Source organism: Cynocephalus volans, chromosome 4, assembly GCF_027409185.1.
Source record: "Cynocephalus volans isolate mCynVol1 chromosome 4, mCynVol1.pri, whole genome shotgun sequence".
Lineage (NCBI taxonomy): Eukaryota > Metazoa > Chordata > Mammalia > Dermoptera > Cynocephalidae > Cynocephalus > Cynocephalus volans.
The window spans coordinates 30,744,095-30,861,762 of record NC_084463.1 but is presented as its reverse complement, the minus strand read 5'-3'; the positions used below and the strand labels follow the sequence as shown (position 1 = coordinate 30,861,762).

The 117,668-nt window shown below is 41.6% G+C and overlaps 4 protein-coding genes across 8 annotated transcripts; 2 read left to right on the top strand and 2 right to left on the bottom strand.

The window, feature by feature from the left end:
- Window positions 1-6,384: 6,384 nt before the first annotated feature.
- On the bottom strand, window positions 6,385-17,908 carry ACAD8 (acyl-CoA dehydrogenase family member 8). The gene is made up of 11 exons (XM_063093394.1): window positions 17,800-17,908; window positions 15,484-15,584; window positions 14,862-15,031; window positions 14,151-14,260; window positions 13,654-13,730; window positions 13,106-13,243; window positions 9,900-10,035; window positions 9,714-9,811; window positions 9,192-9,344; window positions 8,438-8,540; window positions 6,385-7,165 (listed from the first exon to the last, which is right to left on the bottom strand). The coding sequence occupies exons 1-11, from the start codon at window positions 17,906-17,908 to the stop codon at window positions 7,113-7,115; spliced, it is 1,248 nt and encodes a 415-aa protein (XP_062949464.1). The 3' UTR covers window positions 6,385-7,112.
- Window positions 17,909-18,185: 277 nt separating this feature from the next.
- On the top strand, window positions 18,186-23,045 carry THYN1 (thymocyte nuclear protein 1). 3 transcript variants are annotated; one of them, XM_063093396.1, is made up of 7 exons: window positions 18,186-18,385; window positions 19,890-20,071; window positions 20,985-21,053; window positions 21,413-21,505; window positions 22,066-22,161; window positions 22,399-22,549; window positions 22,872-23,045. In XM_063093396.1, exons 1-7 carry the CDS (start codon window positions 18,343-18,345, stop codon window positions 22,913-22,915), a joined length of 678 nt encoding a protein of 225 aa, XP_062949466.1. In that variant the 5' UTR covers window positions 18,186-18,342; the 3' UTR covers window positions 22,916-23,045. The 3 variants fall into 3 exon arrangements, with proteins under 3 accessions (XP_062949466.1, XP_062949468.1, XP_062949465.1); XM_063093395.1 differs by having other exon boundaries at window positions 18,188-18,385; window positions 22,869-23,045; XM_063093398.1 differs by lacking the exon at window positions 22,066-22,161 and having other exon boundaries at window positions 22,869-23,045.
- A 489-nt stretch (window positions 23,046-23,534) lies between these two features.
- On the bottom strand, window positions 23,535-44,160 carry VPS26B (VPS26 retromer complex component B). Its single transcript, XM_063092861.1, has 6 exons — window positions 43,855-44,160; window positions 35,500-35,656; window positions 30,709-30,873; window positions 28,021-28,196; window positions 26,189-26,331; window positions 23,535-25,840 (listed from the first exon to the last, which is right to left on the bottom strand). The coding sequence occupies exons 1-6, from the start codon at window positions 44,075-44,077 to the stop codon at window positions 25,694-25,696; spliced, it is 1,011 nt and encodes a 336-aa protein (XP_062948931.1). The 5' UTR covers window positions 44,078-44,160; the 3' UTR covers window positions 23,535-25,693.
- Window positions 44,161-44,610: 450 nt separating this feature from the next.
- NCAPD3 (non-SMC condensin II complex subunit D3) lies at window positions 44,611-114,675 on the top strand. 3 transcript variants are annotated; one of them, XM_063092859.1, is made up of 36 exons: window positions 44,611-44,772; window positions 45,148-45,270; window positions 49,555-49,709; window positions 53,121-53,283; window positions 59,001-59,185; window positions 59,848-60,015; window positions 60,132-60,193; window positions 60,385-60,472; window positions 62,650-62,783; window positions 64,290-64,362; window positions 65,142-65,267; window positions 65,403-65,655; window positions 66,109-66,165; window positions 66,409-66,498; window positions 78,852-78,925; window positions 79,460-79,594; window positions 81,311-81,531; window positions 88,633-88,824; window positions 89,159-89,256; window positions 89,370-89,485; window positions 91,860-91,967; window positions 94,089-94,203; window positions 94,298-94,405; window positions 95,942-96,180; window positions 97,100-97,179; window positions 102,584-102,721; window positions 103,051-103,184; window positions 103,373-103,572; window positions 105,793-105,903; window positions 107,585-107,767; window positions 108,733-108,893; window positions 109,140-109,279; window positions 110,243-110,320; window positions 113,953-114,027; window positions 114,115-114,175; window positions 114,264-114,675. In XM_063092859.1, exons 2-36 carry the CDS (start codon window positions 45,204-45,206, stop codon window positions 114,370-114,372), a joined length of 4,497 nt encoding a protein of 1,498 aa, XP_062948929.1. In that variant the 5' UTR covers window positions 44,611-44,772; window positions 45,148-45,203; the 3' UTR covers window positions 114,373-114,675. The 3 variants fall into 3 exon arrangements, with proteins under 3 accessions (XP_062948929.1, XP_062948928.1, XP_062948930.1); XM_063092858.1 differs by having other exon boundaries at window positions 44,611-45,270; XM_063092860.1 differs by lacking the exons at window positions 44,611-44,772; window positions 45,148-45,270; window positions 53,121-53,283 and having other exon boundaries at window positions 49,638-49,709.
- Window positions 114,676-117,668: the final 2,993 nt, after the last annotated feature.

Below are 117,668 nucleotides of genomic sequence, written 5' to 3'. Positions count from 1 at the left end.
TTACATCTGCCAAGACCCTATTTCCAGATAAGATCCCATTCTGAGGTACTCAGAGTTAGGACTTCAACTTTATCTTTTTGGGGGACACAATCCAACCCATAACACCATCTCAGTTCCTTCAGCAACACGTTCTCATACAGCTCCAACACTAATGTCTCACTGTAGGTACTCAGCTGGGCTTGCCAGAGGCTTGGCTTTCTTTCAAAGAACAATGAATGACCAAGCACCCTGCACAAAGTTTATTTTCCTCCTAGATTCCATATGAAATTTTGAAAGGTCATAGAGCCCAAATGCCAGCTGTGGACCGGCCACATCAGAATACCTGAGGAGCTAAAACAACAAAAACAAAATTTTGGGTCCCACTTTTAGAGACTGATTTCGATCATCTTGGGCGGGATGAAGGATTCTGTATTTTTAACAAGCTCCATCAATAACTCTGATGTAGGTGATCTCAATCCTTAGTTTTACACTTGAGGTTCTGGCTGCTTCTGCTTTGAAAATTTTCTTTTGTGATTTTTGCAATATGGTAAATAAAAAGATTGTTTTTAGCAGAGGCAGACCAAAAGTTTTCAAAGCGGTGGGTTAGAAATTAGTTTACTCACCCAAGTGAATATTTACCAAGAGTTGCTCCTGTGGTCAGCATTGTTTTCGGTGCTGCGGAAGCAGAAGAAAAAATCCTGCCTCTCAGGAGCTAACGTTATAATGCGCGCGAACAAAGAGTAAACAGGAAAAATCAGTAAACACTAGTATGTCAGATAGTCTAGGAGAAAGACAAAGCAAGGAAGAGATCACAAGTGTTCAGGTCTCTCTCGGGAACTTCTCTACCTCCTAGACCCTATGGCCAGAGGAATTTTCCAGAAAATATTAGACTGTTTAATTTGCAGTATAGGCAAGAGAGAGCACAATAGGAGGTGCCCTGGGGTAGGGTTGCCAGATTTAGCAAATGAAAAGACGGGATGCCCAGTCAAATTTAAAAGTAGATAAACAACAACTACTTTCTTAGTGTTGCCCAAAATACTACATGGGGCATACTTACACTGCACAATTATTCATGGTTTCTCTGGTGTTCAAAGTTAACTGAGCATCCTGTGTTGTACCTGACCACTCTACCCAGAGGGTGTTTCTAGCCTCAGCTCTGATGGCTGGTTCTTTGCAGCATCATATTAAGTACACTGTTGAAAAACATATTGAGGGGCTTATATACACAGCAAATTCTTTCATTCATGAGTAAACCAGGTTGGCACAAGCAACATTGAACAGGAGAAATAGTGGAAAATCTGTGGAAGGATGGAAATGGAACAGATTTTTAAGTCCTAGAAGATGGTAAGAGCTGCATTCTGGAACAGGGACAACTGAGGGAAGTTCTAGTGGCAGTCACTGCACGGAGGCCTAGCACAAAGGGATGGACGGCCTCTCAGTCTGGGGCTGCACAGGCCTGGCCTGTCCCCACCTCTGCTTTCCGCATGCACGCCCTGGGTCCACCCGCCCACTCCAGGTCCCATGGATGTTTCACCTGAGGTGAGTGTCCTCTCAGCCTGTGGCAAATTGAGCTCGTTATTCTATCTCCAAGCCTCTTTGTCTTCTACTAGAGAACTTGAAAGAGCTCATGGAAAGATTTGTATTAGATTCTAATTTTCTTTTTCCACAAACTTTTTGAAGTACTCTTGTACTGTTTCCAATTTCCTCATTCCTCCCAGTATGGGAGTCACCCCCAGCTCCTCCCTCAGTGTCCTCGCACGTCTTTTCAGCCCTCCTTCTGGATGGGGGCCTGCACGGCCTCCCACCTCCACTGCCTCAGTGCAGGCCCTGGCACCTCTGTCCTGGCTGCCTGCAACTGACGTCCCCCTGCTCTACCCTGTCCCACGCCAGTATATTCCCTACACCTCTATTAGAAAAAGCAGATCTTGTGAGGTTCTCTCCATTGTAAAACTCACCAGGGCTCCTCATCACCATTTTTATCGGGTATTTATTTCCTGGCCATTGTGTTGAATTCCTCATATGTTTTGGAAATTAGCCACTTATCAGGTGTGTGATTTGCAAACACTCCCTCCCATTCCTTACGCTGGCTCTTCACTCCACTGACACGTCTTCTGCCGGGCAGAAGCTTTTATAGTTTGATGTCGTCCCCTTATCTGTTTTTGCTTTTGTTGTCTGTTCTTCAGGGGTCATACCTGTGAAATTATCGCCAAGACCAATGCATCAAAGATTTCCCCCTATGTTTTCTTCGAGAAGTTTTATAATTCCAAGTCTTAATTTAAGTCTTTAATCCATTTAAGTTTAGGATTTTCTTCCATTTTGAGTTGATTTTTGTATAGTGTAAGACAAGCATTCACGTTCATTCTTTTGCATGTGGATATCCAGTTACCATGTAATAAAATCCAACTCCTTGACATACAAGACTCTTTTGTACTTTAATATTGTTTGTGGGGGTCGGGAGAGGGTACATGCATCCTCTCAAAGCTGTGGGCCTCTAGAGGCCTTGCCTCTGCTCAGGCATCCCCCAGGAGTGCTGTGGAGAGGGGGGGCTCCCTGAACCTGCCTTCAGGGCTCTCAATTTCAGGCATAGAACCTCTCACTTGAAAAGTGAAGCCCAGCCCTGACCACCCGCCCTCACTGCCCTGCCCTCCCACCTTTCCTGGGTGCAAACCCTCGGTGGCATGACTTTCCCCTAACTAAGCAAGCTCTAAACTGCAGTGCAGGGAGGGCAGGCATTATTTCAAGAAAGCTACATGTTGGAATCATGCAGTGATAGTAGTGGTAATAATAATAATAATAAACGGAGTTGCCGAGTTCACCTCTTCACTCACCAGACCTCCCAGGAGGTCCACGCAAGCTCTGGGTGCCCAGTTAGTTGACTGCTGATGGAGCATCCTGCCTGCTCCTGCACGGGATTTGCCAGCAGCTGCAGTTAGTAACTCGCTGGTGAGAATGGCCTTTATCCCAGTCTTTTTCTACTTGTTCAATGAACACTGAGTTCCCTGCTATGTGCCAGGAAGATGCTAAGGACAAAGACATCAATCAGATGTTTCTCTGACTGTGAAGACCTTGAAGTCTGGTGGAGACTCTTATGCCCACAAACTGGCTTATGCACAAAATGAAGAACAGTGATACTTCCAGATGTTCTGTAGAGGACCAGAATTTCTGTGTGTAGGGCTCAGGGCCTTCCTCTGGGTGAGTGTTGAGGAAGGTATCCGGTGGACTGTTTTGGAGAATTGTTACACAGCTCTATAAAAACTTGAGAGAACCATAATGCCCATATTGAGGCTGTGGATGAGAGCCGGGCCGACGCTGAGGAGAGTGGCACTGCAGTAAATCACAGGCTCCAAGGCAGTGACGGCCCCTCAGGCTTGAGGTACCTGCTCCTCTGTTGGGGTGAGGAGAACTGATCATCCCCCTTTCTGTTCTGTGGGGACTGAAAATGCCTGACCAGAGGCAGAGCTGAGAGTCCTTTTTGCTTGTGGTGACAGGAGGTGAGCATTACAGCACTGTCACCAGGCCTAGGATGTCCGGGCTATGGGCCCAGAGACTGAGTGATAAGGAACAGGAAACCAGGAGGGAAAGGCAAGAAGAACTGTACAGATGTAGCATCACACACACTGACAAAGGAACGAGAGAGAAATCCAGTTCACCATGGAGCGAGTGGAAGATTTTGGGGCCCTGCCTTTTCCCACAAAGGGGTTGTAGTGACAAGCTTTCCACCAAAATGAAAAAACATTTTGTCTACCTTGGCTCATTCTGGGACTTGATTTTCAGCTGGAGACTGGCCTGGCGGGTCTTCCCTCTGCATTCTGGCCTCCGAGTCCCTCTTGTGTTCTTGCCAGTGGGTGCCGTTGCCCTCGAATGGTTGAGACGGTGATGTGGCTGCCCTTGCTGTTCTGGTGTGTACCATGCCACTGTGCGGACGCCACCTGTGCTGCCTTTGTTCATGTTGCCTTTTGCTGACCACAATACCCAGATAACAAGCCTTTCTGAGTGCCAGAGAAAATGAATTTTGGGCGAGAAGAATATATATGGAGTTGTTTAGACAAAGCAATGTGTATGGACAATGGGAAATTTACTGTGAAGCTAATGAAGGTTAAGCTTCTGGGCCCCTAACCTGTGTGGCCCCCTCCTAAGACCCCAGGAGAAACCTTAGCAATGTGCTTATGTGCTTATACATTTTTGTGAAATTGGCAAAAAGGAAATTCAGTCCTGCCATTTACCTGGAAGAGAGGCAGACCAGAAACATCCGGTTTCAGCAGTTCTGGACTACCAGTCGCAATCTTAAGTATTTTGAAGGTTCTTGAAGAGTTGTGTTTTAAAACTTCAGTCTGCCACTTGTGAAAGTCTAAGCAGACCACTTACTACTCTCCATTTCACCATGTTCATCTGTAAATGAGGTGAAGGCCTCGAATACCTGTCAAGAGTGCTTTGCTCAATGTGTTCTGTTCTGATCTCTTTGTATGAATCTTTCACTTAGTTCACCAACTATCCTACGAGGCAGGAGCTTTTATTATCTCCAACTTACACGGGAGGAAACAAGCTAAAGGGGGGTTAGGCAATTTTGTTAAAGTCACACATTTAGTGGCAGAGCTGGCAATGAAATCCAGATATCTGAAACCACCAGCAGCACTGACAGTTGCTGTTTTCAACATGGCTGTTACTTGTGGAGTATACTAACATTAATAAAGCACGTGTATTTCACAGGGCCTTATCCTTTAACTTAGTAGGGCTACAGCCCTTAGTTTTAGCAGGGTCAAAGCCCTATAATTTCGTTGCAGAAAGGAGATGCCGAGGAAACGCAGTCACTCAGAGAGGGCGGAGTAACACAGGTCTATTATGCTGGCAGACCCAGGTGGACTTGCATCCCAAATACCCGGGCCCCAAATACAGGTGGAACTAAGCTTATATACCCTTCTGAACAAACAAGCAAGCAAGCATTTCTATTGGCTCAGTCTGTATCCAGGCAAGGTTCCCTAAATTGGGGTCTTTGGCAAGTGGTTTGACTTTGGGTAGTGGGCTTCATGGGGATGGGGGAATGTGGTCGGGGGGCTTTTGCGGTCTCAGCTAGAGAGCAACTTTGTCTCTCGCCAATACAGGAAACTGCTTGCAAGCTGCAGTTTAATCCAGTCTCCTAATACAAGAAAGCTAAAAATAAAACTGACTGGTTTGTAACCACAGAGTTACAGAACTCAGAAGTTACATTCTAGGGCCTGCCCCGTGGCTCACTAGGGAGAATGCGGTGCTGATAGCGCCGACGCTGTGGGTTCAGATCCTACACTGCATTTGTTTTTGCTTTGAGTCAGAACAGGAGCCTCTCCGAATTGGAATGCCAGGAAGCAGCCTGACCACCAGGGAAGGCTTCAGTTTCCACGCAGACACTCCAAGCACTGGTCCACACTCACATCTGCTCTTTCCTTCTGCCTTCCAGCTCAGAGTGCCTCATGCCTTCATATTTCAAGGACCTGTTGCCTGCGTGTGTCTTACCTTCCGTCTTTCCCCACTCACATTCATCCTGAATATACACTCCAGAATGTCATGAATGGATTAACGTCTCCTATCTTCCTCATTAGAAACGCCCCCTGGCTGCTCTCCACTGCTTGCCAAATAAAACCCCCTCCTTGGCTTTCATAACTCTCCATGCAGACTCAACTTTCGTTTCTTTCTGTTCCATGCCAACCCCAAGCCACAATTAAACAAAAGTGTAAACAGCTCCCACACAAATTCTGTACTCTTCCTGCTCCTGGTTCTCTTCTTGATTCTCTTTAAATATCACACATTTTCATAAAAGCTCAGTTTGAATTCCTACCTTCTCTGTGAATCCCTTCATAACTTATCACTTTTGCTAGGTCACCCTCTCAATCTTACGTAGACATATCGATTGTTCCCTTGCGCTACAGCTGTGTCTTAGTTCTAGCTCCTGTATTAAACAAGGCCTTGGGTGGCGAAAACACATTTCAAACTTTTATACCCTCGCCCTATCTCCCTGCAGTGCCCAACACAGTTCCAAACATAGACTGTGCATTCAAAAGAGAATATTTGTTTTGGTTGGACATATTTTGTTTTCTCTAAATATTGACTTGTAGTTAAAATATATTGCATATATTTTCTATAGAGGGGAGGGGATAGAGTAATATAGTCATAGTTTATAACAGGGTTTTCCCAAAAGTCTCCATCTTTGAATATTACTCTAAACCTACTTTCATACATCATAAAAATGCTTAGTTTGCAAAGCTATTAATAATTTAAGGAGCCTGCTTTTTAAAAGCCAGATTGGTCAAGGAGAGACTTTTGATTATTACTTCAAAATCCAATTAAATGTTTAATCAAATATAACAATTTTAAAAACAGTTATAAAGACTTAGCTAAAAAGATATAATGAAAACCAACTTTAGTAGAACCAGAGACAGTACGGAAAGGGGTAAATTTTATTTATCAATGTAGTGATTACAAATTTTAAAGAGTTCCAACTTCAAAAAAGAAAACAAAAACTCAGAAAAAAAATATACTCAAAGTACTTATCAGGAAGGGTTATAGAATCCCTGGATACATAAGCTTCTAAAAAACAAACAAAAAAACCCAACAACAAATATTCAAAATTCTAAATTATCTCAGCCCTTGACATTCAGGCACTCCAGAAGTGGAAATGCACCCAAATCACAGCTCACAAGTAGTTTCCCAAATATTCATCTCATCATGATTTATGCACAGAGGAGGCTGTCCAGAGACAACTTCTGCATCTCTAGCTGTGGCACAGAGAACAGGGACAGACAGGAGGGCACTTTTTCTCCAGTGGAAGGACCCAGGCCCCTAGAAGAGGGATCCAGTGAACCAGCAAAACGCACACAAATCAAGACAAAGTTGGTCCCAGAAAGGACTTTGTTTTGAAGGTGGTCTTCACTAGTCACCTTCCTGGCATTAGGGAAATCAAGGTCTTTTTTGACATTTCTCATCAAGCAGCTCTTCCAGTTCTTTTGAGGACTCTGCTCCAGTCTGACAGCCGATGCTGCTGCCAACATGCAGAGTGCAGGTCCCACCTGGAAGAACTCAGCCCTCAGTCTAATTCTGATTCCTCTGGAACACAAGAACCCACACGGAACCACTGACACCATGTCAGAGTACCAAGTGTGGTGCTACTCCTGGAGGAGGCTTCGAGAGACCAGCATCCTCATCACTTCATTGCTACCTGCCAGAGGGAGAAAAGGGCGGGTACAGCAGCAGCTAAGTCTGGGAGTTTGCTAAAGCTCTGCGTGGGCTCTCCAGGTCCAGTCACGGGCAGCTGTGGACTTAAACTGGAATTGTGGCTTTTACCCCTGGGAAGGATGGAAATATCAAAACTTCTTCCCAAAGTGCAGAGAAATGTCAGGAAATAAATAATATTTATTTTCTAAAAGCCTCTCCTGATAGTAAAAAATGCTTATAAACAAAGGCAAAATAAAAGTAGTTTTATAGTATAATTCTAATTTTTAACAAAGTACCTACAAAATCATAGGAAAAAAAAAAAGTCCAAAAGTAGATATGCCAAATATTCATTCCGGATGTGGAAATGTGAGTGATTTTTTCTTTTACTTTTTCTATTTTACAATTTTTTAACAAATAAATACATATTTCTTTACTGTACAGAGAACTAAATTTTAAAAGAATAAAAACATTTTCCCTGAAAGGAGGGGATCAATTGTTTGCTTCATTTTTAGCTTACAGGCTCCTCCTGAGTCTCCATTAAAGTGGCCCCACATTGCGTCACTGAAGTTACTCAGAGCAGCCTCTGTCCCACCTGCTTCTCCTGCAGTGTGACTACTCCAGTTACCTAGGCTCACGTAGTTTGAAGGGTCATATAATTTCAAGACTTAGGCATTGGTTGTAGAAGGTCAAGAAGACCATGCTTGGACCCTGACTCAAATTGAGTGCACATTTCCCAGACAGAATGTCTCTGACTACCAAGAAGATGCCCACAGACCGACGACTTTTTATTGAAAAATCCACTAGCAACGTTGATACAGATATCTGTTAGACTGTCTGGCTGATAATCAACTTGTACAGCTGCTGGGGATCATACTGGCTCACATCTGCTCTGTAAATTACTGGACACAGTTCTGGGTCCAAGGGACAGGTACTTTATGACAATAAGACAAAACCACAGTTTTCAACGTGTGTTCCCACACACAAGCTTAGTTTGGAGCTTCCCTCCGATCTGGAGAGAGCAGAAGCACAGTGACTTGATGCCTTCCCAGAGAGATGAAGCAGAGTCCCCTGACTACCAGGCCAGTGCTCTTGCTAGTAAACTGATAGCTGACTTCCAGAGCAGGGCTGGGGCCAGGAAAGAGGAAGCCAACAGACAGACAGGACTGATTGGACCCTGAGTGCCAGTCAGCATGGGGACAGACAGGCTGGGGAAAGCACTGATCCTGTAATCTGTAACTGTTCTGAAAGAAAGATGATAACCTCTGGCAATTTTTACCTTCTAGAATCTGGTGAACCCTGGAGTCCCGCATATACTGCTGAACAGCATAATCCTTCAAGTAGCCGTAGCCTCCATGCATCTGTAAAGCCTGGTTGCAGATCTGCAAGACGGGTTAGATCTCTTTCATTCTGGGAAGACTATGGAGCAAGTGGCTTCCTCTCTACCCCAACCCCCAATCTGGCAGTCTACCATAAACTAATGAGAGGAAGAACAACCCACGGATAACCAGCCAAGCTCAGAGGGACTCTGTATTTCGTGTGGTCAGAGACAACTTACTGAACTTGTCAGTTCTCACCAGGCAGGGAACTCAAAGACCTCTTTGCCTTTCTGGCTTATTATCTCCTGGGGAGAAGCTGCTCACAACCACCCCTGCTGGGATTATATGAAGCTAAGGTGCCACCTGGTGGCAATGTAGGATGACTTTGCCCCTGACGATGTAAATATGGCATAGCACTAAATTTGGGCAAGAGGCACTGAGCTGCTGTGAAACTTCCAAAGGCACTGTTTTCATTGAGATCAGAACTAAACAACAGTGCCATGATGAAGCGTGTAACAGCATGGGGCAGGCTACAAAGCCGGCCATGAGAGCTCCCATGCAGGCATCTCATGAGTTATATCCTTAAGCCCCAAGGTGATCCCTGTAGCATCCCAGCAGGGCTAGGTTCCAAAGCTAACTTATGCCTCTCAACATCCCTGGGCCTAGCAGCTGCTCCCCTTCCACCCCAGGAGAGCCAGAGGGCTGATCACTTACAGCAAAGCATTCATCTGTAGCAAAGAGCTTGGCCATGGAGCAGAGGGCCACTGCATCTTGCCGTTCCTCCTGCAGAGCCACTGCTGCACTGCGGATCATCAGCCGCGAGGCCACCAGTCTTGTTGCCATATCAGCCAGTTTGAATTGCAGGTACTGTAGCAACAGGGAGAAGAGAACCAGACAAGACAGAAGGGCTTAAACTGGCACCTGACCTTGGACCCTTGATAAGACATCTCTAATGAAGGGTCTTTTCTAAGTGGTCCAAATCATCAAGGTCTCCTGCCTCCTCTACAGAGAACATTTACTGCTTTGTAGGTTCTACACCCACTATACTCGCCCTGCACTTTAATATTATTACCTCCTGAAAAACGTCATTGGTAGGAACAACACACAAGTTCTGGCTAAGATGGTGGCAGGACTCCACAAGGAACATCATGGCTTCTCTCCAGAGAGCGCGGGCCCTACGGGAGGTCTCCAAGGCTGCGAACAGTGGAAAACAAACGCACAGACAGCTGGACATACCTGGTTACTGGCCAGAGGCTCTCCAAACTGCTTGCGGACGCTGAGGTGGTCTCGGGTGAGGATGACCGAGGCATGAGCAGCCCCCAGAGAGCAGGAAGCTGGGGAGGAGGCGCCAATGGGCTAAGTGAGCAGGAAGGAAGGCACATGCCCGGCCTGCGGCCTCCCTGCCTGCACATGTCTCCTCACCAATGTTGAGCCTCCCTCCGTTCAGTCCTTTCATGGCAATGAGGAAGCCCTGCCCCTCGCTCCCAATTCTGTTAGCCACGGGGACAGCACAGTCTTCGAAGATCACGGCTCGGGTTGGCTGGGAGTTCCACCCCACCTGGAAAAAAATCAGGGACTGTGTGGCTGCCCAACAACCCACCATGCAGGGTGGCCTTCCCTGGAGACAAAAGACTGTGAAGAGTCATTCCAGTACCCTGGGACTTAGACCCACATAGACCCGAGGGAAAAGAAAAGCCCAGCTTTAAAGGCTTGTCAACACTCACAAAGATGTTTGTTTCAGCTCAACATTTTTGTTTAACATACTAAGAGAATCTTTTAACTCCAGCAAGGTGTCTACACAGGGCGCCTTTGGGTTCTCAAACCCATCTTCTGGCTTATTCTTCTGCTTCCAACAACCTCTTCCAAAGACTAGCTGGAATGAAGCCTCCTGAGGTCTGCCTGTCACCTGAGCCATCACTGATCTTGCTCGCTTTGATGCTCCCATAGTCTCCACCACAAGTTAAAACCTTCCAGGACTGACCTGTGTGGTGGTCACTGGTGCACTTATCTCCCCAACCAGAACACAAACACCTTCTGTTCTTACAAAAACAAGAACGGAACAGAAAGTTCTGACCTTAACAACATCTAATTATAAAAGAATCAAATACAAATCGCTGCTACCTCCTAACTTCTGCCCTCTCACCCCTTACTGTGAAAACATCTACCTTTTCCCCCTATGCAGAGAATGTGTTTCCTAGTCCTGCGAAATCCTATTTCCCTACCAGGGGGAAAGAGAGGGCCAATAATTCCCTCTTCCTTTCTGAAGACGCTGCATACCTGGACCACTGCTGCGAAGCCACTATCAGTCTTGTCTCCCATTCTACATATGAGAGGTCTTCAAAAAGTTCATGGAAAGATTCATGTTACCTCTCAATTTCATTCTCCCACAAACTTTTTGAAGTACACCTCCCATGATAAGACACGTTCTTCTATATAAAGCCTTTTAACAATTAAATCAAAGATAAAGCAAGTCCTCTATAATGTCAACGCAAAACTGAAGATTTAAAATTCTCAGCAACATAATGTGTTAAATATGCCAAGTCAAAGCACATGCCTGTAGGAAATACTGACATGGAGCAGACAGAGGAGCCAACTGCTGAAGCCACCAGAACAGCCACACTGACCACAGGGATGAGGGAGTGCCACCTCGCCCTGGCCCACACGCCTCTGACTCACCTCCAATGCCACCCACACTAGTCTGCTCCCTGCCATACTCGGCTTTTTTTAACTTCTACAAATAGGCTGATCTTATTCCCACCTCAGGCCCTTTGTACCTGCTATTGTCTCTGCCCAGAATTCTTCTCACAGTCGACTTTTTTTTTTTTTTTTTTTTGTCTTTTTCGTGACCGGCACTCAGCCAGTGAGTGCACCGGCCATTCCTATATAGGATCCGAACCCGCGGCGGGAGCGTCGCCGCGCTCCCAGCACTGCACTCTCCCGAGTGCGCCACGGGCTCGGCCCTCACAGTCGACTTCTAATGCTCCGGTGGTCTTCCCAGACGTTAGGCTCTCAGCTAAAATGTCACGACCCCAGAGTCCACCCCACCTAAAGAAACTCCTTCTCCATCAGCGTCACGTCATTCTGCTTTATTTTCTTCCTGACGCTTAGTGCTAACAAAGGTCCCTTATTCATTTGCGCGCATGCTGCTTATGAAAATGGGAACCCCATGGGCAGAGCAGGTCTGTCTTGCTCATAGCTGTTCCCCGTCACTTAGAGGAGTGGCTGGCACATAGCAGACACTCACTAGCTTCTGATGAATGAAAAAACAGCCTTCCAAATTTCCCTTACATTTAAAAATATATAAAGCAAAGCTAATAATTACAAAAGAAAACAAATAAACAAAAGAAATGGAAGGCAAGAGGAGAGACTTGTTTATGAAACTTATTTGCGACTTCCCCCAAGGCACTATGCTCGGGAGCCTTGGTGCTGTGTCAACAGCACAGATACTGAGGTGGACGCCACCTAAATGAGTTGAAACAATCACTACTATCTTTATAAGCATAAACACCTGAATCAGTATAACCTGATTCTTTGTGTCAGACTACATAAATCAGTCTATGTCTTATAACCCAAAACAGACATTCCTGGAATTAAGAAATCCTATAACTATATATCTTATATATCATATGAGGGTACTTCAAAAAGTTCATGGAAAAAATGGAATTATGAGATAATATGAATCTTTCTATCAATTTTCTGAAGACCTCTCACATAAGCTCTGTCTAAATCATATAGCTATGCACATATAGAGAGAGGTTATATAAATAAGACAGCATATGTCTTATAATCCCAAACAAGGCTAGAAGTGACTTATAATTTGTATTCCCCCAAGAGCTAGCACAAGGCTTTGCACATAGTAGGTACCTAGTAAATGACTGGTACACTACAAAAGACAAGGGGCACTAAAACTCATAACTCCTTGGAAGTTACAAAGAGTCAGGAAGGATCACGCAAGAAAATATGGAAATCCTAGGAGCTGTGAGAGAGAAGTATAGGAGTACTTAGGAGTTATTTCATTACCTGACTTCTCCCTCAAAGTCCTAAAAATAACAGTACAAAATAGAGGTGGACAACTGTTTTGATCATCTGGTCTAAAAAATCTGAATGGGTCTCACTCTCATCACCAATTACAGCTACATAATCACAGGTCTACTGCTCATGGCCTGGTTATGGGATTTCTTAATCTGAGGAATATCTTACTTTTCCAAGTACCTAGTGACACACAGTCCTTCTCAGATTACTGAAATACCCACAGTCTCCTCCAGTGAGTTTGGTTTTTATTTAAAGAAAAGAGGCCCCATGCTTTTCATTCCTGAGACTTTTGCTCAACACCAGATCTACAAGCATCTCTTCTGGGGATAACAAAGTACACTAAGAAATACAGGCCAAAAGGGAGGCAGGAGAGGTGGCAGCCTGTGGACCTCACTGCAAACTCTGCCATTTGCCTGGAGATCTTTAACAATACCCTACTCTATTTTATATGTTCCTGTCAAGAATCCTCATAGAAGCAACTGTTTCCAAGGCAGGCTAGCAAGCATGCAAACCAATTTCCTGAAATGGAGCAGAGTTGGTCTGGCAGGTGGCAGAGACTCATAGCTTGAATTGCATCCTGCCCAAAAGCCACTCACCTTTTTCTCCTTCTTGCCAAAACTGAGGCCAGGGGTCCCCTTCTCCACGACTATGCATGAGATGCCTTTGGGGCCTGGTCCTCCCGTCCGGCACATGACCACGTAGATGTCTGATTCACCACCACCACTGATGAAGGCCTGTGGGATTGCAGAAGGGAGAGCACGGGGACCACGGAATGTGCAAGTTCTCAGAGCCCAACGACTGGGAGAACCACTGGGGTCTTCCCAATAACAGGACCCTGACAGGTATAATGGTGCAAAGAAACCGAGGAGGGGTAAAGGTATTTGCAGTGATGGATGAGTCAGGGATTTAGTTAATGAAAGTATAAAAAGGACAGAGAAAAATGAATGAAATGAAATTATCTGGAATCAATTCAATCAAGAAAAGAAACAGTGAAAGTGAATAAAAGAACTGGGTGGGAAGTTCTCTCACCAACACCTAAACATCCTATGGCAATGTTATCTCGTAGGCGTGAAGGAACCAGGGGAGGTCGGGAGGAAGGTGGGTACAACCTCCGAGTTGCTCTGGGGGGACAGCATGCTAGTACCTTGGAGCCATTGAGGATGTAATGATCTCCTTGTCGTTTAGCTGAGGTCAAAAGGGATGCAGCATCACTCCCGCTTCCTGAGGCGGGGGTCAAAAGGGAGCAGAGGGGGATAAGAAAGCCAGTGACATCAGGGGAGCCCGTATGCTTCCATCTCCCAGGAGATCTTCCTCTGAGAAAAACAGCTCAGAGTGTGCTGCTTTAAAATCCAGACGGCCAAAGGATCTCTGTACTTGATGAAAAGTGCCTGCACCAATCAGACTGCTATCCATCTCCCAACATGCCAGCTTGCAGAGAACCTCGTGCGAGGAGATTCTGGTCTGCAGCCTGGAGGGTCCTGACCACAGGCCTCTGGGTCCTGTGGCATCAGGTCATGGGACTCTATCATTCCATGACCAAACTGTTTGGCAGACAGCAGTTATATGTGTCAACAGGCTAGAGGGAGTGCTGGGCGACTCCACATGAATGAGCCCTCTCTCCCTGCAGCACAGCAAACCCACCTGGTTCAGTGAGGCAGTAGGAAGCAAACTTCTCCATGGTACAGAGTGGTGGGCAAAACTTGTGCCTCTGTTTCTCATTTCCAAAGCAATCAATTATCCAGGCACACATGCTGACAGGTACGCCAAGACGATATTGACAGAAATAAAGATGGAAAAAAAAAAAGGGATATTGGGGGGATGGGGAAAGAGAACAAGGGGCAGTGAAGCAGAAGAGAGGGTGGAAGGGAAAAGTCACAGTTGAGAAGATTCAACCTTAAAGGACTGGATTAAAACACATTACTTGAATATGTTCTACCCAGAGATAACCAGGACCAAGGTATCCTCACCTGGATGTTCATACTACTTCTAGTTAGGTTAAATGAGCCCTAAAAATTACTTATATGTACTTTCTATTACTTTCTCTAATTACTGAAGGTTTCATCTTTGGATTGAGGAAAGGGGTAACAGGATCATGACCCATCTATGGGAGAAGTCTGCTGGTACCAGCTCAATCTAGGATTTGGGAGAAGGCTGGCAGACCTGATCTTCTAAGCAATGTACAAGACAACAGACTCAAGTACAACAGGCAGCAGCAGACCTAGCATGCACTTTTAACAGTCTAGTGCCGCACAGGCACTCAGCCAAAAAGATACACCTGTTTCCTACGAATCTGGAATTTCCCAGTCAGCCCGTGTGAGCACGTCGTTGGGCTTTCCAAGCCTAGACACTCACTTGTGGATGCTTATATAGGCTGTGGTGCTGGTGCAGCCTGTAGCCAAGGCTTCAAAGATGACAGAGGTATCAAGCCGTGACAGTCCAGACCCACCCACATCTGTGCGTACATAGACCCCTCCAAAGCCGAGCTGGGCTGCCTTCCGCATCACATTCACTGGGAACAGCTCCTACGTACAAAAGAGAGCAGGGTTACCAGTAACTGATTCAGAGACAGACTTCTCTTTGGAGGGCGCAGTGAGGGGATTAGGATGTTGGCATTTGGGAGAGTGCAGGGATACTCTTAGTATGCCTGTTTGTAATCTCACAGTGGTATCAGTTAACATGTATTCTATAAGAACTTTTTCTGGCATTAAAAAGTTTCTTTTTATTATCTATAAAACTGCCTTGGTTTTAAGAATATCCAAACCTTTATTTAAATTAAAAAAAAAAAAAAAGATATCTACAAGATGATCGGATGCCCTCTGTGAAAAGAATCACCCATTACCAGTACTCCCACTTGCAGTAAGAGTTGGTAAGTGGAGAACAGACACTGAACAATTAGGATCATAAGGAGATGAAGATAAGGGTCACTGCATGAGGCATTTGCTGGAACATCTGGCCAAATGGGTCCCACTCTTACCTTTTGGTCCCACTCTGCCATATTTGGAGCCATCTCTCGGGCAGCAAAATCGAAGGCCACTTTCTGAAATTCTTTTTGCTCTTCATTTAGTCCCATGGAAGCTGTGGGCAGGATTACATACATTCAGTTCAAGGACAGGGGTCAGCAAATAGTACTGCCAGCAAGAAGCACCATGAGGCTGACTCTGGTAGACCTACTGTAGTATTTCCCATACACTGTACAGTCTTTAACTGCAAGAGAATGGCATCATCCATGATTAATCAGTTTCTCAGATGGGGAAGGGATAGTTCTAACACACACTCAGATGGACCTAGTCTACGGCGACTTCCCAGACCTCTCTTACCCTGGCCACTCAGTAAAATACAGTTGCAGCCCTAGACAGGTAGATGCCACAGTGCTGAAACTTTGGTTATTATGAGTGACACTAAAGAGCACTAAAGGGAGACTATGGAGCCACACTTGACAATGATTTACTTCAGGGCCTGCTAGTGATGCACAGTATTTCCTATGGAATACAAGTCAGGTGGCAGAGTCTGTTCTTCTGGGGCAAACCCAGACATCAGTAATGGTTGGCTGTGTGAGCCAGGAGAAAGCACTTGTCTGTAATCAGTACTCTCATTACAATAGGAAACTCAGAAATGCACAGTTGTGAGCATTAAAGACTAGGCTACCTTGAGAAGCCCAGAGCAGAAACCTATGTTGGGTATTCCTCTCAGTGACATGGTTAGGGATAAACAATTCATGGTTCCCTGGCTGGGGGTCAGGTCATTCACTCACTGAGTCTTGCACAAGCACTGCTGCACAGCTTACCAGCCAGCCACCAAAACAAAAACAAGTGTCGCTGTAAATTACAGCTCAAAGATCCTTCCCAAAAGAATATTTATTGAGTGTATACTAGGCAGCACTGCGGGGGTTACAAAGATGAATACGGTCCATTTGCACAGAGGACATAAAAGTAGTAACGCAAACATTTTATTGCATAGAGTGAAGTGCTATGGAATTTCAACCCTAGCAAGAGCTCAACAGATGTTAACAATTCTCCCCTCTTCCTCTGATAGAGTAAATGACTACTTCTTAAAACAAGTAGTTCAAGGAACCAAAGGTTTAAGAAATAGATCTGGATTGCATTTTACATAAATAAAAGGGAATACGTTTATGCAAATCATATATATAAGTAAACATGACATAATTACACAGTCTTTTCGGGCAGATAACAAATACAGTTTGTTTTAGAAAAGGGAATGATTAATAAAAGGAGAGGATTGCTTGGAGAAAAAAACATGAAAAAGTCAAGTTAAAAAGTAAGTTATTTTAAAGTAAGTTAAAAAGTAAACACAGGAAAGCGTAGTTACTAAGTAAAAATACCTCTAAGTTTCCAGAAAAAATACACTATAAAGACAAAAGAACACCAGACTTCATGAACTTTGTGAGTTACTGGCAGAGTTCAAGACGCCAACACACAAGAGTTCAACTCCTGCAACACACAATAAAAAGGTAGAGCTAATGAAAAGCAGCCCAAAGGAGATGAGGAAAGCCTTTATACAGAGCAAGCTTTTCCTGTATAGCAAGTGTAAGCAAGAGGCAAAAAACCAAACCAACCAAACAAACAAAAAACCTCCAAGTAATTCCTTTTCTTCTTTGATATCAACCAAGGTGAACTTGTTTACCAAATTCTAAGTCCCAGAGCAGGGCAGCACCTCTCAACATAGTTTTGGGATACTAAGAAAAGAATATTCTTTATACCTTAGTGTACTTTACAGACCTTGTGTCAGTGTGAGGGACTCATCCTGCTATAAAGAAAACTGTCATTTATTTAAGTAAGAAATTTCAGAAGGAAAAAAGTGGTTAGATGCTTGGCAGAGAGGTCACAAGCTGCCTGGGTACGCTTTAGTCCCCCTGGGTCTCCACCGCTGTCTCTGCTACTCCTGCAAACGATTTGCCGAGTGTCTCAAGACACTCAGGTTTGCAGTGTCTGGCAGAGTTTCCCACTTGGGACAGTCGTTATTTTTCCTGCGGGAGTTGCAACAGTAGAAGTGTTTTGTAGCTTTAGGTGTTAAGTAATAAAACCTGTGCATGTGAGCAAACCTTGCACTGACCGGAGACTGCCGCTTGCACGCGTCTGTCACTGCCAGCACTAGCGTTTCACCTTCTCACGGCCGTTATGGCCTAGCGTTATGATTGTAAGACCACCCGCCCACCCAAGCAGAGAAGCCGCAAGCTACCCAGCGGGCCCCGAGGAGGCGGCCCGTCGCGGATGCCCGACGGTTCCCGGACTTGTGCCCCCGTCCGGCCCGGCCCACCCCGGGCGGCGCTTACGGTCGATGCAGGAGGCCACGCTCCGGCGGCCGGCCCGGGCGGGGACCTGGAGACCGCCGCGCAGGCAGCCGAGCCGCGCGCCCAGGCGCCGGGCGCCGCTCCGCAGCATGGCAGCCTCGCTGCTTGTCGCCCGCCCGGGAGCCGCCGGGCGCGCGGCTCGGACTACAGCTCCCGAAGACGCGAGCGCAGGGCCCGGCGGGAGAAGGGGCGAGGAGCGGCGGGGAGGGGCGAGGAGCGGGGAGGAGCGCGGGGAGGGGCAAGGAGCTCGGGGAGGGGCAAGGAGCTCGGGGAGGGGCGAGGAGCGACGGGCGGCTTCCGCGAGGGGGAGGTGGCGGAGGAGACGGGGGAGGGCCGGCGTGGCTCCGGCACGGACGTCGCGCACTAGGCGGGGTCTGAGGCCCTCCGAGCTGCCTCTCACCGCTCGCTTCCTGCTCCGCGCGAGGTTGGGGCGGGGCCCCGGGGCCGGGGCGGGCAGCAGATCGCTTCCTGTCGCTCTCGGCCGACTCCAGGATCCGCCGCCCTCCGGTCACCTGCAGGGAGACCATGCCGAGACCCCGGAAGAGGTCGGCTGCGGCGGCTGGCCCAGGTGAGCTGCACCTAGGCTGCAAAGAGGCAGCCCCATAGGAAACGGTCCCCTGGGGCCTTTTTAACACTGTTCATTTTCTACTCCTGCTCCTGGGGAGAATCTTTCGTGGTTTGGTTTTTATTCCGTTATCTCTAGTCACCCTCCATCTTCTTGATTCTTCCCACCGAGATTCTACCCAGAGTCCCTCCTGCGTGTCCATTCAAGCAGTAGCTACGTGCTAAGCAACAGAACATCTGCAGTACAGGGTGGCGTGTACTGAGGTGAAGAATACACAGTTGTTGCTCTCGGGGAGAATGCAAACGAATGTGAGTGACAGGCTCCAGGAGACTGGATTGTTAGGGGTATGAGAAGGAGGAGGAATCAGGGGGAAGGTCTTGAGAAGGAAGTGGAATGTGAGTCCACCCTTTCCACAGCACAGTTTTCAGTACTCAGAAAACGTGATGACATTTTTCAGAAGGATGAATGGCATTCTGAGCTGATGCAGCGCAGGCACAAAGCAATGGAGGGTAGATAAGTACCTCTTTTGGGAAAGGCAAGAGTTCTAGATGGACTACAGTGCACTGTAGCCATTTACAGAACATGGTGTCTGCAGTGTGCCTGTTAACTCTTAAGGGACCACTAGGAAACTAGGCTAGGAAGAAGGTATGCTGAATTCAGAGCATTAGACATCCACAGTGATATTTAATGACTCACGTAGGAACTTAGACTAAATTCAGAGGCTGTATAGTACAGTCGCTAAGTATAGATTCAGAGAGAACTGAATGACAGGTCCTGACCTCCTGTCTTGATTCTACCATTACTGGATGTGTGATCTGGAGCACATTTTCAGATCTCATAGGTTATCTACATTAACCAGTGAGTGTCATACACAGAGCTTGGGGCCAGTCATATAGTAAGAACTTAACAACTGCTAGCTGTTGAGTGCCTATGTTCCAGGAACTTTTTCTCTAATTCTCTTGGGATAAAATCCAGCCTTTACCATCTCTACAAGGTCCTGAATGAACTGTTTCTTCCAACTTCTCTTGGTACCTTCAAGGAGCAGAAAGGAGGCAGGCCATGAAGCATAGTGAGCAAGAAAAGAAGTATGAGGTGATAATAATAATAGCTGATATTTATCGAGCACTTTTGATACCAGACTTTGTCTAAGCCCTTTGTATTATCTCATTTAATCATCAAAGCAACTCTTAGTAGGTAGTCAGTTTCTTCACTGGAATCAGTAGCCTGAGCAAAGACAGAAGAGAGTGAGGGAAGGAAGACATTTACTGACTACTGCCAGAACTTTAGTCCTAAACAACCCCGTAAGGTGCTTTCAGTCCACTGAATAGATACTGCAGATGATTTTCTGTAAGGAAGGCATTCTTGCCCAATTAAGATGCTACAGCTAGTAATTGACAGATCCAAAATTTGAATGCAGGTCTGACTCCAAAGTGTAAACTTTTTCCAGAATGGAACATTACCTCGCAGCAAGCATGATCGATCTTTTCTTCCTGCTTTTCCTATGCAGACAAGAAGGGGCTATCAGGAAAACGTACCAAAACTGAGAATTCAGGTGAGGCATCAGCTAAGGTGGAGAACTCCAGTCCTCAGAAGATTTCAGACTCTAAAAACTGTGGGAAGAATCTAAGCAGCCATTGGCTGATGAAGTCAGAGCCAGAGAGCCGACTAGAGAAAGGTGTAGATGTGAAGGTGAGACCATGTACCTGTCTCCAGTCCTTTTGAGCTATCTTTTAAAATGAGAAGGGAATGTGGGACACCATCACCAAATTAACTTTGAAGGGTCGGCAAAAGGTAAAAACGAATAAAACCAGTAGGATTTATTACCATCAACCATCTGTTCTGTGAGTACCCTCTCTATAGGGTGGAAGTTGGCAAACTTTTTCTACAAAGGGCCAGACAGTAAATACCATAGTCTTGTGGGTCTTACAGTCTCTGTTGCAACCCTGCCTTTGTAGCAAGAAAATGGCCATAGACAGTATGTAAACAAACAGGTGTGGTTAGATTCAGGTAAAATTTTACAAAATCAGGCATGGACCTAGATCTGGCCTTGAAATCTGTAATTTGCCAACCTCAATCCTGCTGTGCTCCTCAGTGTCTCCCTGCCAAGAGTTGGTGTATGTATATTGGTGTATGTAAACCAATTAAATAATGGCCTGGGGAAAATAAATACAAATATTATGGAATAGATAATACTTTAATAATCAGCGAAATGTAAGGAATCAGCAGATGACTCTTATCATCTGGACTATCCATTCAATGAATCCTTCTAATTAGCAAGGGTAACACAAGGGCTGGCCGGTTAGCTCAGCTGGTTAGAGTGTGGTCTTGTTAACACTAACGTGAAGGGTTTGGTTCCCTGTACCAGCCAGCTGCAAAAAAACAAAAAACAAACAAAAAAACCCCCCCAAAAACAAACTTACCATAAAGCTTACTTATATTCATCTAACATAAGTGGCTCTGTAGAGCTACATCCCGGTAAAATGGCCGCTATATAGCCAGTGGCAACTCTGAGCGAAAGGAAGGGAATGGAACTGTCTGCTTCCATATATGCTTACCAGTTGCCCAAGGATCGTTTGATGAATAACTCTTTCCTCTTGCCTAGTTCGGCATTGAGGATCTCAAAGCACAGCCCAAGCAGACAGCATGCTGGGATGGTGTTCGAAACTACCAGGTAAGAGAGTAAGGAGCAGAACCCCCAAGATCCAGGGTGGGATAAATACCTGTTTCTTCCTCATGACTTGTTAACAGAACCTGCTGGCCAAGGTTGCTTTTTCCCAGAACCTAAACCTGAAAATGTACTTTAAAAATACCATAATTATTCTATATGAAATTTGCAAATGGTCTGTGTTTTAGCTAGCATACTGGTGTAAGTCTGGGTGTGTTGGCAAAGGGACAGACTTTCTTATGAATTGGGGGGAAGTTTCAAAAAAGAAAAACCCATCTAATTTAAAGCAGACTTGATTTCTGCTAAAAGCTAGTGCTTTCCAGCTGGTAGGGAGGATAATTCTTGTTTTTTCTCTGCTGGGATAGGCTCGGAACTACCTTAGAGCCATGAAGCTGGAGGAAGAAGCATTCTTCTACCACAGCAACTGCAAAGAACCAGGCATTGCAGGACTCATGAAGGTTAGTTGGACAGGTTTTGGTTTAAATCCCTCTCCCTCCAGGGAGACTTACTCATGTAGATATAAAGGGATACAGCTTAAATAGAAGTACTCTCCTCCCCACACCCTGTCATGGGAATAAGGAAAATCTGCCTGGCCCCTTCCTATGCAAGGAATAGAACAAAGTGGACCTTTATTTCAGGTTCCACTCGCACAGACTTCTCTCCACCGCTAAACCTTAGTCTTTCCCTCAAAATCAGGCCCGATGGTAGCTCCTCTTAGCTAAGAGTTATCAGGATAAAATTCTTAACTGTGCAGGTGGAAAAACCAGTGGTACCAATACTAACCTTTACCATTTGGTTTTAGAACACGTTTCTAAGATTTTGTTAAAAACAAGGTTGATTTCCTAACTATGCCTGCCTTAGAACTATGTATGACTTTCAGATACTTGAGCCGTCTTTGGCTCTACAAGGCAGGTAGGGTAAGAATATGCCAGGTAAGAAATGAAAGACATAGGTTAAAAGATTGTCCATGGAGCTGACTGTTCAGGCAAGTGATTGGAGACTCTGGTTTTGGTTTTAGATTGTGAAGGAGGCTTACCCAGACCACACACAGTTTGAGAAAAACAGTCCCTATTATGACCCATCCAGCAAAGAGGACAACCCCAAATGGTCCATGGTAAAGACTATTCTTCCTATTACATGAGAGGGGAAGGATGGACAAAGAGGGTAGAGGGTCTGGGTGCTGTGCCTTCAGGTACACAGCCCAGCTCCTCCTCAGATGAGGTTATGCTGACTCTGGAGATAAGAACAACACTGGCAGCCCTGCCCACGGGAACCTCCTGCAAGTGGTTGAAAAACAGTGGGCAGAGTCTGGTGGGATTGTCTTTCTGTCCCATGTACTGTTGTCATGTAGGTGGATGTACAGTTTGTTCGGATGATGAAGCGTTTCATCCCACTGGCTGAGCTCAAAACCTATCACCAAGCTCACAAAGGCACTGGTGGCCCCTTAAAAAATATGGTTCTCTTCACTCGCCAGAGGCTCTCAATTCAGCCCCTGACCCAAGGTAAGAGCAGGCCCTTGTCCTTATCCGCACACCAGAATGACCCCATGAATTCCTATGTATCAGCTTATCAAACTTGGGCACAGTATTTTAACCTCTGGGTCAGCGTCCTTACCTGTCACATCCACAAGGAAGCGAGTATGTCCTGAGTTACCCATTATGTGCACTCAGTACCCAACAGTGCTTGGCACTTGCTGAGACACCCTATGTCTGCCTGCCTCAGTAATATGTAAAGTACCTAGCAGTGCCTAGCATAACTTTCCTGTTCGAGAGGAGACATAAGAACTAACTCTTTGCTTCCTTTCCCCCCATTTTTTGGTAGAAGAGTTTGATTTTATTTTGAGCCTGGAGGAAAAGGAACCAAGTTAACTGAAATACTGCTTCCTGGAATGGGCATGACATTACTCCAAAGAAGTCAAGCTTTTTTAAGACATAAGAAGGTGCAAGAAGGCTTGCTTGTGTTCTTGTGTACGTTTTTCAATAAAACATTAATACCGAAGTTGGAAGGCTTTTCTTCTCAAACTGCATTGGATGCAGTGGAATACTCTACTGCAGATCTCTCACCTCCAGGCTGGCTCCTTTTGCCATTCTGCCAGATGCAGCGCTACCTCTCTCACCTTCCTTTACCATCGCTAGTAGTTATGTAGCAAATTGGAGGATGGAGGGCTGAGACTCTGCTAACACTCACCCAAACGAACTTTTGTCTTTCTACACCAGCCTTCCTCACCTGCCCCTGAAATCACCTGGATCCCACAGGTTTAAACCATGAGTGGTTTCAGGACAGGTTGCCAAATAGGGGTAAAACCTGAATTCACTTCTCAACTATGCACTTGTCTAGAAGTTGTGGTTGATAAAGTGCTCATCATTGTTCACCAGGGTCCGTGTACCGAGAGAGCAGGCACTGTGTGGGAGGCAGGGCAGGCATCTGTCTTTCCCTGGGTGTGAAACGTGGGACAGTGTAAAATGGAATAGACCACAGAGGCTGGTGGACCCATGGGCACAATGCCTCCAAAGCCACAGGGGCTTCCTTTAATCATTAAAACAAGTGTTCTTTTAAAATACAGCCATTGAAAAGACAACACATTAAGAAACATGTAAACACTGCAGCTGCTTAATTACAATTTGCACTGCTTGGTTTAGTACCTATGCACTCTCAGGTACGAGGACCTTACAGGAGGGGGACAGGAACCTCCCCTCACTTTCACAGTTGGACAGAGAAGTAGAGAATGGGGGAAGAATAAGAGAAAACAGAACACCTGGCTTGTGCACAGCTCCTGAGAGAATCAAAGCAAACTCTATCTACTAATTCTCCCGGAAGAAAAGTTTAAGATGTTAGGAAGAAAGTTGGAAAATGAATTTGTGTTGTCAATTGGGAGGCAGAGGAGTCGACAAATGCTTTCTAGTTAGGATACCAGCTATTAAAAGGAGGCACACAGGAGGCTAATCTCATGCTCTAAAAAAGGGTAAGGAGCACAGAACCTGCCTCCTTATACACTTAAGCCCCAATCTTGATAATCCAAGGGCAGCTGGACGGAGGATCCTGTTCCCAGGGGATTGTATGTCGCACCTGAACTTGGGCCTGGCATGCGGGAAACCACCTTACCTTCCTTGGTTCTGCTGCCCCAAGTCAGCCTCTCGTGTCACCCCAAATGCCTTTCCCTCCAGTCTCAACTCCAATCAGTGAGCGCTGCCCAATTAAAGGCCCAAGATTGCACTGATTTCTGAGGAAAAAAGGAGTCCCCATTTTCCTCACTAACGGAAACATGATGGGAGTGGGGTCTGTTTGGTCTTCTTATAAAGGGAAAAGAGGCTAATAGGAAAGGAACTCCTGGTCATTTCCAGATGAGGTGGAAAAGGACAGTAAACACCTTTACTACTATAGGCCGAGCACACAGCAACAGAGGGGGAACTGCCCTCTTCTCTAGCATAACAAGAATATCCATGTGGTTTTGTATATTTGTTTTTAAACAAAAAATACCAATAGTCCTAAATCTGGATCAGTCAACTGGTGACGATGCAGATGTAATTTGGCAAGCAGAATTATTCTGAAATTGTGGTGGCAGAGTCTTCTGCTGAGGCCCTCATCTCCCTCCCTGACCTTGCAGGTAGAGGGGTGAAGGGCTGGGGGCATTTCCAAGTGTGTGAAACCAAGCCCCAATTCCCAGAAATTAAATAGAGGACAAGTTGTGGTGAGGTTCCACTTTTAGGGAAGCAAAGGGATCAAGGCCCTTTCCCAGGACCCTTCTTAAAAGGAGACAGACCCTCTTGTTTAGGGCTTGTTGGGGCACACAGAGCAACACCCTAGAACAACCTGGACCTCGGGCTGCCAAGTGAAGCCACGTGGTGAGGGCAGACAGGTGCTGCGCATTGTTCCTTCCTCCTTGGTGGGCCTGGCTCACCCTCCTGGGAGCAACACTGCTGCCGTCCACGCAAGACACTGAGCCCGGGCTTCTCGGGGCCCAGATACTTCTCACGGAGGAGGGGACAGTCCACCCGAGGCCCTTCCACAGGCTTCTGTTCCAGAATGTTGCTGATGATGCAAAGAAGATGGAGAAGGGAGGTGCCTGGGTCCCAGCAGGGAGAGGCCAGATAGAAGGAGGCTTGTGGAAACTTCAAAGCACCACATCAAAGACTCTCAAACAAGTAACTTCCTGCTCTTGAGTCTCCCCCTGCCATTTAGGATGGGGCAGGCCCAACTCCTGCCGCTACCTTGGGGACAGTACAGGGGAGTATGAGACGTGACTACCCAGGGCTGTGTTGGCAGCTCAGAATCCCAGGGACATGCTCAGATCCTGTATGGGGAAGCTCAGAGAGCAGGAGCCCAGGATGCATGCTATCTACTCTCCCATGACACAAGGCAGACCCCGAGGAAGGCCTCAACAGAAGGCTCCTCTTCCTCAGAGACAGAGGCTTCCAGGACACTGCCTCTCCCTATCCCTACATCAGCTGCAGAATCCCAGGGAGACTGCCTCCCAACCCATGCCCCTCACGTTCTTCAGAGAAAAGAATTTAAGTCAAAAACATGATTTGTTTTTAGGTTGCAAATAATGGGCCAGCTGAGCCTCACAGCGTCCCACCTCCCCAGCCGCTGGTGTCTGGTAGGTGGGGTGCTGGGCAGAAGCCCGGCAGCTTCTTGGCCGCAGGGGCCTACTGCCTGCTGTTGCTGTCAGACAGTTGGCTAGGGGTCCGCACCTCACCCAGGGAGGTTGTGCCCTCGAAGCGCTGTGAGGCGATGGCTGCCTGGTGGGACATGCTCTTCCGTACGATGTCACCCTTCCGCCATAACACCACCTCCTGTAGAATTGGGAGAGGGGCAACATGATGCCTGAGAGCAGGCTCCCAACTTTTGTCCCAGGGAATCTTGGACAAGAACCTCCTCTGCTTATCTCTCACCCACAGCTGCAGCTGCCAATCCCTCTCTGCCCCCAGGGCTGGAGAAGTTAGGCCTAACTGAGAAGGCTGATGCTAGGTACCAAGTGGGAGCTCTCGTTCTCTCCGTGGGACTCTAGGTAACCAATGTCTCCACCTCTTGGCATAGGGACTTAGAAGCTCCCTCCCTTGTACCAGGCCCTCCTGCAGGAATGAGGGCCTTGCTGTTCTGTCTCTGGGGCAGCCATGGGCCTGGAGGAGGCTGCACCTCACCTGCTGCTTGAAGTAGCGCCGCTCCTCCTCGTCGATCAGCACCAGGTTGAGGTAATAGCGCACTGAGAACTTCTTGTTGATGTCCCGCATAGTGGGTGTGAGCTCGTACCCCGCCAGGAAGAGCCGGATCGGGATGGACTCTCCTGTGAGGGGCAAGGCAGGATGACAGAATGGGGCAAAGTGACCCACTGTGCCTTACAGTAGTCATTCTCTGACCACATAGGTGAGAGGGCACATGCGCATGGCACAGAACGCTGAGATATATGCTTCTATCATTTGGGAAGCTGCACTCTGCTGCCAGCATTTGCTGAAGCAGAAATGTAACTCTCCAATTCCATTCCAGCTCTCGCTGCAGCTTCTGAATGCCCTCTTACCTCTGTGACACCCAGAGCAGTGAGGGCAGCTGCATGTGGACCGCACTGTGACATTATTGTTAAGCATCTTTTGATCACATGCCATGTGTCTACTTACTGGGTTTTCAAGAGGCAGCTGTCACACCGCAGCTAACTCACCATGTCACCCAGCAATTGTGATGCCACCTCCCTCCACCCTAATTAGCGCAGGCCCCCCAAATACATCCCTACTCTAATGTGGCTTGGCAGGGTGGTGTAGCAGTCTGGAAAACAGAAAATCCTTACTCTGCCCCTGTTCTCCATTAACCAGTGGTATAACTTCTGAGTAAGTCTGTTGCTTTCTCTGGATCTTAATTTTCTCATGTGGAAAATTAAGAGAATCAGACTTTGTAATATTTTGGCCCTTCCCAGCTCTAACATCGTGCCTTTCCTAATAAAACTGGAACAAAATTAGGGCAGTAATTCTACTGAGAAAGGCCAAACCTACAATGTCATCTAAAAGCTAAATATAATTGATCTTCTAATTATCTACAGTTTTGTTCTGTTTCTTGGTGCCCCATTTCATTTGCACAGGAAGAGTGACAGCTGGTTCTGCCTACACTGCTGGTGAAAAAAGGGACATCAAAAAGGAGAGTTCAGTCCAACCCCCCCATGGGCCTGGCATGGTGACACCCAACAAGTTGCTGTGTCCCCAGGCTTGAGGGCTGCTAAATCTGCAGCATTCCTCCTTCCACATGGGAATAAACTGAATGAAACCTTGGAGGCACCAAGCACTTCCAAATGAAGAGACACCCTTCATCATCAGTCACTACAGAGCCAATGAAGAATGTAAATGGTCGCTACTCCCCAGTGATTAGACTTTTTAAATAACAAAGTGCTTTCAACTCTGCTCATCCCAGACCTAATGGCAGCTCTGGCAGCTCTGTGGCGCTGAGGGTGGGGGAGGACCATTTCCATCTATTCCCAGTGCTGTCTGGCAGTGGTGGACAGAGTATTTAGTAGGGCTCTCACACTCGGTGGATGAATTTGGAGAACAAATCATTTTACCAGAGCTAGAACTAAGTAACAGAAATTACTACTACACATGAATCTCTTGCTTCCAAGCAGCAAAGAATGTCAGAATGTCAGTAGGAGAAAAGAGTAGAATGTTCAAGCTGCATCTGCTAAACCAGTGCTTTCAAACATTTTTTTGTTTTGTTTTTTAACAAGCATAACTCTTGAGACTAAATCTCAATTACCAGCCCAGTATAGAAACGATGTCAAAGTAGAACTCTTCCAGGTGAAGATGGGCTGCAGCCTGAAGCTCCACACCTTCCTTCTCCTCCCTGTCGGCACCCACAGCGCACAGTCAGAGATTAGGACATCACAGGTGAGCAGGGCATCTTACTCTAGCAGTGTATCTCCTCGAGCCCTCCAAAGTCCTGGGGAGGGCCTGAGAGGAGAGAGGAGTGGGCTGAGGGCCTGGGCCAGGAGGCTCACCTCGCACTGGTGCCCCGTCCATGATCTCGTACTTGGCTATCGTGTCGTTCTCATGGTACACGTTGGGGCCTGTGCCTGTTGTTTCCCGCTTGATGATATCAATCTCCATGTGCTTGATCTTGATTCTTACCAACAGGAAGTATATCTTCCCCACAATGACGTCTTTCAAGTGGTATCTGGGGAAGAGAGGGTAAGGGAAGCAAGAGGCTGGCGCAGTGGTGGCCCGTTTTTCTTTCAGTGGAGGGTGCGCTGCCGTAACCAGGCCTGCTAGCTGGAGGTCCTGTTGCAGCACTCACCCTTCTTCCACACCACCCCCGCACTGCTGTGACTTCTGTCCCTTCCACACTTTCACATCCAACTCGAAGGACATCTCTCCTACAAGGTAATGCACCCAGTCATGTTTGCTCATGTGCTCTGTCTCTGCAGCACATAGCTCCTTTGGGTAACTTTTCTACTTACATGTGTGTTATCAGATATTTTAATATCTGAGAGGACTGTCCCACAAATGCAGGGACCAGGTTTCCCTTCCTTTCTGATCTCCACATGATATCTTTTGGGAACTGGGCCTGGATGGCTCACAGCAACAGTTCAGCCTGCTCAGGGCCAAACAGGCCAGACAGGAGCAGGACAGCAATAAAAGCCATCGCCCTCTGTGTCAGGGCCTGCACTGGGCTCCACTTGCAGGGCTTGTGCTACGGGCTGTTAGAGAGTTGGCCATGCTGCATAACACTCTCAGAACTGTTTCTCTCGGTCAGTCTACAGTAGTGGTGATCTGTATGTGCACAACCCTGTACCAGATATGGCAGAAAGATAGCAACATCTTTAAACCTACATTCAGATTCATGGGACACAAATGCTGGCAGGAACTTCAGAATGTAGCCTCCTTATATTACAGGTGGAGAAAAGGAAGTTGGAAGAGAACAGATCATTTGAGCAGGATGTGAGTAGGGAGCAGAGACAGGAGGGGAACCCAGGATCCTAGTGCCCAGGCATGCGTGCTCCGCGTATTTCACACTACCTTTCCGCTGACAGTCTGCTGGGAAGACTACAGATGCTCTGAGTGGGTACCTCAGCACACTTGCCAAAGCAGCAAGAGACCACTTTAGCATTTCACAGGGGTGCAAGAGATCATACATTCTAGCGGTTTGCAGACTTTTGTACATTGAACATTCCTTTATTCTAAATGAAGTCTTACACAGCACACCTATGTAAGAGACACAAAAAAGCTACTCTTGGATTAAAGGAAGGTGAAGGGCCTAGGGGCCCTGGGCCCCTGGCTCCTCCTTACCTCACACTTTGTTTGAAACCCATGGACCTGGTCCAAGCCCCTCATTCTTCAGATGAGAAACCAAGATACAAAAATGCTAGTACTGTAACTTTAGACTGACTTCTTAGTGGCAGAGTAGGACCTTATTCCATATCCCAGGTTCTTTCTATGACACATAAATCATGCACTCTCACACAGTGCATCCTGTTTTGTGAGGAGAGGAACAGTCCAGAAGCATCTAGTCCCTGATTCTCTGAAGTACCTTTCCCACACCAAATTTGGTCTTGTGTAAACTGCTGGCAAATGGCTATCTTGAGCCTTACAGCAGCTGCCTTCACCAGGTGGCTGGGGCAATGGTGGGCAGGCACTCTGGGTGGCTCATTTCTGGGCAGGACCACACAGAGCCCGAGACTCTGAGGAGAAAGAGGAAGAAGCCTGTTCCCAGCCAGGCCCCACACAGCCTCGCTGCCAGCTCTCCTGCCCTATGTTCCAGATGGGGCCGGGCTTGGCAAGCCTAAGGCTCTGGGTCACACCCGGTCATTTTACAGGGTTCCATGCCAGGTGGCAGGGGAAAAAAATACAACTTTCTTTCACCCCTGTTCCAGGAACCAAATGCTCTTGGTTTAAGAAAATTCTTTTCCCATCCCCTTCAGAGGTAAGCCATGTGGTTGGGCTCCCACTCCCCCAGCCTCTGGATGACAGTGGGCCTGGGGCATCACAGCAGAAGCCTAGTCAGAGACCTTGTGATTTTTTTAAGCTCTCTGTGAATAGAATACTCCTTTTTAATTTTACATAGTTGATGGCCAAACATTTTTAGAAATCTATTATATTCAAAAGAAAGATGCTTTTGAAACTGTGAGACTGTTGTCAAGTTTTGTGATTTACAAGCAGTTAAATATTTTGATGTTCTAACAGCAAACACTTTAAAACATACACAGTTCCCAACTTGCCAGTTAAAATAAAGTTATTTTATGACCTTTATAAAATGCACCAGGTAGTCCAGGGAGGAAGCAGTAAACTATGGCCAGTGTTTGGTTTCCTCACTTTATTTCTAAAAACACACATGGAGTACACAAATGATAATGGAATGGTATTGAGATTAGCCTCATCAGTAGAAGGTAACAGCTATACCTAGAATCTAAAACAAATAACTTAAAGTCAATTTAGCTAGGCTTTGAAAGGCATCACAGGATGTTTAACTTAACTGCGATGATCTTAACTTAATATAGTTTAGTTTAAGTAAAGTGAAGCTTTTATTTCCTAGTCAATCTGCCTGTAGCTAGCCTAACACTGTATTATTCTGTGGCCTTCCTCCCACAGCATGTCACCATGCAGCCATCGAGTCATGGGGCTCCATCGTTTGCCCCTAACTCAACCCCTCTGAATAATTATTCCATGACCCTGTGGCCCAGGACACTTACTTGGATTTATTATACTCAAACTCAATGTGCAGACAGTCCTCGATCCCAACCTCCATCTTGATGGAAGAGTTCAGCTCCGGGTATGTGCTGAGTGTGTGAACTACAACATCCATCTCCTTGACAACATCACTGAGGCGGCGGCTGACGGTGGCTCGGAGGAAATAGCTGTGGAGATGGAGCTGCCATGAATGGACACGCCCGGATGGAGCTGCTAGGACACAGGCACCACATCAGCCCATGTGAAAGAACCCCCTAAGTGGTTCTCAACCTTCTGGTCTTCTGTATCCCTCTGAGAATTTACAGACCCTCCTCCCAGAAAAAAATGTACACATGCACCTATATATAAAATTTTGTAACTGCAGTTATAGGGAGTTGAAAGACCCTTCCCTCAAATCCCTTTTTGGACCTGTGTCCCTGGGTTAAGAACTCTGCTCTAAGAAAAAGTGATTTTTCTACTCTATACACCAATAGCACATTACTCTTAGGCCTTTATCTATTTGTGTACAGTTTTTTGTTTTTCTTGGTGGCTGCCCAGTACAGGGATCAAACCCTGGGCCTTGGTGTTACCAGCACCATGCTCTAACCAACTGAGCTAATCACCCAGCCCTGTGTACAGGTTTTATTTCTTCAACTAACCCCTGGCTTTGGGGCACAGGGATCTGTCTCATACTCTTATATTTGCATGCCTGTTCATTTAATAACACCCAACCAATAAACATTTTTCATATCCCTCATGGTTAAAAGAGAGGAATAGGGAACGGAGAAATTAAGTCAGCTATTCATTCAGTACATTTACTGAGCTATGCCCTGTGCTAAGCACAAGATGAATGAGACACAGACTCATGGGAAGCTCACAGTCCACTAGGGAAGATGGGCAAAGAAACAGAAAATCAGAACATTGGGAAACTGCTAATTCAGACACCGCAATTCAGTGCTGTGGAGAGAGAAAGGGCATTCCTGGAAGAGCAAACCTTACAGGTAAAGCAACACAGGCAGAGAGAACCTGGTCTGTCTGAACAACAAAGTCTCTTGCTGAACCTAGAATCCCTGGGGAGGGGACTGCTGTGGTGGAGGACAAGTTAGAAAGAAGACAGACACAACGTTTAGCGCTGCCTTTCCAAGTATCCCTGTCCCCTTGACTTAACACTGGGCTAATACCCCATGAGAGAGAAAACACTCTGCTAATTATATTTTCTTCTACATAAAACTTAGGTAATCCCCACCACCTGTTAAGCATTACTAGAGAAAGTTATGTAAAGATGTGCGAACCAGATCAACTACACATTTATGCTACTATCCTCTGCATAGCAGATGACTGCTCCTTGGCAATCCTTTTCACACATCTCAGTAATGTCGATCACACTGCCCAGGACATCTGTCTCTACTCCTTTTCTAATTGGTCAGATGCCCAAACCTCCCACCCCTGTCTGTGGAAGACATTGCTTCTTGCTCTACTAAGAGGATGAAGGCCTTCCAAGTCAAGACTCAGGATTCTCTCCCTTCTCTGCTTCATGTTGTTTCTTACTTAGGCCTAACCACATGTCTGCATCTTCGCCCCTCCTTGCAGCAGCACCTCTCTCTCAAGACTTCTCCCTCTCCTCCATCTGACAGGACTCTCAACCTGGATGCACATTAGAATCACCTAGACAAGAGGTTTTAAAAATCCCGAGGCCTAGGCACATCTGATATTTAACTGCCCTGGAAAGGGACACAGGCATCAAGGTTTTAAAAGCTTCCCCCAGTGATTCTAATATGGGAGCCTTGGTCCTGCATCTTGCTCCTTCTACTTTTCCAATTTCCCCAAGATATTCAATCTTTCTCCAGCTAAAGGCTTCTTTGAGCTTGTAAAAAGTGCCAAACTCATCAAATCCCAAAAACCCTCTCCAGGCCTTCCACTACTGACCTACACGCATTCCCCTTTCTTTCTTCAGAGACAGCTGTCATAAGACAGGTCCTGTGCTGACTGCTGCGGCTTCTTCACCAGCCACTCCTCCCAGCCCCTGGCTTCTGTCTCCATCACCCAACAGAAACTGCTCCCCTGAAGGTAACACGTGGCTTCCTAGTTGGCAAATCTAGTGGGCTTTCTTCTGTATTGCCTCCTCCTTGAATCACTAGTCCCACGATTCAACAGGTGGTATTACCCCTCCCCACCATAGGTCCTGGCCCTTCTCTCCCCTCCTTGAAACATGTATCAGCTGTCACCTCTCTGCAGATGATTCCCGACTGCATTCCTAAGTTTCTCATCTATCCTCAGCGCCAGGCTTGCATTTCAATTATCTGGTGAGCTTTTAGACATCTATATTTTGCCAGTACTTCAAACTTCTCTCTACGATTGGATGAACCATCTTATCGCCAAATCACTTCTTCCTCCTGACATCCCTGTCCCCATCTCCACTGCTGTGTCTACCATCGTAAACTCAGGACCTCATGATAGCCCTCTGACAGTTGTCTCCCACACTCTTCCCATCCATAAAATGCTACATATTAACTTCAATCTCCCAATAGACCCAGTCCCCTCCCTAAAAACAAAGGAAAAAGAGTTCGAGACAATCTTTCCATGTTTTCCCTCTGCTTGTGCAATAAGATACAAGCTCTTAATCTGGAATTTACATCTTCTATAAACTGTCCTCAACTGATTTTCCCATCTTTACCTCCTCTCTTCCTCAACATGAATCCTTAAAGTCTTCATCTAATTTGGATAGTAATATCTTTTTCTTTCTTTTCTTTTTTTATTTTTTGCTGGCTGGCTGGTATGGGGTTCCAAACCTTGGTGTTAATAAGGCCACAGTCTAACCAACTGAGCTAACTGACCAGCCCTCTTTTCTTTTATTGTGGTAAAATACACATAACATAAAATTTACCATTTTAACCATTTTTAAGTGCATAATTCAATGGCACTGAGTACATTCACACTGTTGTGCAACCGTCACCACTATCCATCCCCAGAACTTTTCCATCTTCTCAAACCAAAGCTCTGTCCCCATTAAACATCAAATCCCCATTTCCCTACCCCTAGCTTCTAGCAACCACCATTCTACTTCTGTCTCTATGAATTTGACTGTTCTAAAGATCTCATAAAAGTGGAATCATTCTCCTTTTGTGACTGGCTTATTTCACTCATCATAATGTCCTTAAGGCTCATCCACATTGTTGCTTTTTAAGGCTGCGTAATAGTCCACTATGTATGCACACCATATTTTGCTCATCCATTCATCCACTGATGGACAGTTGGGTTGCTTCCACCTTTTGCTTATTCTGAATAATGCTGCTATGAATGTGGGTGTACAAATGTTTGAGACCCTGTTTCAAATTCTTTTGGATATATAACCAGAAGGAGGATTGCTGAATCATACGGTAATTCTATGCTAAATTTCTGAAATACTACCATGTTGCTTTCAGTACCTTTCTTTCTGACACAGAAACACAAGACAAATCCACTGCAAAAAAAAAAAAAAAAAGATTAAATAATAAATCTCAGAGCCAAGTTCAGAGCCAAGTTTAAGTGACAACTAGATAATCCTCACTGTTGCTGCCTTCTCTGGGTGCAATTATGAAACACTGTCTTTACTGGGGACAATATCAGTGCTTAGACTTCTCTGCAAAGACTTAAAAAGAATAGCCTACAAACACTCTTCAGGTGGAAGAGGGGAGGCCAGGAGAAAGAAGGGGAGGTAGAGGTCTTGCACTAGCCTGCACCATCTTAAACCGAGGCCTTCGGGTGATAAAATGAGCTGATCTTTTGAGATAGTACTGAGAGCTGGAATCAGGTGTCCAAAGTGACAGAAGAGTTTGATTTATCCCAGTGTCATCACATAATCTTGGGGTTACACCTAACAATCTATAGCTTGTATGGATTTTTTTTTCACCCCAGAAGCCCTGGCATCAGTGACTATCCTCAGAGTTTTCAAGACTGGAACAGTAAAAACAATCCCATGTACTTATAATATATTCACTGATTGTTTAAGAATGTGTCACACTGTGTTACATTTTATTTTCTTATCACTCCTAAAAGATGGACAGGACAGATCTAGAATTAGAATCAAATATATTACCCATTTTTTTTTTTTTTTTTTTTTGTCTTTTCCGTGACCGGCACTCAGCCAGTGAGCTCACTGGCCATTCCTATATAGGATCCGAACCTGCGGCAGGAGCGTCGCCACACTCCCTAGCGCTGCACTCTCCCGAGTGCGCCACGGGCTCGGCCCTATTACCCATTTTTTAAGTGAGAAAGCTGACTTACAGAGCTCAAAGTCACATTGTTGTTGTGTGGCAGAGGTGGACAGAGGGTCGGTGTCTTCTGACGCCCAGCCAGGGGAGTGTTGGGGCCAACTTTGTCATGAAAGTTGATTGTTGAATTTTCAGGAATTGTATGAACTGGTTGTTAAACATAGCAATTATTTAAAGTTCAACTATGTCAACTTACAATTAAAGGAATGATACTAAAAATAAAGGTAATACATTATTAAAACTCATCTCTTCCTAAATATTTTCCTACATTTTACGATGGGTTTTGCATATCTAGTGTTTGTGTATGATGGTAATGCTGTGTAAAGGTGGCTGCTGCCCATCTCTCCCCGCTCTGCATTCAGGAACATCAGGTGGGTAGCTGTGAATTGGGCATGGTGGGAATATTTACACTACAGAAACTGACAAATGCTACAAACCAGGGGCTTTCCTGCTCACAATCCTTTTCCTTCTCACATAAAGATCCTTAGAAATGTGGACAGCTTCAGGTCCTTGTTTACATGGGCAACTTCTGGGATACGGGGGGAAGGAGCAGGCATGACTTACCGCAGCTTTACATTCTGCCCTGTGTAGGACTCATACGGCTTCTCCACGTGGGTAAATTCAAAGTCGAAGGCCTGCGACTGGGTGATTTCTCCGGGCCGGGCCAAGTCCTTCACCAGGGACACAAACTCATGGTGGTTCCCACGGTCATAGTAGAGTTCTGGAGAGAGAGCAATGTCCTCTTCTGTCAGGCCTTGAGTTGTATGGGGCATACTGAGGGGGCTCCAGGCTGGAGGCACCATTCTTCGGAAAAACCTCCCCGCAAAACAGACCCCCTTCTAGTCTTGTTTTCGAACATGCCTCTCTTCCTTGACCCCTGCTCGGTCACTGCATTCCCCACACTATGGGCTCCCTCTCTCTCCCTTTCCAAAGACTCTCCTGTTTTATATTGCGAGATCCCATGGCACAAAAAGAACCCAATACAATCCTGCTCCAGGACATTAGGAAAGCCTCTTAGTAAGGGCTGTGTCCAGGGAGCCAATATCAAAAACACCACATTTCTTTAAACGGCTTTTCTTTTTAACCCTTTTAACTTTTGAAAGGATATGTATCGTTATTTAATCATATCATCCTTATAATAATCTTGTGAGATAGCTAGGACAGGCCTTATTATCCCATTTAACACATAAGGAAACTGAGGCAGAGTGTGGTTACATGACTGGCATAGAATCACAGTGCTGGCTGCAGAGCTGAGACGAGAGCAAATCTTCTCCCAGGCTGCATCTGTTGCTATGACCTGGTATATGGAGATGAGAACACAACCTGCTTTATAAGGTTTGTGAGAGGCAGAGGAGGTAATGCAGGTGAAGGACTTAGAACAGTACCTAGCAGACAGAAAATAATAAATACAGCTGCTGGCTGCGGCTGCTAAAAAAGGAAAGCATGTGGCCAATCCTCCACCTAAATCAGTGTTTCTCAAACTTCAGCATGCATCGGAATAACTTGGAAGGCTGGTTAGGGCACAGATTGCTGGGCCCCTCCCCTAGTGTTTTTGATTCAGAGGTCTGGGGTGGGGCCTGAGAATTTACATTTCTCACAAGCTCCTCAGGAGTGCTGGCACTTTGAGCAACACTGCTCTAAATTTCTCCTCTTCAGAAAACAGTTCTGCTATTTCTTTATGATGAGTTCATGCCACCTGTTTGTCCTATATTATTTTATATGTGTTTGCATTCTGCTATTTAAGTGTTGCTGTATGGTCTTTGTGTGGTCTTTCTTCTCCATTTTGGACTGAAGGCCCTTTAAAGATAAGGCCCACATCCCCAGCTTTTTAGTACCCCTTCATACTGGGCTCTGCAGTGGTGAACACTTAATAGTGACTGTGACGACACATGGCCACAGTACAGGTCAAGCAACCACCCCTCAGGTATTTCTGGATTCATGTACTGTGCTAGGCTGAGACCTGCAGTAGAGCAGATGAACTGCGAAAAGGAGCAGGCAGGATACGCCTGCTGCTTCTGCAGTTTGCTGCTGGGGGAGAAAGAGATGGGTCCACAGGGAGGAGTCTCTGGGACAACCACCCACTAGGCCCAGCCCTTGGCATCTCTAGGATACAAGAGCTGATCTCTCTCAGGGATAACCTGAGTGATAGTTAGGTGCAGCAGAAGAGAGCTGCATTTGCTCAGGGTCCACCCCGGCTGGCACAAGATCTGAGTCCAGATTAGGATTAATGCCCTCTTGGGCCCTGGAAACCAGATCTCTTGCCTCTCTACAGCCACACAGTGTTCAGCCGCGCCCTATGGGAAAAATCATCCCCAGAAAGAGAGAAATGGTTTTAGGTCGTGCATTTCAGTCTGAGAGCAAAATCCACTCCATTGCTGGTCTAGGAACTGGTCTGACATATCTATTCCACTGGGAATCTTTCCTCCTAGACAGGCGGGCATTCTGAAGCAGAGTGCACTCTGTCATAACATTTATCCAATTTGTGAAGGTGTCAGTAGATAAATTCCACACTAGTGAGGCCACTTCCATATGAATTTACAATGTATTCTGTGGTTACGGTTTGTGGCTGATTTCCTCTGTAGTTACCCTTTGATCAATCTCTTATTATAAACAATCCACCTTCTCTTCCAAATACTAAGTTGTTTCAGCAGTGGGCAGCATTCTGGGTCGTGAGGGATAATCCACAAAGCTGTCAAGTGAGAGACAACAGTTCCAAACTGGGGGAAAAGTTAGCAGTCCAGTAACTGTGTCCTCCAATAAAAGTAAGGAAGTGCTACCACAGGTAGAAACACAGCTGTGCCAGCCTGTGACAGGGGCTCCTCTGCTTACTCTTGCAACATGAGCCCGGGGTTGATGGGGTTGGCTCCTATGTGGGAGCTGCACCTGGTGCCTCAGTTCCCAAGCACTGGGTTCTAGTTCCAGGGGACAGAAGCAGGCAGAGCAAGACCCCAGTGTCCATGAAGTTTTAAGCGGGAAATCCCAGAGTCAAGAGGAAGGTGGGAAGAGAAGGATAGAAAAATACACAAATGTGATTGCACAGCCCAAAGGCAATATAAGAAATAAACAAAACAGAAAAGGCTCAGAGAGCACTTGGCTGCCAGTATGCACGGATCCTAGCAACGGCGCAGAAGGTTCTGCCTGCCCAGCAGGGACCTGGGCAGGAGACATCCTTCTTTGCATAGCATCACGTTCTCCCTGATGCTTTTCTTCCTGGACACATGTTAATATCAGCTCCTACATCAAATGTCATGGAAGAGTGACCAGCATGTGGTCTGAATGGGGCTGGACTAGCCTCTTAAATTTATGATTCATAAGCCATTTGCAAAGCTTCTGCAAACACTGTGAGGCAAAGGGGCAAAAATAGCCATACTTTGCTATTTGCAAGAAAGCTTGGTTTCCTTTTGCATAAATTAAAACAGAAAATCCAAGGCTGTTCTCACAAGAAGTTTGAGCCCTACAGAGACTTCCAAACTACCTCTATTCTATCCCAAAGAAGCAACTACAAGTCATCCGTAATTCTTCCCAACCACTAAGGCCGTCAGAGACCAGGCATTTCAGGCTAGAACTGGAACTGGCTGAATGTTTTGTCAAGGTTATTTCCCTGTCTTCAGTTTCCTTCTCAGTCCAATAGGAGGAAACAACTTTTGCACTCAGAATGTTTTCATGGTGAAATTTGCCACCAACAGCTGAGGAGTGAATTTGCCACTTTGGAAGGAAATTGAGCCAGCTTTGCATCATAGATCACCCTGTGCCCAAGGCCCTGAAATTCACTGCTGGGCCAGGACCATGTTTAGTTCAGGCTTCACGCCGGTTATGGAAGCAACAGAAATCATTGAGGGCAAAAGCCCTCCAGAGAGCCTCCACTGTGCTGGATGGACTCTGATCAAGACCTGTGCTCACCACACCCCACTCACACCTCCTACCTCCTCGTAAGCCTGTGGGAGCAGTAACACCTCTGGCTGCTCACACCCAGCCTGGCACAGGTCTGCTCCAAACTCTGCTCGTGACTTATTAAGTAGGCCAGAATCAATCCGTTTTATCTTAATGTGCCTTTTACCTAGTATTTCAAGGGTTAATGAATTAAAATACAGAAAGCCTATAGAGTTTTTAAAAGTATGGGTTTGATTGGTACTGATGGGTTCATTAAAACTTAAAAAAAATCCAGACAATGTATATTGGCTTTGGAGCACAGGGATGCTCTTGTCTGCCCTCCTCCGCAAATATGACCTTCTAATTAGGCTTGGTTTCCTTAACGCCATTAGTCTCCAAGGTTGCCCAGGCCCATCTTGTATCTACCACCAGTGTTCCCCAAAGGTTTCCAGCTAAAAAATAGTCTCTTCTTTTAACAATTACATTTCTTCCCTCACTGCTCCTGATATACCACTGCATCTTTCTAAAAATGTGGGCCCACCAGCTGCTGGGGTGAGCAGGTCCTAGACCTTCCTGTCCCATGTGTCTGACCCAGGAGATGCCTTCAACACATGTTTGTTGGCAGTGTTAGAATACAGACTGAGCCATCGCAAAAAGTATGCTGGGTATGAGGAGGATCTCAATGAGGCTCAAAAACTTATGGAGGATACCAGGAAACATCCACACCGTGAGTGAGTAAATAAGACCTTATTACACTCCCAGGGCAACATTCAAACCACAGCATCGGAGCAGGTGGTACAGGACCAAGTGGACCACAGGTCTGATGACTCTTATTCTCATACGCACAGGTAGAAGTCAGTCTCAACTTGACCTAGGAGACTGTGATGAAAGAGAGATGCAAAAACAGGTGACCTGATGTCAGCTTCAACGCTTCCTTATCCCAGCTCACCCTGCGTGAGGCTGCTGCTCCAGTGGGTGTGCGCCAGTTGGTGAGCCACTGAATTCTCAGTGGCCTTGATTAAGTTCTGCACCTAACTCATCAACACCTCCTCCACAAGCAAGAGCACGAAGCCCAACCTCTCAACGGTAACCAGCAAAGCAAATCTCCCTTTGGTTAAAATAACTCTGGTCTATCTAGGAAGAGATAAGAAAAAAAAATCCAGAGTATAGTTTCGGCGAATTCTTACATCTGACCAATGTATCCCATCAACAAATGTTTACAGAGCACCTTCTATGTGCTAGCTGCTGAGCCTAGAACTTAGCCACTAAACTAAGGACGAAGTGAAGGCGGTCCCTGGCTTTCAGGGGCTCAGAATTTAGTGAGAATGACAGACAAATTTAAAAAAAAAAGTGACAACCTTATCATATCTTGCTTGAAAAAAGGTATCAATGAGGCCCCTGGAAGATCAATGGAGGAAGTGCTGAAGCCAGTCTTAAGCATTTCATTCCCTTGGATGTGTTATTTGCTGGTCTTTGAAGAACAAGTAAGAGCTTGGGTAGAAGGTCATTCCTTGTGGAAAGTTGTTACTGTACAAAGGGAAGATACGAAGATTCTAGAAGGATTCTAGGATAATTTAAGGAAGCTACAAGTGGAGAGGGTGAAGGGTTACAGAGAGATGAGGCTGGGGAGAGAGGCAGGGGCCAGCTCAGGAAAGATTTGGATATACTTTCCCCTTTTAACCAATAGGCAGTCGCTAAGAAGAATTTTAAGGAGGGGACTATGTTAGAACTGATGACCTGAAAGGAGAGGAAAACAAAGGCAGGAAGACCAGTTAGGCAGCTCCTACCAGCAGAAATAAACAGAACTAGTAAAGGCAGTAGCATTGAGAATAGAGAGGAGGCACAGATTTAAGACACATCACAGAGCTGTTGGAGAGGACCACAATTTAGAAGCCAATTGGATGTATGGGAGGGGGTGCCTAAGATGACTTCAAGATTTCTAGGCCGAATAGACCCAGGTGACATCAGCCAAAGTGGGGAAAACAAGAGAAGTAGCAGGGCTGGGGCTGGAGCAGGGAAAGGGGGATGCATCCCTGAGGCACCTGTGGGGTATCCAGGTGGATAGTCAGATGGAAAGGCAGCTGGAAAGACAGCTGTGAAACTCAGAAGAGAGTTTAGGTCAGGACAAAGATATAGTTTGGGGGTCACCAGAATATGAGATGACACTGAAGTCACAGGTGCAGATAAGACTGCCATAGCAAGTCACAGAGTGGGAAGGGACAGGGAAAAAAAGTTACTTCTCCTCCTGCATGCCCCAAAAACCTGTCAAAAATCAATAAGAAAGGGGGACAGAGCTCAAGGATATCAACTTTCTTACTCATCAACATTACCCATACAACCAGACCTCAGAACCTGACCAACGTTCCACCCACCTCATACATAGTCAAAGAATTTAACGAAGGAGAAAACCACAAGACCGCAACTTCAGCAAAGTTACTCACTAGCCTCGCTCTGGTGCCCTGAGGTCAATCCTTATCACGGTCTTATGTGTATGACACAAATACTTCATGCCCAGCTTCTCTGGGGAAATCAGAAGGACAGAATAGGAGGAATAAAAGAGCCTTAGAAAAGTCGCTCTGTGCCAACAAATCGGATGGTACATCTTCACTATCAATGCGTGTATCTTAGGACACAAACTCCTACTCTAATGCCTTGTTCTTAATCAAAAAATACATTCCAAAGCCAAACAATAAGAAACATATTGTCTATCACCCTGTATTATTTTATCATTATTTCCTTGTGTAACCATGAATAATTGAGAGTGAACTATATACAATTTAGCATGCATCTGGGATTGACTCCATACACAGCACCACTGGCCCACATGGCTAAAGCAAGAGCTGTAAGGCAAAGGGCTAAAATATGCACTCCCTGTAAGTACACACCGCAGACACACCGCAGCAATCTTATGGGGGAGGGGTAATAAGAAGTGTAGGGAAGAGCAGTAAACCAGTGAATAACTGAATCTGTGAAATGGAAACGTCACTATATCGACTACTATAATTTTTATAAAGGAATGCTCTATAAGGGGATGAAACATGATCCCCTGACATGCCCAACATTCTCACCAGGTGATTAATTATCTTTGCTTTACAACTGAGAGAGCTGAAGCCCAGAGAGGGACGTAACTTCCCCAAAATCTTATGGTCAGCTCAGCCCAGAGTGCCCAGGGGCGCAGGAAGAGTTATCAGTGGAAGCAATGAAAGGTTCTGAGATTAAAAAGTTAGACAAGAAGCCAGGCAGGGTAGGTGCAGCAAGCAGCCTCGACTACCTTTCATTTAGACCAGAGAGAGAGGCCTTGACACAGTTCTTCCTACAACAGCTCATTTCATATTGTCTGAGGCAGGGCGCACTCTGGGTCATCTTACACATACTGGCAAGGCATAGACACAGAATACACGTCTGTCTACACAGGCATTATGGAGCCAAAAAAGCAACGCAATACCTTTAAAAGTACTACTTAAAAATACCAATTATCAGTAGGCAAAGATTTCTTGACTATTTCATATTTTTTTCAAGCTATTTCATATATTATACTTAGCATAAAGTACTTCGGATTCATCCTTTCTACACTGTGGTTCTTTATCAGGGGTGATTTTATCTCCAGGGGACATATGGCAATATCTCAAGACATTTTTGTGGTACCAGTGGGGGATGCTACTGGCATCTGCTTGGTAGAGGCCAGGGATGCTGCTAAAGTCCTAGATAACAATGGCCCCAAATGTCACCAGCACTGCTGCTGAGAAATACGGCTGTCTACCCTGCCATCCATGCCAGAAACAGAAAAGAAGGCGTGAAACTCACTCTTCAGCCCCTTTTCTGGTATGGTAACAGGGCTCTCATATTCTGGCTTTAAAATAACAAGAAAAAGGTTCAGCCAGTTTTCAACTTGATTTTATTTCCTTAAATACTAGAGTCAAAATGCCTGAGGCAGAGAACTGCAGGCCCAGGCCACCAAGACTCCTTTTTCCGGGGTTCCTCCTACCTGTGTCTCAGTATTTCTTGCCTCTGTAAAAGGGAGAGAACAAATTTTTTGCCAAACTCTCAGGATATGAGCGTTTAACACATTTTCCCAAGGAAGGCTCTAAAAACAGCCTTAAACTTGCAGTGCGTGGTATAGGCTATGTCCTCTGTCAGAAATATGCGCAGCCATAGGGTATTTACCTGAATCTACTGCTGACCTAATGACAAAAATGATTTTTAAAAGTACCTGAGCGTTTTAATAACACAGAAGACTCCAAATAGTCTTAGAATTGGAGACAACCCAATTCTAAGAGCCGCCCAATTCACTGGCGGCTCCCCAAATCTTTATTGTTACTGCCTTTAAATGTCTAGTTCTAATGATTAACAATCATGTTTGGAGAAAGTTACAGCACTGAGAACATTTTGACCATTTCACTGTGGTTTTAGAAACCCCATTTCTTTGTCTTTAAGGAGAAAATTAGGCGACTGAAAACTAGCATTCCAATGAAGTCTAAGAGATACAGGCTGAAGATTACAGGTCTTCTTTCTCAAAACATGTACAAAGAAAGGTCGGTAGTTCAGGCTGAGGTGAGATGAGGGATTACTGGGGAGCCCTCTCTCCCACACACATCTAAAGAAAAGGGGGGCGGATGAGGGCGCAGCCAAGGGCAGCGGGGAGGCGCAGCTCCACTCTGGGTCTGACAGCTGTCGAGGGCCGGTCGATGGGAAAGCCAGCACTGGCAGCGCGGTCTCCCCGCTGACTAACCCACCTGCGAGCTGTGGCCGGAGCATTTCCTTCCGCAACCCTGGGCCAAGAAGCCCAGCTGAGAGAGTGCTGGAGAGACCCCGGGTGCCCGAGGGCCCGGCGCCCACCGCACGCGGGCCCGCGGGCTCTCCCTCCCGCCCTCCCCGGCAGTGCGCTGCCACGCCTGGCCGGGAAGACGGCCAGACCGGGCGGGCGCCCACGGGCTTGCGGCCGGACCGGGCCTCGGAGCACAGTGACAAGCGGCGAGAAGGCCGCGCCGAGCCTCCCCCCGTGCGCCCCCACCCGGCGCCCGGCGCGGCGGGCGGGCAGGGCCGACTCACCGATCTGCCCGATGAACTCGATCTTGATGCCCTGGTGCTCCAGCCGCTTGTTGGGGTTCTTGAGCGCGAGGCTCACCTTCCCGGACACGGTCTCGCCGTCGTAGAAGAGGAAATACTTCTCCTTCTTCCCGTCCTCCGTCTTGTGCTCGGCCCGCTTGCGACTCTCCGCATCGTTCAGCAGGATCTCCACCTCCACGCTCTGCCCGAAGCCGAAGAAGCTCATCTCACCGCCGCGCCGCGCCGGCCTCGGCGAGGACCGCTCCCGTGCTCCGGGGCGCCGGCCGCCCCGAGGGAAGGCGGGCCGGGGGGCCCGGCTGCAGCGCCCTGGCTCCGCGGCCGAGGGGCGACCAGCGGCTGCCCGCTGCGCAGGGGAGGGGCAGGGCCGCGGGGGCGGGCGACTGCGGCGGCGGCGCCCCGAGCAGCCCCGCACGGCGCAGCGCCGCACCGCGCCTCGCCGGTCCCGAGCAGCTGGCGCCTGTGAGCGGGCTGGGGATGGCGGCCGCGCCGGGCCGTCCGTGCGTGGCCTGCGCCCACGGCGTGGGGTCCAGCGCGAGCACCCCGCAGCCGTCAGGCCTCCCTCCCGCGCTGCTGCGCACCGAGGAGCTCCCGCGGCTCCGGGCAGGGGAGGGGGAGGAGGGCTGCAGCCGGATGCGCCGGGGAGCCGCGCGCGTGCGCACGCCGCCTTCTCCCCCGCTCGGGTCCCTGTCCGCCCGGAGGCGTGCTTGCTGCGCATGTGCAGTGCGAGGAGGGCGGCTGGTGTCTCCCTCAGCTGACATGGCAGCCGCGGTCTCTTTCCAGTAGAATTTGGGCCCAGAGGTCCCGTCAAATCGGAACTGCAGGTGTCTTCTCGGAGTGCTTTTGGTTGCTTCTCCCTTATCGTGTTAGCTCGATAGACGCTGGGCCACCATCCACATTCGGGTATGTTCAACGTTCAAGTGCTGTGGGACGGGGTGAAGGCAGCCATCGGACACGCACGCGACATGTCGCTTGACAGGGGGCAAAGGTGACAGTTATTACAGGAAGGTACCTTGTCGCACATTCCCTTTAGACTTCCTCCCATTTAAGAAAAACCAGGGGGTAAAGACGCTATTAACTTTAACTTAGTTCCTGGCCCCCGCTTTCACGGGAACGCTAAAAGATCTCCCGGAGCAACCCGGCTCGGCCACCCTTCCTCGGGCCCCCCAACTCTTTGCGCATGCCTTGGATGGCCCAGATGATTGGCTACTAGGACGAAAACGGCTCGGCACGGTGATTGGTCGGCGGGAAATTCCGTACGTTGTGATTGGTTCGCAGGAACGGCTCGGAGCGCGCGCGGGACGGAGCTTTGAAAGTTGAGCACGGCGGAGCGGATGATGGTGGCGCTGCGGGACCTTGGCAGTGGCCTGCAGCCCTGGTGCCCGCTGGATCTCAGCCTCGGTGAGGAGATGCAGCCGCGAGTCCCGGGGGCAGGGCTCGGAGGCTGTGCGCCCCCCACGGGGACTTGCCCGGGCCTGGGTGCGGGCGGGGGAGGTGTCCGGATCCCGGGGCCGTGGCGCGTCGGGACGGCGGCCAGCCGGGTCACCGCAGGGCTCAGCCCGGTCAGGAAGCCATTCAGAAGGGCGCTCGCGGGGCCGGCCTTTCCGGTGCTTGTGAGCCCGTCTTCTTGGCCCTCCCCGCCGTACCGCGCACATCTTCGTGGACGAACCCGTTCCCGTCTGTTCCAGAGGTCTAAACCTCAAACCTCTCTCCTCAGCCAGGCTTATTTCTGGACCTCGTGTTCATAGGTCATCTGGATGTCTCACACGCAGCCATCATCAAACGTCACATGAAGGAAGCGGATCCCCAAAGCCGACTAATGGCGCCGGGGAGCCACAGCGTTTCAGTGAGCCCGTTCATGCCCACACGGCGGCTGTCCTGCCGAGAGGTGCTCAGGGCTCCCCACCCCGTTCCTGGTGCTGCGGGCCAGGCCCAGGGCTTCACTGTAGCAGCCCAGGCCCCTGCAGGAGTCTCTTAGCTGCTTGCTGATGCTTAACTGTTCCAGCCCATCCTCCACAGGACCGCTTTTGAAACACAACTTGGAATGTGTCAGGTCTTTAAACCTTTAATGTTTCCCTTTTGTTTCCTAAATAAATGACCAAATCCTTCGCATGCCGGAAAAGAGCCTTCAAACATTCTCTCCAGTCTGCTTTTTCAAGAGCACAACTTCTGGAGTCAGAGATACTTGGATTGGTCTCTTGACTGTACTCCCTAGCATCCTTGTATCACTGGGCAAGTTGCTTGACCTTGCTGAGCCTCAGTTTTCTTATCTGTCAAATGGGGGTTATAATTTCTACCTCACAGGGTTTTTGCAAAGAGGAACTTAGTAACTGGCACATAACTGCTGAATAAATACTGATAATAATCTCACCCATCACGCTGAAACTCCGTGTTGTAACTATTTTGTTTATTTCTAAACAGTTTTTACTTTCCTTTTGTGCTGTGCTGCCTGTCTGGGATGAACTTCCCTGCATTTCTTTCCCTGGAAAACTTCTACAGTCAGGTCCAGCTGAAGAGTTATTCTGCCCACCGCTATCCCTCATCCACCTCCTCCCCCAGTAAGATTTCCTATTATGCTCTTTAGCATTTTACATTTCACGTATCTACTACTATTTTAATACTCATCCATGATAAAAATAATAATGACTATCATTTATTGAGTGTCTTTTATGAAGCTAGCACATCGTTAGGCTCTTTTTATACACATTATCTTTTATAAGAATTTCATATTACCCGTGATGAAAAGGAGGATAATTGCTCATAAGTAATCAGGTCAGGATATTAGCCTCATTCTGTTTGACTCAAAACTCAGTGGTCTTTCTTCTATCGTAGGCCCCCATTTTTGGTATCTTAAGTGTGAAATGATGAGGTCTTTGTGGGCAAGAACTCTGTAGCATTCATCTTTGTATCCTTAGCACTCATAAAGGCTTCCCCATAGTATTTTCTCAAAATGCTTTTTGAGTGAATAAATGATATATTTCTTCCTGTTCTTCCATCCTAAGTGAAATAGGTGGAGCAGGAGTTATCTTCATTTGACAGTTGAGAAAACAGAGATTTGGTTTGAATAGAGAAGTGATTTGACAGAAGTCTAAAGCTAAGTAAAAGCAGAGTCATTGATGAGATCTACGTTTCCTGACATCAGATCTTTTCTTTTTCCATTGGACCTTGTTAGTTATGATCCAGAAATGAGATCAGTTACACTGGTGTACATTTAAAAATATAAAATAAATGGGAGAATAGATGAGAAAAAAAGAGGTGGGGAAAAAAATGCAAGACATTTTTAGGAAGGTGATAGTGAATTTTAGGAGAGTGACTAGGAAAGAGAGTAAATGAATAGTTAACTAAAGCATGTTAGCCAGTTCCATGGGAAGATTTCTTTCAAGCTATGGTGTCCTGTATCCTCCCTTCCTGTACTTCATTTTTGCTTATGACTCCAAGACCTACCTTTGAATCCTTTTTATTGAATTGAGAATCACCTGTTGGCTTCTAACACTTGGAATAACGGGCATCTCTGTCCCTGTGTGATTTTATAGACTTGAGAAGTTCTGCCTCATGGGCTTCTCTTTTCTCATTCTTGTAAATACAGGTAAAAATCAAAGAGGGAGAAAGAAGTGGGGGAGGGGGAAGTACACAACAGGGTAGAAATGAGTATCTTGAACAGAGAGTTAGTTTATAGGAGAGAAGAACTGTTTTACCCAATTGCTTTGTGGCTCTGGCAGGTATAATGGCTTACCTTTTAGGTCTATTTGAGCATCTCCTTTTGCAGGACTGATGGACTTTTTTCTTTGTGGGGATCTCCCATGCATCCTTGGGATGGATCTAAGGAACAATAACCCTTTATCTCAGTATTGTCTCTCAATAACAGAGTTGCTGCCTTTGTAGATTTTTCTCTGTCTTGTCTTGAAACTTTGATTTTAATAAGAATTTACTTAGTTCCATGAGATATTAAATATACTTGGTTAATGTGTGGTCCTCAAACTATGTTCCCACTGAACACTTGAGATTGTGAACTGACTGAGGTGGTCTATTGTTAAAATCTCGTCAGTCTCTTCCAGTTCACAGGAAAAAATAAAGTTAGTGTACAGAATTTCTCACTTTTAAGCTTTTACCCTACAGGTTTTTGGACCATTGTGCTAAGTACTTTCAGGAAGAGTGAAAGTGACCACTTTTTCCCCCCTTTCTTCTCTCTGCTAACCCTCTTCATCCCTGTCCATCCCCCATCTTCTAGTAAATCTTTCAATACAACACTCCCCTTGTGAAATTGAGAGGTATTATTACCTATATTTTATAGGTAAGGTAGTAGAGGTTCAGGAATGTTAGAAATGATATGACTAAAGTCAAGTCATACAGATGATTTTAGGAGGAGGACTAGAAATCAGGGCCAGTTACTGCCTTCCAAATTAGAGTGATACTGTTGACAGTGGGGAGCTATTGTAAGCAAAGCCAAAATAAGGAGTGAGAAACTTTTTTTTTTTTTTTTTTTGGCAGCTGTCTGGTACAGGGATTGAACTGTAGACCTTGTTGTAGTCAGCACCATGCTCTAACCAACTAACTGGCCAGCCCCAGCACTGAGATACTTTTGCTACTGTCTATAATAAGCAATAAAACATTACTTGAAGTATAAAGAGATATAGTTGTATTTGTCAGATCTTCTTTCAGGCAACACATTGCATATCTTTGGAAGGAATGCTTTGCAAAGCCACTTGGGGTACAAAGACTCCCTCTTCTAGGGTCAAGCTGAAGTGACAAAAGGTGATGGGAAGGTTGGAGGTTGGAGCATGGATTCTAAGGAGGATGGAGCTAGTTACTGCAAGGGTTTTCATTTGCAGAGTGTAGTGTTAATGCTCAGAACTGTAAAGAAAGGTTGAGGCCACCCGTCTCTGTTTTTCCTTTATTCTTACCCTGCTCAACTTCTTTAAATTGATGATGCACAGATACTTGAATATTAATGTGAAGGAGCACCTGATTAATAAGATGTCTGAGATGTCCACATGTTTCCATCTAGTACTAATTTTAGGTGTGGGGGAATAACAATAAAAACTGAAGAAAAATAGTTTGTTAGAAAAGTATGAGATGGTTTGGAATTAAGAGAGATTGGCGAGGAATTCAGCTAGAATGCTGTGTCAGTGTCTCTTTATGTATGTTCCTTCCATCACTGTAGTTTGAAATCACTGAGTATTTCTGCAAGTATGAGTCTGGCTTGTCTCCTCTAGTTTTAACTTGGGGAAATTGTATCTGTTTTTTAACATGCTATATTATTATTCAAGGGCCCAATTAAGTGCTGTACACTCAATTTGGGTTTATTAGCTTGGTTATGAGCTCTTCACAAAAGACCATCTGAGGCAATCTTTGATTAATCTCTTTTTCTTCTCCAGATGGAACATATGGGAAAGCCTCATCATTAAGTGTTTTGAAGTGTCATTGCCCAAAGCTAAAAGTGTTTTCCTTCCTGATATTTTTAGAGGATGATTAACCTAATAGCCAGCTATCAGTTATGATTAAAAATAAAAAAGATTTTCTTAACTTTTTCTGCTTTCCTTTTATTATGCTACACCCATATTGTTACAGTTAAACAATAATCGTGACTAATAAACTGTTCTTCTCTTGGTTGTATCTGCAGTCTAAAGGTGATTGGCTTTTTACTTATTATAGTATGCTTACTAATTTTATTACGTTTTTCCTTAGAATGGGTAGACACGGTGTGGGAACTGGATTTCACAGAGACTGAGCCTTTGGATCCCAGTATAGAAGCAGAGATCATAGAGACTGGATTGGATGCATTCACAAAACTCTATGAAAGTCTTTTCCCCTTTGCTACTGAAGAACATGAATCTATACAGGTAAAAAACCAAGAAAATTAAGCTAGCCATCTTTAGGTGTTAGAAGTGGAAGATGAAAGTCATTATAATCTAAAACTTAACTTGTTCAGTCAGTTCATAAGGTGTACAGTAAGAGTAATATAAAGAATGTGGTTCATTTATTGGAATATCCTCATAACTTTTCCCCAAAAGGTTCAAGGTATTAGTGATTTTTTTCGAGTCATGATGACTTTTTATAACAGCAAATTAAGGGAAAAATATAAAGGCAAATCAAGGAAGAAAACCACATGAGCTATGCCAGCTATTCTGATTAGATTATTATACAATATATGCATGTATTGAAACAACAAATTGTACCCTAAAAAAATGTACAATGAAAAAAATAAAATTTAAATTTTAAAAAAAAAAAGGAAGAAGAAAAAACCAAACAAATCATAAATGAAAAGGTCAGAGAAAATGCAATTAGTAATTTAGGAGTGACTTAACTTTTAAGAAAAGCTGATGTTAGAGAAATGGTTAGATGAATTACAAATGGATTTATCCAAAGAGTTCCTTTAAATATTGAGTTTTACCTAGCATGCTTATTAATGTTTAGATTACTAACTGCTCTTCAAAAAACTGAAAGGCTGGGAAGCAGAACAAAAAATAGTTAGATAGTAACATCTGTGAAACATTTAAATTAACAAATATTTCAGTTACAGATTTCACCTGGCTGTTTAAAAATTAAATCTTCTAATTAACATTTCTTCAGCATAATGCTAAACACTGCATTAAATGCCTTTGAAGACAAGACAGGGGGGATTAAGATTCAAAGCCTCTCCCTAGGTTGAGGGCCCTAACAGGGAGGAAAAATGGACACTTGAGCATTGGCAGGGGTGGGGAGATGCACTGCGAGCCACGAGTGTGAGTGGGGACTGCAAATATTTTGTGAACCACGTTGCAAAAAATGCTCCAAGAGAGATGCAGATAATGGGTAACAGGGCCCTGGAATAGGGAGCATGGTAAGATTGGGAAGGTTCTGGAAAGAAAGCCAGAGGCAAGTCTTCACAGGTAAGTAGAATGTTGACTAGCAGAAGTTAGGATTGCAGGGCATTCCTGGTGAAGGAGCCGCACAACGGCAGTATGCAGGGAATGTTGAGAGAATTGTGAGTAATTTGATATGACAGGCATAAGGAATTTTTAAAACATCTTTAAACGTGAGAGGCATAAGGAATTTTTAAAACATCTTTAAACGTGAGAGGCATAAGGAATTTTTAAAACATCTTTAAACGTGAGAGGCATAAGGAATTTTTAAAACATCTTTAAACGTGAGAGGCATAAGGAATTTTTAAAACATCTTTAAACGTGAGAGGCATAAGGAATTTTTAAAACATCTTTAAACGTGAGAGGCATAAGGAATTTTTAAAACATAGGACAGTAAGTTAGACTGAGCATAGATCACAGATAGTTTTAAGTGGGGTTCAACTGTGGAGTTTGGGGAAATTTTAATAGGGTGTTTACTGTGTATGAGGTTCTGTCTTAAACATCATGCATATGTTAACTCACTTAATCCTCACAACTAGCCCTGTGCAGAAGAGGTTATAATGAGCAGTAGTCTAAGTAATGTCAGCAGGTCTCTTTTAGCACAAATGTCCTTTTTAAACATTAAGGCCAGTAGGGCTGGCCCCGTGGCACACTCGGGAGAGTGCAGCACTTGGGAGCGCAGCGACGCTCCCGCCGCGGGTTTGGATCCTATATAGGAATGGCCAGTGCGCTCACTGGCTGAGCGCGGTGCGGGCGACACCAAGCCAAGGGTTGCGACCCCCTTACTGGTCACAAAAAGACAAAAAAAAAAAAAAAAAAAAATTAAGGCCAGTAAAGCGAAGCAGTACGAATAGACAAGTAGCAAAGAAACTTGTAACTCTGTGATCAGTTAGTTGTAAGCACTCGGACCTGCCAGGCGACAAATGTTCTTAACCGTAGATGGACTGAAATGGGAAGAAATTGTACACAGGAAGATCCCTTGAGAGACTGTTATGGTGGTCTAGGTGTTATGATTGTTAATTGCATGGTCTGGAGTTATGGTTGTGGGGATTGGAAAAGAAGGTTAAAAACGAGGGACATTTTTTGAGGTAGAATTAATAGAGCTTTGTGAACTAGGCAGCCTTTGGCAGATATCTGAGGCATGGTGCAAAGTGCTAAATTGACTGGGTATGGGGAGTGAGAGAAAGAAGGAAGTCACAGATGCCCAAGATTTCAAGACTAGGAGGATGATGGTATTGTCAACAAGGGTGGAGAATAATGGAGAAAGAGCAAGGTCAAATGGAAAAATTATGAGTTCCATTTCAGGTTTTTGAATGTGAGATTTTGTTAGGAGATGTTTGGGAGGTGTAACAGGTTTAGTTAGAAATGTGGGTCAGAAAACCAGGAGAGATAGGAGAGTCCTCAGAAGTTTAGGGAATGTGCAGTCACTGGTACCAAGCCTGGACAGTGGCCACAGTATCAAATGCTGCCAAGGTTACCGAGTAGGTGGAGCCCTTGTGATTAGATGGCCCTGGTGACCTCCAAGGTAACAGTTCCAGGAAAGTGGAGTTAGGAATGAGGGTGTTACTACTATAAAGATAGGAGATAATTTTTTCCAGAAGTTTCACAGGGAAAGGAAAGTACTGAAGGATTTTTAGTGGTCTCTAAGGTGGCATGTGCTAAGCAGTATGGCTAATCGGAGGTATTACCTACTACTCCCTGTCTTTTCAAGGAAACAGAAAGTACAAGGTCTGATTTCTTGAGTTTTGTGGGTCTTTGTTTTTTTTAAGATAATCAAGTATAAAACATATTTAGTTCCTGCTAAGTTTAGTTTATAAAAATGACCCATTTCCTCTTAATGTGTTCAATAAGAAAATACAGAAAAATGATAAAATTAATAAAATTGTGGTTTCTATTCTAGGATTTATTTCTGACCTAACCTCCTTCTGAAATCTTCAAAGGAGAAGCTTCATGTGTTTCCTTCCTGCTCCCATTTTCCACAATCTGTAGAATATTTAAATTTAAATAAATTGCTCTGATTTCCTCAGTTAGTAATTAGTGATAAATGAGTTTGGTTATATTTAACATAGATGAAGGGTTAACTTTTCAGAGTAATCACTAATATGGGTTGTCCCAAGAGTCTCAGTGTAGTTTTAAGCTATAATAATTTCAGAAGTATATAATGCTTCAAACTTAGCAAATGAAAATTTAATTATTTAAATTATTGTATACTTATTTATCTTTGTAATTTTGAATAATACATTTTTAATTTTGACTTTTTAATTTCTTTGAAGATCACAAACATTTATCATTAGGAGCCAGACTGCTCTGTTTCTCTTTTTGTAAGGCACAGAATACTTGTAAAAATCAAATAGGAGATTTTTCCACTTCTCTAATTACTGATTTTTGTGACTTGCCCTTTCCCCCCAGAGTATTTGGACCTTCTTCACTGAGAATAATATTTCCCACAGTACACTGGTGGCATTATTCTATCACTTTGTTCAAATAGTCCATAAGAAAAACGTCAGGGTGCAATATCGAGAATATGGGCTTCATGCTGCTGGGCTTTATTTTTTACTACTAGAAGTGCCAGGTATGTATACTTGATAGGATAGGACAAATCTTCTGTCATTTTTGCTTTCTACATTGTTTTCAATTCTTATACTTTGTTACTTCACTTATAAAATGGGGCAGTGATAACCGATCTCATAGAGTTGTTCGGAGGATTAAATGAGAGCAAGTCTATGTTTCTTTACATGTATTTGTTTTCTGAACTTATACTGTGTCTGTAACCTAATACAAGTAATCTGAGAGGGATAAGGCTGGAGGGAGAATGTTTCTAAACTGTGACAACTCCACTCCCATCCCACCCCAGTATAAAATTCTAATATTGTCCTCTCTTCTCCTGACTCCCTGTGCAGATTAATAAAAACTGCTGTGAGGAGTCACTGTGTTATCTCTCTCCTATGTGGGTGTTGAAAAACAGGTTAAAACCATTCTAATCAAGAAAGCATGAGAGTAACTAGTAATACTGGATGAAGCAAAGCACCAAAAAGGAATCTATTTATGAGCCCTGTTCTAGTTCCTTTATTGTCATAGCACTTAGGTGGCTGTGTCACTGCTGTGGGCAGTGAGAAGTCCATTCTCCTCCCTACCCCTAACCCAAGGCAAGAGGGAGTGAAACACAGTGATCAAGCTAGAGAATCCAGAGTTCATATGGAAAAGAAAATCACAAGATTAGTCAGCTTGCTGCTTGCCATTGCTTATATAAATGCATTTGTAATGTTAAGGATTTATTCAGTATGATTTGGGAACACTGATTTGTGTTATTGTTAATGCTTCCATAATGATTTTGGAAATAAGCTCCTAAAGAACTGTGTTGCTAGGCAGTATCTCAGTTATAACTGGGCTCTCTCTCAGAAAAGTGTTGGTTTTAGGAACCAAGTTTCACTCTTCTCCTCCCTTGCCGAATGCATTTCTTTGTGATTAAGGTTGAAATTCATGCCAGAGCAAAAAGGCGGCTGTTACTAATTATGTGGGCCACTTGCAGCTTTCCAGCAAGCTGTATTCTTGCTAATTACCTCTGCTTCTAAATGTTTCTGTATTATGGTTGAGATGCTGTTGATACTTAATATTCAATCACAGTATGTCCTTCTTTTTCAAAATTGTTTTGGCTGTTCTGGGCTCCTTGCATTTTCATGTGAACTGCCCAAAAAAAGCAGCTGGAATTTTTACAGAAATTGCGTTGAATCTGTAGATCAATTTGGGGAGTATTGCCTTCTTAACAACATTGTCTTTCAATCCATGAACACAGGATATCTTTTCATTTATTTTAGTTCTTTCATTTGTTTCAGTGATGTTTTGTGATTTTCAATGTACAACTCTTGGATTTTCTTTTAAAATTTGTTTTCAGTATTTTTTTTTTTTGGTGGGTGGCCAGTATGGGGATTCAAACCCTTGACCTTGGTATTATCAACACCAACTGAGCTAACTGGCCAACCCTTGTATTTTATTGTTTTTGATGCTATTATAAATGAAACTGTTTTTTAAATTTCATTTTCAGGTTGTTTATTGGTAGTGTATAGAAGTACAATTGATTTTTGATTATGGATCTTGTATCCTTCCACCTTGCTGAACTCATTTATTGGTTCTAATAGGATTTTCTATATATAAGATCATATCATCTGTGAATAGACATACTTTTACTTCTTTCTTTCCAATCTGGATAACTTTTGTTTATTTTTCTTGCCTAATTGCCCTGGCTAGAACCTCCAATACAATGTTGAATAGAAGTGGAGAGAGTGGGCATTCTTGTCCTGTTCCTGATTTCAGTCTTTTGCCTTTAAGTATGATGTTAACTGGGTTTTTTCAGGATGATCTTTGTCAAGTTATTACTCCTAGCTTATTGAGTGTTTTGTTATGAAAGAGTGGTAGATTTTGTCATTTGCTTTTCTGCATCTATGAGGTAATCATGTGTTTTGTTTTGTTTTGTTATTCTAATAGTATAGTGTATTACATTGGTTGCTTTTCGTATGTTAAACCAATTTTGCATGACCTTGGTCATGGTGTATAATCCTTTTTATATGTTGTTAGATTCAGTTTGCCAATATTTTGTTGAAGATTTTTGCATCTGTATTCATAAGGGTGTTCTTTTTGTGAGATGTCTTTGTCTGGTTTGAGTATCTGGTTATTACCAGTTTCATTGGAGGAGTAACATAGTATTCCCTCCTCTTCTTTATTTTGGAAGAGTTTGTGAAGAATTGTTTTTCTTTTTTCCCTGGAGTTTTGGTGGAATTCACTAGTGAAACCTCTGGACCTGGAGGTTTTTTTTTTTTTTTTTTGAAAGAAGTTTTATGTTTGTAGAATCTGTAGTGATATTTCCTCTTTCATGCCTAATGTTGGTAATTTATATTTTTTCACTTTTTTCTTGGTCAGTCTAAATAGAGGTTTATTAATTCTATTGATCATTTTGAAGAACCTGCTTCTGATGTTATTGATTATACTCTATTGCTTGTCTATTTCTGATTTTGATGATTTCTGGTCTTATTTCAATTATATTTCTTTCCTTCTTTCTTTGGGTTTAACTTGTTCTTATTCTGACTTCTTAAGATGGATGCTTAGATCTTTGTTCTCATCTGCTTTTCTTTGTTTCTAATTTAAGGCTGTAAATTTCCCTCTAAATACTGCTTTATCTGCATCCCACACATTTTGATGATATGTTTCATTATCATTCAGGCCAAAGTGATTTTCTAATTTTTTTTGTGATTTCTTCTTACACCTCTGAGTTGTTTAGTAGTGTGTTCAGTTTCCAAATATTTGAAGACTTCCTGGAATCTTATTGTAATTGATTTTTGAAAATAATATTGGGATTAGAGCATGTACTTTGTATGATTACAACACTTTTAAATTATTGAGTTTTTTTTTTAATGGCACAGCACAGTGGCTGACTTGGTGAATTTTCTATTTGCACTTGAACAGAATGTATATTCTGCCTTTGTTAGATCTAGTAGTATTCTATAAATGTCAATTAGGTCAGGTTGGTTATAAATGTTGTTCAATTCTTTTACAGGCTTCCTGATATTTTATTTATTTGTTCTATCAATTATTGAGAGAAGAGTATTGAAATTTCTAAGTGTAATAGTAAATTTATTTTTCCTTTCAATTCTGTCAGTTCTAACTTAAGGTATTTTGAAAGTCTAACAGATACAAACATATTATGATAGTCATGTCTTCTTGATGAATTGGTCCTTTTAGTACTATGTTATGTCCCTGTTTGGTTATATTCCTTGTCCTGAAGTCTACTTTTGTCTGATATTAAGATAACCATTATAACTATCTTGTGATTTGTCCTTGGTTGGTACATCACTTTTGATGCTGTTATTTTTAACTGATTTATGTCTTTACGTTTAAAAGGTTTCTTGTAGACCACCTATCATTGGGTCATGCTCTTTATCCATTCTAACAATGTTTGCCTTTATATTGAAGTGTTCGAACTGTTTAGATAATTACACTTAATGTAATTATCAATATGGTTGGATTTCTGCCATCTTACTGTTTATTTTCCATTTGTCCCATCTGTTTTTTTGTTCCATTTTTCCTTCTTTCTGACTTTTTTTTGGATTAAATATTTTTCTAGTATCTTATGTTATCTCTTCTTTTGGCTTATTGCTTCTACTTCATTGCATGTATTTGTATGTTTTAAGTGCTTGCTTTGTGTATGCAATAAGCCCTTTTAACAGTTTACTTTCAGATAATATTCCACCAATTTATGTATGATGTAAGAATCTTAAAATAGTATATTTTCTTACTCCCCTCCTCTTTTTTGTGTGTAGTTATATATTTTATTCCTACATGTTATAAATCTTACAATTGTTTAAATTTCTCCTTTAAATGTCTTCTATAGAATTTTTTAGAAAACAAAAAAACATTTATATTTAAAAGATTTCATATAATTTTCCTTCAGCCTGAATAATTTTTAAAAATATTTCTTGTAGTACAGGTTTGCCAGCCATCAGCTCTCTTGGGTTTTGATTATATGAAATTTCTTTATTCCACCTTCAAGAATTGTTTTTGTTGAATGTAGAATTCTAGGTTGACAGGGTTTTTTTTTTTTTCTTTCATGCTTTTGTTTCATTGTCTTCTGGTTTACACTGTTTTTGAAGAGGTGTCTGTGTGATTCTTAACATTATTCCTCTATATGTTTTGTGTCTTTTGGTTTTTGGTTTTTCAGTTTTTTATTTGTTTGTTTGTTTTTTTAATAGTCTGGTACTTTTAAGAATTTTCTCTTTTTTGTTTCAGCGGTGTGATTAAGTTGTCTGTGTTTTGGTGTGAGTTCCTTTTTGTTTATCATTGTTGGGTTCATTGAGCTTCTTGGATATGTGTATTTATAGTTTTCAGCAAATCTGGAAATTTTTCAGTCATTATTCCTTTAAATATTTTTTTACCTCCCCTTTCTTCTGGGGCTTCAATTACTCACAGGTTATTTATTACTCACATCAGACTGCATGATATTTTCCCACAGGTCACTGTGTCTTTATTAATTTTTTTGTTTCTGTGCTTCTGCTGTATCTTCGAGTTTACTTATCTTTGTTTTTGTTATGTCTGATCTACTGTTAAACCCATCCAGTTAATGTTTCTTTTTCAGATCAGGGAAGTTTCATTTGATTCTTGAAAATTTTTTTCATTTCTCTTTTTGTTATGTTAATGTTTTACTTTTAATTCTTGAGCTTATTTATAATACCTGCTTTCAGGTTGTTGTCACCTAGTTCCATTATCTCTGTTGTTTCTTGCACTGTTTTCATTGACTGATTTTTCTTCTCATCACGAGGCATGTTTTCCTGCTTATTAGTAGGCCCAGTAAATTTTTTATCAGATGCGGGAGATTTGGAATGTTAGGTTGTTGAGTATCTGGATTTTGTGTTTTTCCTTAAATAGTGTTAAAGTGTGTTTTATGATAGGCAGCTGTTGGTGGATTAACTTGATCTTTTCAAGGCTTGTTTTAAAGCTTTGTTAGGGTAGATATAAAGTAGCCTTTATGTCTAGATTAGCCCTTCTTTTAAGATGTGTTTCTTCTGAGGTCTCTACTAAATGCTCCAGGAGTTTAACAAGGGCTCTCCACTCTGACTGGACAGAAACTCAAAGGTGTCTCAGCCCTGTGTCAGTTGTGAAAATAATTTATCTTCTAGTTCCTTGGAAATGGTTTTTTGCCCACCATGATTAAATTTTGCCCAGTGTGTGCATAGATTATATTCAGTCCTATGCAGATTTCAGCTCTTTTTCTATGTAGTTTCTTCTCCTCTAGTACTCTGTTCCATAAGTTCCAGCTGCCTCCACCTTTCTGACTCTGATTTCTGACTCTGATTTTTCAATTTAAGACCATCATAATCTGCTTAGATTCACCATTGCTCCGCTGTTGTCCAGAAATTACCTCTAGATACAAAATAGGGCAGTTTAAGGGTTTATCTTAGTTTCTCTTTTCTCAGGGGTTGCTTTTCTTATGCTGCCTGTTGCCCAATGTCTTCAAATCATTATTTTATAAATTTTTGTCCAGTTTTATAGTTGCGTATGGCAGGAAGGCAAGTGTAAAACCAGTTACTTCATCATGGCCAGATGTGGAAATCTTGCTATTTATTTCTCATTCAGCCCTAAGGCTGAAGTTGAAAGCAGTACTCTTTTGCTAAAGATTCATTGTTATTTAAAATTAGTGAAAAATTCAGCCTGTTTTCTGGTTTTTAATTTTTCATGTGTTGTTACCGACTTATTTCAAGATAATTAAATCTAACCTGCTTACTCTTTATTCTTTATGACTAGGCAGTGTAGCCAATCAAGTATTCCACCCAGTGATGTTTGACAAGTGCGTTCAGACTCTAAAGAAGAGCTGGCCTCAGGAATCTAACTTGAATCGGAAGAGAAAGAAAGAACAGCCTAAGAGCTCTCAGGCTAATTTGAGGGGGAACAGAAAAAGAGGAAAGCCACCCAGGAAAGAGGATATTGAGGTAAGATGTAAAAGGAATAATAAAACATATCCATACCAACACATGAATTATTTTATTTAAGGATTGACTTTATATTAAACATGGTTTCAGGCATCATGCTTAATAACCAAAAGGTCATAAACTATCATCAGCTATTCAATACAACTTTAAGTTGCCTCTTGGGCTTTTTATACTACTGAGAGCACGTTTCTGCCTTGCCAGCTTTCCAATCTCCTAATCTTCTCAGGTGTGCTTGACAACATGCTAACTGGTATATTTGCCACATTATCTTATTGTTAGGGGGTGGGGGGTGGGAGGGTTTTGAAGTATCCTGATGGCTCATGTCCATAACAGTGTAATAGAATGGCATTAATTCCACATTCTTGTGTGACAAGGTAGGATGGTAGAGATTCATTAACATCAAAACTTCTAAGAGATGCAGGAATTCTCACTGACAGAAAAAAGCAGAGCTAGAAACTGCTGTAGCTGTCATCTAGTCCAATGATTTGCCGCTGTGGCCGTGGAGACCTAGAACAGTCAAGGGGCCTGGTGAAAATCATGCCAACTCAGTGACTCAGCTATTAACCTGGAGGTTAACTCAACTTGTTTTGGGTAAATTGAAAACCATAGAACAAATATTGGGCATCATTGCACAGTCACTTGTACATTTCTTCATAATCTAGATGGATGAAATTATAGAAGAACAAGAAGATGAAGAGAATATTTATTTTTCTGCCCGGGACCTTTCTCAAATTCGAGATGCCATCTTTTACCTTTTGAAGAATTTTTTAAGGCTTCTGCCCAAGTTTTCCCTGAAAGAAAAGCCACAGTGTGTACAGAATTGTATAGAGGTGAGTGAAAATTCTGGGAACCTTGCGGTAACTTCAAAGGCATAGAGTATGGCTATAGAATATTAATACTTAATGATTAGGAAAAATCAGGCCTTTTCTTGGTATCTGTTTTCCAGGTCTTTGTTTCATTAACTAATTTTGAGCCAGTACTTCACGAATTTCATGTTACACAAGCCAGGTGAGCCATTAAATCTTTCAGTGCTAAAAATTAGGTATGGTGTAATAGTTTTGCTTCAGCAGAAATATAAATGGCATTTTATCCTAATTGGCACACAGGTAGAATTTGTTTATTTAAATATGGCTTATAGGTTAAGGAGTATTCCAAATAAAATCATATCCATTAACTAATGTTTTGCCTTTTTTCTTTAGAAACCTTAACCAAGCAAAATACGTACCAGAACTGGCCTATCATGGATTATATTTGCTGTGCTCCCCAATTCATGGAGAAGGAGATAAGGTAAGGGATATTAATATCTAACTTAGTTACTAGTTGAATTGACAGCAGGTGAACCACACAATGGAAAAATGTTAAAAGCATTTGAGGTAATGCCCATTTTAACTTACTAGGTCATTTTCATGACCTTAGATCATTTGTATAATAAAAAGTATCACTATTTGCTGTCTACTCTTTATTGCCAAGTTTATATCCAAATATTTGGTGGCTGCAGCAAATTATTATTAGGTTTCAGACAGCGTAAACGGTTCCAGTATCAATTAAGTAGGAAGAATAGATAAGCTGCTCAACAGTTACTTTTATAGAAATATTCACCAAATCATTCTAAAAGGAATAGACAGTCATGGAATTTTCAACTTTCCCTTGGCAATTCACATGTGCTTCGGTATTTCTATTAATATTTGTATGATTTTAGTTGACATTTGTATTAGTCTGTTTCCGTTGCTTGTAAGAAAATATATGGAACTGGGTATTTTATAGAGAAAACAAAATTTATTGCTTAGTTTTTCAGGCTGGGAAGTCCAAAGTCCAGGGAACACATTGGGTAAGAGCCTTGGTGGTGGCAACGGTGTCAGCAGAGCATTGCAAAAGTGGTGGAGCAGAGAGAGGGAACTCCTCATTCACTCTCTCAGATCCACACCCCTGACAGCTATTATTAAATCTTTTCACTATGGCATGGTCCTACAATCTAATCACCTCTTCAAGGCTCCACCTTTCAATTACCATAATAGGATTTCCCACCCTCAACAGTTACGATGGGAATTAAGTTTTGGGGGGACATTCAACCCATGGCAATATGCATAGAAATTTTGTGGTTTATCATTCCTGGTTAGCATTGGTATCTGGATTTTGCCCCACCTACCCCTGCCTCCCAAGTTATTTTAATATTATCACTACTATAAACATTGGAGTTAGGGGTGTTCATGGATTACGGTGTTACTGAACTTACATGTTATTAGTAAAACAAGCTTTCACAAAAAATGTGGTGGACCAAGGTCATGTGGCTTTTGGTGGCTGTGACACAGTTAATTTGCAGAGACATTAAGTAGTTGTTAAGCACGTTTTGGGGGTACTTGGGGTTTTGCACATCTGTTTTTTTTTTTTTTTTATTTTTTTTTATTTTTATTTTTATTTATTTTTTTTTTTTTTGCACATCTGCATTCAAGTTCTGGCTCCACCACTTACTAGCTGTGTTTCCTTGTATGAGTTACTTGACCTTGTGAAAACCTCATATTTTGGATCTTGACAAAAAAGGTAAAGTCTTACCATCCTCACAGATTTTTCACATGATTAAGTGAAATTAAGCACATCAAATGCTGAGCGCAATGCCTGTTTAGGTAACATTTAATATTTTATAGTTTATTATATCTTGATCATTTCTGTGTGCTTGAAATAAGGATATTATAGAACTCACAGCAATGCTTTCAATTTCTGTGCCCTTTCTAACATTTTAAAAGATAAAATAGATGAGAAAATTCATCCTTTCAGATGCACTGTGTCTCTAAAGATGTATTTTTTAATTGTGAGAGTACTGACTTGATGTTAGACAACCCTGGTTTTAGACAGACTTTTAAACACTTGATTTTGGACAATCCACCTTTGGAGTCTCTTTTATTATCTGTAAAATGGAAATTATACTTGTCCAGTTTACTTCATGGAGTTGTCATGAGGCCTAGAATTAAGTGTAGTAAAATGTAGTTAGATATATGAAAAGACTTAATACAATACCTACCACATACTTGGTTTTCAGTTATTGTTTTATTTATTGGATGAGTGAATTAATCAGCTGAATAAATTGTCTAAGATAATATATTAGAAGGTGCTTTGTAAACTTCAGGTAAAATTCAAGTGTAAGATATTATTCTTCCCCTTTTTAAAATAGGGGAATATTAATAGCATTCTTTGCCATTTATAAATAACTATTAATTCTCTATTTGCCCTAAATTCTGTGTTATAATATGTGGAGTTGTAGGAGAGAAACTAGGTGATCTCATTGTTATCTATAAGCAGTTCTTCCAACTGTTTACATTGTGCTCTTATTGAATACTTGGTAATCATCCAAGAAATACATTGCTAGTGTTCAACCAGAAATTGTTAAACCGACTTGTCTTCAGGTGGCTTGAACTGGTTTATTATAGTCTGCATCATGGTTTTAAATTGAATTTTCTTTTCTCTTCTAGGTTATCAGTTGTGTTTTCCATCAAATGCTAAATGTAATATTAATGTTAGAAGTAGGTGAAGGATCCCATCGCGGCCCCCTTTCTATTACTTCACAAGTCATCAGTTGTAGAAACCAGGCAGTCCGGTTTATCAGGTGAAGCACCCAAATTTTGAATTCTTACTCTTTATCACTCTCCCTCAGTCATCCGAGCCTTATGTTAACCAAGATTTCTGACAACTGTGGAATTAGAAATTCTAGCCTGGTGATGGTTTTGGGGGTCGAAATATAGCACTTCACAGCTGATCTGGTTCATTTGGTCTGTGTCACTGTTGGAAGCCTCTGCACTGGGGCATGTTGAAGAGACAAGGAATCTGCAATGCATGGGCCACAGCCAGCCTCCAGCTCGATTCCATCCAGCCTGTGATGGCAGCCTCTGAGAAGGCATAGTTAATTGCCTCTCCTTTTTTTTTTTTTTTTTAGTTTTTAATTGTTCAAATTTATGAGGTACAGCATATTTCATACATGTGTTCATTGGAAATGATTAAGATAATGGATGTACTAATTAGCCTCTGTTATCATTTGCTTCAGGGGGTTACCACTCCAACAAGTCAACCTCTTCTTTCTCTTTTCCATTTCTTTCTACTTTGCTTCTCTTTGCTTTTGTTCTTGTCACTTTCTTCTTGTTTCTTCTCACTTTTCTGTTCCCCTTTCCCTACAGAAAATACTTCCTGAAGGAAAGAATTAAATTGTTTTTTACTTCCTTATCATTAATTGATAGACTACTTTTTCCTTCATGAGTCACTCAACCTTACTTAAAAAGTCCCATGTTTCAGCTTTATTGGGAAAGACACGATTGCTGTGTTGTTGGCTTTTCTTTCCTTCCTTTACTGAATATTTGGCATGCAGTGTGGAGGTGGTGCAGATAAATGGTAAGTATGTACATGTGAGTGTGTACATACCTGCAGGTATACACAGAATGCGTTGTGCTTGGAGACATGGGGTGTGGATGATGTCAGCTGGTCACTGAACAAATGTCTCTTGCTAAGGATTTTTTTAAACACTAAATAATTAAAATGTTTTAAGTGGAGGCACTGTTGCTTTGGTTTTTCCATGAGAGTTCATCTTATTGCCAATAGCAGTAAAATTCATATAATGGTACAAATAAACTTAGGTCTAAAAGTGGATCAGGTCTGGGCACTAGTCTTAATTTATTCTTGGGTTAAATTTTAGATAAGTAATGTTACAAAAATACATTAAAGTAGCAACATTTCATTGAACTACCACAAGGTGGTATTGTATCTTAGTCTACTTTTACATTTACCCCAAAAGGATATATTTTACATTTTAATATGAAATTTAATAAGTAATCAAAACAGTACTATGAAGATTGCAGTTTGCTCTTACCTGATGATTTGGTCACTCAGTGACAGCTCTGTAACACCGTGTATAGGAAGTACTTAAAAGTTTTCTATCATGACACGTTATATCTTTACTCTTTATTCTACTGAAATAATTCTTATAATATGGAGGTAGATTTTAATATTAATGATTTCTGAAATATAGGAATAATGGTTTTTGAGGACAGAGTCAAGGAAAATTGTCATTTTGTTGTAATAATGGGTATATTATAGACAGTGGATGTGTTTTTCTTTTAAATAGCTCACTTGTGGATGAACTAAAGGAAAGTGTATTCCCAGTCCTTCGCGTCTTACTGCAGCACATCTGTGCCAAGGTAGTGTTTGCTTTAGTAATAATAATAATAATAATAATAATAATAAAAAATAAGTGTATAACATATGTGAAGATAAATGCATGTGTGTGTGTATATCTGTTCTTAGGAATGAGCCTATATTACTGACTATCGTTGTTTTTTCTTTAAAAAAATAAACTTTTTATTTTGTAAAATGTCAAACATACACAGAAACAGGGAGAATAGGGTGATAATCACCACACACCTATTACCCATCTTCAACAATTTTGTGTCATTTATTCCCCAGCCCACTTCCCCCAACACATATGCACACTGGATTATTTTTTTGGGGGGAAGCAAATTCTATCATATCCTTTCCTGCATATTTCTGTATGTATCTCTAAAGGATGAAAAATCCTCAAGAACATAACTATAAAGTATTAACACACCTAAAAAATATACACAGTAATTTCTTAATATTATCAGATATCCAGTCAGTGTTCAAATTTCCATGATTATCTCTTAAAGTTTTATAACCATTTAGACAAATCATTCTTAATTAGAATCCTATGCACCTTAGGGGTCCATAAACTCTCTGATATTGTATGATGAGTTTGTACATGCATTTTTCTGAGAGGGCTTATAGATTTCTTATAGGTTAGTTTTCAAAGGGGTCTAAAACCTAAAATTTGTTCGTCATTTACCTAACATTTAAAGATTATTGAACTAGTTACACTCACTAATTTTCAGTTTGCGTGACAACATGTGTCTCGGTTGTCCTGAGGAGGATATTGGCTGTAGAGTTTCTCTTTGAGTTTCAGGTGATAGATAAATCAGAGTATCGGACCTCTGCAGCCCAGTCCCTGGTCCAGCTGCTCAGTAAACTTCCTTGCAGGGAATATGCTACATTCATTGCCTGGCTTTACAGATATTCACGAAGTTCCAAGGTAGGAGATACAGCTGTGTAAAATCTTGGGTCCTGGTTCTGCAAACTTGTAATGATGGCCAGATCTGAATGCAGGCAAGGGCTGTTTGGTTCTTATTCCTGTCTGATGGCGATTTTTGTGATGTTGCCTTCCCAGATCCCACACAGGGTGTTTACTCTTGATGTCGTCTTAGCCCTGTTAGAACTGCCTGAAAGAGAAGTGAATGACTCTTTCTCCCTGGAGCATCAGAAGTTCTTAAAGCATAAGTTTTTGGTGCAGGAAATTATGTTTGACCGTTGTTTAGACAAGGCACCTACTGTCCGCAGCAAGGCACTGTCCAGCTTTGCACATTGTCTGGAGTTCTCTGTTACCAAAGCATCAGAGAGTATACTGGAACTCCTCATTACAAGTAAGTATGGTGGCCAAGGTGAAATGAAACTGACCTCGTGCTTGTCAAGAAAGGGACTGACTGCAAGGGAATCATTCTTCATTGTGGCAAAAATAATAGATATGGTGTGATGTATTTTTACCCTCATAGACCATTTTCAGTATATTTTATTGTCACATAACTTTCTAAGTAGGCAAGCTTTATATATTTGAAAGGCTTTCTGAGTATTTCAAATATTCGTATTTTATAGGTGAAATTGCTGGCTACCTTTGCCATTACTTTGCACCGTTGGACATTGCCTGTATTGGGGCTAATATCCATTTCAAGTGCAAGGAGGACATTATCAATTGTCAGCAATTGAGAATCTGCCTTGTCTTTAGGCCGAATTATCTTGATTTTGATTCCTCTGTGTATATTTACTCAGAGTTTATGATGCTATGATTTTCACCCTCTTATTTATCTGCTTGTTTTTAGGTCCTACAGTTTCAGGAATAGAGAGTCAGCCTAATACCTTACTGAGAAGTTCATCAGGTAATGGACCAATATATTTTCATATATTGAATAATTAATTGTCTTTTAAAGACGTGCTGAACCTTTGAAAAGTTTTTTGTACCTCCATATTTACCTATTTTAATATTGCACTTCTTTAATGATAAAAAAAGCTGAAATTCATTTAATAATAATTAGGTAACTAAAATGAGTAACATGCCATGCTTATGTTATTAAAAGTGTAGCACATTTTTACCTTAATGACTGTCTTTCTGTTTTTTTAAGCTTTTTCATATCAAAGGCAGACACTTAACCCTTCTGAACCCTCAGGGGAGGTTAACGTGGACAACAGTGGTGAAACAGCTGGATCTCAGGGTATGTCACATTTTATAGCTATCAGATGGGTGATACTATTGGATTTCAGACAACCATAAGTAAAGTCTACAATTCACCCTTAAGAACTGAGACTTTTGTTGTTGTTGTTAATGGAGTAATATCTCTCATATCTTTACTTGATGTCCTTGAACTAGGGTATATTTTAAGGTAAAGAATAAGCCACATTCCAGCTATCATGCACTGAACCCCAGTGTACCTGTAACACTTAAGAGAATATTAGCAAATCTTTAATTTTCTTATTAAAGTCAATTATGAACTCTAGGGATTGCTAATCTAAAAAGGATGAGTATCTGAGGAAAGTGCAGTAGAGATTAAATATGTGTTTGGGGAAAAGTAATCACAAGAAAGGGGAAAAGATGAACCATACCCAATCTTGTTCCTGTTATTTATTCTTTGTCACTTTTGCCACCTTGTCATGTTGACTAAATAAGCGATCCAAGAATCCACTTATAATACATGGTAGGGGACTGTTGAGTCCAAGCTTCCACTGAAAAGACAATTGAGAATTTAGATTATAGTCTCTCTTCACCAGCAGTATGAACCATTTTTTAATGGGTCATACATATGGTATATAGTGGTTATGAGGGCCTTTCTCCTGTGGGCCAGCACAGGATTCTGAACACAGTTAATGCTGAATCTTTTGCTGACTTGTTGGAGATGTTTAAGTGTAATGTGGATCAGGAGGGAAAAAACAAACCTTGACTAGTTATTAGACAGACCTGGGGCCTACTCTCAGATTTGTCTCTGTCCCTCTGTATGAGCTTGAGAAAGGTCAGTTTACTTGTCTGGGCTCCCTTTTTTTTAGCTGCTGGTGCGGGGATCAAACCCTGGACCTTGGTGTTAGCAGCACCACGCTCTAACCAACTGAGCTAACCGGCCAGCCCCCATTTTGGCTCCTTTTTTATCTATGATATGACAATAGTATAATATAGTGGGGAAAAAAACTATATTAGGAATGCAGGACAGTCAGAATTCTTGTACTAATAACTCTTTTACTAAACAGTTGCATGACCTAGGGCATGTCAGAAAGACTACCTGACTGTCATTTTCCAATCCTGACACCTTCTCTGTCTTTCACAGAGGGCTGTTGTGAAAGATTGTGGAAGTCATGTTTACAGAAGTCATTTTAAAAAATAGGTAGGTAGATGATAGACAGATAGATAAGAATGTCTGTGGAGAGGATTAATTATGTAATTAGGTTTATTAATTTTTTCGGTAAATATTTATCTGGTCCCTCCTACCTAATCTGTTCTAGGTATTGTAGATGCAGACATTAATAAAACATAGTTCCATTTCTTAAGGAGCAGTGGAAGAGGCAGATACATGTGTGTATAAATGTTTTATAGACCCTAGTATATATGTAATGCTGTGAGACAGGTGCTGAGGTGTATGAAAAGTGCCATGAGGAGGACTACAGCTTATGGTGCAGCCTAAAATGTCAGCATAGAATTAGGTTGTGAGGCTAGATATTAGCATGCATCATTCAAATTCAGAGCAATAACTGAATTATAATAAACAAATTCTCTAAATTTTGTAGAAAAACTTAACCTGGAAAAATGCTGAATGTTTGTCTTGACTCTAATCTTTCTCCTAGCAAGTTACGGGTTTACTGTTGCAGACTTTTCCAACCAATACCAAGTTGTGTCGATTTAAAGAAGCTTTAAAATTATAAAAGTTTGAAGATGTAAAGATCCCACATTCCTATCTTATTTCTGATACACTAAAAGGACGTATACTGTTGACATTAATTATACATTAAAAAATTTGTATAGTTATTACATGCCACACAGTTTACCAAGAGCTTCCTTTGTGTCTTTTTAATTGAGATATAATTCACATATCATAAAATTCACTATTTAAAGTCTATAATTCAGTGTTTCTTAATATAATCAGAAGATTGTACAATCTAATTTCAAAACATTTTCATCAGTTGTAAAAGAAAGGGTATACCCATTAGTAGGTGTAACTTATTCCCTAGTTCCCCCCACCTAGGAGCCACTAATTTGCTATTTGTCCCTATAGAATTGCCTGTTCTAGACATTCCACATACATGTAATCATACAGTATGTGGACTTTTGTGTCTGGCTTCTTTCTCTTAGCATAGTGTTTTCAAGGTTCATCCATGTTGTAGCATGTATTAATACTTCATTGTTTTTTATGGCTGAATAATACTCCATTATATGGATATACCACATTTTGTATAAACATTAATCCGTTGATGGACATTTGGGTTGTGTCTTCTTTTTTGCTATCATGAACAATACTGCTATGAACATTTTTGTACATGTTTTCGTGTGGACACATTTTCATTTTTTTTGAGTATATACCTAGGAGTGGAACTTCTGGATTATGTCGTAACTCTATGTTTAACATTTTGAGGAACCACCAAATTATTTTCCAAAATAGCTATACCATTTTACAATCCCACTAGCAATGTATGACAATTTCCTATTTCTCCAAATCCTTACCAACACTTGTTATGTCTATCCTTTTTATTAAACCCATCCTGGTACGTATTAAGTGATATCTCATTGCAGTTTTGCTTTACATTTCCCTGATGAGTAATGATGTGGAACATATTTTCATGTCTTCTGTGGAGAAATGTCTATTCAAGCCCTTTGCCCACTTGTTAACTAGATTGTCTTTTTATTTTTGAGTTGTAAGAGTTCTTTATATAGTCTGAATCCAAGTCCCTTATCAGATATATAATTTTTAAATATTTCTCCCACTCTGTGGGTTGTTGTTTCACTTTCTTGCTGTTCGTTGAGGCACATTTTAATTTCAGTGAAGTCCAATTTATCTTTTTCTTTTTTCATTTGTGCTTTTGGTGTCATAGCTAAGAAACTATTGCCTAATGCAACGTCACAAAGATATACTCCCATGTTTACTTCTAAGATTTTTATAGTTTTAGCTCTCACATTTAGATTTTTTCTCAATTTTGAGTTAATTTTTGCATATGGTATAGTGCAGGGGTCCAACATTATTCTCTGCATGTGAATGTCCAATTGACATAGCACAATTTGTTTGAAAGACTATTTCTTCATCCTTATTCTTGATTCCCCTGTTTAAAATTTCCATTGAAAGCTCAGTTCTTGACGCCTCAAGTCAGCCATGCTGCAGCCACTGGACCGCCAGCCCAGGTCCGTCTCCACCGCTTAGAGAGGCCCAAGAGTTGCTGGGCCCACATGCCTCAAATCAGCCATGCTGAAACAAGTAGGCACTGTGGGACCCCAGCCCAAGCCAGTCCCCACTGCTCAGAGAAGGCTGAGAGCCACCAGTTCCACACACCCTAAGCCAGCCGTGCCAGAACAGGCAGGTGCCACAGGACCCCCAGCCCAGGCTAGTTCCTGCTGCCCAGAATTGGCAGTCCCTTCAGGTCCCGGGCCAGACATCAGGGTGGAATGAGTGGACTGTGATACCCCCTGCCACAATGACTAAACACCAAAAGAAAGATACCAGAAATATGAAAAATCAAGAAAGTACATCACCACTAAAGGAAAATAATAACTCTCAAGTTCTAGATCCTATAGAACAGGAAGTCCTTGAAATGACTGACAAAGAATTTAGAGCAACAATTCTAAGGAAACTAAATGAGGTACAAGAAAACTCAGACAACACGATGAAATGAGAAAAAATATACAGGATCTGAAAGAAGAAATGTACAAAGAAATCATTGCCCTGAAAAAGAATGTAGCAGAGCTTTTGGAACTGAAGGATTCATTCAATGAAATAAAAAACACAGCAGAGAGTAACCAGGAGGCTAGAACAAGCAGAAGAGAGAATTTCTGACCTTGAAAACAGACTGTTTGAATTAACACAGGCAGACCAGAAAAAATAATTTTAAAAATTGAAGAAAATCTAAGAGAGATAACAGACAATGTTAAGCGCTCAAATATCTGAATCATGGGTATTCCTGAAAGGTAGGAAAAAGGAAATGGCATTGGAAAACATATTCAACAAAATAATAGCAGAAACTTTCCAGATATAGGGAAAGTCACAGATCTTCAGATTCAGGAGGCCCAAAGATCCCTAAACATATTCAACACAAAAAGGTCCTTTCCAAGACATGTTATAGGCAAACTGGCAAAACTAAAAGACAAAGAGAGAATCTTAAAAGGTGCAAGAGAGAAGTGGCAAGTCACCTATATGGGAGCCCCAGTCAGACTAACATCAGACTTCTCATCAGAACCCCTAACAGCCAGAAAAGAATGGGATGATATACTCAAAATACTAAAGGACAAAAATGGCCAGCCAAGAATACTTTACCCAGCAAGGCTATTCTTCCGAAATGAAGGACAAATAGTATATTTCTCTGGCAAACAAAAACTGCAGGAGTTCACTACCACATGACCAGGTTTACAAGAAATTCTCAAGAAGTACTGGGTTTGATACCTGAAAAACAACCATCACCGCCATAAATACTCAAGAAAGAACAAAACCCATCAGTAAAATAAAAATGCTAGCAATAAAGAGAAAAAATAGTTTATCTACCACCCCAAGAAACCAACAAATACAGAAAACAAACAGAAAATCAGAAAGAAAGGAACAAAAGGTACTTAAAACACCTAAACAAAAATCAATAAAATGCTAGGAGTAAACCAGCACCTTTCAATAATAACTCTAAATGTTAAAGGGACTAAATTCCCCACTCAAAAGACACAGACTGACTGACTGGATTAAAAAGATGGACCCAACAATACACTGCCTTCAAGAGACTCCTCACTTCACCTTTATAGCCACACATAGACTAAGAGTGAAAGGATGGAAAAAGATATACCATGCAAATAGAAATGAAAAATGACCTGTAACTATTCTTTATCAGATAAAATAAGGCTACTATATAAAGATAAAAGGATCTATCCATCAAGAAGACATAACAATCAAATATATATGCACCCAATGTCGGAGCAGCCAGATTTATAAAGCAAACTCTATTAGATCTAAAGAATGAGATAGACACTAACACCATACTAGCGGGGGACCTGAACACCCCACTGTCAAACTGGACAGATCATCTAGGCAAAAAATCAATAAAGAAACACAAGATCTAAACAACACTTTAGACCAATTGGACTTGGCAGATATCTATAGAACATTCCATCCAACAACCTCAGAATATTCATTCTTCTCATCAGCACTTGGAACATTCTCCAGGATAAAACACATGTTAGGTCACAAAGCAAGTCTCAACAAATTCAAAAACATTGGAATTATTCCATGTATTTTTTCAGATCACAAAGGATTAAAATTAGAAATCAATAACAAACGAAGCTCTGGAAACTATACAAACACATGGAAATTAAACAGCATTCTACTTAATGACATATGGGTCCAAGAAGAAATTAAACAGGAAATCAAAAAATTATTGAAACTAATGAAAACAATGACACATCATACGAAAACCTCTGGGATGCTGCAAAAGCAATACTAAGGGGGAAGTGTATCACATTAAATGCTTACTTCAGAAGAATGGAAAGATGGCAAATAAACAACCTAACACTTCACCTTAAAGAACTTAGAAAAACAAGAGCAATCCAAACCCAAAGTTAGTAGGTGGAAAGAAATAATTAATATCAGAGCAGAACTAAATGAAATGGAAACGCCAAAAATGATACAAAAGATCAGTGAAACAAAAAGTTGGTTTTTTGAAGAGATAAATGAAATTGACAAACCTTTAGTAAGGCTAAGAAGAGAGAAGACCCAAATAACAAAAATTAGAAATGAAAAAGGTGATATTACAACTGATACCTCAAAAATACAAGGAATCATTAGGGACTACTATAAACAACTATATGCCATCAAATTTGAAAATCTGAAGGAAATGGATAAATTTCTGGACAAAAACTACCAAAACCGAGCCAAGAAGATATAGAAAATCTGAACAGACCAATAACAATAAAAGAGTTTGAAGCTGTTATCAGAAGCCTCCCAACAAAGAAAAGTCCAGGACTGGATGGGTTCACTGCAGAGTTCTCCCAGACCTGCAAAGAAGAACTGATACCTGTGGAGTGTACTAAGATTAATAAAGCAAATGTATTTCACAGGGCCTAGCTTCCAAAGCCCTGTAGTTTCAGGTATAGCCGAACTTTTTAAAATTACACATAGGAATGTTAAGCTTGCAAAAGACAGGAAACTTTCCCCAGGCTAAAGTCTCTGTTGTAGATAAAGAATTGTAACACAGCAAAATTGCTGGCTCAAAGGGCAGATGTCCTTGGTGCAGGTTAACCTACTAATTGATATATTGAGAAAGTTACTTGATTGTTATGTAAACATACTGAGGAAATTGCTGTAGAAAAAGGAAGTGTTTGCTAAGAACAAGCTTTTGTTGGTGGATCGACTTAACCTTTTGCAAATTGCATTATGGAATGTCACTTTATTTCACTGATGTGACTAGTTTCCATTGTTAAAACTATACTTAGCCATAACTCTGCCCATGTCCTTGTGTTATTTGTAATGATTAAATCAACTGAATTTTCTTGTGAAACTTCCTTGTCTTTACAATAAAAGGGAGAAGCTAATTTTGAATCGGGGCTGTCACATTCAGCTTTCTCCTCCTAATGTGGAAATTACTGAAGTGCAGTCCTTCCGGGCTTCTCAATGCATAACATAGTGCTTTGAGTAATCAAGTAATAATTTTTTTACATCTCCATTACACAGGGGGAAATGTAACAGATACCAGTTCTCTACAAACTATTCCAAAAGATTGAAACAGAGGCCATTCTACCAATCTCATTCTATGAGGCAAGCATCACCCTGATACCAAAACCAGACAAAGATACATCAAAAATAGAAAACTACAGGCCAATATCCTTGATAAATATAGATGCAAAAATCCTCAATAAAATGCTACCTAACAGAATACAGCAACACATACACAGAATTACACACCATGGTCAAGTGGGATTCATCCCAGGGATGCAAGGTTGATTCAACATACACAAATCAATAAATGTGATATACCACATCAATAAAAGGAAAGAGAAAAACCATATGATCATCTCTACATATGCTGAAAAAGCAATTGACAAAATTCAACATTCATTCCTGATAAAGACTCTCTACAAGTTAGATATAGATGGAAAGTATCTCAACACAATTAAAGCCGTATATGATAAGCCCACTGCCAATATCATCCTGAATGAACAGGAACTAGACAAAGATGCCCACTCTCACCACTCATATTCAACGTAGTGTTAGAAATACTAGCCAGAGCAATCAGAGAAGAGAAGAAAATAAAGGGCATCCAGATTGTAAAAGATGAAGTCAGACTGTCCCTGTTTGTGGATGATATGATCCTATGTATTGAACAGTTTAAAGCCTCTACAAAAAAACTTAGAGTTGATAAATGATTTGAGCAAAATTGCAGGATACAAAATCAACAAACAAAAATCAGTAGCATTTCTATACTCCAGCAGTGAACGTGCAGAAAATGAAAGCAAGAAAGCTAAGCCCATTTACAATAGCTACCGAAAAAAGAGAATACTTAGGAATAAAGTTAACCAAGGATGTGATAAATCTCTACAAAGAGAACTACAAACCACTGTTGAGAAAAATTAAAGAGGACAGAATATGGAAAGATATCCCATGCTCTTGGATCAGAAGAACTAACATTGTGAAAATGTCCATGTTACCCAAAGTGATCTACGGATTGAATGCAAGGCCCATCAAAATTCCAGTGACATTTTTCTCAGAAATGGAGAAAACTATCCAGACATTTATATGGATTGACAAAAGACCAAACATAGCCAAAGCAATCCTGAGCAAAAAAAATAAAGCTGGAGGCATAACACTACCTGGCTTTAAACTATATTACAGAGCTGTAATAACCAAAACAGCATGGTACTGGCATAAAAACATACGTGGATCAATGGAAGAGAATAGAGAACCCAGAAATCAACCCATCTACCTACAGCCATCTGATCTTTGGCAAAGGAACCAAGTCTACACACTGGGGAAGAGACTGCCTCTTCAGCAAATGGTGCTGGGGAAACTGGATATTCATATGTAGAAGAATGAAACTAGACTTGTACCTGTCACCATATACCAAAATCAACTCAAAATGGATTAAAAAGTTAAATATACATCCTGAAGCAATAAAACTCCTTTAAAAAATATAGGGGAAAAACTCCAGGAAGTATGATTCGGTACAGACTTCATGAATATGACCCCAAAAGCTCTGTCAACTAAAGGAAATATAAACAAATAGGATTATATCAAACTAAAAATCTGCACAGCAAAAGAAACAATCAACAGAGTGAAAAGACAACTGACAGTGGGAGAAGATATTTGGAAAATATACATCTGACAAAGGATTAATATCCAGAATATACAAGGAACTCAAAAAACTTTACAGCAAAAAACCAAATAACGCAATTAAAAAATGGGCAAAGGAGTTGAATAGGCATTTCTCAAAAGAAGATATACAAATGGCCAACAGACACATGAAAAAATGCTCAACATCATTCAGCATTCGGGAAATGCACATCAAAACCACTTTGAGATATCTCACTCCAGTCAGTATGGCTGATATTCAAAAGACTGAGAATGATAAATGCTGGTGAGTTTGCGGAGAAAAAGGAAGTCTCATATACTGTTGGTGGGACTGCAAAGTGGTGCAGCCTTTATGGAAAGTGGTATGGAGGTTCCTCAAATAATTACAAATAGATCTACCATATGCCCCAGCTATTCCACTGCTGGGAATATATGCAGAGGAATGGAAATCATTATGCCAAAAGGACACCTGTACTCCAGTGTTTATTGCAGCACTATTTACAATAGCCAAGAGTTGGAACCAGCCCAAATGTCTATCATCAGATAAGACACTGTGGTATATCTACACAATGGAATTCTACTGTGCTGTAAAAAAGAATGAAATACTACCATTCACAACAACATGGGTGGACTTAGAGAAAATTGTATTAAGTGAAACATGTCTGGCACAGAAAGAGAAATACCACATTCTCACTTATTTGTGGGAGCTAAAAGTAAATAAATAAACACAAACAAATAAAGGGTTGGGGGTGGAAGAAGACACAACAATCACAACAATTCCTTGACCTTAAGACAAGTGAACAGATATTATGTGGAGGGGAGTGAAGAGAGGGAAGGGGGAAGGAGAAATGGGTAAAGGGTCACAAAAATCTACTACAATGTATATTGAGAAGTTAAAATAAAAAATTTTTAAAAAAGAATGCTCTGTTCTTGTCTGCAGGTGATCTGAGTATATCCATTTTCTCACCCTTAGAGTGGAAAGTTTCCTCAACTGTAATTTTTTCATACTGAATTGTGTAAGCTGATCCAGTTGAGATGTCTGTGGTGTTGGCTACTGTTTCTGCTGTTAATTGTCATCCCTCTTCCATTAGGGCATGGACAAGATTAATTTTTCCTCACAAGTTGATGTGGATGGTCTGCTGCTGTGGGCTTTGTCTTCAACATGGTGTCATCCCTTCTTCAAACAAGTTATTCATTTGTAAACTGCTGATTTCTTTGGGGGCATTGTCTCCATGAACTTTTCATAAAGCATCAATGATTTCATCATTCTTCCACCCAATCTTCACCATAAATTTGATATTTGTTCTTCAATTTTAGCAGAATTCATGCTGCTCTAGTCTAGGGGCTCTTTTCCAACTGGTGTCTTATCCTTCCTGGGGCCTCAAACTAGATCCTACTTAGACATATTATAACAAGTTAGTATGAGTTTATTTTGGTGCAAAAAAATTTTGTATTCCATGCATAGGTTTTTAGTAATGCACATTTTCCATGAACTTTTTGAAGACTCCTCATACATAGGAGGAAAATAATGAAGTAAGGCATGTATGCAGATTCCTCTGGCTGTCTCTGGGCTGAGTCAGGAAAGAAGAATTTGTATCCTGCCCTTAGGGAAAAAAGGGGGAGGATAGGGAGAACCTTTCCTCTCTGCTGCTGCTTACTTGCCTTCGGCTCAAAACAATTTTTATGTCAAAGAGGCATATTTGGGGCTTACATATTTGTTTCCTTTAATAGTAAGTTTTGAAATCAGGAAGTGTGGGTTTTCTGTATTTGTTCTTTTTCAAAATTTGTTTGGCTTCTCTGGTTCCCTTGTATTTCCATATGAATTTTAGGATTGCTGTCAGGTCTGCTGAAAAAGCCATCCTGGATCTTGATATGGATTTACCTGTAGATCAATTTGGGGAGTATTGCAGTCTTAACATGTTAAGTCCTCTAATCCATGAACACCAGGTGTCTTTTTATTTATTTACATCTTTAATTTGTTTCAATTATGTTTTGTAGTTTTAGTGAACAACTCTTACTTTCTAAATTTAGTCCTAAGTATTTTATTCCTTTTGTTATTATAAATGAAATTGCTCTGTTTCATTTTTGAATTATTTATTGTTAGTTTTTACAAATAATTGTTTGATTATTGATCTTGTATCCTTCAACCTTGCTAAACTTGTTACTAGCTCTAATGATTTTTTAGTGGTTCTTTAGAATTCCTGTATATAAGATCAAGTTATCTGTGAATAGAGTTAGTTTTACTTCTTTCTTTCCAATTTGGATACTTTTTATTTCTTTTTCTTGCCCATTTGCCCTCGCTAGAATTTCTAGTACAATGCTGAGCATAAGTAGAGTAGACATCCTTGTCTCTTTTCTGTACTTAAAGGGAATGGTTTTGGTCTTCACCACTGAATGTGATGCTAGCCGTGGGGGTTTTTGGATAACCTTTACCAGTGTGAGAAGTTTCCTTCTATTCCAAGTTTATTGAGTGTTTTTATCATGAAAGGTATTGGATTTTACCAATGTTTTTTCTTCATTTATTGAGATGATCATGTGGTTTTGATCTTTAATCTATCACTACAGTGTAATTTACATTGGTCTTCACATGTGGAATCAACGTGTCATTCCTGAGATAAATCGCAAGCATGGTATATAATCCTTTTTGTTACTTTCTGGATTTGATTTTCTAATATTTTGTTGAGAGTTTTTGTATCTACATTCATAAAGGATATTGGTCTTTTTTTTTCCTTGAGGTGTTTTTGTCTGGTTTTGCTACAAGGTGATACTGGCCTACTGTTATGAGGTGGGAAGTGTCCTCTTCTGTTCTTGAGTTTGTGAAGGATTGGGGTTCATTTTTTTTCTCTAACACTTGGTGTAATTCTCCAGTGAAATCATCTGGTCCTTGGCGTGTGCGTGTGTGCGAGAGAGAGTTTTTTGATTACTAATTCAGTCTCTTTACTTGTTATAGCTGTATTCAGATTTTTTTTCAAGTCAGTTTCTGTAGTTTGTATCTTTCTAGAAATTTGTTCATTTCATCTAGGTTACTTAATTTGTTGGCATAAAATAATTCATAGTATTCCTTTGTAATCCTTTCTATTTATGAAAGGTTGGTATTGATGTCTCCTCTTTCATTCCCGATTTTGCAATTTTAATCTTCTTTCTTATTTTCTTGATCAGTCTAGCTAAAGTTTGTTAGTTTTGTTGATCTTTTAAAAATACCTACTTTTGGTTTCATTGATTTTTCTCTATTCTTTTCCATTCTCTATTTCATTTTCTTAAAGTTCCTTCTTATATACCAGCAAATTCTAAAGTGTGGTTTGGAGGCCCCAAGGGGTTGTTAAGCCTCCTTCAAGGGGTCCTCGAAGTGAATACTGTATTCATAATAACGTCAAGACATCACTTACCTTACACATTCTGATTTTCTCAGAAGTGTGAATTGGAATTTTCCAGAGGTCTTATGATATATGAAATTGTGACAGATTGCAGGCAGAAACAGATTAAGCCAGACAGTAAAGAGTTTGCAAAAATGTAAAATAATGCCATTCTTTTCACTTTTTTTGTTTGTTTGTTTTGGAAAACATAGTTATTTCTTATTTAAAAATGCTGTTTATAATCTTGCTACGTCTTGCTATTTTAAAATGAATTATTAAGTGTTTTTATAATTTTCAGTTTAAATTTCTAGTCGTATTAAAATATGTAATTCACAAGAGGCCTTTGAGTGAAAAGTTTTAAAGCTGCTCTTATATGTTATCTTATCAAATCTTTAAAACAACCCTGTGGGCTAGGTATTTCTTTTTATAACTAAACAAGATAGAAGGGCTAAATAGTTCATTCAGAATTTTAGAAGTAGGAGCCAGGATTTAAAACCAAATTTTCCAGAATTTATGCACTTTCTACTGAATAGCTAATTAATCAGATTTTCTTCTTTTTCTGTACCATTTCCTACTCTGATTTCTTAGGATTTAGAACAAACCAGTTAGGGAGTCTTTGAGATGAGTGCATCTTCTTGGCCTTGTGTAGTGAAAGGTTGGGCTCCGTGTGGTCTTCCATAGAGTGACGACTCTGTGTTTCCTCCACAGTGCGATGTGTCATGGCGATGCTGAGGAAGAGGGTCAGGGACGAGAAGACCAATGTCAGAAAGTCTGCGCTGCAGGTGCCTGTCTTCCCTGCACATCTCTTAATGTGCTGCCTTTGTAAGCACTGAAAACATGGAAATGCAAGGGAGTATTTCTAAAACCCCGCAGGCCGTATTCATTACTTAAATTGCTTTTTACTTAACTGTTGATCCTGATCCTGTTATATATAAATTGAATAAATGAACTGAAAGATTATCTGTTTTTAAGCTTTCCACCAGTTTGCTGGCTCTTTAAAAATCACAAATTTATATCCTTAATTTCTTTTGTTTAGAATAGGGATTTCTTAACCTGAGGACCATGGGTGGATTTCAATAGGTTCATGAAATTGTTTGTAAATATTTGTTTTTATAAAACATTTATCAAATTTTCTCTGGAGAGAAGCCTTAGCTTTCATCAGATTCTAAAATGTGGGATGTTGTGGGGAGGAGGGATAGATCCATGATGCCAAAAAATGTTGAGAACCACAAACTTAAAGTATTATCTGCCCACAGTTTGGGTTTCTGTGTTTATGCTATGCAGTCATCACTTTGTGTCACATATCTGCCTTCTAGGTGTTAGTGAGTATTTTGAAACACTGTGACATCTCCGGAATGAAGGAAGACCTATCAATTCTGCAGGACCAGTGTCGAGACCCTGCAGTATCTGTCCGGAAGCAGGCCCTACAATCCCTTACTGAACTACTTTTGGTGAGAGGCAAGGCATTACATATCGAATGAGTGGTATTTTACATTAAAAGTAATTTGGCATAATAATTACCGTTGACCATCGGAAACTCTACCAAGTCCTTAGGACTGTACAAGAAGAAAAGAAGTAGTATCTTTCAATTACTTATGATAGGCTATGCTTCTTAGGAACTAATGCTAGAGAATACTAATTGTTAACCTTTTTGTTGACTTCAACTTAAAGCTCACATAGAAAAATAAATTTTAAAATTAATTTGGTTAAGCTAGAGGCCTAGACTAATATTTGTCGATTAAGACATATACTGTATAGATGATATTGCCAGAAAAGCAGATCTACTAACTCTATATATAGTTTACTTCTGCCAACTAATTTGTTACACATTCCTCTGTGTAACGGAGATGGAAAAAAGAGAAAGAAAGAATTTACTCAAAGTACCATCAAGGAGACCTGGAGGGACCGCCACCCATCAGGGGAGCAGCCCCAATTCAAAATCAGCCTTTCTTTTTATTGACAAGACAAGGAAGTTTCACAAGAAAAATCAGTTGATTCGGTCATTAAGGAAGGACATAAAAACAGGCAGTGTAAAACTTGTAAGAGCAGTAGGTTAACAATGTGACATTCCAGAATGTAATTTGTAAAAAGCTAGGTTAATTCACCAACAACCAGCTTGTCCTTAGTAAACATTTTCTTTTCCACATACTTCCTACAGCAGTTTCCTTAGCATATTTAAACAGCATTTAAGCAGTTTCCTTAACATATCTTAAGAACAATTAGTAGGTTAAATAGTCAATAGTCATTCAAGCCAGAATCAAACCAGCAACCTAAAACAGTCAAAGTACAGAATCCCATCCCTAAACAGTGATTAGAATTGATTAGATGGCTTTTGCCAAACTTATCTGTGGACTTTTGTCTCCTTCTCTTGAGCCTTTTGGCTCATTCATGCATTACCTAAAAATCCTATTCTAAGATCAAAGGAGAATCAAGATTTCTAACCCACTACACTAATTGATTATAGAAGAATTTTAAAAGCATGTTTATTTCTTTATTTCATAATAGAAGGCATCAAGCAATGCATATTTTGTCTTTTCCTGTCAGCATCCATTCTAAGGGTTCCTGGGGATAAATATTATTTGCTTTTGATTTTCAATGACCAAAAAAATGCTGATTTACTACTGCTAATAAAATGATGACTTTACTGTGTAAGTTTAGAATTTCAGTATGTACTGGTTTACAGTAAGCTGGAAGTTGAACTTTTTTTTGCATATATTTTGAACGTTGACATTTTTTCCATTATGGTCTACTTGGAAAAGTGATTATTTTTGTCATGTCTCTCAAAACATTGATCACAACTTCACTGACTTATATTTAGACTTCTTTTTTTTTTTAAATTTTATTTTTTATTATACATGCATGTGGGGTACAATGTTGATTTTCAATAATTGTGTAGAATGTGTGTTGGTTAGATCAGTATAGTTAGTTTATTCATCATTACAATATGCAATCATTCTTTGTGTCCATTGACCAATTCCTCATTAGCCCCCCTCCCCCTCCCTTCCTCTTTTCCATCTCTAGTTTTCTAAAAGTTCAACATATTACTGTGATTGTTGTTTCTTTCTCTCTGTCTCTCTTTATTGTTCATTTGTTTATTTATGGATTCATTCCCAGTATGACTTATAATAGCAACAGACCTTCTGATGTCAAAATTTTTTAATTCTAAGGCCCAACCTAGATGTGTTCAGATCCAAAAAGCCTGGCTGACAGGGGTCATCCCCATCGTGATGGACTGTGAGAGCACCGTACAGGAGAAGGCCTTGGAGTGCCTGGACCAGCTCCTGCTGCAGAACATTAAGCATCACAGCAAATTTCACAGTGGGGACGGCAGCCAGGTGCTTGCGTGGGATCTTCTTGCTCTTCTTACCACAGAAAGCCAGGAACTGAGGTTTGTTAGCTACATGACTTTTGTTCCTTGTAGAAGGCCAGAAGGCTTTTTATTAGTAAATTTCTCCACTGATCATGAAAAATCAGCTTTCCAAATTACTTAGTGTATGTGAGGACTCAATCTTGGTTTTGTTTCTTGACCTACTTCACATGTCTTAGTGTTTTTGTAGTGACTATTTTTGTGACGCCTTTTTGATCACTTCCTTGCTTCCCTCTGAGTGCTCTTCAGTTTTAGATTAGGAGTAAAAAGCTACCCAATACTAGTTATTATGAAAGGTAACTTCCTAGTTCTTATAAGCTAAACTTTTTCTAGTATTTTATTGGATTGGTGTACTTAATACACTGCAATACTTTTTTTTTTTCCGTTCAATAATATTTATTGAGCATACACTGTGTAAAGTGAGTATTGTAGTAAGAGTTTCGACCTGTGATGGAGGACTTATCATACAATAGAAAGACTAATAGATTTAGTATCTGTGGCCTTGGCAAATCACTTCCTCTCTCTGGGCCTAAGTTTCCTCACTTGTAAGAGCAGCCAGTTGGATTACATGACCTCTTAAGGTCCCTTTTGGTATTAACACTTTATTACTGAAAATGTATTCACTCAGTAAATATTTTCTGAGTACCAACTATATGCTTTGTTGAGAATCCTAGAAAGGAGGGATTTAGCCTGCAATAGAATCAGCTGTTTTTTCACTTTTTGTAGGCTTACCTCATTGTGCACACCCAAAATATTAAAGCTTCATGGTAATGTAATGAAACGTAGTGACATTCTTCACAAAAAAGCAGGAGAGACCACTGTAGATCATGAGAAGCTGTTGGGAGGTTTATTTCATGTCTTTTCTTTTTTAAACTTTTATATTGAAGTATAACATGTATAGAAAAGTATACAAACCCTGAGGTCAATAAATATCACAAAGAAAATGTACCTATGTAACCAGCACCCAGGTCGAGAAATAGAACACTGCAAGGCCCCAAAAATACCCTCACATCCTTCCCATCAGTAATCTTCCCACCTCCTCTGACATAATTGCTTCTTTGATTTTAACACCATGTATTACTTTTCTGCATCCTTGACCTTTGTTTAACTGGAATTCTTCTGCATGTCTGGCTTCTTTTACTCAACGTAATGTAAGATTCCTTTGAGGTCATTGTGTGTATAGCTGCAACGCATTCATTTTCATTTCTGTACATACACGCACACATAGACAATATGTATGTGGATGACATCTATGACTAAACCACAATTTATTTATCCATTCTACTGTTGAGAGATAATTGGGTTGCTTCTAGTTTTTTTCTCCCCCCAATGGCACTTAGTTGTTTCTGTTTTTGTTTTCCCAGTGGCTGGCTGATGTGGCTTCCAGTTTTTCATTATGATGTATAATGCTGCTATGAATATTCCTATACATATCTTTTGGTACACATGTGTACACACATCTGTTGGGTACATACCTAGGAACAGTATTGTTGAGTATATTTTTATTCACGTTTAGTGGACACTGCTAGACAGTTTTCCAGAGCAGTTGCAGCAATTTACACTTTGAACAGCAGAATTCCAATTGCTCTATATTTTAGCCCACATTTTGTACTGTCAGTCTTTTTCTATTTAGCCATTTTGGCAAACAAATAGTGATATTTTATTGTGGCTTTAATTTACATTGCCATGTTGGTTAATGATATTGAGCCTTTTTTCTTATGTGGATTAGCATTTAGATACGTTTGTGAATTACCTATTCTGGTCTCTTGTCCTGTTTTTATCAGACTGTCACTCTTGCTTGCTCATCTGTTGTTATATGTGTTGCACATACCTCTTCTCACTGTGTGGTTTGCCTTTTTACTGTTAATGGTGTCCTTTGATGAGTTTAGTTTGTCAGTGGTTTTCTTAATGTATTGTTGAAGAAATCTTTTCCTGCCACAGGGTCATATAGATGTCCTCCTATATAATCTGGTGTTTTTTTGTTTTTTTTTGTTTTTTTCCCCTTTACACTTTAGGTCTTTAACTTATCTGCCATTGATTTTTCTGTACTTTATCAAGTAGGGACAAGTTTGATGGTTTTCTAAATAGAGATCCAATCAATCTAAAATTATTAATTGAAAAGACCATCATATATTCACTAGTTTGCAGTGCCATCTTTATGACAGGTCAGGTGTTCATAACTCTAGTTCAGAGTTCTCTATTCTATTTCATTCCATTAGCATATTTGTTCCTTTTTGTGTCAGTAACAGCTGTTTTAATTATTGTGGCATTATGAGTTCTTGTGCTCTTCTACCCTATCTGGGTACAGTTCTTCAATATTGTCATATTTATTCTTGGCCTTCTTTATTTGTGTGTAATTCACTGTTAAATTCATTTATTGACTTATTAATTATCATTGCATTTCTCATTTATAGAATTTTCATTTTCTTCTTTGTTATACAGATTGAGTATCCCTGATCTGAAATGCTTGGGACCAGAAATGTTTTGGATTTGGGATTTTTTCAGATTTTGGAGTATTTGCAGAATACATACCAGTTGAACATCTCTAATCAGAAAATATGAAATCTAAAATGGTGTGATGAGTATTTCTTTTGAGCATCATGTCAGTGCTGAAAAAGTTTCAGATTTTGGAGCATTTCTGATTTTTTAGATTTTTGGATTGGGGAGCTCAATCTGTCGTTTCCAGTTCTCTTCTGAAATTATCTATCTTGATTTTTGTTTCCATGATTAACATGTTCATGGTTGCTTTAAAGTCTGTGTGTCTGATAACTCCACAGACCCAGTGGCTCTGTTTCTCCTCGTTTTTGGTAATGTTGTCTTGTCTTTTTGTATGCCATTGCATGCCAGAAAAATTGTGGAGATAATATAAAGTTCTGGGTAGAGTCTTCTAGAGAGGATTTATATTTGCAGCTGACAGGTAGTTAGGTTAGGGGCACTTCTACATCACATCACTTTAATCCAGTCAAGGACAGAGAAAATGTGAAACTGGGCAGCAGTGATTGTGTGGGCACTCATGCTTTTAGAGTATAGAACCCAAGCCCACTGCCAGAGTATTAACCAGGCCTACCTTTTATGGCAGGCCCTGATCTCCATTTTTTGTCCTTTGAACCACATGAGTATAGCTAAACCTCTGTTTAGCCACCTCTGTCCATATTGGCAAATATTTAAGGAGGAAAAAGTGGCCCAAAACTCATGTGTTAACATATTTTCTGAAATTACTCTTGGCTTCTGATGGATTTCATGGCAACAGACAAAGAAACAAAGAAATATGGGCTTATTTTGAAACCTGGAGTTGGGTTGTGGTTGCAACTGCCTAGGGAGATTGTAAAATGAAAAGATGGAAATTTAGAAGAGGAAATTTGAGGAAGATGTACATTTAAGAGTTTGACAGGGGAAAATAGCCCTACCGAAAAGACTTAAAAGGTGTTAAGACGCAGAGGAACAACTATGAGAAAATGATTCAAGTGGAAACAAGGAAGAATCTCAAGCAAAATGAATAGTCAATAATTCTGAATGTCTCAGACATGTTACAAATGAAATTTGTCTCAAACAAGTCATTTCAAGTTAGTATTTCACGCCCAACTAAATTATTATTCCTTATACCAGTGAAATGAAGTCACATTAAGATAAACAAAAAACTGAGGGTATATATCACCAATAGCCCTTCACTAATGGACCTTCTATAAGGGATATACTTCATGAGGAAGGAAAGAGAATTTAGAAGGAATAGAATACAAGAAGAAACGTTTGCTAAGAAATACGATAAATAAGTCTAAAATAATCATAGACATTAAAAATCAATAACAGCTGATCTGACAAAGGGCAAGGTGAAAGGAAAAAAAATCGGTAACAGCAATGATAATGATGACGACTAACTGGGATGATTGCAAGCAAGGTGAAATTAAAATATAAAAATTATGTAAGATGAGCTGAAGTGCCCATCAGAGTGAGTGTGCATTTTTGCATCTTCTTGCATTTCTAGCATTGTATGAGGAGACTAGCAATGTGATTAATATTAGATGCAAGACTGCGAGCAGCCAGGAGTGACTGTGATATAGCTTCTCAGCCAGGAGAGCAAAACTCATGCATTGCAGAAAACTCAGTAAGAGAAGATAGAATAGAGAAGTGGGGTAAGAAAAAAAAAGGGAAAAACAAGCAGAAAATAAAACACAAGGTAAATAGAAATCACCAAGTAGATGTATAAATTAATCCAATTAAAGTCAGTAATCTCAATAAATGTCAATAGCTGAAATTTAACAGTTAGTAGATAAAACCTTTCGATACAAAAATCAAAATCCAATCATGCTGTTTCTAAGAGCCACATCTAAAATAAAATGATCAGAAATATTGAAAGTAAACCTAGGAAAAAGATTACTAGGGAAATAATACAAAAAGAAGCTATATTCATTTTATGTAAAACAGAATTTAAGGGAAAAAAATAAGAATCAGTTATAAAGAAAGTTACAAATAATGATAAAAGGAATCACACCAGGAAAAGGTGTATGTCCCTAAGGACATATATAAAAACCACATGCCCAGCAGTTAGAAACGTATGTCTAAGCTTGTGTAAACTGGTTGTAAAAATTGATCGTGTTCTGTTTCCTAGTGTCAGTGTTAACAAATCTCAACAAATCTGTATTATCAGATAATGTTCTCAGAGCATGATGCAGTTAAGTAGTTGTGGGAAAGCCCAAAAAAGAACATTTGAAGAATAAAAAAAAAGATAATTCTAATAACTCCAAGGTCAGAGACCAGTGAATTGAAAGGTTTTTGTAACTGAGTACATACCAAAACTCGTAGAATGCATCTAATGTTGTACTTAGATGGAAATGAGTAATGTTCAATGTGTATTAGAACAGTAAAAGAACTAAAAATTAATGAGCTAAATGCTCAATTTAAGAAGTTAGAAAAAGTAACTGAGTAGACTTGAAGAAAAGAAACACTAAAATTAAGACCAGATATTAATAAACTGGGAAAGAAGAAAAACTGTCTTCAAGAAGCCTAATGGAAAAGACAAACTTTTGCCAAAATTTGCCAAGAAAAAAGAGAAAGCACAAATAAACAATATTAATGGTAAATGGGTGGTACAACTACAAACATGTTACAAGTCTGTAAAATGTTCAGAATATGTTTGTGGTTTTTTTTTAAAAAAAGGCATAGTTCTATATAGGTATTTATTTATTTGAAGTTACAAGTCAGTAGGTTTTTTTGATACTTTAATAATTTATTTTTTATCATTATTACCGCAAACATTTATCATTTTTTTGTGTTTGGGAATTAAAGTATACAATAAATTGTTGTTTATTATGGTCACCCTATAGTGCTATAGAACACTAGATCTTATTTCTCTTATCTAGCTGTAATTTTGTTATCCGTTAACCAACCTCTCACTGCTCCCCTTCCCCTCTTCTTCCTAACCTCTGGTAACCACAATTCTAGCCTGACTTATGTGCAATCAGCTTTCTTAGTTTCCACATACAAGTATGAATGAAAACATGTAGTACTTCTCTTTCCGTTCCTGGCTGGCTTACTTCACTTTACATAATGCCCTTCAAGGTGATTTATGTTGCTGCAAATAACAGAATTTAATTCTTTTTTATGGCTGAATAGTATTCCCTTATGTATATATACCACATTTTCTTTATCTAGTCATCTGTTGGTGGACACTTGGGTTGATTTCACCCAGTTAGGTTGTAGAAAAGAGAAAAAGGACTAAGAATAGAGCTTTTCAAAATCACCAGTTAAAGTGATTATAAGAAAAATAGAGATTAGTGAAGGGAAATGAGATCCCACAGGTAGACCAGAGTCTAAGAGCAAAGGCAGTGGTCCGTAACCTCATAGAGGCCATTTAAAATGGTGACTGAGGAGTGGCTGTTGGTTTTGATGTTAGGATAGAGGTTGGCAGTGCTGTTCAAAAGCACAGGTTGGTGTTTGTTGAATCTCATTCTGACTAAATGAACAACGGGGCTGATTGAGGGTGGGTGGAGGCTTGCTGGGGATTTCTCAATTGACCTGGAGGTGTGAGTTGTCAGAGAAGAGCCACATTTGAGATTTCAAAAATGGAAGTTCAGAGAATTTTTTCCCTATTCTGTTGGCTTCATATAGTAAATGTCATTCAGTGTTTTGTGTGATTCTTTTTTAATAAATTAAAAATATTTGTTGATTTCCTGTATCTTGTGGTGTTTAGACATAAGTCAGATATAAATCATGTTGTGAGCTAACTACATTAAAACTCTTAACATTTATGATTAGATTTGTAATCCATGGCTAATTTATTAATAAAACCATTCATTTATATGCACATGCTTGTTGTGGTGTGTGGACGTGTTTATTTTGTTATAGCTGCCTTGTTTTGCATGCTTTGAGAATTTCCTTTTTTAAAAAATTTAATGAGAAAATCTTATTAATCTGTGTATGTGTGTTTTCGCAGCAGTCTAAGAAAAATTAATTGGGAAAAGAAGTGTATTTTTCTCTTCACTTGAATATATAATATATCATTATCTCATGAGTTATATTATCTCATTCAGTCCTATGGGAAGAAGTAAAATTGTTTAAAAACAGTAGCGACATAACACAAACACTTTAGTACATCAGGAGCATTTTTGTTTTATTTTAAAAAGGTTTGAAATATCTGTTTCTGAGTGGAGTTATGTAGTAGGTTATCGCAAAGTTTAGCTTGTTTAATATCACTGTATTTAAATGCTAGAATGTCATTTCCCTCCAATCCTTCTATTGAAAAAAGGACAATGTTTCTATTTTTTTGTCACTATAACCCTATAACATCTGAATGCATCTGTTTTTGGTAACCTTTCCCATGTGTTTGTGTAGAAATTTTGGAGGGAATGAGAATAAGGAGGGTCTCAAACGAGTTACACAAAATTTTATTTTTTGCTTTAAAAAACATTTTATGAGGGGAAAAATAAATACAACTTATTCTCTAATAAAATTAAAAAGCTGTCTAGTTTGGTATCAGATATGTCCCTGGCTAGGAGCCTCTGCATGGATGTTTTATGTGCAGAGAAATCCTAGAGCAACAGAAATGGGTACCCTTCCAGTGGGGGGCTGATCTGAACAGTTACGTATATGTATACTTACAATTCTGCTTTCCTATCTTTTTTCCAGCCGCTATTTGAACAAGGCATTTCATATCTGGTCCATGAAAGATAAGTTCTCTTCCGCTTTCATAAACAATGTGATATCTCACACTGGCACGGAACATTCTGCCCCCGCCTGGATGCTGCTCTCCAAGGTTGCCTACTCATCACCCAGGCTGGACTACACCAAAATAATAGAGTCCTGGGAAAAAATCAGCAGGTCTGCATGCTTATAATTTAGCCACTGATGGATACCAAAGATTCTTGGGAACAAGCCTGTCTTAAGGAAGTGGGCTATTTCATAGTTATTTGTGTAGAGATCTTTTCTTTAAGCTCTAGCATAAAAACAAACATAAAAAATAAGAATCACTTTTAATTGTCAGTTTACCCTTTGTCCAAGTACATTGAGTGCTTTAATGTTCCTTCAGCTTGATTCCTAAGCCATGCTGCCTATCCTTCCCCCTCCAGTATTAGTAATTCAGAAGAAAAGGCATTTTGCTGGCAGCAAGATTTAATTTGGCTCTATCTTGGTATTTCTTCTGCCCTTTCTCTAGTCAACAGAATCCCAATTCAAACACCTTAGGACATATTCTGTGTGTTATTGGGCATATTGCAAAGCATCTTCCTAAGAGCACCCGGGACAAGGTGACTGGTGAGTGTCTTAGAGAATCTTTCTTAAAAAGGTGTTGCTGTTCACTTACGTCTTTTATATTCATACATATATTTTAAGCAGTTAAACTTCAAGGGTTTTGACTTCCTTCTTAGATGTTGTCAAGGGTAAGCTGAATGGATTTCAGTGGTCTCTGGAGCTGATCAGTTCAGCTGTTGATACTTTGCAAAGGCTTTGTAAATCATCTGCAGAGACACCGGTGGAGGAACAGGTATGGCCACCAACTCTTCTTGATGTTTTCTAACTTTCTGTACTTAGGCTTGTTACTCTGTTTTGAAGTTTTGAGGAGTGTGCTCTATCAATAGAAGACCTGTAAGGATGAGTAGTCCCCAGCAGCAACACTTATGTGACTAGCAGTTAACATGCCCCAAGAAGATTCAGGTGCTGAAGACAGGGTTCCCTTAGGTAGTCACCACCTCGGTTCCAGGTGCAAGTGTCTGAGTAAGTTGTGCCTGTTGATTGACATTCATTTCCCCATGAAACCTCTACAAGGTTATCTTTTGATAAGTTGTAGCCTAGGTGCTTGTGATACCTCAGATATCCTTCACTTCCACCCTCATTGCAAGAACATTTAATAGATAATTTTTCAAATAATCAGGAAGTTTACTTCAAACCAGATCTTTTCATAACACTGGAAAATGCCTGTTACTGTGAGGTTACAGTACTCAAATATCTCTTCCTGGTGTCATGTCTTGTTGCCCACAGCCTACAGCTAATGTTTTTATACAGATGCATAAGCACAAACTGACCCTGCACAGTGCAGTGGCAGCAGCAGCTTACTACTGGCAGAGCTAGGTCTAGAGCTGATCGCCTCCCAGTGTTCTTTTCACGAGCATTGGCTGGAAGAAGTGTCTGCACATGGGCCATCGGAGCCGGAAGTCACTTGCTGCTTGCTAATGGCCCATAGTCAATAGATCAGAAGGCTATAGTTATCAGAACCTGTGAGAAGACAGAATTGTCTTCAAATTTAGAAACTGAGAGCTAGAAGAGGGGTAGAACTTACTACTCTGTTACAAAAATGGCCGAGGTTTTAGCTCTGCCGACACCACTTCCCCTGGTGGTAGGCAGTGGAATAGGGCCTTGAGATTTTCTGGAATTTTAGGATATTTTAAATCCATATGACCCATTGTATCCCCTTTAACACATGTCTATTTTTATTTTGTCTGTAAATGAACATTATGTGCTTTACTGAGAACAACAAATTACCCAAAGAATAGGTGATCAAGACGTAGCTCGACAGCAGTATGTATGAAAAACAGGGCTCTGGGCATTTCTCTTACCTATAAACTTGCTATGAGTTAGTAGTGGACTGATCTGGACCAATGGGTGGAAATTACAAGGAGACAAATTTTGGCCAACTGCAGAAAGTACTTACTGGGGTCTGCCTAAAATGGAGGGGCTTGCCTCAGAACACATTCCTAGCCATAAGAAGTGTTCACGAGAAGCTGGACAACAGCTTGACATGCACATGGAGAGAATCTCAGGACTGGATGGTCTTGACGGCCTTCCCAGATTCTGTGATCTTAAAGTTATTAGACCACCGTCATTCTAGCCTTGAGGTCTCACACGAGTCGGCCTTTGCCGCCTCATCAGGATAAAGCGTATGGATTTCAGAAGCTCTCTTGATCAACGTTATAGTCCAGGTTGTACAATCTATCAAAATCTTAAGTGCAGTAGTTCTTTTAAAAGTAATAAAGACAATAGTTTTGAAACCTTTTAGGCTAAGTCAGATTGAAAAACATTTTGCTCATAATGATAGTTTCCCAACAGTTTGGCAAACCTTGATTGGTACCAAGTTGTGGTAACACTGCAGAGCACTGGATGATCGTTAAGATGGTCCCTTCCCAAGGCACCTATAGAGTAGTGGGGAAATGTGTACACAGATAGATAATTCCAATAATACGAAAATAAAAGTATGCATACGGTAACATGGACATTCTAGGGTGGAAGCATTTAGCTCAACCTAGGTATTTTAGAACGGGCCTCCTAGAGAAAATGAAGTCCAAGAGTTCTAGAATGTGGTAGGGAGCTCTCTGCCTTGGCATAGAGGAGCAGTTAGATGTGCACTAGAGATGACTCCTTGAAGCGATTGTAGCCAGTAAGAGACTGAAAACTTGTTTCTACTGAATAATTTCAGAAGAATAACAGAAGAATAATTTCAGAAGATTTTTAATCACAGTAGTGATTAATTTACCATCTGCATAGGCCAAAACAACTGCAACTTTTTTCTCTGTTGTTGGAGGAATACTGCTATTATAGATCTCTTGTAAATTAGGACACTAGGTCATCCTAAATATTTGCCGTTTGCTCTTACAGGGCAAATATAGAAAGAAAGATGATATATACACTGTTCTTTATAAATTCCACTTAGCCAGTTCTCATGGCCAGATTGCTAAAAGTGTGTCATTGTGATTTTGACCATATTGTGGGAAAGAGAAAAGATACAAAAGCAGATGGCAAGGGCTTTTCATGCCTTATGGTTTATCCACTGGAAGATCATAGAATTTCTTCTGAGAACATTGTGTTTTATGAGTGATCCGGGAGATGTGTGGGACCCTTCAGAGATGGCCTTTGACTTGCCACAGGAATTACTGAAGCAGGTATGTGGGGATGTGCTGTCCACCTGTGAGCACCGCCTCTCCAACATCATTCTGAAGGAGGACGGAGCAGGGAATATGGATGAAGGCCTGTTGGTATGCAATTGCTTTTCCTAGCCATTCTTTTCTCTTCCTTTTTATATCAGCAGGATCTTTTCAAGATGATTTTGTAATGTGCACTTCAAATGCTATTAACCAGAAAAGGGCTCTTCTAGCCTAGAGCTTGTTACTCTCTTTTTAGAAGAATTTTTTATTATCTATTCAGTTTTTCTTACGTACATACTATCTGGGGGAAAACTTGATGGGATAACCTTCATCCAGTTAGATCTTATAAGAAACGTGATTCCAACAGGGAAAACATTATACGTCTTGTAAGCTAGGTAGAGTTAAGCTTAGAAATAATAAGGTAAGAAAATAATGAAGTAAGTTTTTTAGTTTTTTCTTTGTTTCTTTGGTTTGTTTGATTTTTTAAAAAAATTCTATCATGTCTTTTGAACTGTTTGAACATGAGACTATAGAACTAGGGAATAGTGCTGAGCAATTGTAAAGTAATATCTAAAGTAAAATGAAAGATTTACAATTAAAACACAAATGACCTTGGAGCAGCAAGATCGCGTCATGGCACCCTGCTTTAGAAAGCACTCTAGTGCAAATGGCTCCAGTAGCCAGCCAGTTGATTTCAGTGGCTGACTGTTGACAAAGTGTTATGGTAATTCTGACACTGTCCACAAAGGAAATGATGAGTTGCTTTTTTATGCCCTTTAGTACAGGCCATCATTTAACGAAAACTGGACATTTTTCTCATCTATTTAAATTAGTGGAGTACCTCTTTTTTGTTTTGAGTTCCTGTCTTGCCAGCTTCGCTCTTGTAGTTCCTAGTGATCACAGACCAAGTTTAGATTTGTTAAAAGATAAGACCGTTGTGCCTGAGGCACTACTGTGCATATGTTCAGTAATAAGATGATCATTATGGGAATCTGGACTTGCTAGGGAAGAGGGTCATAATATGTAGCATGGACTTGGCCCAGGGTTTCTAGAGGGTCTTGCTCTTCTAATTTGTCTGGGCAAAATCACTGCCCATACTAAGATTTTTTTCAACTTTTAAATATGTCACCAAAATCTACTCTTCAGTCAAAATATGTATGGAGAAGTTTTGCCCTACACGTATTGTTTAATTCAGGCCTTTTTAAATAGTATTTAAGTATTTCTTAAATCCATTAAGAGAGAGTATGTTCAAGATTTTTTAAACCTACATATATTTATTATTGGCTTTCTTACCCTAGAATAAGCTTTTTTTTTTTTGACATTGTACTATTATCACCGCTCCATTTTGGGGGTAAAGAAAAAGAAGTGTTATTTAACTGGTACGCTGAATGCCATTCATAAACATACGAGAGTGGAAGCTGTGAGGAAGACATACTTATATATATTTTAGGTAGGAGTCTAAATAGTAAACTAATCTGGAAGACAATTTGGAAATATGTTTTAAAATATAAAATGTGTGTATGTACTTTTTAATCCTGATTTCACTTCTAAGGAAACAGAACAGTGTCCAAGGTACAAAGGCATTCACCAGAGCCAATGTAAACAGTAGCAGAGGATTAGAAACAACATAGATGTTCCTTAATAGTGGACTAGTGAAATAAATTATGACATCCACAGTTTTTAAATGGCATTCTTATGTAGTCATTAAATGTATTTGTTATATATATTGACATGAAAGGATGCCTAATATTCAAAGTAATAACTGAAAACTTCAAAATAGCATGATTGGAAAGTATATGAGGAAAGCAAACATAAAGCCTTGTGGTTATAGAAATACCATGAAAAGAAAGTTATACACAGAAACAGTCATGATATCTTTGGGTGGTGGGATTATAGGTAGACAATTCTATTTCCCAGTTTACCCCAAATAATCCTGATTTACACATGTACCACAGTATACCTATTAATAGCATTAATAGTATACCTATTAAAAGCCTTCTTTTACTTGCAGAAGTGTCTAGCTTTAGATGATAAAATTATGTGGTCACTCTAATTTTAGATAAGTTTCATTAAGTAGTGACTAAATATTTACAATGGCCATGAATTTTTATGAAACAAAAAATAGTAAAGTTTTTTCATTTGGGGGACAAAAAAGGTACTCCATTAACGTGTCCTTAATCTAGCTAGTTTTGCTTTTGCCCTGTTTTTACTGCAAAACCAATCTCTTTGTAGGTGAAGTACATTTTTACCTTAGGAGATATAGCCCAGCTGTGTCCAGCTAGAGTGGATAAGCGCATCTTCCTTCTGATTCAGTCTATTCTGGCTGCTTCTGCTGATATGGATCATTGTAAGGCATTTGAAATCGTACTCTGTACCATGCTATCTCAAGGCTAAGCTTACTGCTGAGGTACTATCGATAAACCTTTTCCCTTTCCCTGTAGTACCATCATCTCAAGGTAGCAGTGATGCCCCAGCCTCTCAGCCACCTGCCCAGATCAGAGGCTCTGTCATGCCTTCTGTGATCAGAGCACACGCCATCATTACCCTAGGTGAGAACAACATACGGAGAAATGTGGCTGTGTAGTCTAGATCCGTGTTTGGCTTTTGTGTTAATGAGCCCAGCTGTGGTAATGTGTTGTGTGCTTCCATGCTTATGTTTACCCTAGCTCTTGTGATTTTTAGAAGTGCAATCATGTGTTGCTTAATGGCAAGGCTGCCTTCTAAGAAATGCATCGTCAGGTGATTTTGATGTTGTGTGAACATCATAGATAGTGTACTTACACAAACCTAGATGGTATAGCTACTATACACCTCCAGCTCCCTTATAATCTTATGGGACCACCGTCATATATGTGGTCCACTGTTGACTGAAACGTTGTTATGTGGTGCGTGACTGTGATTCTGACGTGAGCATCCAGCTCTACAGGTATAACAGAATAATGAAAGCCATTGGGTTGGTAACTATACAAGACTATAAGATTCAGAACACTCTTTATGGGCAGCTTTTGTTTTTTAGTAGGGCTATGTTAATTTATTATAATTATAGCTGTTCCTATCATGTTTTTATACTATAATGTAGCACCATGAAATCTATCATCAAGAAATGTATGCCAGGCACTGAACTGAGTTCTGGGAATAAGAAAATAAATTTGAAGTTTAGTTTATAAAAGGAGATAGTTTACTTAATACTTCCAGAACTGGAAGTTGAACTATTAAACATATTTCTCCATGAATTCAAATTGTTGATCTTGAAAACAATGACCGCTATGCTATAATTTGATTTTTTGGTTTAAGGGGATTATCTATTTTGTGCTAGATAAAAGTTATGAATGTTTTTGTAATATTATTTTTCAAATATTTAAGACTTGCACATAAGAGCAAAACATCCCCCCAGCCACAAAACAAACATAAACAAAACTCAGCAACACTCCTTTTGATTATGAATAAGAAATAAAATAAATGAGGTGAGCATTCTTTTCTACTTGCCTAATTCAAATTTCAAATTCATTGAACGGTATTTAGCTTCTATAGAGTATATGTATGATCAAAAGTAAAATGCTAGGGGTTTTGGGGTCTTTTTCCAAGTAGGTAGATAACTGCAGAATTCAAATGTTGACTTTAAAAGGAAGATGATTTTATTAGTGTAAAGGAACATTCCGAGCCGGCCCATGGCTCACTCGGGAGAGTGCGGTGCTGATAACACCAAGGCCCCGGGTTCAGATCCCATATAGGGATGGCCGGTTCGCTCACTGGCTGAGCGTGATGCTGACAACACCAAGTCAAGGGTTAAGATCCCCTTACCGGTCATCTTTAAATAAATAAATAAATAAATAAATAATAAAAAATAAAGGAATGTTCCAAAGTAAGTATCTCATGAAAACCCTGGGGAATTTTTTCTTAAAATATTTTGAACTTTCTAATATTTAGGATGAATCTGTCTGTCTTTAGTTCTTATTGTTTGTGATTGTGGGCATGATATTTTAACTTTGATTAAATAAAATCCATAGCAAAATATATCTGGAGAAAATTCAGTCGTGGAATTTGGATAGAACAGAATAAAGACGTCTTCCTCCCTTCTGTGACAGGTAAGCTATGCTTACAGCATGAGGATCTTGCAAAGAGGAGCATCCCAGCCCTTGTGCGAGAGCTTGAAGTGTGTGAGGACGTGGCTGTTCGCAACAATGTCATCATTGTCATGTGCGATCTTTGTATCCGGTACACTGTCATGGTGGACAAGTACATTCCCAATATCTCCATGTGTCTCAAGGATTCAGATCCATTCATCCGAAAGCAGACACTCATCTCGCTTACCAATCTCTTGCAGGTATGTATGGGAATTAGACCTGTCCTTTCTTTCCTCCACTATTGCTTCTGGTTTAAGGGAATATTTGAGTAGCGTAGGAAATGTTCTTGCTTTGTAGTAGAATCCAAAAATAATTAGCCTCATCTCTGATTTAGAATATCATTCTTCTAATGTTTAGTATGTAGCCTTTTAAATAGATCATGATTTGTGAATATTCATTTTGGATGTTTGTTCAGAAATCCTGTCAAGCAATGTGAAGTTTTATTTTTGCAAATAAATACCATATAGAGAAAAGCACACTCAGTAGACAGGTAGTTGTAGTTCCAGTTCTGTTATTCTCCTTGACTTTGGACAAGTCCATGTTTCTCAGACTTAACTTTTTCATTTGTAAAACAGGAATCATAATATTTTTTCTGGGCTATGTCACAGTGTTGCTCTGACAGTCCAGTGAGATATTTCAGTGTGTAAAAGAATTTAGTGAACTGTAAAGCACTACAGAGTGTAAGATATTTTTATATACATTGAGAGCATACATTTGACCTATAATAAGGAGAAAATAATATTTGATTTTTAAAAAGAAGGCATTTCACTAAGCTGTATATCTATTCTAGTATGTTTCATACACTCACCTTTTCTTGTATCATGCACCTGACAGAGGCACCAGTAGCTCTCTCCCTTTAAAGCCATGTGCTTTGAGTCATTTTCCCAATACTATAGAAGGTTTGATCCTGCTCTCCACAATATTCCTGCGCATCTCTTTGTAACTAACAAACAGTATGTGCTTTCAAGATGGTTGGGGAGTGAGTGCTAATGAATGGAGCTCATGTGCCACAGACAGATTGAGATGCAGAAGAAAGCTGACAGGTGGTTATGTTACTGAATATACTTAAAGTGCATATATCAAATTCATCCTGAAATATGCTGGTTTCTCTTTATGCAGGAAGAATTTGTGAAATGGAAGGGCTCTCTCTTCTTTCGGTTTGTCAGCACTCTGATAGATTCACATCCAGACATTGCCAGGTAAATCTTGCCCTCACATGTTAGACAGCAGAACAGTTTACCTAATTTCTGGTATATATGAGCTTTCCTTCCTTTCAAATTGGTTTAGAGTTGAGTTATTTAGGATTTAGTGTGCTTTTGGTAGTTGCCAGAAAAATTAGCAGATTTTAAAAATACTGAGCTATGTAACAAAACTTTATTTCACATGCAAGTTTTTTTAAAAAAAATCCTGTCCAGATTCATCATTAAATAACCTCAGTGTTAACTACATATGCTGACATTGTTTGCTCTTACTGTAGGAGTGATGAAGACCAGAAGATGCCTTTGTCGTATTAAATTGTATAGAATAATAGCCATTAACTGTCGACTTTATTATTTCTAGACCAAAATATGTTAGTTTTGATAAAGAGTTGACTTTCTTCTAAGTGCAGAAATTGTAAGGAAGAAATTCTAGGAATTAAGGTACAATTTCAGTGTGAAATAGAGTATACCGAATTATAAGACTCCTTGGAAATGGGTGTTTCCTGAGAATTGGAAGAGAGGAAGTTACTTTGCCAAATGTTAATTCTTATTCCTCTGTCATTTGTTAAAAGATTTATTTTCAAAGGATTGAGAAATAGTCTGATAGAATTTGCTAGTCTAGATTATGTTGTATGAATAATTCTTTTTGAAGCAAGTGTGCAGTTGGGAAATAGAAGGATGAATGCCACTGCAAAAGCCACCACAGCAGGAAAAGTTCTTTATGGAGTTCATTAACTATAAATAGCTCATAATAAAGGGTCCTTCTGGTTCTAAATATGGTCACTAACAATTTAGTCTTGAGTTCCATGTAAGAAATCTTTGCTTACTTTGCTTTGGGTGTAATTTTCCAAGGAGGAACATTTGACAAAACAAATTGGTAGGAGGTTAATGTTCTAATCAATACTGTCTAGAGCCAGAAGCAAAAAGCTAAGGCTATCACTTTCTTTTTTCTTTGTTGTATAAATGGAAAAGGGACCAAGGTAGCTGTGTACCATCCTCTTGCCTTTATAATGCGTCTGTAATACTGATCCTCACAGCTCTCTTTATTCAATGGGTAGCTACAAGCAGGCATAATTAGAAGTACTTGGAATGCTTTCAGATGATGGGCCTGGGAGGTAAGATTGGTTATTTAACCTGCATTTTCTCATTTTTCCCCACTTTTAGCTCTTGTACATGTAAGTTAAAAAGAGCATTGACCAGTATGTAAAATAAATGCAGAACTACAGCTGGTCATAGCATCGGTCAAAAGAAATCAGAAGGACAGATGGAGAGATACTTTACCCTGTAGTGAGATCATCAGTACCTCTTCCAGCATTTTAATACTACCCCTTAAATCTTTCCATTTTTATCTCTGCTGCATTCTGAGTTTGTTTAAACTATGGTTCAGATGTGGATCGTGGTTTTCAGCTTCAAAAAGCTGATGACTACATTTGCTAATTGTAATTTCTTAGTCTGTTCCCCAGTTTTTAGGCCAAAGGCCAGGCCTGTCTGCTTACATTAAATATATTAATGTTTCTGTATGTATCTGCTAATGCAGATCTTACAAAGAGACTATACTAGCAGAGCCTGTTGAATTTATCTTTGGACTAGCTGGATTTCCTTGAAATTCTGGCATGAGCAAATTTGTATGACATTTTTAATTGGTCATAGAAACCCAAAATTTGGGGACTACACAATTTTATAAGATATTTGCCCCTCGACCCACTAGGTGGTGGCCTTGTAGTGTGATAGTCACAGGGTGATAGCCAAGTAACAAGTGGCTTCTTTTTGTTTAACTAGGCAAGCACTGCAAAAGTGCGAGAGGCCAGGGCCAGAGAAGTTCAAGGCAAGAAAACAACTGAAATAATGGACCATCGAGATAGAAAGGAGGAAAAGACAAAGATGGATAGGTTTGGGAGAGAAGGAGGTGCTCGGCTGTCTAGAGGGCTTAGTGAGGGTGTGGAACAAGCAGAATGGGGAAGAGGGCGACAGCTGGGAAGGCAAGCAGCTGGTCAGGAAGTGGAATATTTGGTGTCCAGTGTGGTGACATGGAGTGCAGAGGTGAGAGTCCCTGGAGTCAGTGAAGTCAGGAATATAGAAAGGGTGTCACATGAGCTCATCTGTGTGGACACTGATGACACTCTGAGTCACGTGAGGATTTGGAGTGAAGGGGGAAACTCAGAACCAGATGCCAGGTAGCAGAGAGCACGACAGGCAGATGGCGGGAGTGCCGGCAGGAAAGGCTGAGTGTTCTCAGCTGGGCCAGGTGGAGAGGCAGTGTGTGTGCGTTTTCCCCAGGGGCCACCTCACACTCCCGCCTTACCCATACCCTCTCCAGCTTTCTTTTTCTTCAGAGCACTTGTGGTAGCGCACTGTGTCCTGTCTGCCCACTCACCACAATACATGCCTTGAGGGGCAGGGGTTTTGTTTTGTTTACTGCTATAACCCCACATCTGAAAGAGAGCATGAAACCAAGTAGACACTCAGTGAACATCTGGCAAATGAATGAAAATATTAGGGGGCTGGGAAATGTGGTCCTCACTTCCTTCCTGTGGGATGTGAGAGATGAAGCACCCTCTCTAGGAGAGGCTGTGAGAGAAACTGTGTCCCTGGAGGAGAGCTCTCATTTATGAAGAGGAAGTGTAGAGAGTGCCCTGAGGTTCAGTTATAGGGGTAGGGCTTGATTCATCAAGGAACCTGAGTGCACAGTAGAAGGATTCAAAGCCAGAGAAAGGCTTCATGGGAAGTTAGATCAGGACAAAAGAAATAGAGCTGTCTGGGGATGAGACAGAGATGAAGAGGGCCTGGAGAACAAGAGGGGCTTGGATTTAGGGTGGCGGCCAAGGACAAGAAGGGTGTGGGAAATCACTTGCTCACATTTCCAATAGAATTCTGGTGCAGATGGATCTGAGCCCCCCAGTTGTAACCTGAGGTAGGCACATGTTGTGGGCCATATTGGGAACATAAGTCCATTAACAGTGGCCTTGATTTAGCAGATATTTGCTCCAGAATGGCATTTGGCTTGGGAAGAAATCTGAAAGTAATCAGATTTTTATGTTTCCTAGTAACGCCAAAAAGGGAAGTGAACAGACTGCTCTACCCTTTGGCATCACTGGGCTGTCTGAATCTGGTTTTCCATCTTAGTGAGAGAGTAATAGTTCCCCTTTATGGGTTATTATTACCCAGATGTAGCTGGTCTTCCCTTTGTTTTCCATATAATACAATGTCTGATCTCCAGACGGTATTCCTGATTTGGTGGTGTTTGTTCCTCACAATTGTCCTGAGGGATGAGGAGAGGCTGGGAAAGGGAGTTCTTCACTTACTAAGAGGTCTTCAGAGCCGTGAACATTTTCTAACCTAAGTGCCTGGAAAGTGCTGCCCTCTGTTAGTCCAAAGGAATGTTCTAGGAAGCATCACTTGCAATGTTAATCTTTTCCGACTTTTCAGCAAACGAAAAACAAAATAGTCCCTCTTCTGCAGTTTATCAAGCTCCTAGGATCTGTGACTCTTAATTCAAACAAGGCTGAAACTTGCCTGTCTAATAAAGTCCCAGTGAAGGCAGGAGCAAAATTAGTCCTGGATGTCATGCATTGATTGAGGTTTCTGGCTTCTCATGATAGGAAGCTCTGTGACTCTGCTTCCAGCCTGAGCATGTGAATCCTGGCATGATCTCTGTTCTATTGGATTTGTTTGTATAGTTGGTTAAGCCAGTTTTTCATGAGGGCATAGACTACAGTATCTTGCCCATCTGTTAACTCTGCTGTATGGATGGGTTCTTGACCTAAACTCTGAGTAGATTAGCAGTTGACATCAAGTCAAAGCTCAAAGCAGTCCCTCTTTTTGCAGAAGGATTACTGGATTCTATCTGGTTTTACATTTCCATATATATGACTTCAAATCTGAGGAGAAAATCCAAATAGATGGGAAAACTTCTGTGCCATGTCAGGTTAACTATAATAAAATACCACAGAAAATAAATTCTTGTTTGCTTCTTTGGGGGATTTTTTTTTGTTTAGTTAGTGGTTTTCTCCATTCTTGTCACAGACAGTTTATTGAAGTAACCCTTGGTTAGAAAGAACTTCATCTGATGCCTTTTATACGTGGGTTACTAAACAACACAGTTCGTATGGAATATACTGACTACTCTTAGATCAAACAGGTACTTCAGCTGGCTTCAATTGCATTTCTCCTCAGGGAATTGTTTTTATTATATAGAGTTTTATTTGTTTTGTCTTCCATCTTTGTAAGTCAGGCTGCTCCCTTATTTCCTAGGTGAATAGTCAAAGTGTGATTATTTGCAGCAGAATTTTTACCTAGGCTTACTTCCATCATGATTTCTGAACTACCTTCTCTGACTTTAATTGGTGTGTGTGCTGTGAATACAAACTGATTTTAATATTAGCCTAAGGAACACCATTAGGGGAAGGTAGATCTCCTGTGAAGCAGTCTTGCATTCCAAAGCCAAGTGTAAACTGTTTGGATTGTCCTTGTCTATGCTCCTCTGGAGTGGAGAGCTGACTGGTGCTCCTGTGTGGGTGGAAATTGCATTTGAGCCCTGAAATGAAATTAAAACATTGGTTTCAATAGTGTGAATGAACCACAGTGAGTCTTGCACCACCTTAGGTTGACCCCGAAGCAAAAACCAATGCCTTGAAATTTTTCACCTACTATCATGACAAACAAATTATCAAGTAGCCTGTGGTGGAACAGTTTGGCTTTTGTCCATTTACATTTGGCTTTGGAAATCATTAGAATTTTGCCCCTCATTTTGTGTGGTCCTGGTGGTGTCTGTTCCATGTGTAGCATTGTACAGGTATGTTGGAAGCCTCTTCCAGGTCTGGGGGGCATAGGTGGAAGGAGAGCCCAGGGCCTGTTGGTGATTCCAAAGGTCAGTGAAAGTCATACACTCTATGGAGGGCACTTGCTCTACTGACCCAAACTATGAAGCTCTTGTCATTAGTACCTGTTCTTGAAAAAAGTTCCAGTTACTACAATTAGTTTCCTATTCATTATTGTGGGCAACAAACCTGAAGTAGGGGGATGAAGGCCAGGTGTTTATTTTCAAAAGACCATTGTCATTGCATCAGCCTTGAGGATCACCGATCCCTGTTTGAAGAAGCAGTTTGGGTAGGTTGGTTGCTCTCCCCATTTAAAGTGCAGCTAGATAACACCAGCTTGTGGGAGTTTTGAAAGGAAGCTGGTAGAGAAAGCCTTCACAGCGACCTTGGGCTCACAAGGGAGCTGTGGAGCAGGGGCAGACAGGATGAGCTGAATTTCTCTCTTGCTTTTGATCTCACAAAGCTCTTTTTTGGGATAGATTTAGAACCCCATGCTCTTGTTTATTTTACTGGGTTCTTGGTGTATTTATGCAGGCTGCCTGCAAGTAGCAAATGGCTCTCTCCTTTTGTTTCTCCCTTCTTTGCAGCTTTGGGGAGTTTTGCCTCGCTCACCTGTTACTGAAGAGGAACCCTGCCATGTTCTTCCAGCACTTTATTGAGTGCATTTTCCACTTTAATAACTATGAGAAGCATGAGAAGTATAACAAGTTCCCCCAGTCAGAGAGGTCAGTGAAGCAGCTGCGGTGGTCTCCTTGTCTTTCGGTAAGAGCTGGGGTAGCCTTGGGAGAGGTTTGGCTGTTTTGTATGCTATGGTCGGACGCAGACCCTGATCCAGGTATTTATTGTGGTGGTGGTTACTTTCCTTGGCAGGACAACATGAGAAAATCCAGTTGTGAGACTAGATTCCTAAGAGAAGTGCCTGTGACGAACACCAGAATCTCAGCGGTGCACTTGAGCCTTTGGCATGAGCTTGTAGGATGCTGTTAAAATGCTGTGTTAAATTCTTGTCACCCATGCCCACATGATTTGGTAAAATTGCCCTGTTCTGCCACAGAGAGAAACGGCTATTTTCACTGAAAGGAAAGACAAACAAAGAGAGACGAATGAAAATCTACAAGTTTCTTCTAGAGCACTTCACAGATGAACAGCGATTCAATATCACTTCCAAAATCTGCCTTAGTATTTTGGGTAGGCCTGTTATGTTTGGTACTGCAGGAAGATCCCTGTCTTTTTGTCCTTCTTTGGCATCAGCTGTGCCGCATGCATACCCCATTGCAGGCACCCCTCACTACCCCAGACGTCCCCCAGTTTTGTGAATTACATTTCCCCTCTGGGGCTGGCATGTTTCTCAGAAGCTGATCTGTCCTTTCTCTTAGCATGCTTCGCTGATGGCATCCTACCCCTGGACGTGGACGCCAGTGAGCTACTCTCAGATACATTTGAGGTCCTCAGCTCAAAGGAGATCAAGCTTTTGGCAATGAGATCTAAACCAGATAAGGACCTCCTCCTAGAGGAAGATAACATGGCCTTGGCAAATGTTGTCATGCAGGAAGCCCAGAAGAAGCTCATCTCACAGGTAAGTGTGCTGCTCTTCCCTAGACAGACCTGTTTATCCCTGTGCCTCCTGCCTGCCCTGCAGTGTTGGAGGTGGGCCTGAGATCCTGATTTTGTGGCGTTAACTCTTGCCCAGCTGGTGATGATTCTCAACTCTGCTCCCAGCACCAACTTCTCTGTGAGCCTGAACTTGCCTGCCTGGATGTGCCACAGGTGTCTCAACTTACTCTGACAAAACTGAGTTAATCATTTCTCTTCTGCTGTTCGTCTCTTCCTCCATAGTCTCAAGTTGTGCAAAGGGAACCCAGTGCTATTGCAGATGGGAGTCTGACATGCCAGGCATGTGCTTTGTTTGGACAGTGAGTGTAGAGTTTGCATTTGAATGACTTTGGGGAAAAGTTAGTTGCCATAGTCCTTGCCAGGCCCACAGTTCTTGTGCTTAGTTTAGATTGCCAATTTGTATTTCCCAACTCACCCCTGAAGGCTTTTAACCCCAGAGAAATAGACTTTGATCACATCCAGTTGCCCCAAGATCCTGCCCATTTTGTCTCACAGACCCATCTTCCCTTTACGTTTTCACACGTCTGTTTAAGCCTGTGTTGTTTTCAGTAGCTTCCCAGGCACCCTTTCTGTCTCTAGTCCCTTTCTCTTGTGGACCATACAACATCTTGCCACCAGAGCAGTCTTTCTTAAGTACAAATTTGATCATTTTATTCTCCTGCTTAGAGGCAGGTTGACTGCAGGGTGCGGCAAGGGACTTTTGGGGGTAATGGATTGTGGGTGATTTTGTAGTGTTGGTTCCTCAGTACATAATTTTGTCAAAACTGGAACTGTTCACTTTAAGTGGGTGAATTTGTTGAATATAAGTTGTATTTCACTAATGATATCTCTAACAACTACATTGGTGACTTCCCATTATCTTCTGAATAAGACCCCAATTCTTCTTCAAGGTGTCCAGAGCTTAGTGTGTGCCACCCCTGCCCAGCCTTTTACTCCCTGCTCACTCTCTTACCTCTGTCTACTCCACAGATACGGGAAGTGCTCTCCTATGTCTGTGCCTCGACAATGGTTGTTCCGTCTGCAGTGCCCTCTCCACCCTGTCCTCCCTGCCCCACCTAATCTCCACTCATCCTAAGTGTCCTCTTTTCAAAAAAGACTTCTCTGATATACATTCCTGTCTCCCCTCCCTTCCTGGGCACTCCTCCTCCATGTATACGTCCTTTAATGCTCTGCCACGTGTCTCCTCATGGTGCCTGACACATGCTAGTTTAGGAGCAGCCTTAGGGCAGGGGTTCTTGGTGTCATTTCTGTATCCCCAGAATTTAGCTTTGTGTCTCCAACAGAGAAGGTGCTTGACAATACTTTTAGAGTGAATGCATTTAAGCCACTTTTTTAAAAATCCCTGAAGTTACAATCTGCTCAGGTTTGTATTTATTAAATTGCTTATTTCTCTACCTGTTACCCCCCTGTTTCAGGAACTCTGATAAGACTTTTTAGAAATGACTGTTTACAAGAAAGGAACATATAGTAGTGACTTTAAATGAGAAGAAAAAAGAGTACTTTTCAGGTTCAGAAGGATAAATCTTGTATACATGGGCTACTGTAGGGAATTATTTTTAATTCTAAAGGAATTATTGCAAAATATTTGTGGTTAGTGGTCATTCAGGGTAAAGATTATGAAGGCTTGGTTAAGCTGTGTACTACACACGTACATAGCACTGTTCTAGATGTGTGCAAAGTCACATACCCAAGAAGAGAAAGAGAAACAAAGCTGTCTCCATGCTTAGCCTTGTTTAGACCATTGTCATTTCACCAGCAGGAATGCAGAGTGTCTCTGTGGGAAGCCAGAGTGAGCTCATTTTTATTGCAAAGGGGAGGGTGTGGGATGTTGAATGGAGGGTCTGAACGTGGAGCATCAAGGGTCTGTGATGGGTCTGTGTGGAGACTGGGAGCTTTTTATCAAGTTGTTCAACATACTTTTAATTCCTTTTTCTCATTTAGAAAATAAGAATAGTATTTATCCCCATCCTGCTTTACAAAGCATTAGTGTTTTGAGGTGATGCTTACATAAAGTCTCTAGGAGAAAAGCAGTGGGTCCCATACATTCCCAATATCATAATAAAAAATAAAAAATCAACATATATGGTGTGCTAGACTGGCTAGATGAAAAGAACTGAGTCAAGGTAAAAGCCCTGTCTTTCAGAAGTTTATATACCTAAAACATGCCTTTGTGTCATTGCAGGTTCAGAAGAGGAATTTCATAGAAAATATTATCCCAATTATCATCTCCCTGAAGGCTGTGCTGGAGAAAAATAAGATCCCAGCATTGCGGGAACTCATGAACTATCTCAGGGTAAGTGATGGGCTGGCAGCTCTGCAGTTGCCACCCCCAGTCCATTGCCTGGGATGCCCTGCCTCTTACAACAGCGCAGACAGACAAGGAATGATAACTCAAAACACTGCAAACCCAACACTGTTTATGGTTTATGATAAGATGGTTTGTTGTTTTATGATGTTGGTTTATGATGAGATGTGCCTGCCATGCAGGCCTATGGCTGCCGTGGAGAAGGTGGAAAGTTCTACTGTAGTCGCTCCTCTGTCCTCATGCGGCTGAGTTTGTGTAGAGCCAACTCACTGTGTCCCGGCGATGGAAATAGACTCCATTCTGGAGACTTTCTCAACTGGGGTCAAGAACGAAGTCATCATCTTCATTTATCCTGGTGAGGGGTAAAGTGGAAGTTGGTCACCGTGTTTAATTTGGGAGTGTTGACTGTTAATGCTGTCTCAGATTGACAAGGTCAGGAAATAACTGCCCTGTAGTGGCTGCCTTGGGGGGACACCATGCTGAGGTGGCCACTGTCACCAGGCTTGATTTGCTACTGTGAAGAAGGGGGCTAGGAGAAGGCTCAGTCTGAGCCAAGCTGGGATGTGCTGACTTTTACTGTAGACCTAAATGAGTGAAGCCTCAAACCTTCCTGGCAAAATCTTTTACCCAGAAATAAATGCAGCATTTTCTTCCTTTAATGTAGCAGAATTATTTCTCTGTTCACATTATGCATTTTTCTCCTCATAAAAATGTTATAAATTTTTTCTTTTCCAAAAAAGGCTATAACAAAATTATATTGAATATAATTTTTTAAATAGCATTTTATACTAGGGAAGCTCAGGTGGGAAAGGTGAGGCTCGTTATGTGGAAAAATGGGGGCTTTCAATTATTCTTACATTTTTATTTCCCTAATTGTTTTAAACCTTGGGGGAAAAGAGCTTAGATGCTAAACAGACTACTTAAACACTTAAGAAAAAGTCTTTCTCCTGTTTCTGAACACATACCCAGAGGACAGCCACAGAGCTGCTTTATTTCAGTAACTACTGTGACTCGTCTTTGGCCTGTGGAACCCCACTGTTAGTGGCAGCTGGGAGAGTTGATGGATTTCCTTCTCTTTGTTGTGGCCTTCCCTCCTAGTTGGAGCTGTAATATATCTTTTTCTCCCTGTAATACTGTTAGGTTCCTTTCTCTTAGCAAAGAGGGCTTTTCCTTAGCAGCCCCCTTTAAGACATGAGAATGTTCTTACTCAGATATAAGATTTTCTGTAAAAATCTTCAGAAGAGGAAATGAAGATGGGATTAGAACCTTAGTTGTAATCCTCTGAGAGCCAACAGGGAAGGCTAATGCAGACGGATGACCAGCTCTGAGACTGCACCTGCTCCATAGGCCCTGTCTGAGCCAGGACCCTGTCTTTCTCCCGTCAGGAACCTGGAGATTGCCGTTAACAGGCAGATGGACAGGAAGCTGCCTAAGAGATCAGAACTATTAATATCTCACATCATGTCCATCTGCTTGTGTGTTCAATATAAGTGTGGTTGGTGTTTCCTCAGAATATACCATTATGTTAAGTAATCTGTTAATGTAATAGAAATGGCCTGCTCTCCATAAAATAAATCGTACTGTTCCTATTACTATGTATCAAGTTGTGTTGAAGAGCTTATTTCTTTATTTAAGAAAACTTTAAAGGGTACTTCTCGGTCTGTTTTAGGAGGTGATGCAGGATTACCGAGATGAAGTGAAGGATTTCTTTGCAGTTGACAGACAACTGGCATCAGAGCTTGAATATGACATGAAGAAGTACAGCGAGCAGCTGGCCCGGGAGCAGGAGCTGGCGAAGCGTGCAGACGTGGGCAGGACAGCCACTACTGTCGCTGTGGCACACGCAGCACAGGTGGGTGAGAGGCCACCTCCGACGGGGCCCAACTGTCCAGTCTACTCTCTGCTGTCAGTCTTCCAGCATTTCTCAAAGTCCACATAGAACCTGAGGTTGGTCAGGGGAGGCCTTTGGCTACTACCCTGTCTCTTGTTATGTGTGATAGACCACCACAGTGCAAGGCCCCTCCCCAAGCCATGCCCCAGGACTTGCCTTGGAAAGCGGTGGCATTAATAGTGGGGAGAAAAGCATGAGTGCCCAGGAAGCACGCTGGCAGTAAGGTTATTTGATCTTTGATTCTAGTGACCGTAGATACAGTTGTCCCTGCATATTCACAGGGCACCGCATCTATGGATTCCACCAACTGCAGATTGAAAATATTCAGGAAAAAAAAAATAGTAATATGAATAAAAAATACACTATAGTGACCATTTTTTACATAGCATTTACATTGTATTAGGTATTATAATTAATCTAGAGATGAGTTAAAGTATACAGGAGGATGTGCATAGGTTATACACAAATACTATGCCACTTTATACCAGGGACATGAACATCTGCACATTTTGGTATGTGCTGGGGTCTTAGAACCCATCCCCCATGGATACCGAAGGACAACTGTACCTAGATCTCCCTGGGTGTCCAGCATGCCCCTCTTTAGAGCACATTTCCTCTGGGGGCACTTCCAGGATTAGCTGCTGCTCATGTTCACAAGCACAATGTTCTCGGTGCCGAAGAATCCAGACAAATCTACTGTATTAAAAAGTGATAAGGGCAAACTAACTCACTGTTTTTCCTCTTTAATGCCATGACACCTATGTGTGGTAGTTTGCTAGTAGTATTCTGTTTTTGAAGAGAACACTCTCCCAAGCCTGATATGGTTTTAAAATAGATTACTTATGGACTTGCTCGTAGCATGTGCAGATTCCATTAAAAAAAGAAGTATTGGAAGGTAAATACTCTTTATATATCTTCTCTAACAGGTTCCTCCAGGCTTAGAAATGCCAGCTTCTACTGGCCAAGGAAATCTTGCTGTGTCCCCTGTGAGCCAGCCCTCAACACCTGGGTCCAGCACTAGTGACACCCTGACTTTGCCTCCTGCCCCTGAAAGCGGGCTGCTGAAGAGCTTCCTGCCCAGAGCCAGGTAGAGAGCCCACAGAGTCCAAGCAGGCTGTTTCTCTGGCCCCGCCAGGCAGCAGAAGTGGGAACATTGTCATTGGGTTGGCACAGCCACCTCCCCACACTCTTCCTCTTGAGATTTGAAGCAAGTGTGGACAAGTGATGCGTTTGAAAGGAAGTGGGTGGTGATTGCAGTGTCTCTGTCTCGCTGTCGCCTTCACAGCGGTCGGTACTGAGGAAGTCAGCGTCTGTGGTGTGTTCTCTTCCACAGGTCCATGTCCCTGAGTACTATCGCAATCCTGAAGTCTGTCAAGAAAGCCGTGGAGTCAAGTAGCAAGCGTCGGAGTGGGAGCTTAGGAGTTCTGCCGTTCTCCTTAAGTTCTGGGAGCCCAGAAAAAACACGCAATCATGGTAAGCCTTAAGTGGGAGCATGCCGATTAAAAAGCAGAACAAGCCTGGCTGGTCTGATGGTAGTGGGCTATCAGAACTTACTAACATTAGTGTCGCTAAAGTTGGTATACAGCCCCCCACTACTAAATTTGTCTGGCTTAAAAAAAACAAAAACAAGCCTACTTCTCATTCCTTTTTAAAAGTGTTCTATTTTCTTACCTTTAAAACAAGTAATGTTAATTGGGGACTTAGGATTAAAGGTAATAAAACTGCTTATTTATACTAAAGATTTGGAAAATAGACAAATATAAAACTCACCCAGAGCAATGAGGTGTTTATTCCTCCAGTCTTTATACTTCTCACACATACGTATGTTTTGTTCTATTTGTGGTCTTAGTGTGCATTGTTTTATAACCTGCTTCCCTACACACACTTAAAATAATATACAATGAAATTTTTCTATCAACTTTTTTTCCCAAAACTTTTCTCCCAGTGGCTTTATAGCATTCCATCTTGTGAAGGTACCAAAACTAATGTTTTACTTACTACCCTGTTCTTGGAGATGAAGGACTTTTTCAATTTTTTGATATAAATCATGTCACAGAAGGCCATGAATATTTTTAAAAACTTTTGACAGTGTCAAACTGTCCTCTGTAATTCATGCCACATTATACTCTGGCCAGTGGTGCGTGAGTGTCCATTTTCCTTCTTAGAAACACTGGTTTTATAATTTGAGCTTTCTAGAACAAAAATAGTAGTTTTAATGTCCCTTCTTTTGAATCCTGTTGAGAATAGACATATTTTCTCATGTTTATCATTTATTTGTATTTCTTTCTGAATTGCCTCTGTGTGAGAACACTTTAAACACTGAGGATTTTTAACTTTATCGTTTATCAAGCAAATATGTTTTCTCATTTGCTGTTTTGCTGTTTGATACTGTTTTGGGGTTTTTTGGACAGATAAAACTTTTCCCTTCTATCCTAGCATCTTCATACAGCTTGGAGCAAGAGTCTAATGGAGCTATTGACCATGTAACTAAACGAGCAATCAGCACTCCTGAGAGTAAGTAACTAATTTGAAAAAGTTAGCTCCTCAGAGTTCTCCCTTACTGTCATCATGTATTTGCTAGGGTCATAGTAAAATGCCTTCTGTTGCCAGATAGTTCTTTCAATTGGATAAAGGCTCTCCTGATGCTCCACAACATGCTAGTGCATTATGCAGACTGAATGTTTCACAGTGATCGTGATCACTCAGTTAACTGAGCATTTACAGAATGTCCAGGACTCTCCCAGTGTCTTTACATGCATTAACTCAGTTAAGCCTCACAGCGACCTGAGGGACCCTCAGCTGATGGATGATGGAGTTCAGACATAGACAGGGCAGGCAACTCATGCAGGCAGCGCATTCTCGAGGTGGCCCTCCTCCCCACTCCCTGCCTGCGCACGGGCGCTCGATGCAGTCACCCGTGCACACCAGCGGGTGCTGTGTGTGCTGTGGAGCCTGCTGCAGAGCAGACCAAGCCGGGGAGTCATGGTGTGTGGAGCACTGCCTGTCAGCTGTGCCCAGAGCCTGCTCTTCTCCCGTCTCCCCCTGCGTAGATTCTCCTAATGTCCTCTTCTTTTCCTTTCATTTCAAGAGAGGTGAGTTAGGAGAGTAGAATATTTTCCCCATTATTTTGTTTTATAGCTTCTTATTGTCTCTGACCTCACAAAAACCATTATTTTGAGAAATTATTATGAGTTAGTATAAGAAATTCTTGCTGTCCAAAATCTGTATAGTATAGTTTCCAAGGCCCTACCTGGTGTGTCCCCACATGCCCCTTGCTGTCTGCACCCAGCTGTGTGCCAGTCCCATGGGATGGCCTGCATCAAGCTATGCTCTCCTCCGATTCACACTTCGCAGTATGTGTCCCCATCTGGACGCCCCCCCTTCCCATGCCACTCTTCACTTCTGTGGCGCAGCACCAGCACACCTCTGCGTTCACTGCCCATCCTGCCCTCCCTGTGTGAGCTGTTTACTCCTGTCTCCCCAGGGCTGCCACAGTGCCTGGAACACAGCAGGTGTCAGGTCTGTTCTGCAGTTAGCTGGAGAGCGGAGCTGGGAGTTGAGCTTGGGCCTCTGGTGCCAGCTTCTTTGTCTTTCTCCAGCCTTGCTCTCACAGCCCTGATGTCAAGATAGCACTAAGATGTTCTTAGGATAATGTAGCAGCAAGGTAGCAAGCCATTCATTTAGCCACACCTGCATCAGTTCACCCCTTTTGAACACCTGTGTCCAGGCTACTTCCTTGTTGATTCTGTTACCTGTGATGCTGCGATCTCTTAAAATATCTAATGGGCCACTGACAGTTTTCATCCAGGCCCCCTTTTAAGGGAAGCTAATGGGTGATCAGAACTTTTACCCCACCTCTCAGATGACAGCTCAGTCATGTCAGCTTTTGTCATTAAAGGCAGTGGGTAATTTGGGGTTCTGTATATCAAAGAGGTATAATGTTATATATATAAAAAAGTCAGGGTTTTCAGGGAAAAAAAAAAAAAAAAAAGTTTTCTGCATGTTCTGTGTTCCTGGCTCAGCATCCCATGTCCTTCTGTTTGGTGGTACCGTATGCTGCGGACACAGGGGGATACTCCTCATGGTAGTTTTGTTCATCCCGTGAGTCCCCAGAATCAGTCTTCACTTGGCTTCCTGGCAGCGTGTGTTCCTCAGCAGTGAAACCTGGTGTGGCGAGTTCATGCTGCTGATTTGCATGTGTGGAACCATCTCTGCACTGAAAACAAGATGCAGGTTTCACCAGATCAGTATTTATTCTTCCTCGAGGCTTTTGAGTGTCATATTCCTGTTGAGGTGATTTCTGTCTGTCTCTCTATGCTGAGCCAGGAAGAAATACTTGAAGGGTCTCCTGTTAGCTCTCCTTCCTGGGAGAATTACTAGATAACTTAAGAGCATTCAGTTCTGTTTCTCTGTGGTTTTTAAATACAGATTCTTCTGATAACTCTAAGTTTAGGTGGGGGTGACTATCAGGAAGTGGTCTCAGCTCTTCAAAGCTAGTAGGAAACATGCTACACAGCTCAGCTGTTGTGGCACATTGATGGCATCCAGCGTCAACAAAGTGGTTTTGCTAAAATTATATGAATAATTTTCAGAGCTGGGATTTTCAATGAAAATCTATGGGGAGTTTTAGTAAGTTCCTCTTACTGCTGTAATTCAACCTTCTCTCTCTGATTCTAAGCACAGTGTTCTGGGGATCTAAGAGCCACCGCATAGGTGCTTTTGTAAAGGTGGGAGACATTACCTGGAATGCGTACAGGTTTCCAAACAGGAAAAGCAAAGTGCATGTAAGGAAGGGGAATTTCAAATGATAGCACAAGGAGAGACCTCACAGAAACAGTAGTCAGAACTGAGCTATTTTAATTGCAGTGATGAAGACAGAACTCCCTACCATTGTCTCTTAAGGAAGTTTGAGTAGCTGTCAGGTACACTGCAAGCAGTGCACTGCACTGATGGGTTTTAAAATACAGGCTAGAGAGATACAGTCTGTACTCATAAGCTCACAGTGTATGAGAAACAGTATGCTGATAGGAGCTTATGCAAAATGTATAGGGCCATGGGGATGGGGAGGGGCCAAATCCTGGGGCAAGGCTGTACTGTCTGGGTCTCAAAGAAAAGCAGGTGGTGTGTTGTAGTCAGATGGGGTGGGGGGCAGAGGAGTTGAGTGTGCGGACACAGGTGTGGTGAACACGGGTGGAGCACAGAGTGTGAGCAGCAAATGAGTCTGTAAAGGTGGCCCAGGGACAGCTCAGACTGAGGGTGGACTTTAGGGCTTCCTTGGAACACGGAGCCATCAAGGTGCCTAAGCAGGGCAGTAACCTCACCAGATCTTTAATTAAACATTACTACACTGGCGAAGAGGAAAACAGTTGATACGTTCTAGAAGTTGCTAACATTTCTTCAGCATTTACCTTGTACCAGGTACTATGTTAAGCCCTTTACATAAGTAATCTCATTTCATCCTGACAACTCCCCTGAAGTGGGTACATCTTTATCCCTGCTTTACATAGAGATGAGGACATGTAAAGTTCCTAGAGTAGTTCACATAACTAGGAAGAAAAAGAGAATTCAGAAGAATTAAGACCCAGCCTGCTTCAGAGCCTGTTTGCAAACACCGTGCTCTCCTGCCACTCAGGGTGAACTGGAAGGAGGGGAGGCCATGGCGGGAAGCACCAGGAAAGATCAGGGTGAGAGGGAGATGGTGAGGTGGGCGCACAGGTAACAGGGCTTGGTCACTGGTCCACGTGAAGGAGTGGCTAATGATGCCTGGTGTCTCTGGCCCGGACGGACCCTTTATTGGCTAGGGACATAGAAGAAACGTGTGGAAGAGTGGAGGTGATGGGCTGGTGAAGTTCCTACAGGGAGTCCAGGTGAGGAACAGAAGTGTGGAGCTGGGACAGTGAGGGAGGTCTGAGCTGGGGCTGGGGTTCATGGCCGAGGGCAGTCATTGAAGAATGAGACAACGAGCAGTGGACGCTCAGGAGCCAGCAGAGCAGCCTGAGGGCCGTGGCCAGAGAAGGAAGTCAGGAGAGACTGTCGGTCCTGGGAAAGGCTCAGACAGAGGCCAGACTGATCAGGCATTCGAACGCAGAAGCTCTTGACCTGCCTCTCTCCAGCTTGTGACTAAGTGTTGTCTCCCCTTTACCCAGAGACCATCAATGATGTCACGTTTGGAGCAGGGGTCAGTTACATAGGGACACCACGGACTCCTTTATCAGTAAAAGGCAAGTTCTCTGTTTCCCTCGTCTGATACCTAACTGCCTTTGAAGTTCTGGGAAAACTCAGTTTGTTTGTGTTTGACTCCTTTTCAGAGAAAATTGAAGCTCAAAGTCAAGGAAATGACATTTTATGTTTGTCATTGCCTGATAAACCGTAAGTACACCAGAGCTCCTCTTGAGGTGGACGTTTGTGTGGGGATTTTTCTTTTAGTTGCAGATGGTTGTACCTTTCCTTTCCCTAGGCCTCCGCAGCTTCAGCAGTGGAACGTGAGGTCTCCAGCCAGGAATAAAGACAACCCAGCCCCCAGTAGGAGGTCCCTTCGAAAGACCCCCCTGAAAACAGCCAACTAAAACAGTGCATTCCAGCAAGTGTCCAGGAAGGCACGAGCCCCAGAGGAAACACTCATCTGCTGCATGTGGGGAGGCAGAAGGTGACTTCCCGAACACCTCCAGTGATGCTTCATTATGTAAACCAAAGCTCTTCAGCGCTTACTGTTCACTTGTGTAGCTGACTAACCTTTCGTATTTCTCCTTATGACAAATGTGGTTAAAAAATTATGAAATAGAGAAATGCCAGATTTAGATCTTCTTATCCTAAATTTAGCTATTTAATATTTTAACTTTGTCCCATCTGAGAGTGTCTTACCACTTGACTATCATGGACTTAAGTTCTTCTGATAAGCTATAATCTTGTCTTTAAGAACAAATTAAAAACTTTAGCTTTCTTTTATATAAATGAAGCCTCTAATTCTAGCTTGTTTGAATTCCTTATAGTACATATTTTCCCATACCTAATGACAAAATTTTGATTGTAATATTTTTTCTATTATTTATAATTGCTGATTTTTTAAAAAGTGTACAGCTTTCTAAAATGAAATAAAGGTCAAGCATAAATACAACCTTCTAGTATTCAACAGTCATTTCAATTATACATAAAAAGTATTTAAGAAGAATGAAACCGAATCTTTCCTGTTAGGAAAAAATGATTTCATTAGCCCTTAAGCCTTGGTTCATCTGCCCACCTGCCATACAGAAGCTATCTGCCCCTAACAGCAGATATCCTTCTTAGTACATACATACCATTCCTGCTTCCGTGGTGGGGGGGATAACTTGAGTCTCTTCTGTTGACACTATTGGGTAAACTTACAACACTGTGTTTGTCCAAGAATGTCCAGAAAGAAATGAGTTGGTTCATTTTTTAATCCTAGTACAGAAGCAAAAGTACAAAGTTACTGTCTAAGTGTGTTTTTAATATGAACGGGGTAGTTGAATTTGGGGAAGGAATGTCACTGTGCTCCACCCACAGCTCTCCCACATGTGAACTGTGACACACATGGACTCATCAGTAGAAGGGGTCACAGTCTGCACTGAAGTGAACAGGCACTGATTTCGCTGGTGGGCAGTGATGGGACTGTCCATTTTCAGTGTACATCCTCAATAAAATGCTGGGACGAAGAGTAAATCCAACATAAGAGCAAGCAAGAAAAGAAAGACGCTAAGTTTGGCTTTTCTTTTAAAAGCTTTTATAAATGAGGTTTAACAAATACCAAATTATAGAGGTGTTAGTACAAGTCTGTAACATCTACGTATAGTAACATCTATACCAAAGGCCAGAGGAACAGCCCTGCATAGGTATATTGAGTCTTTAGTCACAATCACATCTTTAGAATACACGGACATTTCTTTTCTCTCTGCGGTTTTACAGTCGTAGGCATCCATTCCCAGAGTACATGTCAGTCTTCTCTGTCAGTCCCAGTCCCCATGGCACCAGGGTAGAAAGCTTAGGGTATAAGGAGGGAGGCGATAAGGCGACCCCACACCCCCAACAATGAGACCAGGGAGCTGTCCCTTTCCACCAAGAGGAGGCGGAGATGAAGGGACAGTCTTAGTTCTGAGCATTCCAGACACATGCAAAGACGACAGGTGCCACTGAGTAATTGCTGGAGTTGCCCACTGCTTCTGCCAAATATCCCATAGCAAAGTATTTCACATAACTTAAAAAACAAAACTACATAAGTCTCAAGTATTCAATTAAAAACAAAAAAACCTGTCAAAGTAAAGTATAAAAAGTTAAGACACTGAAAGTGGAATCCCAAGGTGACTGTTCTCTACATGAAAACCCTCTTTTAGGCACACGATGGAATTAGGCGCTCCTTTAGAGAAGAAGCTCCTTGCTTCAAACCGCTCCACATCATGAGTCTAACAAGGCAATGTATTTGAGGCTAAGCACATCTGCTCTTGAAGAACAAAGGCTTTCGGATGATGTTTCTAATGTCCCACATAAAGTGTGCAGTGTCTCAGGTAGATAAAAAATTTAAAAGCAAAATTAGGAAACTGCTTTTGATTCAGGCGTTTTGCTGTCCTCACCAGCAGCCTTGTTATCCTGGCTGCACCGCCCAATGTTCTTCAAAAGGCTGGACCCGCTGCCGCCGCAGAATGGTTCATTAGGAAGTGAGACAGAACCCGCGGTGTCTGGGCACTGTCTTTGTGGCAAAGAGGAACAGCAGGATTCATTTTCTTCTAAAAATATTATTGTAGTTGACAGACTTGATTTCAAAATTGCCTTTGGCCCTGAACAGTCTTATGAACTACACAAATACTTAAAATAAACTGAAACAAATAGCAGTAGCTGCTTTGAGAGCCATGGCACAGGAACCTGAAGGCCGGGGTGCCACATGGAAGATACCAGCTTTCCTGAAGTGTCCACCTTTGAACTGTCCTGGAATGAACCAAGTGCCACACAGCACGTGAACAACACAATCAAAGCTAACCAGGACATGCGGCTGTAGTCAGGGCTCTAAAAACCAAAGGGGTGCTCTGGCTAGCACTTAGAAGTTGGTGGCCAATACTGTTTAGAGGGTGGCATGTGACTCACCCCAGGAGCTGACCAGTGTGGTTTGTATGCGTACACCTAAGGGCTTCCGGTGGTCTCTGGGCATAGGGAGTTAGTAATCTCTGGAAGAGGCGGTTCAGAGCTAACCCGAGAGCTCCTTAAGTTTCTTTTGGAGAGATGCAAACAGATTTCAACATTGCTCAACTGGAATCTTTTAAAGGTTTTCTAATCAACAACGGTTTGATATATAGACAGAAGTTCTTTTGTGAAAAATGCTAAAACTTATGTGGAAAAAGGAATGTTCTAGTAAGCTTCCTTGAAAGGATTCCTTGGGAAAATTACTCCTAATTATTGATATTTTCCAATCTGATGCTAGTAGTTCGGAACTTCTACCTTAAGTTGAACTTTTTTTAAAAAAAAATAGGTTATTTAACATTTGTATGACAATATATTTACAGTTTAAATAGAAATTTTCAATAATCAAAATACATCTTTAGCAAAAATTTAGAATGTAAAATTTTATAAAATAAACAAGACCCATAGAAAAGCACATTTCAGTACCATTTTAAACTTAGGCTAGGATGAAAGTTTTCCTCAAATCCTGACCCACTCTTGGACAAGCAGGATTCCTCAGGTAAGAAGATCCCTCTTCCAGCAAGCAATTTAACTTCCTGATTTTGGTTGTTTTTATAAAATGCTGACAGAGAAAGATTCTCCAAGATGGACACTACAACACTGATCAACAGCCTTTAGGAAGAAACGGTGCGGGGTCTGTGGGCCATGAAACAAGGGCACGCATAAAAAGCCTTCTCTG

Bases quoted from the DNA above. Each gene is read 5' to 3' on its own strand.
- ACAD8 (XM_063093394.1), bottom strand. From the start codon at position 17,908: ATGCTGCGGAGCGGCGCCCGGCGCCTGGGCGCGCGGCTCGGCTGCCTG. The intron at 13,731-14,150 runs GTGGGTTTGCTG...CCCCCGCCTCAG, and splicing joins CTACTGCCTCACTGAACCAG to GAAGCGGGAGTGATGCTGCA. The intron at 7,166-8,437 runs GTAAAAATTGCC...TCCCTCTGGCAG, and splicing joins GGTTCACCAGATTCTAGAAG to GTAGCAATGAAGTGATGAGG.
- THYN1 (XM_063093395.1), top strand. From the start codon at position 18,343: ATGCCGAGACCCCGGAAGAGGTCGGCTGCGGCGGCTGGCCCAG. The intron at 18,386-19,889 runs GTGAGCTGCACC...TTTCCTATGCAG, and splicing joins GGCTGCGGCGGCTGGCCCAG to ACAAGAAGGGGCTATCAGGA. The intron at 22,550-22,868 runs GTAAGAGCAGGC...ATTTTTTGGTAG, and splicing joins AATTCAGCCCCTGACCCAAG to AAGAGTTTGATTTTATTTTG.
- VPS26B (XM_063092861.1), bottom strand. From the start codon at position 44,077: ATGAGCTTCTTCGGCTTCGGGCAGAGCGTGGAGGTGGAGATCCTGCTG. The intron at 30,874-35,499 runs GTAAGTCATGCC...CCATCTCCACAG, and splicing joins GGGCAGAATGTAAAGCTGCG to CTATTTCCTCCGAGCCACCG. The intron at 26,332-28,020 runs GTGAGCCTCCTG...TGCCCCTCACAG, and splicing joins GGACGGGGCACCAGTGCGAG to GAGAGTCCATCCCGATCCGG.
- NCAPD3 (XM_063092859.1), top strand. From the start codon at position 45,204: ATGATGGTGGCGCTGCGGGACCTTGGCAGTGGCCTGCAGCCCTGGTGC. The intron at 78,926-79,459 runs GTGCCTGTCTTC...TCTGCCTTCTAG, and splicing joins TCAGAAAGTCTGCGCTGCAG to GTGTTAGTGAGTATTTTGAA. The intron at 89,257-89,369 runs GTGAGTGTCTTA...CTTCCTTCTTAG, and splicing joins CACCCGGGACAAGGTGACTG to ATGTTGTCAAGGGTAAGCTG.